This window comes from Pipra filicauda, unplaced genomic scaffold (assembly GCF_003945595.2).
Source record: "Pipra filicauda isolate LSUMZ 115617 unplaced genomic scaffold, ASM394559v2 scaffold249_size1133689_pilon, whole genome shotgun sequence".
Taxonomy (NCBI): Eukaryota; Metazoa; Chordata; class Aves; order Passeriformes; family Pipridae; genus Pipra; species Pipra filicauda.
In genome coordinates, this window is record NW_024104364.1 from 186,946 (window position 1) to 324,699 (window position 137,754).

The 137,754-nt window shown below is 47.7% G+C and overlaps 6 protein-coding genes across 11 annotated transcripts; all 6 read left to right on the forward strand.

Annotated features, from left to right (window-relative positions):
• Positions 1 to 4,605: 4,605 nt before the first annotated feature.
• Positions 4,606 to 9,305, forward strand: SIKE1 (suppressor of IKBKE 1). 2 transcript variants are annotated; one of them, XM_027746248.1, is made up of 5 exons: positions 4,606 to 4,919; positions 5,015 to 5,123; positions 5,476 to 5,618; positions 7,436 to 7,549; positions 7,916 to 9,305. In XM_027746248.1, the coding sequence occupies exons 1-5, from the start codon at positions 4,761 to 4,763 to the stop codon at positions 8,003 to 8,005; spliced, it is 615 nt and encodes a 204-aa protein (XP_027602049.1). In that variant the 5' UTR covers positions 4,606 to 4,760; the 3' UTR covers positions 8,006 to 9,305. The 2 variants fall into 2 exon arrangements, with proteins under 2 accessions (XP_027602049.1, XP_027602050.1); XM_027746249.2 differs by having other exon boundaries at positions 4,612 to 4,919; positions 7,896 to 7,985.
• A 1,545-nt stretch (positions 9,306 to 10,850) lies between these two features.
• CSDE1 (cold shock domain containing E1) lies at positions 10,851 to 30,839 on the forward strand. Its single transcript, XM_027746244.2, has 20 exons — positions 10,851 to 10,952; positions 14,301 to 14,733; positions 18,193 to 18,391; positions 19,069 to 19,178; positions 19,517 to 19,609; positions 20,115 to 20,212; positions 20,368 to 20,449; positions 20,766 to 20,894; positions 21,048 to 21,173; positions 21,937 to 22,149; positions 23,801 to 23,941; positions 24,030 to 24,188; positions 24,761 to 24,868; positions 25,483 to 25,658; positions 26,066 to 26,178; positions 26,814 to 26,933; positions 27,125 to 27,303; positions 27,947 to 28,110; positions 29,204 to 29,336; positions 30,629 to 30,839. Exons 3-20 carry the CDS (start codon positions 18,193 to 18,195, stop codon positions 30,674 to 30,676), a joined length of 2,391 nt encoding a protein of 796 aa, XP_027602045.1. The 5' UTR covers positions 10,851 to 10,952; positions 14,301 to 14,733; the 3' UTR covers positions 30,677 to 30,839.
• Positions 30,840 to 33,985: 3,146 nt separating this feature from the next.
• NRAS (NRAS proto-oncogene, GTPase) lies at positions 33,986 to 38,939 on the forward strand. The gene is made up of 5 exons (XM_027746250.2): positions 33,986 to 34,151; positions 34,926 to 35,104; positions 36,055 to 36,214; positions 36,994 to 37,117; positions 37,905 to 38,939. Exons 1-4 carry the CDS (start codon positions 34,041 to 34,043, stop codon positions 37,111 to 37,113), a joined length of 570 nt encoding a protein of 189 aa, XP_027602051.1. The 5' UTR covers positions 33,986 to 34,040; the 3' UTR covers positions 37,114 to 37,117; positions 37,905 to 38,939.
• Positions 38,940 to 44,740: 5,801 nt separating this feature from the next.
• On the forward strand, positions 44,741 to 82,394 carry LOC114001238 (AMP deaminase 1). 5 transcript variants are annotated; one of them, XM_039381941.1, is made up of 32 exons: positions 47,614 to 47,780; positions 48,263 to 48,428; positions 50,618 to 50,780; positions 50,998 to 51,217; positions 51,578 to 51,707; positions 51,980 to 52,174; positions 52,410 to 52,541; positions 52,622 to 52,785; positions 52,906 to 53,032; positions 53,454 to 53,617; positions 53,964 to 54,084; positions 54,806 to 54,979; positions 55,347 to 55,457; positions 56,242 to 56,392; positions 64,302 to 64,521; positions 66,056 to 66,204; positions 66,723 to 66,835; positions 67,203 to 67,370; positions 70,155 to 70,251; positions 70,968 to 71,012; positions 73,125 to 73,312; positions 75,389 to 75,498; positions 75,972 to 76,041; positions 76,377 to 76,454; positions 77,209 to 77,349; positions 77,999 to 78,147; positions 78,534 to 78,711; positions 79,043 to 79,084; positions 80,024 to 80,129; positions 80,993 to 81,232; positions 81,511 to 81,597; positions 82,148 to 82,394. In XM_039381941.1, exons 1-32 carry the CDS (start codon positions 47,614 to 47,616, stop codon positions 82,177 to 82,179), a joined length of 4,398 nt encoding a protein of 1,465 aa, XP_039237875.1. In that variant the 3' UTR covers positions 82,180 to 82,394. The 5 variants fall into 5 exon arrangements, with proteins under 5 accessions (XP_027602046.2, XP_039237876.1, XP_039237875.1 ...); XM_027746241.2 differs by lacking the exons at positions 47,614 to 47,780; positions 48,263 to 48,428; positions 50,618 to 50,780; ... (9 more) ...; positions 55,347 to 55,457; positions 56,242 to 56,392 and adding an exon at positions 56,837 to 56,852 and having other exon boundaries at positions 63,622 to 64,521; XM_027746242.2 differs by lacking the exons at positions 47,614 to 47,780; positions 48,263 to 48,428; positions 50,618 to 50,780; ... (9 more) ...; positions 55,347 to 55,457; positions 56,242 to 56,392 and adding an exon at positions 59,071 to 59,107 and having other exon boundaries at positions 63,622 to 64,521.
• Positions 82,395 to 82,746: 352 nt separating this feature from the next.
• BCAS2 (BCAS2 pre-mRNA processing factor) lies at positions 82,747 to 85,680 on the forward strand. Its single transcript, XM_027746282.2, has 7 exons — positions 82,747 to 82,868; positions 82,945 to 83,037; positions 83,407 to 83,477; positions 83,573 to 83,734; positions 84,438 to 84,488; positions 85,039 to 85,119; positions 85,254 to 85,680. Exons 1-7 carry the CDS (start codon positions 82,776 to 82,778, stop codon positions 85,381 to 85,383), a joined length of 681 nt encoding a protein of 226 aa, XP_027602083.1. The 5' UTR covers positions 82,747 to 82,775; the 3' UTR covers positions 85,384 to 85,680.
• A 1,165-nt stretch (positions 85,681 to 86,845) lies between these two features.
• On the forward strand, positions 86,846 to 121,456 carry TRIM33 (tripartite motif containing 33). The gene is made up of 20 exons (XM_027746258.2): positions 86,846 to 87,272; positions 98,221 to 98,339; positions 99,246 to 99,393; positions 101,532 to 101,664; positions 103,050 to 103,166; positions 104,049 to 104,163; positions 105,243 to 105,389; positions 106,281 to 106,398; positions 107,651 to 107,898; positions 108,124 to 108,288; positions 109,091 to 109,291; positions 111,003 to 111,135; positions 112,213 to 112,276; positions 112,558 to 112,717; positions 113,660 to 114,006; positions 115,173 to 115,296; positions 116,278 to 116,352; positions 117,212 to 117,364; positions 119,025 to 119,075; positions 119,158 to 121,456. Exons 1-20 carry the CDS (start codon positions 86,846 to 86,848, stop codon positions 119,368 to 119,370), a joined length of 3,258 nt encoding a protein of 1,085 aa, XP_027602059.1. The 3' UTR covers positions 119,371 to 121,456.
• The last annotated feature ends 16,298 nt before the right edge of the window (positions 121,457 to 137,754 follow it).

The window sequence follows — 137,754 nt, forward strand, 5'->3', positions numbered from 1 at the left end:
GTTTTCTGTTCCTCCTCTCTCCTGGATTATTTACTGATCTTCCAAAGGTGCAGCAGTGCTGGCACTGTTGGGATTTTCTGCATGGGCATGGATGGACCTCAGTCCTGGGTGAGAAACAGCACAAAGCCTCAGGACTAACAATTTTGGATGTGACCTTGCACAGTGAACAGCTCCCATTCAGCACTGTAGAGCACGAGTTCATTCAGGTGACTTAGTGTGAGATAATATAGATACTCTTCTCTTTTACATCAAATGCATCAGACAAATCATCAGGGTCAGATTGGAAGGGAAATAACTCCAGAGAAGATGGAAGCTCTCGTTAAGTTCTTAAATGCTTTCATGGGAGGAAATGCTGAAACATCAGACCAGAGAGGAAAACCAATTCTGATCTTTTTTAAGACTGATTTTTTCCTTAATCATGAAGTTGTTGGATAGTTTCACCGTGTGTTTTCTAACAGGCTTGTAAGGCAAATCTTGAAGAGCTAAACTGTTGAAATACGTTGAATTTTAATGCAAGAGCCAAACTGCTTTGAACTCACCTGAAAATCTCAAGACAGCCTACAAAATATTCCTGTTCCTGAAGGCAGAGGAGGTACAAGAAGCCCAACCATTCTACACTCACAATGTGCATGGGTACCCTGACAACTCCTCCTTTAAGTGTCTTGTGCCAAATCTGTTTCTCCTTGGCTGGAAGACCAAGATTTGTCAATAAAATGCTCCAGTGCATTGATATTCATCCAGGCATGATGTGGAAAAAGATAAAGATCTTAATTAGGCTTGATTACAATCTCCTGCAGGGATCTCAGAGTTGGTAATTCATAGGGAGTACTTGTAACTTTAAGCATTGGAGTGACTGTACTTTGCAGGTACAGCAAAGGGAAGCCAAGTCCTGGACCTGATTTCCATAAAGCAGAAGATCTTGACACTCTGTATTAAGCACTACAAAATAATGATGGTGGAATCCCTTAATCAGCATTTTATCAGCAGTGGAGTCTTGCTGCTGAGGGACTGAACTAACTGGATACATCCATTTATCAATGATAATGCTTTTCCTTTTTTCCAGCCTGGATTCCATCCTGAGGACATTTGTTTTAATAGGAAAAAGAATATTAGACTCATAAATGTGAGTGCTGTGGTGCAGTGGGTGACTCCTCGAGATTTATCAAAGCAGGATAATTAGGATGAACAATAAGAGTGAGTTTCTTGGAAATAACTTTTGTCACAGGACAACTCTGGTTTATGCCACATTAATCCACCTTGAAATATGGGAAGTGCAAGAGGAGGATTCACTTGGCCCCCTGGTCTGAGTCTCTGTGCTACAGTTTTGTTGAGGGCAATGCCAGTGAAACTCTGAGAGTAGCTGATGGTTGTGTTGACACCATCAGTTAATTGTAAAAACAAGTAGTCAGAAAGTGTTGGGGGTGTGGTGTAGTTTGCTTTTCAAACAGCTGTAGCTGCTGGAATAGTTGGTTGTTTATGGACACCAAGTTTCTGAAGGAAGGACTCGTAGTGGAAATCAGAAATGCCACATTATGCTTTGGAAAAGGTGGTGTCTGTGGGAAACTTGTGCACTTGTGCTTTCACAGACTTAGCCACAATTTTTCTAACTGTGCTGACCACACTTATGATTAAACCCCCAAGAATTATCCTAGAAGTTTGCCCTTTATTCTTTTCCCTACTTCCATTTACATTCTTTTCCCTACTTCCTACTTTACATTTAGATGTCACTCAATCTGTCACAGATGTTGCCATTTGCTACAGGTCGGTTCCTCTGTGCATTATTCACAGAATCCCAGAATAGTTTGGGTTGGAAGGGACCTTAAACCTCACCCAGTTCCACCTCCTGCCATGGGCAGGGACACCTTCCACTAGCCCAGGTTGCTCCAAGCCCCGTCCAACCTGGCCTTGGACACTTCCAGGGGTGGGGCAGCCACAGCTTCTCTGGGCAACCTGTGCCAGGGCCTGTTACCAATCTCTTTGATAACTTTTTCTGTGCTTTGGGTCTGTTTGGATTTCTTTTCTTTGTGATTTTCCTCCTGTGATCAAGAACCTCCTCAGCTGTGCTCAGCAATGTTATGTATTTATCCCATCACAGAAATACTGTTTCTGATTTTTCAAAGATGGCCTGGAAGCAGTTTGGGCTCTGCAGCAGGGTTACTGTCTCAGAGTGTCTCAGTTTGCCTCTACCCAGTGTTCCCTTCTCCTGCTACAACAAACCCATGTTCTGTTTGACAAAATACAGCCATGTGGTTAAGAGTTATTAAAAGCATTAAAGCATTAACCTCTTGTAACCTCATTTTTCACTTTGTACACACACATAAGTGTTTAATCGAATTGAAGTTAAACACTAAAAAGTTTGAGAGGCCAAATTTATACATTCTCTTTAGTTTACACAGAATTGATGTGATAAAGCCAAGGGAATTATAAGGCACCACTACTCAGAAAATGCTCATCTGCTGATTTGTTTAAGCTCTGTTGCTCCATACTCCAAGTTTTGGTGACAAGCATTCCCAGCATTCAAATCAAGGAGCTTTGTCCTACTGGGATCCACTCTGTGTCCTGGCGCCACACTGAGTCACTCCACTGCGCTTTGGGAGTTGAACAAATGATTCCATGCCAGAAGATCTGCTGGAGAGGGGCTGAGCCCCATCCCTGGGTGTGGGGGTGGTGTCATGGTCTCCCATCTCCCTCATTCTGGAATCTAATTCCAAGCAGCCAGAATGCTACAGAGGGAATGAACTGATCCTGGAATTATACTCTGGTACAGCAGTTGGCGTGGAAGGGCAGGGTGGCATCTCTGCCACCAGGGAGAGGTGAGGGTTAAATCAGGAGTATCAACAGAGGGAACAGAACAGGGCAGAGGTTCAGACACATCCCGGTACAGCTCCTGCAGAGGTGAAATGATCCTTCCTCCAGCTGCCTTCTTGTGGATGTGAACTGGAACTCCCAGTGCTGCATTTCTAAATGGCTCCTTGAGTGCCTGAGTTAAGTGGAACCTCAGGGGCTGCAGGTTTGATTTCACTTTGAAACTCCTTATGTTGAATAAAGTGACCAACAGGAAGGTGGCTCTGGAACACACAGATCATCCCACGGAGCTGTGTCGGGCCTGCTCCCTGAGCCACAGAGGCTCTGGGAAAACTGGATGTCCTGGGAGAGGCTCGGAAGGTGCACGTGGAGCTGGGAGTGCAAGCGGAGGGAAGCGACAGGAGCTGCTGAACTGCACACGTGGGGTCACGTGGGGATGGGAAAGTGGGACAGGGAAACAAGCCCTGGCTAAAACTTGGGGATGTCGTGTCCATCTTGGGCAGGGCAAGCTGTGACCAACTCATCCCATAACCAGAACGGGGAACGCAGCAATATTTGTCAGTTTTCCAAATGTTCGGGAATTGCCCATTAGGAAAAGAGAATTCTGATAACAAGTTGTCTTAATTTTTTAATATTCTCTAATAGGATGAAAAGTAGGGAAGGACCACAAGGTGCAACGTGCCGTAAAGCACAGGCTGGACCTTTAGCTCCACACAAGTTGCTATAAAGCAGGATTACAGTTCCCAAATTTGCAGAATAGCTCTCATACTTCACTAATTAATCTGATTCTGATGAAATATTCCAAATGCAGCTGCTTACTCCATTCTCTGCTGCATTGAGTGCATGTTTAGAGATTGTTGCTTATATAAAATGATCCCATTCAGCACTTCTTGATTATCTCTGGGATCACAAGGGATCCTTCCTCTGAGAAAGCATCCTGGAGTTTTCTCATGTATCTATGTGAATGGGGATTTTAGCTTGAAAGATGATTCAAGTCAGAGGGAGTCCTGTTAAAATATTATTGTTGAAAACATTGTAATGAAGTCAGTGATACAAATTTGTGGCACAAAGTCGGGCAAAGCCTCAAGGACACCACGGATCAGCAGCAGTAGCTTCAGTAAGCAAACAAGAATCAAAGCAGCAAGTCAGCAGTGCAGAGCTTGTTATTTTGAGTGGCGGATGTTTACTGTGGGGAGGGACAAACAGGAGTATCAGATAAGACGGCAGCCCCACAGATCCCCGCGGGATTGATCGCGCTGTGCGAGGAGCAGCCCCGGAGATAACGGGACCCGGGGTCAAGGACCGGCCCTGTGCAAACAGGCTGTGCCGAGCAGCGCCCGCCCGCAGCCAGGGCCCTTCCCGGCTCCTCCGGCACCTTCTGCCGCCGATGGGATCGGGGGGTTCGGTGCGGGGGCTCGGGCACGAGGAACCGCGGCGTGGTAACGAACGTGCGAGGGGGGGGCATTCACCGGGGCAGGCGGCTCGGTAACGCTGTGTGCGCCAAAACCTCCTAAAACGCCCCAAAACCAAAGCGAGCTCCGGGAATTCGAGCTTCCCTTTGGGAACGGGACGGGGGAACCGCACCCCGCCCCTGGCCACGCCCCTCGAGCAGGCCACGCCCACAGTGGATCCGCCCCTCGATGTGGCCCCGCCCCCTCCGTGACCCCATTCCCGCCCGCTGACCCTGCCCCGCCCGCTGGCCCCGCCCCTCTCTCTGCCCGTGGCGCTCTGGCGCCGCCCGGCGGCCCCTTGTGGGAGCGGCGGTCCCGCGCCGGCCCGCGCCTGCGCACTGGCGGCCTGTGGCCGCGGGCGGAAGCGGCGCCCCCGGGCCCGCGGGTTCGCGTCCGCCCGCGCCCGGCGGGGCCGTGAGGGGCTGAGGGGCCGGGGGGTGTGAGGGGCAGGGAGCGGCCGGGAGGGACATGGGTCCGCCGCGGCGGTGAGCCGCGCCGCCCGCCATGAGCTGCACCATCGACAAGATCCTGACGGACGCGCGCACGCTGCTGGAGCGGCTGAAGGAGCACGACACGGCGGCCGAGTCGCTCATCGACCAGTCGGCCGTGCTGCACCGCCGCGTGGCCGCCATGCGGGAGGCGGGCGCGGGCTGCGCCGACCAGGTGAGCGCGGGGCGGGGGGTGCGGGCGGAGCGACCCCCGCGTGTCGGCCCGGTCCGGGAGGGGCGGCCGGACCGACCCCCGCCGTGTCTCGGCAGGGCCCGGGAGGCGTCGCGGCGGAGCGGCCCGACCCGTCCCGGCTGCGGCCGCACGTGGTGCTGGCGCAGGAGAACACGCAGATCCGCGACCTGCAGCAGGAGAACAGGGGTGAGCGAGGCCCGGGGGGTGCTGGGGATCGGGGGGTGGGTCCTGGTGGGTGATGTCAGGGGGCCCCGGGGGATGCGCCGCGGGAGATGCGCGCCCGGTGGTGCCGGCGGGAGGGTCATGTCGGGGAGAGTGGAGGTGGATCTGTGTTGCCCGTGACAGAGTCGCTGGATGTCCCGCGTGGCTCCTCGGCCGAGGGGGGTCCGGGCAGCCCCACGGCAGTGCCAGGCCTGAGCTGTCGTGGGCTGCGCGATCCCACATCAGCTGGTACCCAGCACCTCCGGGCACCTGCTGCCGCTGCTGTGGGAGGTCTCCCGCTCTTCCGTTCGTGGCGCTGACGGGCTGTGTTCTGCAGAGCTGTGGGTCTCACTGGAGGAGCACCAAGATGCGCTGGAGCTCATCATGAGCAAGTACAGGAAGCAGATGTTGCAGCTTTTGGAAGGGAGAAAACGTGAAGATGCAGAACCGGTCTTGAAAGTCCATCAGGCGAATTCTGTGGTAAGGTGGAATGGGGACAGGGCAGTGCCCAAGACCCCTCACTTGCTCGCTGTCATACAACCTTTGTTTCCAGTCCTGCAATGTCTCTGCTACAAAATACATTTTCTCCTACTCTTGTCTCTCTCTGCTGGTATTTTTCCCTCTATTCCTTTCAGAATACAACCCCTTCACAGCCCAGGTGGAGTCTTGTTCTTTTGACCAGGTGGTGAATTCCCTGTGTTAAGAATTAACATTTCTGATCCTCTGCAGTAAAATCAAAATACCTGAGTTGTTATCATTCCTGTTCAGGAATGATAACACAGGGAAAAGAACCTCCTAAATCCCTGTGAACTGTATATGTTTAATTCTTAAGAGATTTTCACTTCCAAGTGTTTTTAAATCCAGATACTCTCTGCAGTGGCCTAAAAGTGTCCCTTTATCCATGCTGGACTCAGTGACTTTAGAGCTGATGGGATGTGGTGGCTGCTGATAACTGTGGCCTGTTTTATGTTAGGTGTCTAATAAAAACAGAATAACATTAAATCTCTATTTAAGACTTACAAATTGTGTTAGGCATTTGTTAAAAAGCATTTTTATGTGATTGGAGAACAGCAAGTTGGTTCAACCAACTGACATCTCATATCTTGGGTTTTCCTTTGGAACTGGAGCCAGCCTAACTCTTTGCACGTGTGTCTTGGCACTGATATGTGGCACCTCACCACTTCTCTTTTGTGGGTTGCTTGGCTCCTCTGAAGGTAAGTGGTGTAGCAATGGCTGGTTTCCAGTGGGTGCACAAACTGCTTATCAAGACTTTACATTTGAACAAAAGTTGGAAATGCAAAGCTGAAAAGGCTCAGGAGGAACCTTTGATGGGATATGACTGTCTCAATGTCTAGGCAGAGTCTTCCATACTAAAGACCATGAGTTTTCACCTACCCACCACTTGGAGAACAGTCACAACATTTTAATATCTTTTAAAGATCCATTTTTTTATCATAACCATCTTCCTGTTTAGAAAAATAATACTGTTTAGAAAATTAATAACCTTTTTTTTTTCCCAGAAGTCTTTCTCGCTCCTGCAGCTCTCCTCTAGATGCTCTGATTTGTTTACATACTTTATGAATAATGGAATTCAAAACTGAATTCTCTGCTCTGTGATACATTTATCTTCCAGAGCCAGTGGAAGTACTGTGGGCATTTAGAGAAACCCCACCCTGTCAAATGATCTGATATATTGCTCTTCAAACAGGAGCTGCTACATTCCATGTTGGAATTTTCAGTGTTTGGTCTATGTGCATTTCTGTGATTCAACAAAATGCTTCTTCAGAAGGATTAGAGCTGTCTTCAGTCAGATTCTGTAAAATCTGCCTCAGGAGGCTCTGGTCTTGTTTGCTTTGGTTTCATTGCCCTCTGAGATGAGCCTGTTTACTGCACACTGTTACTTGAAATCTTCTTTGCTTTTGTATTTGACGTCTTTATAAAGTCAGAGCAAAATTCACTGCCTAGTAATTGCATTCACGTGCCCCCAAATCTGTTGCCTCAGTCCTTGTCACACTTGAAATTCTTTCCCTCTTAGCAAGTCAGGGTGCCTTATCTTGCTGACTGCTGTGATTCTGTTCACTGTTTTCACTGATGACTCATGATAAAGGACAATGAGGTACATGTTCTTATCCCTGAGTGTACAAGATAGAAAGGATTGCAAGTGCTTGGGAGGAAAGGATTAAAATTCAAAACATGGAAAGAATCCAAAATTGGGACAATGGAAGTAAGTCATTTAGAGGGGATAGGTTATGACTGTTGCTTTTGCCTGAACATGTTGAATGTTTTGTGTCTTTCAGGAAATTGAAAATCAAATAGACAGAATATGTGAGATGGGAGAGGTGATGAGAAAAGCTGTTCAAGTGGATGATGATCAGTTCTTTAAAGTTCAGGAGAAACTGGCTCAGCTGGAGGTAAGAGCAGATCTAACTGTTGAGGATAAATCGAGCTTTGGGGATCTAGAGACTTACTCTGGATTTTCTGTTTGTGTCAAGGATTCATAATAATCAAAAATTTGGGGGTGGGGTCAGGAAACAGAATATGATCTGTTTGTTTTCAAGTCTTGATGGTCCTTATATGTGTAGATTTATATATGTGAAGCCAGAAGCAAAAGAAACACTTTAAATGACGTGGTTCCCCTTGTGTCAGCACTGTATTAATGCTTGTATTACAAAGTATGTGTTTTGTCTATCTGTGAAGGAGTGGGGCTACTGAAAGTTTGTCATCCTTTAATTGTGAATTAGCTCGTTTCTATTTCAGCAAAAATATTGATTTTGCAGCTTGAAAACAAAGAGCTGCGTGAACTGTTGTCAATCAGCAAAGAATCTTTCGAGGTGGAGAGAGAAGATCTCCCGGACTGTGAAGCTTAGGCCACAAAAAACCTCACCTCCAAACCTCCAGAGACTATTATGAAACTGCCTGACAAGGATTTGTTCTTTCAGGTTGTTTCCTTGTATATTTGTTTTATCTTTCAAGTGTGTGGGCTGTTTTTCTCTGCGCTTTCCTGGAATGTTGATGGCAGAGGCTTGTTGCTCTGTCTTAGGATGCTTAACACTGAAGTATTTGATGTGTCCTCCCTTGTGATCGTTCATTTCCTCTCCCTTTGTCATTTTTTTATGAGCTTTAGGTAATTTAATTCCAGCTGTGCAGTTGGCTTTTAGATCCACCTCGTCTGTAGCTCGAGAACATAATGCAGGTTGTGATTATTGTACTTGATAGAGGGAATAAGAGATTATCCAAAAGCCACATTGTAAATGGCAGGGGCCTGCTTTGCTCTGGCTGCACGGAGCAGTTTTGCTTTGCAGAGTGACCCCTCAGGGTTTGGATGGGTTGACTTTGCTACCTGGACTGACTTTGTTACCTGGGTTGACTCTGTTACCTGGACACTTAGGAGCAGGTGAGAGAACAGCAGGTGCCAGAAGGGCACTTGAAGCAGTCACTCCTATTCAGAGCAAACTTTACCTTGTTTTAGGGGTGAAAATCAGTGGACAACCTTTCCTGACACAAACCTGGGCGTTTTTGAAGGACTCTGCATATTTGACTGTTCTTTTTTTCAGTGGATAGACCTGTCCCAGCCTTACCAGTGCTCCCAGGGGTGTGGGTGCTGGCCAGCCCTGGTCTGTTGGTGTGCTCAGACCCTGCCCAGAGCTCAGCACCTTCAGACCAAAGCTCTTTGTCCTCCCACCACTTTGGACTCAGGAAGAGCGAGCTCAGGTCTGCCTCAAAAATAACCAAAACCAACCACACACACACAGATTTTTAATGTCACTTCACAGGTGAGTGTAGTGACAGGTGTTCCATAGTTACTGCATTGACTGAAATTAGAGTTGCAGCGTTGTAGGAATTTATCAACATGGTGATATTTTTATTGACACTTTTATATAAAGATCTGTCTGACCTGTGATCAAAGAAAAATCCCCCAAGAACCATAAACATCTAATTTCCAGTATTAGTTTAAATTTTTATGCCACTTTTTCCCAAGTGAGACTTTTGATAGATGCAGAAGGCGACTTGTTCCTGTGCTTATTAAGAGACATTTCCTTGTGAACATCTGGAATATCCAGCAAGACTGGTAGATATAAGGGATTTCTGTACAGGAGTGTTCTTGCATACAATCCTTTTCTATTAGGAATTGTTTAGGAGGGAATAAAAAAACTCAGTGAGAAGTAATTTTCTCAAGTGTGTTCTGTTTGTGAGTCCTGGGGGGAATTCCATGTGTTCTGCATGTTCCCAAGCCTTTTTCACTCCCTCTAGTTTTTACCTTGCCTGAGTGAAATATTATAATAACTGAAATGTTGCATTTTATCTCTTTTAAATTAACATCATCCTAAAAGCCTGTGATGCATTTTTATCTACGTCATCCCAGGGTAGATTTAACATCCCTCCAATTTGGTCATTGCTGTGCATTTAGAAAAGCCAGAAACTGAACGGCAACTGCTTTGAGTGAGTTTATTGCTGATTAGTAGTGGGCCAGAATTGGCAAGGGAAGTTTAAATATGTTCATAGAGTCGTGGAACATCCTGAGCTGGAAGACACCCACAAGGATCATCCAGTCCAACTCCTGGCCCTGCACTGGACACCCCAAAATCCCACCCTGTCCCTCAGAGCGTTGTCCAAACACTCCTTGAGCTCTGGCAGCCTTGGGGCCGTGCCCTTTGCCCTGGGGAGCCTGTTCAGTGCCCCACCACTCTGGGGAAGAACCTTTCCCCAGTGTCCAGCCTAAACCTCCCGTGACACAGCTGCATGTCCCATTCACTCCTGTCCCATTCTGGATCTGTAAATGAGGAGTCTGTGGCTGTAAATGCCCAGTCGTACACAGTTCCTGAGCGCTGCTGGGCATTTTCAGAATTGGCTTCACTGTTGGAAACTGGACCAGAGCTCCAGGACTGGAAATGCTCTGCCCGTGGTTGGGAGTCCAGACACAAAATGTCACCCCCTGATCCTTCAGCTCAGTGGGGGCTTCAACAAGGGCAAGGCTCGGAGCCTGCTCTGACCCCTCAGCCGGGGTTTTCTGTCCCCCCTCAGCCTGGGCTCCCTCTCTCTTCCCCTCAGTCGAGCCCTCATCCTCTGCCCCGAGCCGGGGCTCGCTCTTGTCCCCTCAGCCGGGCTTTCCTCTCTCCCTTCAATCAAACCAAGTGCTATTTAAGTTTCTGGGTTCCTTCTGGCTGCACGGCAACGACCCAGTTTGGAGGAATGTTCACCCGCACTGGGACAGTGAATATAAAAACGCCTCAGACATTTCAGACAACATTATTTAAAAGAGACAAAATACAACATTTTCAGTCACTATAGCAAGTTCTCCTTCTCCCTTCAGTCTCCCCCACAGACTGGGCTCCATCTCTCCCCCTCAGCTGAGCACTCGTTATCTCCCCTCAACCGGAGCTCTCCTCCCCTCAGCCGGGGTTTTCTCTCTCCCCTCAATCAAACAACTATTTAGTTTCTGGGTTTTTTTCCGAATGCACGCAAACGACCCAGTTGGAGGGACGTTAACCCGCACTGGGACAGCGAAGATTAAAACGCCTCACAGGCATTTCGGACGCCGTTAATTCGAAAGAGATAAAACCGTAACAGGTTCTTCCCCCGCACCACCCTCAGCCCCTCTCCCTACCCGCGGCCGCCAGGGGGCGCTGCCACCCCCCCCGGAGCCCCTCAGCGCGCGCAGCCCCCGCGCGCTCCCGGTGCGCATGCGCGGCCCCGCCCCCTCGTCCCCCTCCCCCCGCTGGCGGGCGGCTCTCGCGAGAGCGCCGCGGTCTCAGTCCTACGTGCCGGGCCGTGCTGCTCATGGCGGCGCTGGAGCGGGGGCGCTGAGCTGTTGGGGTGAGTGCGGGCCCGGGGGGGCTCCGCGACCCCCTCACGGCACCGGGGGGGGGCCGCTCCGCCCAGCGCGCCACCCGCGCACCTCCCGCCGCACCGGGGGCAGCGCGCCCGGAGCGTGTGTGTGTGCGGTGGTGGTTGATGGGGGGGGTGTGTGGGGGTGCGGCCTACTAGGCCGGCGGTGCGGGGCGGCGGCGGCGGCCGCGCCGGGACTCGCCGCGTCGCGGGCCGCAGGCGACCTTAGCGGGCGGGGGCGGCTCGTCGGGGGCTCCGGGCCGCGGCGGAGCGGCCGGGCCGTGCGGGCGGAGGGGCGGCGGCGGCTCCCGGCGTGCCGCGCGCGGCCCCGCCCGGCGCAGCGCGGCCGCGGCCCTTTGTGTGCGGGGAGCGGCCGCCATCGCCCCCCTTTGTGTGCATCGCCCCCCGGCCCGGCCGGCCCGCACGGCCCCGCCGCTACCGCTGTCACCGGCCCGGCCCGCCCGCGCAACGCGGGCCCCGCTGGCCGCGGCCCCGGCGCCGCCCCTCGGCGCGGCCGCCCCTCGCTCCGCCGCCTCCATCTTGGTGCAGCGCAGTGAGCGCGGACCCGCCGGGCGCCGGCACCGGGCCCGGGCGGCTCCGGAGCTCCGGGGCCGCTTCTCCGCCGCCCGCATCGGGACCCGGCGCGGGGCTGTGCCCCGGGCCGCGCACACCCTCTAAAAACCCCGATTTTTGTTTTAACGACTTCGATTTTTTTTTTTTAAATTACAGATGTCCTTGGCAGTTCTTTAACTCTTTTCCTCCCCTCCCTCCCCCATATATGTATTTTTCGGACTTGGCTGCCCTGGTGGTGGCTGGACTCGTAGCTGTCACGTGCTGGTTGGGGTGCCAGCGTTCAGTGCTGCCTTCCAGTATCCCCCCGGAAAGATGTGGAGTGGCCTGATCTCCGAGCGTCTGATGGCTGTGTCGTGCGTGCACTCTGAGAATACAAAGTTTTGCCTTCATTAAATTGTATCTTAATCACGTAAGAGAGGGCTGTTTCTAGAAGCACATGTCCCGATCCATAGAATGCAGGTTCTTGCAGTTGCCTGTTTTTGTGAAGAAAATGGGAAGCAGAACAATGCTGTCATCGGGCAGGTTCCATGTGGGGCTCTATAGGTGCTTTCTGGCTGAACAGCTTCATGTGACTTTACTGTCATTTAGCAGAGTCTGCACATGAAAGGCCTTAAGAACAGGGCTCAGCTCTTCCCTGTCTTTGCATTAAACCTTTCAGCTGTAAATACACAAATGCAGGAGGCAGCAAGACTTGGGGGCTGGGCAGCTGCTCAGGGTGTTTACCATTTGGAGGAGTATTTATAGTAGCTGAATTAAAAAGTAAAGAATTTGAGGTAGACGAGCACAGTGAGGTGTTTTTTCTTTTTGCTCGAGTTATGCTTGCTTGGTAAGCTCTTTTTTTAAAAGAACTTCAGTGTAGTAAACCCATCTTATTATCAAGTTGAATTGGCTTTTAATGGAAAGGTTTATGCCTTACTCGATTATTAATAAAATTAGCTGTAGTCATATTTGATCAGAAGAGGAGTTTTGATTATTACGTGAAAATATGGTATATTCCATGCCCAGAAAAAATGATAAATGTAATGTGATACAAGTTACAGCTCTAGGAGAACTCTAATCATATTAGGCTATTAAATGAGAGAAGTACATGAGTAGGAAGATTCCAAGTGCTCAGTTCCTGGGGTGCAGTGTGTGCCTCCTTCATTTCTCCTGAACTTGGCCAAGGGGATGCTCATTTGAGAGCTGAAATGCTGCCCAAAAATAACACTGTCCTGCAGGAGATTGTGGCAACAGTTGCCTGGATGTAATGCTGAGGTGTGGGGGAAGCCTGGTGATACTGTTATTATTGCAATAGCTTCCTGTTTTCTTGTTGATAATATTTGATAATTGAATCTTTCACTGCAAACCTCTCACACCAGGTACTGGTTTGCACAGCCCTCACCCAGTTTCTTTATTCTCTTTCATGCAATGGTCTGACAGGAAAACTCATTTCAGCTGGAAGTTTTCAGAGTGGGGGCTGAAGGAGATGCTTCTGCCTGGGGAGATCCCTGAAATCCAAACTTGTGTGAAAGTGGGGATGAGTTTGCACACATTTGGGGTTTGGAGCTCTTGCAGTAGGTGGCTGCAGGCTGCATTTTCACTGGGGTGAGGGTTCAAGTTTCCCTGAATTCAGTTTGAGGCACTTGAGTTGCCTCTTTCAAGTTCACTGAAGGGAGTTCAAAGCTCAGTGTCAATTGTGAAATTCGCTTTCCTGCTACAGTAGAGAAATAGGCTTTGTCCATATTTTTTTCTCTTTTGGTGTGGGACTTGTGGAACAACTTGGGGGAGAGTTGTGTTGATGCTTCATACCTTTGGATTACTGCAGAATATGCCAGTGGATCCATGGAGTCATAGCTGTGTTGCTTCTTAGCAGCTTTTGTCCACAAAAAGATCCTCCTTTTTTTTTATCTATTTACTGAATAAGCAACAAACTCAAAACTTGATTTGATTTCTTCTCAAGAAAAGCTTCTGTTTCCATCAGGTTTTGTTTTGTGTGGTAGGTGGCAGTTTGCTGGAACTGCTTTTCTCAAGAAAACACAAAGTGGGACTGGAAAACTTTAGGAGGGAATTAATTACTAACTAGTTATTGTTGCAGAAAGGTTTCTCTGTGGTGTTATCTGCCCAAATATCATGTATATGCAATCAGCATTTTGCAAAAACTTTTACAAGCCTAGAGAATGGCTCTGCAGTTATTTTACATGCAGCATCTGGACATACAATTGAGAAATTTGTTAATTTTTATACAATTCTAAGTGTGCTTCAGGTATTGCTAATCCTTAACTTGCCTCTTGGAACAGAAATGTCAGGAAATTCTAATTCCCATGCATGCATACACCCTGTTGCTACTCTGAGGACCTGTGCAAGCACTTGTTAAATTATGTCATAATTTAATTAATAAGCACACATATAAAATTATTGATAGGAGGACTAATGAGTTAAATATTAATGATAAGTTATCACTTTAAATGCTACAACCTGGGACTTTTCCTGAAATGCCTGTGTCTGAAGGGTTTAAAATTGGAAATACCATCTCCCTGCTTGGAGGTAGTTTTTTGGAAAAGAAAATTGGAAATGGCAATGCCAAATATGTCCCTAAAACAGCCTTTCCCAAACTTACAGATCTAAGGTAGAGGAAGTGCACCTGTTTGTAGGAACACTTAGGATTGATTTATAAGGGTTGGAACTAGATGGTCTTTAAGGTCCCTTCCAAACCAATCCATTCTGTGATTCTGGGAGAATTTCCTTTCAAGTGATATTCAGTGTGTGTCTTTTCCCTTCCTCCAGTATGAAGTGGAACAGAACAGAATTTACCACCTGAAACTGCTGCTTCAAGTTCAGATCAGGAAAAGAATAAACCACATCGTAACAACAACTCAAGACCAAAGAAGAGGCAACTTACACTGAAGAAGATACAAGGCTTGATCTGAAACAAGAAGTTTGTGCCTACTCAACAGCTTCAAAAGAGCACGTCCCGACGCTGCTAATAGTCTTTGTTTTCTCCAGTGCTGTAGTGAAACTGCCCAGGGCAGCAGCACTTGTGTTCTCTATAGCTTGATAGATCACCTTCTTTTGCTATCTTTTTTTCTTTCTCTTTTTGTCTCTCCTCCTTTCGTTCCTTTTTTTAAAATAATAGCAGTCTTCATCCTTAGAAACTTGTGCTGAAACAGAAGAATCGGCAAATACTACTGAAAGTGCAATATTTGAATATCACTGCGAGGTTGGTGCTGTGTAAAGAGTTATAGATGTGGTTTCAAGCTTAATGAGAACCAATTTATTGACAGAATGGTGTGGGGTCTTTTAGTTCTTTTTAGTAGTTGTTAATAAAAATTCTTTTAATAGTGAGGCCCTGGCACAGAGAAGCTGTGGCTGCCCCATCCCTGGAAGTGTCCAAGGCCAGGTTGGACAACCTGGGCTAGTGGAAGGTGTCCCTGCCCATGGCAGAGGGGTAGAACAAGATGATCTTTAAGGTCCCTTCCAACCCAAACCACTCTGTGATTTTTTGCTGTTGATTTAGTAGTAATATGATGAATTAATAGTCCCTGCAGTATGGTTCTATTGAACAATACTTATAACCCTGGAGAGCTGATTATTGATGTTCCTCTCTTCTAGTAACAGTAGGTTCGTGGTTCCAATCCCTATTTTCAAATAACCTGTGTTTAGTGTTTTAATCTTCCTGCACAGGGTTTTTTTACTTCCTCTGAGAACTTGTACTGGTGGGTTCATAGTTCATATTCTTGTAAACTAAGTCAGCTGTTGGCAGTGGACAGCAGAGCCAGGTAGTCATCTTGGTCCAGTATATAACTTATATTTCAGGTCCAAGAAAGTCTTGTTTGTACATTAATAGGTTGTAGCCTATTAATGTTACTAGAAGTTTCTTAAGGAACAGTTGTATGCCAAGACTCTTGGTGATACATATAAATAGCTGTTATTTGATATTGGTTATGCTCTGTTGTAACATTGTTTGAACAGATGTAGGAGTTTGACAATGATCTGGAAAGGCTGCTGGTGCTTTATATTATCTTCCTCTGTACAGCAAGTTTTAGTGCCACCTGAGGAATCTTTGAACTGAAGTTGTCAGGCTTTAGAGGATGGATGGGGAGTTTTGTGCTGTGCTGCTAATGCTCCTTTAAACTCAAACTGTTCAAATGGTGTCTGAGCAAGAGGTTACAGCACTGTGGCTTTCTAGGCCTGGGAAAGGCTGTTCTGAACCTGATTGTTAGGTAGATTTTTGTCATTATCTGATGTGTCTTCAGTAGCATTGCCTTTAGTCTGTTAGCTCATCTGAGGCAGAGTGTCTGTTTGTTGTATCAGAGATGAAGTGGCCATTTTGTGACTCACAGGAGCTCAGTTCAGCTTCCAGAATGGGTTAATGGTCTGGCCTGTAATTCTCCTGGGAGAAGATATAATAACATATCATTTGCCCTTCCCCCAGCCACCCTACTTGCAGGACCAGTTTATTTTTGACAAGTATTTCAAACTGTAGGATGGCTTAAAACATTTCAGCTGTGGCCTTCCCACAAGGGCATCTTCCTGTGTGTGGAATGTCCTGGGATTGCCTTCCTCGAAAGATGAGGATTCTTATCTTGGAATGATGCTGGCAGGAACTAGTCAGTAAATCTTAGCAGCTTTGTGAAGTGCTTTCTTGTTAGATAACTCTGAGAAAATGTGTCCCTTTAAACATAATCCAGTGCATAAGAAGGGTGCAACTCCTGTGGCTTTTATCCTTTGTGCTGTTTGGGCTGGACATGAGTGGAAAGAGATCTTTGCTGGGAGCAACAGCTGCCCCAGAGAGGTGGAGGAACCTCTGTTTGGAAGTTTCCAAGACTCAGCTGGACAAAGCCCTGTCTGCCTTTGTTGGCCAGAGGCCTTGGAGGAGGAGGAGGATGGGCTGGAGTTCTCCTGGGGGTCTCTGCTGGGGTCATGTTCCTAATTCACTGTTTGCTGGCATGCCAGTGTTCCATGACTTGAACATCTTAAGGGTATTGATTGATGCCAGTTATTGCAGGTTGGTAGGGTAAGAATAAGTGGACAGTATTGATTGAAAGTCAGAGATTTCTACTAGTTGTTAAAGGAAAGGAAAATGAGATGTAGAACAAGAAAACAAGCAGTGGATATTACAGAAATTGTAGCAGATTTGCTAATTCACTGAATTTCCAAGAGCTTGGGGTGGTAACACTGTACTTTGTAAGTGCTGACCAGGACTGTGGTCCCCCAGCTCTGCACTGTGCTGTCACAGCTCTGTGGGATGGACACCATTACACAGTGTCATGGGATCCTTTTCCCCCTCATATCACCCCCCCACCTTCTGTTATTTGTATTTTTCTTCACCTACTTCTACCCCACGTGAGTGTGAACCAGAAGGGAGGAGAACACCTCCCCCTCTTGGAGGCCAAAACTCTGTCAATCCTCACTTTGTGTGGTTGTTCCCACTTTGGTTTTTTTTCACGTCAGTCTCAAAGAGCAAAGATTTCTGCCCAAGAACTTCACAGCAGATGTTTTTTGGTGCTCTCTGATCACTTTTAAACTGATTTCCAAACATCATGAGAAGACAAGCTGTATCTGTTCTTTCTGATACATTGAGTAACTCAGTGGCTGTGTTACAGTAAGAAGTGTGACTGTTTTACAAGTTGCTCAGGTGTCCTTTATCTCCAACAAACACATTGCTGACTGATTTTTAATCTCTTCTGCTTGTTGCAGCAAGAAGGCAGAGAACAGATACAGTCTCATTCTGTTTCCAGATTAAATACTCTGGAAACTAACAAATAATTCTGTATTTTAAGATGCATATGGGCTGTTTGGAGGGAGGAAGGGTTGCTTCAGTTGCCTCTCTTGAATTACAGTGTTTAGTGAGGTGTAATACATTTCATCTGATTTAATTGCTAACCTGTAAGTCCAAGTGGCTTACTTGAAAAATGAGACTTGTACATCAAAAAGCCAGTGGGTTAGTAAAGGGATGGGAAATATTTCAAGGTTGAATCTGAGGCTTAAAAAGGAAAAACTTACCCCATTTAGAAAAGAAGTTTTAATGTATGTAAGTTAATTCCACAGTTCATTATAGATTTAACTTTAGTTTCATGCTATTTTCAGATTTTCTCAGTCTTTCTAGCACTTGGCTTCTCTGCCCCAGGAATGTCAATTTAGGTTTTAATTCTGGATATTAATTCCATAACTGTGCAAAACTGTTTCATTAATACCATTTTTTTTAGTATGAAAGACTGAACCCAAACTAGGGACAAACTGTGCAGGGATGTGAACCTAATTGCATTGGCTCACAACTGTTGCATTTTCCAAATTAAACAGGTGATTAGAAAGAGCAGATATTTGAGATATTTTCAGGCTTTCGTGTGAAATAGTGAATGTGGGAGCGTGGGAATGTGAGGTGGAATACTTACTCTAAAAATGTCAGAAGTTTGGTTTGCTCTAAGCAAGCTTTATTTGGGTGTTAGAGTTCTGGCTTATTTTATAAATACCTTGCCTGTTTAAATGTTAAGGCTTCCTGCATTACAGAAACATCACTACTTTGGTGGGTTTACCCTAATTTAGGAATTCTTAGCGTTTACTTGTGCCAGTAACTTCCACAAGCTCTCTGTCAGTTATTATGTTACAAAGACATGGAAAAACTGATTTTAACCATTGGTTTGGTTTATTTTTTTTCCCTGTGCTTCCTTCCCACCAGATGAGCTTTGATCCAAACCTGCTCCACAACAATGGACACAACGGGTACCCCAACGGTACTTCGGCGGCGCTGCGCGAGACTGGGGTGATCGAGAAGCTGCTGACCTCCTATGGGTTCATCCAGTGCTCGGAGCGGCAGGCCAGGCTCTTCTTCCACTGCTCACAGTACAACGGCAACCTGCAGGAGCTCAAAGTAGGAGGTAAAGGCAGCAGCTCGGAGTGCAGACCAGTCTCTGCTTCACTTGCCACAAAATACCCTTTTTATCCCGTGACACCAGCAGTTGTTGTGGCTTCTGGCGGTTTAACAAATAGCCCACCGCTCCTGGTGGGAGCCCTTCCCAGCACTTTGTGCAGCCTGTGGTGCACACAGTTGGAAAGGTGCAGTGTTAGGTTAAACTTGTCTAGCTGAGATGCAGACAAGTACTCAGACTGTGGGAGAATTTACCTCTCGTCCTCCCTGTTTCTGTTTTAAGCATGAGTTGTTTAGAATGAGTTGTTTTTCAGCATGGGGAGGCTGCGACTTCATGCTGATAATTAGCGTGGCAGTGAAGTTTCTAAACTGATTAATGGCCTGTGTTATGTTGTGTGAACTTCAGTGTGGAGTCTGCTGCGTAGTGAGCAGGGCAGGGGGAGGGAATTACCATGGAATTACAGTGGAATATTCATTAGCAACAGGAGAGAAAGAACAGAATAACCAGAGAAATATATGCAAATAGTGTGTCCCTCCTTGGTAACAAAAGCACCCGAGTTCTACTTCGTTGTGTTTGGCTACAAGCAGTGAATTGTCAAACACAGCCATTTAGTGATTTTTATTAAAAAATACAAACAAACAGACCCAAACAGAACTCTCTCATTGTCACGTTTGATTGTCTTGCAGATGACGTTGAGTTTGAAGTGTCTTCTGATCGCCGAACTGGAAAACCCATTGCTATTAAATTGGTGAAGATAAAACCAGAAATATTACCTGAAGAACGAATAAATGGACAAGTTAGTGTCTATTTTCTATCCCTGCATAGTTTCCATCCCTTACTCCAGTACAGAAGGCTGGGTTCATTTAGCATGCATATTAACTACATACAGTGTAGTTCACTGAAACACATTTCAGTGTGTTCTGGTGAAAATTCAGAGATTCAGTTTGAGCTCTTCCTTGGCTCCAAACACTTCTTGGAGCCGAGAGGTTCTGTGAGATTAAAACTTTGCAGCGTGGCATTCCCTGTTGAGTGTGTAGTAGAGGGTACTGAGATTCATTTTGTGTTCAACAAAAATGCCACTCCTGAAATGACTAGCAATGGATTTTTTTTTATTTTTTTTTTTTTGACTGGTAGGTTGTGTGTGCTGTTCCTCACAATTTAGAGAGTAAATCTCCAGCTGCCCCGGGTCAAAGTCCAACAGGGAGTGTTTGCTACGAACGTAATGGGGTAAAGCTTGTGCATTTTACTTGAACTCTTCACTGATCCATCACTGTGGTCTATGAGCAAAATAAAAGATTCAATTTAATGTGGACATTAAATTGCACTCAACTGTGCAGTTCTTGGCCAAAAAAAGCATGCTTTGGTAATTACCACAAACAGTAATGTTATTTTTGACAGTTTGCTTGCTTATGTCTATGGAGAACTTTTTACTGAGCCAAATAGTTGTTCTCCTTTAAAACTTCATGGAGTTCATATATCCTTATCTTGAACTTCTAAAGTTTAGAAATTGAATTTTAAAGATGGCCACGTACAAACCTGTCAACTTAAGTTGCTTGTCACAGACTCATCAAAACAGCACGATGGAAAAAAGAATGTTTTGCATGCCATGTTTGATCATTGTCAGTTTTCTCACTAAATCAAGCAGATATTGTTGTTAAACAAAATTGTGTTAATCTTTCTTTGAAACAGCTATGCTGCAAATAGAGTAACTTTAGTTAATGTTAATTTACAGGAAGTATTTTACCTGACTTACACCCCAGAGGATGTTGAAGGAAATGTACAGCTGGAAACAGGAGATAAAATAAACTTTATAATTGATACAAACAAACAGTAAGTTGGTCTTGCTTTTCTGGCTTCATATTGGTTTTAGTGGTCAGGCAGAATTCATACCTGTTCTGAGAAATGAAATTACATGAAATAGAACTTTAGTTTTTGTTTCAGTTTTTAATTGTTTAAGTTTTGCCCTGTTTTTTTCCTCCCTCTAGTACTGGTGCTGTAAGTGCTCGTAACATTATGCTATTAAAAAAGAAACAAGCCCGCTGTCAAGGAGTAGTCTGTGCCATGAAAGTGAGTGATTTTAAGTTTCATTTGAAAATAAAATGCTGTTTTGAAAAAAAAGCACTTTTAAAAGTAATACACTGAAGTTAGTAAGAGCTACTGACAGTTTGAGCTGTGGGTGTAAATTGTGTGAAACGGATAAACAGCTCTTCTTAAAAAAGAAAGTCCCATTTACTTCTGCTTTTATATATTTTGTGGTAGCCTGTTAGCTGTGTGCACCACTGGGATTCATAGTCTATTATTGTGTTTGATAGAACCTGTAAAATTATTTCTTGGTGTGTTACGATAATGGACAATTTATTAAACACTTTTTTTCTGTTCGTAGGAAGCCTTTGGATTTATTGAGAGAGGTGATGTCGTGAAGGAGATATTCTTTCACTATAGTGAATTTAAAGGTGACCTAGAAACCTTACAGCCTGGTGATGATGTGGAGTTTACAATCAAAGACAGAAATGTAAGACGAAATCCAGTAAAACGGGAGCCAAGATCTTTGGGCATGAACTGCACTGTTTGCTCCAGCTTTGGAAAGGGGGGAGGAGGTTCACTGGGAAATGTCTGTTGCTGTCTCTCTTCTTTTTGGGGTATTTGACTGGGTTTGTGTTCTTAGGGTAAAGAAGTTGCAACAGATGTTAGACTGCTGCCTCAAGGAACTGTCATTTTTGAAGACATCAGCATTGAACATTTTGAAGGAACTGTAACCAAAGTAATTCCAAAAGTACCCAGCAAAAACCAGGTGAATGTCAGTGGTTACTTCACTTTGTGAAGTGGTGCTTTGATTGTATTGAACTCCAGCCAAACAGTTAAAGTGTTCCCCTTTCCCTGTACCTGCCAGCTGCACAAGCATCATGTCACAGGAAAGGATTTATTCTTTTATTTTATATCCAAAGAGTTATGGTAGTGGGACACTGGGGAGTGTGTGTGTTCTTTAACATTTCAAATACAGCTGAATTTTGTGCGTTTAGGACATATCTTTAAGGGCAAAAGAGTAGGGAAAAGGGGAAAAGTATTTGCTGGGATAAGCCAGATCTATGGATTCCTGTGAGCATTAACAGTTAATGCAGCTTTTAATCTGTAATGTTTGACTTAGGGGTAAGAGTGTTCATAAGCACTTCCTTTAAGGTTTTAGGTGGGTCTCTGTTGTTGTTGTGGGAAGGTTTGGGGTGTTTTGTTGCTTTTGTGTGTTTTGAGTAAGAAATGTGTGTGTTTGTTTGACAAGAAAGAATTTCAGAAGTGGTGTGAGTATGGTTATAAATTTAATTCTTGAAATAGGCTTAATTTCTCTATCAGCTGGGTGCTTAAAAAAACCTCCAAACCAAACCACAACAACAAAACCCACCTTGTGTTTGGCTGTGAACAGTAAATTCCCCCTGAGGAGTGGCAGGAACGAAGCCCAGCTCTGAGTCCAGCAGGCATTTGGCAGAAATATCGTGGTCTCTGCAGTTAAGCTGAGTCCTGTGGGTAAACTCACCTCTCCTGGGGGGTTTTTGTGTCTCCAGAGCGATCCCTTACCCGGCCGCATCAAAGTGGACTTTGTGATTCCTAAAGAACTTCCCTTTGGAGACAAAGACACCAAATCCAAGGTGACCTTACTGGAAAGCGACCACGTGCGGTTCAACATTTCGACAGACAGACGTGACAAACTGGAACGTGCCACCAACATTGAGGTTCTCCCCAACACTTTCCAGTTTACCAATGAAACTAGAGAAATGGCAAGTATCTGTCTTCGAAAAGTTGTTTAATTTTTGAGGGAGAATGAAAGCAAAACGTGGAGGGAGTTGTAAACAAAACTGTAAAAATCAGTGATGTCTTGCATTGCCTTCTCTGAAATCCAGTCCTCAGATGGGCAGTCCAAACCAAGTGTTTAAATGGTGGAAAATTCAGAATTAATCCTCTACATCTTTGCCTTAAAAGAATAAAAAATTAGCTTTTTTTTAACATTTAAAGGAAACCATATTAGAAAATGAGACCTTAGTTGGCCCTCTTGGAGGGGATTGGTGGTTATAGTAGTGCAGTCTTGAACTGTTAGTTTAAAAATTCATATACTTTGAGTCATAGATGGGTAACTTACTCATGTTCCTTAGGAAAACTGGAAGAACCTGGGCCTTCTCTGGTTCACATAGTGAAAACTCTTAATAACTGGAGGAGGAACTGTGTGCAGCTTTTGGATTTTGTGGGTTTTGACCAATCTCTTTCTGAGGCTCAAGCAGAAGGATGGTAAAGAGCAGGGAGTTCTCTCACATACAAAACCTCTGTGGATTACAGGGACTAAGATGGGTGTACTAATGAGTATTATAGAATATCTTTCATTCCTGTAACTTGGAATGTTGGTTCTGTTCCAACCAGACTGTAACTTTGCCTTCATTTTCAATTGAAGTCCAATTACAGTGTTGGTTGTGAATTATGACCCTTTGCTTTAAAAAAAACCCTGAACTTTGACTTCAGCCTCTGAGTTTTGGGGATTCTGTCCTATAGAATTCTTATATTTCTACTCTGCTTGAAACATCTGCCTGCCTGAATTGAGCTGTCATTGAGGTGACAAGTGTTGGCAGCTTCTAGAAAGGTTGGCTGGTTTGCTGGAGTTTGTGAAAGCTGTTTAAGAGCAGAATGTTCCTAAAGGTGGGAAGTACCTTTGCCATTCAGTCATTCAGATCCTCTGAGCTTACCCTGAGACCTGCTGAAGGCTCTGGAGTAACTGGGTTGAATGGAATATGTAAATAAATCCTTTCTCAGTTCTGGTGTGATCTGGTACTAGGGTTTGTTTTGTTAACAGTATTTTCTGTTTACCATTCAGCATTCCATTTCTGGTGGTTATCAGGAAGGCCACTAAAATATTATGGAACATGCTTACCATAACATACACCCATGGATAGGGTAGTCTTGTTAAACAGCTTCTTCATAGTTCCTTCATTTGTGTCTGAAAATTAGATATTTTTTTCTCTTAAACTTCCCTCTAATTTTATTTTCTTTTTATGTAGGTTCTTCTATATTTTCTTTGTGTTTATGCATGTTTTATATACTCCTGTAGATGAGGTAGTATTTGTAGAGTTGCTCCTTTCAAGATTGTGTTCTCTGTGTAGTAGTACTGGCAGAATTTTAACCACAGTCCTTCTTGTTAGTGGCTTAAATTAATCTTCTCCACTCTTTATAAGAAATTAAGTAGAGGAACTGGGTTAGTAGGACTTGTTTGCATTTTGGGTTGACCATAACCATTAGCATGAGGTTTGCAAGGAAGCACATTGCAAAAATGAAGTGTTTTCACAGGATTGAGGCCCTATTGCAAACTCCAGACAGGTGGAGCACCTGCAGACAGGTGTCACACAGCAGTAATAACACTGTAATTGCTGATTTTCCTGTTCTCAGGGTGTGATTGCAGCGATGAGAGATGGCTTTGGCTTCATTAAGTGTGTGGACAGGGATGCTCGGATGTTCTTCCACTTCAGTGAAATCATGGATGGGAATCAGCTCCATATTTCTGATGAAGTGGAGTTCACTGTCGTTCCTGTGAGTGAGATTAATACTTCTATAAAATCCTAGTGTTTAAAGAACTTGTGTGCAGTCTGTCTAACATCTGATGGATCATCTTTTTCAGGATATGTTGTCTGCCCAAAGGAACCATGCCATAAGGATTAAAAAGCTTCCCAAGGGCACAGTTTCTTTCCACACCCAATCAGAACATCGTTTTGTGGGCACTATAGACAAAGAAGCCACTCCAGCCAAAGCCACTAGCCCAAATAAAGGCAAAGAGAAGGTAATGCTGCTCTCCTAGAATACCTGTTCTGCATTCCTGGCATTGGAGACTGGGGCTGCTTCCTTAAACCCTGTAATTCCACTGGTTTTGATGTACCATTTATCCTGTATAAATGTGGATGACACTGAATAGCTGATGACAGCAGTCAGTGAAAACTAACTTGGGTGAACAGGATCATAAACAATACTTCTGTTATCATGTTGTTGAGCATAAATTCCAGAAACTTGATGGGAAGTTTCTTTCTACCTCCCACTACGTAAGATACTAGATAGAACTGTTTAAAAATTAAGTTTCTAGAGCTGGAAGGGAACCTCTTATTGTTTTGTCATGCTTTTTAAACAACCCCAAAATATTTAAGGTTCCAGTAAATACTTCCTGGAACTGGTGCTAATACTTTTATTTCCTTTAAACATATTGTCTGTCATCATTTAAAGCTTCTTACTCAGTTTGGTTGTGGTTTTGAGCAATTATTGTAAAACCTCTGAGACTCCAATGAGCAGAGCTTGAAGTGTGTGTGGGAAACTTCTTTGCTTACAAATGAGAATTGCTGAATTCTGACCTCTTGTTTTCAGGAAGCTGAAGATGGAATAATTGTGTATGATGACTGTGGAGTAAAACTGACCATTCCTTACCAGGCCAAGGATGTGGAAGGATCTACTAATCCCCAGATAGGAGATAAGGTGATATAGCTAAGTGTGCTCTTGGGAAATATTGTTCTGTGTATTGTGAGGTGTGAGCTTCTCTTTGCCTTATTCCTGGATTTTTCTTCCTCTTGGAACAAACAATGGACAAGGCACCTGTGTAATATGACCTGGAATACTGGTTTTGAGTGGCTTAATCTTCTGTATAACTAAAAAATATCTTCCAACCTGGTGATACATAGATGAAAATAGTGTCTTACTTGTAAAGGATGCTTTTTAAAAGAGGAATTTTTTTAAAAACTGAAACAAGTGAAGCAAGGTACCTCTTAATGTGGGTCACTGGTGTGGGAAAAGGAGAGTTTCTCTCCACATAAACAGAGAGTTTGTCTTTTTAAGTGATAAAAAGCTGAGTGCTGGAGGCTGACCTGCCTTACAGGTATCCCAGGTGTGGCTGCTGCTCTCTGGAATATAGGAGATGTCCATGACTGACATGTTTATGGGAAAGTATTAACTAGGAAACTACTTTCCTGGAGACCCTAGGAGCTGATTCAGAGCTGCACGGCTTTGAAATTAGTTGATTTGGTTGTTCTTTGTTGGTGGTCATGGTTTATTTGGGTTTTTCTGTCTAGTGTTGATTAACACCTCTTCAACAGGTCGAGTTCTGTGTGTGTGAAGTGAAGAGAACTGGTCTGCAAACAGCTGTTTCTGTCAGAATGCTGGGACGCAATTACAGCTCTAAGAGGCTTTTGGGATATGTGGCAGCCCTGAAAGATAACTTTGGATTTATTGAAACAGCCAATCATGATAAGGAGATCTTCTTCCACTACAGGTGAATGAGAATTTTAATATTATTTGGTTGTTTGTCTGTTGTGGGGGTGGGAGAGTGTGGAGTTTTGTTTGGTTGACTGTTAAAATCAGTCACATCACACACACACACACACACACACACACACACATATATATATGCTTAGATATCTACAGTTCCATTTATTATCTCAGCTGGACTGGTTCAGGCTTTTTTATTAGTCAGCAGTCCTGGTGTTCTGTGCCCCTGAATCCCAAATCCAGTTGTGTTTGTATATTTGAAAATGCTTCACTTTCCTTAATAAAGATTTCTTAAAAATGTGAAGTGTTGAGCGATTTAAATAGTTTCTGATCAGCTGATGTGGATGTTGGATGAGCATCACTGTTGTCATGTTAACTAAAGGAAAACTGTGCCTCATTCTGTTCCTGCAGTGAATACTGTGGAGATATTGATAGCCTGGAACTTGGAGACACTGTGGAATACAGCTTGTCAAAAGGCAAAGGAAACAAAGTTAGTGCAGAGAAGGTGAACAAAACACATGCAGGTAAGGCTGTACCTGGTGTTTTCTGCTGACAGGGCTCTTGGCAGGTGATGATGGATAAAGGTGAATAATCTGTTTATGGCTGGAACTTAGATCAAGAAGATGCTTAATGTGAGGTGGTTGTTGGTTTCCTGAAAGCTGCTGTATGTGTTTCCAGAGAACAGGAAAGCACAGAGCAGCAGTTCTGAAAACTGTAGCAGTTCTTTGGATCTTTATTGTGCTCTGAACCCTTCAGCTGGGGGGTTATAAGGAGAGACAGAGTGGCAGAACTGGCCAAATTAGTAACTGCATTACTTGTGCTGTGCTTCACAGAGGGAAGGCTGCAGGAGGGAGGCAGATGAGGGTATTAAAAACTTGGGAGGGGGGGAAATGCCCACTTATATTGGATGCTTAAAGCGGGGAGTGCAGTGGAAGAGAAGTGAAATACTCTGATTTGCTTTTCAATCTCCATGGCCTCGAGTTTCTTGAAAAAACAATATTTTTCTACTTCCACATATGAAATGTCACTGTAGTTTTGATTAGGTGTCAGGCAGTTGCAAACTGTTGGCTCCTGGTCAATCTGAATCACTTAATTTAATTAACTTTGAAATAAACCATGGTTAGAATGTCCTATTCTTCCACTGTCTGTCTCTTTTCAGTGAATGGTATCACTGAGGAAGCTGATCCAACTGTTTACTCTGGTAAAGTAATTCGTCCTTTGAGGAGTGTAGATCCCACACAGACTGAGTACCAGGGCATGATTGAAGTCATGGAAGATGGTAAGATTTGTTACTTTTAAGTGTTCATTTCACAAGTGTACAAGAAGTGCACAAGTTGCACTGTAAATAGAGGTGTTGAGGATTATATGGACACTGCTAAGCTGGCAGTAAAAGTTGCATTTTTAATATTGGAAGTCTGAACTCAGTGGGAAAGGCCTCTCAGTTCTGCCTTGTGCTTTCCCCCCCCACAGGTGAGATGAAAGGAGAGGTCTATCCCTTTGGAATTGTTGGAATGGCAAACAAAGGTGACTGTCTGCAGAAGGGGGAGACAGTGAAGTTCCAGCTCTGTGTCCTCGGGCAGAACGGGCAGACGATGGCTGTGAACATCACCCCGTTCCGCAGAGCCACCGTGGAGTGTGTCAAGGACCAGGTGAGGGGCTGCTGGGAACACAAGGAGCACGTTGGTAGGAAAATAAATCTTCACATGCTCTGAAGGAGCTTCTTCACAGCATCCAGCAATCAGTGGTGACAGACCACCTGAAGTGCAAAGGCTGATTATGGCCCTCATTAGCTGCATTTCAGAATGGTTAGCAAGTTCAGTGCTGTGAAGGTTTTCTGGGTTTATAGTTATTGTGCAGCACTAATCTCTAGTCATTTATGGAGAGGCTGAGTGAGTTTTGCTGGTTTACACATGAGTAGAGTGGCAAATGGAAGTAACTGGCTTCTTATCCCAGTGACAGACCAAAGAAACCTTTCAGGGAGTCCTAGAGCTTGCAGCAGTGCTCATCTTAGTTTAATACAGCTGCCAGGACTTGGGCAGTTTTCAGAACTTGTTCTATAGACTTTGGAATTTAGGTTTGAGTTTACAAATCCAAGAAGAGTACCTGGATTTCCAGAAGTGTTGTTTCTAGACAGAATGTTCTATTCAGTGTAGAAATTGCATTTCCACTTCCCTTAGGCACCACAGAGTTTTGGAGGGTTTGTAGATGTAGTTGAACTGCAATGATGAGTAAGTTACTGCCTCTGTTTGGGTCAAGAGGGAATCAATAACCTTGTGATGTGTTGCTTTTCAGTTTGGTTTCATTAACTACGAAGTTGGTGACAGCAAAAAGCTCTTCTTCCATGTCAAAGAAGTGCAGGATGGTGTGGAGCTCCAGGCTGGGGATGAAGTGGAGTTCTCCGTAATCCTGAACCAGCGCACAGGAAAATGCAGTGCCTGTAACGTGTGGCGTGTCTGGTGAGGCTTGGGAACGACAGGGGTTGAACCTGGCACAGTGTCTGCATCACAGCAGTGCCCTGCAGGCTGCTTCAGCCTGAGCTGGGCTGCTCCTGGAGCAGGAGCTCTGGATTCCAGCTGCCTTCAGGGAGAGCCTCACCTGAGAGCTGGCAGCACTTAGAGGGGGATGCAGTGCAGGGGACTCCCAGCTCCTCCTAGTTACAGACAGCTTGTTCCCTTCTTAATCTATTCTTAAAAACTCCCCCTGTAGCAGGAATTAGGGTACAGCCTTGGAAGTAGAAGTTAATGATAAGAAAACTGATAGTATTCCTGTGTGGATGCTGGCCTCTGGCCAGCACATTCCATAGTGCTGCCACCTGTTTTCTGAAGAGCAACTTTCATTTTTAAGTAGAAAACCCATGTTGTTAGGGACTCTTCTTTTTGGTATGGCATTTCTTAAGGCTTATGGGTATTTTTTTGCTTTTGAGCTACTTGTAGAAAACTGCACAATTTGGATTTTGCTTAAGCTTGAGGTAGCACTTTTGCAGTGACACAAAGCTAATGTGTAATTTTTTTCTCAGAGTTCTCTGTTCCCATCATCTTCAGAGATGTTAATGCTCTGCCACTGGCAGCTCAAAAGCTTTTATTGTTGCAGTTAAATTATAGAATTCCAGAATTGTTTGGGTTGGAAGAGACCTTAAAAGCCATCTCGTTCCACCCCCGACCATGGGCAGGGACACCTTCCACTGGCACAGGTTGCTCCAAGACCTGTCCAACCTGGCCTTGGACACTTCCAGGAATGGGGCAGCCACAGCTTCTCTGGGTAACAGAAATGTAGGAAATGCTACTTATATAAGTGTGAGAGTAAATGCAACAGCTCAAGTCACTAAAGAACAGCTTTTGGAGAACACTGAGCTGCTGCTATTTCAGAGTCCTGTGTGGAAGGTAAAGCTTTGGGGCAGAGTCCCGATGTCAGCCAGGATAAATTGCACTAGTGCTTCATGGGGACAATCCAAATTGCTATAAAGTACTGTAGTGAAGGGCTGGGTATGAATGAGGCCTCTGGCAGCAGCTGTGGGAAGTCACCAGTGCCCTGTGTGTGCCTCTGTTACAGCGAAGGCGCCAAGGCTGTTGCTGCTCCGCGTCCCGATAGACTCGTGAACCGTTTAAAGAGCATCAACCTGGACGATGCCAACGCCCCGCGTCTCACAGTGCTCCGCCAGCCCCGGGGGCCCGATAACTCAAAGGTACAGACTGCCAGGGGCACTGCAGGGGGTGCCTTGCTTTGGGGAGCACAGCAGTGCTTCCTCTGCTAGAGCGGGAGCTGTCAAATAGAATCATAGAATAGAATCATAGAATCGATTGGGTTGGAAAAGACCTCCGAGATCATCGAGTCCAACCCTTGGTCCAAATCCAGTCCATTTACTAGATCATGGCACTCAGTGCCACGTCCAATCTGCGTTTAAAAATCTCCAGGGATGGTGAATCCACCACCTCTCTGGGCAGCCCATTCCAATGCCTGATTTCTCTCTCTGTAAAGAATTTTCTCCTGATATCCAACTTAAATCTCCCCTGGCGGAGCTTAAGCCCGTGCCCCCTTGTCCTATTGCTGAGTGCCTGAGAGAAGAGACCAACCCCCACCTGGCTAGAACTTCCCTTCAGGTAGTTATAGACGGTGATGAGGTCACCTCTGAGCCTCCTCTTCTCCAGGCTAAACAACCCCAGCTCCCTCCGCCTCTCCCCATAGGACTTATGCTCCAGTCCCTTCACCAGCCTTGTTGCTCTTCTCTGGACCCGCTCCAGCACCTCAATATCCTTTCTGAACTGAGGGGCCCATAACTGAACACAATACTCAAGGTGTGGCCTCACCAACGCAGAGTACAGGGGAAGGATCACTTCCCTGCTCCTGCTGGCCACGCTATTTTTGATACAGGACAAGATCCCATTGGCCTTCTTGGCCACCTGGGCACACTGTTGGACCACCAACCTTTCGGTTAACAGCCGAAATACCTGGTGTCTGCTTCCATCTGGTGCTGAACTACTCACCTGCTGTGTGAGGTTGGGTTTTTTTAGCACCCAGGGTGCTGTGCCCCGTGTCAGTGATGTGTGCTGGGGTTTCAGAGCAGCACACACTAGAGAAGCCACCAACTGCTGCTTGCTTTCTAGCCCACAGTGGTTATCTTGGTTATAAACCTGCTGCCCTTCTCAGAGGCAGTAAGTGAAATCCCTCTACCCAAATTTGGCTTTCACTTAAGGTTTGCCACCATGCATAAACAGGAGTGATGTGTCTGGGATCTGAAGAGCAAACTGTCTGGAATCTGTGCAGTGTCTAGGACTGTAAAGAACACCCCACAGAACCTGTTTCTGAAGACAGATATGACTAATTGGAAGCGTGCTAATGCTGTGCTTTGGTGGAACGGATCGGCTTTGCCTCAGAGCCCGGTGGTCGGACTTGACGATCCTAAAGATCTTTCCCAGTCAAGATGATTTCATGATTCCACGATGCTGGAGCTAAAAGTTTGCTTTGTTTTCCTTGCAGGGATTTGGTGCAGAGAGAAAGATCCGCCAGGCTGGTGTTATAGACTGATCCCAACCCCACGCCGACGTTGGGCCGCGCGGTGGGGCTGGCGAAGGGTACTGAATATCTCCCTGTTCATCCCTTCCTCCAAATTCTCAGAAGCTATTCCACCGGTTTTAACACCTTCTCATGTTATGTTTAAAATTAAATTTACGAAACCATTTTAAATTTCTGCACAGTTGCATTCTGGAGAACTTTAAGGTGGCGCCTTATAGTATCACATTTTAGAAGCTTGTTTTGAATGGTGCATTTAACGCAACTGGTAACTGCAATCTCCATTGCCTCTGTGAGTAAACATAGACAGCTCTGCTCGGGCAGACCTTGTGGAATTCTGCACTACAGTTATTATGCTTTATCCTTGTTTTTGGCCAAGGTTTATTATGCCTTAGTGCTCAGTTGCATTATATTCCCTCCCGAGCGGAGGGGAAGGCTCACTTCAGCTCACTCTGCTCAAATTCTGAGGACCATGTGAGGGTGGAATAAGTTCAGTTTATATCAGATCTCGATGAACATTCAGATACCTTGAGTTGATGGCCAAATGTTATAGTGTTTTCCTAGTTCATTTAACTTGACTCCTTTTAGCCAGTCGTTAGAGCTCAGTGCAAGTCTCTCCCAGGGTCGGTGGATTTTGTGGTGTTCTGGAACAGACAGTGCAGAATTTCATAAGGCTGAGGTGTGCCATCAGTGTGGTAATTTAAATATATTTAAAACAATGCACAAATCTGCTGCTGCTTAGAACACTGCAGCTTCTAAACCCAGTTTCTTTTACTGATTTAAATTTAAAAAGAAAGAAGTTGTGCCTGAAGTGAATACATTTTTTTTGTTCTTTTTGCAGCCGGCACCCAGTGTACTGTAAGAGAATAAATACTTAGGCTTTCCATAGCTGTATTGAGACTTTCATCAAGGTGAATAGTTGATGTCTGTGTGCTTTTTTTTTTTTTGGTTTATTTTTTTGTTTTGATTTATTTTTTTGTTTTGTTTTTTTTTTTCTTTTTTTTGGTTTTTTTTTCCCTCCCCTCCCCTTGCCCCCTCCCTCCATTTCCCCAGTCACACTTTTATCAAGCAAGAAAACTGAATGATTGGTCTAAGTATTACTTTAACCAAAAAGATCAGGAGTTACTTTTTGGAATAGAGGGCAGTACTGTGGTTTTTTTTTTTGTTTTGTTTTGTTTTGTTTTTTCATGTTACCTCTATTCTCAATTTAGGGTTTTCTTCTCTGGGAGATGCATTATCTTTGTAAAACAAAACATTGCTTTCTCCAATTTTTTTTCTGTTAATGGCAAAGAATGGAAATAGAATAAAGTTTTACTGATTTTGAAAAAAGCCTCACTGTGCTCTGCCTCTTCCTTCCACGGTGGGGGATGTGTTAGATCCGTGCCATCCCAGCCATGGGCTCATTCCCAGTGCCATCCAATTCACACACCAAGGTGAGGGATTTCAGTGTTTTATTCTAGTTTGCACAAAGCAGGGAGCTGGTGGTTCCCACAAAAGGCTCCCTGATCATCAAAACTTTACACTATTTGTACATTTTAACTAACACAGAAGCATTAATTGGTTACAAATTACACAGCTTTTCTATTAATTAGTACTTAACCCCCTATTTGCAAGTTACAGCTCTCATTTCTCGTGCTAATTAGTCCCCAGGTGCAGTTCTTCATCTGAGTCTTCAGTGGGGTCTGTTTTGAGGAGGTGGTCAGTGGGTCTCCACTGCTGGAATTGCCTTTCCCCCAGTTACTGCTCAGCCCTGCTCACCTCATTCCTGGTGTTTCTAATCCAGACAGCCTTGGGATTGTCTTCTCTTACCCTTTAAACCAAAGATCAGCCAAGCATGTGATGCTCACAGTGCAATCTCTCAATCAGAACTGTCCAGCTCCAGCTCCTGATTGCACTTCAGGTTGTTGAAGTTTGACTCAAACCCCTGTTCAAATCTTGAGGGGTTCATTCCTCTCTTTAGAACTCTGGGATGGGGGGCTCTGTGTCATTCCCCCCTTTAACACTCCGGGATTGGTGTCATTACCCCTTTAGAGCTCCGGGATGAGGAGCTTGGGTTCATTTCACACTTTGAAACCTTTAAAACCACGGGATGTGGGGTCGGTGCCATTCCCCCCTATAGGGGTTGTGGGGTCAGTGTCATTCCCCTTCTTTAAAGCTCTGGGATGTGGGGTCGGTTCCATTCCCCCTTTAGGGGATGCAGGGTCGGTGTCATCCCCCCTTTAAAACTACAATTCCCTCCTTTAAAATTTCGGGATAAGGGGCTCTATGTCATTCCCCTTCTTTAAGGCTCTGGGATGCGAGTCGGTGTCATTCCCCTGTACGGGATGCAGGTGGGTGTCTGTCTCTCCCGTGCCAGCCCCCATGTCCCCCCGGGTCCCCCTCGTCCCCCCCATGTCTCTCCCGGTTCACCCCCGTGTTCCCCCCTCTCCTCCCCACGTCCCCCCGTGTCCCACCCTGTCCCTCCCGTGTCTTCCCCCCCGTTCCCTCATCTCTCCCCCGTGTCCCTCCCAGTTCCCCCCGTGTTCCCTCCGTCCCCCGTCTCTGCCGTGTCCCCCCCCGTCTCTCCCATGTCCCCCGGTGTCGCTCCCTCTCCCTGCCCTGTCCCCCCGTCCCCCGTGTCGCTCCCTGTCCCCCCGTGTACCCCTATCCCTGGTAATCCCCCGTGTCCTGGTCCCTGCTGTCGCTCCCTGTCCCCTCGTGTCCCCCCATTCCCCGGTGTCGCTCCCTGTCCCCCCGTGTACCCTTGTCCCTGCTATCCTCCGGTGTCCCCCCGTGTCCCGGTCCCTGCTGTCGCTCCCCGTCCCCCCGTGTCCCCCCATTCCCTGGTGTCTCCCCGTGTCCCCCCTTGTCCCCCCATTCCCCGCTGTCGCTCCCTGTCCCCCCGTGTCCCCCATTCCCCGGTATCCCCGGTGTCCCCCATTCCCCGCTGTCCCCCCGTGTCCCCCATTCCCCGGTATCCCCGGTGTCCCCCCGTGTCCCCCCGTGTCCCCCATTCCCCGCTGTCCCCCCGTGTCCCCCATTCCCCGGTACCCCCGGTGTCCCCCCGCTCCCCCATGTATCCCCGGTGTCCCCCCCGTGTCCCCCATTCCCCGGTACCCCCGGTGTCCCCCCGTGTCCCCCATTCCCCGGTACCCCCGGTGTCCCCCCGTGTCCCCCTGTCCCCGGTACCCCCGCTGTCCCCCCGTGTCCCCCATTCCCCGGTACCCCCGGTGTCCCCCCGTGTCCCCCATTCCCCGGTACCCCCGCTGTCCCCCCGTGTCCCGTCCCCGCTGTCGCTCCGGTGCCGCGTGTGCGGAAGCGGCGCGGGCGGTGACGCGCGGGCGGGAGGCGGAAGCGGCGCGGGGCGATCGCGGCGGGGCCGGGCCGGGGCCGCGGGGCCATGACCGAGTACAAGCTGGTCGTGGTGGGCGCGGGCGGCGTCGGCAAGAGCGCGCTGACCATCCAGCTCATCCAGAACCACTTCGTGGACGAGTACGACCCCACCATCGAGGTGCGGCGGGGCCGGGCCGGGGTGCGGGACCCGCTGCGGGAGCGGAGCGGGGGGTGAGAAACGCTGGGAAAACTCTTCCCGAGGCCCCTGCCCGTGCCCCGGTGGGCCGGGGGGTCCTTTCGGCCCGGCCCAAGCCAGCCCGGGGTTCTGGGGGCGATTCCTCCCCCGTTCTGCCTCGGGCTTCCTAAAGCAGCCAAAGGCAACCAAAAAAAAGCCACCGCTGGTCTGTGTAGGGCGGAGATCCCTGGCACGGTGATGGTGTTTATAATACCCTTTTTTCCCCCCTGTCTTATTAATTGAGGAATTTCTTTAAAACAACAGGACTTGGCTGTTTTGTAACAAAGGTGCGGGGGGGGGAGCTTAGAGTAATATTTAAAATGGGATGGTTTGAGTAACAATTAAAATGGGATGGTTTGAGTAACATTTAAAATGGGATAGTTTCAGATACTGGTAGTTTTTTATTAGAGAGAGGCAAGAATCCCAGAATCCCAGGATGGTTTGGGTTGGAAGGGACCTTAAAGCTTGTTTTTTTCCACCCCCTGCCATGGGCAGGGACACCTTCCACTAGCCCAGGTTGCTCCAAGCCCTGTCCAACCTGGCCTTGGACACTTCCAGGGATGGGGAAGCCACAACCTCCCCTGGAGTAGCTGGAAAAGCTCCTCTCTCCCTCATACCCATCTTTTCATTAGCATTTTTGTTTTTCACTCATAATGCCCGAGGTGGGAAGCAGCAGTGCCGTGTGTTTGATGGGAAGTGCCCGTGTTTGTCCTGCAGGACTCGTACCGTAAGCAGGTGGTGATCGACGGCGAGACGTGTCTGCTGGACATCCTGGACACGGCGGGGCAGGAGGAGTACAGTGCCATGAGGGACCAGTACATGAGGACTGGGGAGGGATTCCTCTGTGTCTTTGCCATCAACAACAGCAAATCCTTCGCTGATATCAACCTTTACAGGTATGGGCTGGGGAGGGAACACCGGGAAAGGCACCAGGTCCGTTGGTTGAAGTGAAGCGGGGAAGTGACTCAGTGAAGACTAATTAACAGACAAATATTAAACCTTCCACTCCTGTCAGGAAGTTTTTCAAGTGTTTTGTGCCGATACATGGAATCACAGGCAGGTTGGGATGTTAAAGTTCATCTCATCCCATGCCCTGCCATGGGCAGGGACACCTTCCACCAGCCCAGGTTGCTCCAAGCCCCGTCCAACCTGGCCTGGGACACTTCCAGGGGTGGGGCAGCCACAGCTTCTCTGGGCAACCTGTGCCAGGCCCTCACCACCATCTTTAGTCAGTTAGAATGGCACAGTTTTGGGGGTTGTTGTGTTAAGCATTAATCATACCATCAATCAATACAAATGTCTCCACAGGGTGTCAGAGGATGGTGCCAGACTTTTTCCAGTGGTGCCCAGTGACAGGACAAGGAGCAATGGCCATAAACTAAAACACAAGAAGTTCCACCTCAACATGAGGAAGGACTTCTTTACACTGAGGGTGGCAGAGCACTGGAGCAGCTGCCCAGGGAGGGCGTGGAGATCCCTGTCTGGAGACATTCCAGACCCACCCGGACAGTTCCTGCTCCAGGTGACCCTGCCTTGGCAGGGGGGTTGGACTGGATGATCTCCAGAGGTCCCTTCCAACCTCAGCAATTCTGTGATTCAGTGAATCAGATGATATTCAGAGGGTACAGAACATCATCTCTAAGAAAATGGGTGAGAAAAACAGAGTTGGACTAGAAAATGAAGTGTTCGTGGTTATTGGCCATCCTGCTGTAGGTTGAACCCCTGAGGTCCTGCCCAGCTTTAACGTATATTTTTGTAGCACAAGGTGGTTTGAACACCGAACTAAACCAGTTTTTATATTTAGAAAATAGTTCCTAACTTATCTTTTAAATTTGCCTTCCTAAAGAGAACAGATCAAGAGAGTGAAAGACTCGGATGACGTGCCCATGGTGCTTGTTGGGAACAAGTGTGACCTGCCCACGAGAACAGTAGACACAAAACAGGCTCAAGAATTAGCAAAAAGCTACGGAATCCCCTTCATAGAGACCTCTGCAAAAACGAGACAGGTGAGGTGCTCCCCTGGGACCTGACTCCTCCCTGCTGTGAAACACTGGCTGCTCTGACATTTCCCCCTGTGCCTGGGCCTTACCTACAGGAGAAGCATTTTTTTTACAGTTTTTAGCTTTCATTTCTCAGCTTGAGAGAGTTTTGTGTTTATCACTGGGCAGGGCCAGGACAGGAATCACTTCAGACTTGTCCTTTCTCCCTGTTCAGTGTGTTGTGGCTGGAAGAAGAAGAAGAAGAAGAGCAGAGCTTCACCTGCTCTCGCTGCAGTTCATCATCCCAGACCTGTTCAGTTTTCTTGGCTTCTTAATGAAAGCCAATTACAAGATTATGTTTACAGACAGAATTCCCCCAGACTGGACTAATGGGCTTCTCCAGAGCTGCCTTGAACACGTGGCTCTACCCAGTCTGCAGCAGGAGGGATGAACCAGAAAAGGTGCAATTATTAAGCAGTAGCCAGAAAATTCTAAGGAATTAAATTCCAGGAATTCTGAAATAGTGGTGATTAGGCAAGAAGTAGCTTGTTTCCTGCATGTAACCTCCTTATAGTTTCAGTTTTCTGTGTTTCTTGTAAGGGCTGTTGCCCCAGGGAGAGTCAGGAGTGTGAGGGGAGAGTTTGGGACATGGAAGTTTTATCCACTCACGAGCCCTGGGATGAGCTGGGCGCTGCTCTTCCTGTAGAAGTGTGTCTTTCAGATGCATTAAGGGCTCCTGGGATGGAAAGATCAGTGATTTCAGAAGCTCCAGGAAAGAAAATGCTTGACCTTCCCTTTGCCTTCAGGGCGTGGAAGATGCTTTTTACACACTGGTGAGGGAGATCCGGCAGTACCGGATGAAGAAGCTCAACAGCAGTGAGGATGGGAACCAAGGCTGCATGGGATTGTCCTGTGTTGTGATGTGAAAAGGTGAGCTGGCGCTTCACTTTTCCACTGGCTTCTTGTCTTTTTGCCTTCCAGCAGTTGATAAACGTGGCTTAGAAACGCTGGTTGCCATAGGTGGGTTTTTTTTCCCCTTCTGTACAACCTGTTGATTCCCAGAGATTTGGATCCCACAATTAATTACTGCTCAGGAAAAAAAAAAAAAAAAAAGTTCCCCTCTAGGTTGATGATAAAGCTTAAGAAAAGGAAATTTCATCCACAGCATTTTGGCTGTTTTGTGTGGGTGGATGGAACAAGATGATCTTTAAGGCCCCTTCCAACCCAAACCATTCCATGATTCTGGGATTTCCACTGATTTCGATGGTGTGATTTTCTGTGTCATCCCTGGCAGTGTCTCCTTCCTTTGGGAAACCATTTGGACTCTGGAGGGTGTGTGGTTTCTGTGTGCACACAAGAAACACCTGAACTGGAAAGGAGTGGGCACAGTTGTGCAGTCCCCGTGTGCTGCTGATTGATTGACTCACCTGATTGATTGATTGACTCACCTGATTGATTGACTCAGCTCACCTTGAGCTGAGTTCCTCTGGAATGTGCTCAGTTCCAGGATTAACCAAATAAAATTGTGCAAGTAACACAATTTGAGCTCCCAGCTGAGTGAAATTCCTTTCAGCAGTTCCCTGAAAGACGTTGCTCATCACTGTGAACACAGACAGACCAGTTCAGGGCTTGCACTGCTACACTGTGGCACTGCAATCCATCCCAGAGTTGCCCAGCAGCTAATTAGGTGCTAATTGGAGGTGCCTTTCTGTTCCAGATGCCAGGAAAATGTGGTTCAGGTGCAGCTGCTGGACGAGTCTCGATGCTCCTGTGCTGCATCTCATGCTGATGCCCTGCAGTGTTTTGGTGCCAGTGGCAGACTCTGGGCACCAGTTAATTAGCACAAGGTCCTTTTCCGTGCTCCATCTGAAGAGAACATCCGTGGCATCTACCTCCCTGCTCAGCTCCCAGAGCAGCAGCATCTCTGGATGTACTGGGATTCTTTTCTCACTGTGTTACCTGGGTTTGTCCAAGAAGAAAACCAGTCACAAAAGTGAACTATAGAGACTAAATGCTGTGAAAAAGATGACACTTTACCTCTAGAAGTGCTGTGTGTCCCCTGTCTGTTGGATTCCGTGCAGTGCTGTCAGAGGAGTGGCACAGAGTGATGTCACCCGTGGTTGTGTCACCAGGAATGCCCCTGGCCCCGGTCAGACGGGTGTCTGCTCTCTGGGCAGCAAAGTGCAACATCTCCATTGTGCCAGGCGTGCCACCTGCCTGATCCCTGATTTCTGTAATAAAGAGGAAAACCTTTCCTAATTAAGTGCCTGTTTGCTAAGAAGATTAGAAGTTGTCCCTTGGGTTGAGGAAAACCCCAAGGACTGGAATTTCTTGGGAGCTCATTGTCTTAAGCAGGCAAGTGTGGTGTGGGTGATCTGTGCCTGACAGGACACTGCAGCAGGAATTTGTAGGCTGGAAGGTCCAGCAGGCACTTGTGAGACTCTTGAACAAGGCAGGGGACACACTGCACCTGTGTTTTACTTTCTTTGTGGGTGGAACAGTTTATACTCTGTCTTGTTTTCCTGCAGCATTCAGATCTCTTCCAAGCTGGACCAAATCATTCTGCTGCTCGTTTTTAACATGAACTGCCAACACTTCTGGGCAGCTTCTCACTAGTTAATCTGGTAACTGGAGGTTAGTTTGGACAGCTGTTCCTCAGCTCTCTGTGTAACTTGCAAATTGTTTTATTTTGAATTATTTTCTTACCACCAGACTGTAAAGAGTCTCTTCAAAATGTCTCTAGACTGTGAAATGTAGTTGGAGAGTTTCCTTATCAGGGGGTTTGGGGTTGACTGTCACAGACTGGTTGCTCCATCCCTGGGAGTGTCCAAGGCCAGGTTGGACAGGGCTTGGAGCAACCTGGTCTGGTGGAAGGTGTCCCTGCCCATGGCAGGGCATGGAATGAGATGATCTTTAAGGTCCCTTCCCACCCAAACCATCCTGGGATTCTGTGATGGAGGGGAGAAGGCAGTGAGCTGCCACAGAGATCTGAGCCAGCTTCTGATTGCAGCATCCTTGCAAAATGAGGAAGGAAATGAGTTCAGTGATGACTTCACAGAAGGTGTGGGACAGACTGATGGGAATTCTGGGCCTGCTCTAACTCACAGCCCCCGAGTAGGAGGGCAGAGCTGCGTGAGCTCTGTGAGTTCTTCCCTCGTAACCGGGTGTTCGAGGGTGGTCACTGCTGCCAGCCCTGCCCGTGTTCCTTGCAATGCTCTGTCCTTCCCTACTTCTTGTGCTGCTGGATTCCATTCCGTGGGGTCAGGCAGTGTATCCCCCAGCACAGCTGAATTCCCAGTCCCTCTGATGGAGGAGGAAGGAGCCTTCAGCCAACAGAGGGAGCGTTTGGTCAGTGCCGGCCCAGCGGGAGCAGGGAAATTGTGAGAGGCTTCATTTCAGTTTGTTGGTGTCAGTCAAACATCTTCATTTGGAGTTCTCAGTTTCAAGTGGAAATTAGAAATCAGTAAACAGAGAGAGAAGATTTTTTTTCCTCTTAATATTGCTTCCTTCACTGCTTACATTCTTAATTCTCCTCTTGGAATGAAGAGGATCAATCTGCGTCACGTTTTCTTTGTCTCTGATAATCCTTATGAGTACTTTTTGCAATTTATTTTACCTCTACTGATGTGATGCTGATAAGAATTAAACCCACGATATTTTTACAGAAAACATTATTTTCCAGCAACGTGCCCACAGTGGTGGGAGAATTGTGGATACCATTGGCTGTGGCTCGAGTTGAGTTTGTTTGAAGATGTTTCCCAGAGAAGCTGTGGCTGCCCCATCCCTGGAAGTGTTCAAAGCCAGGTTGGAATAACCTGGGCTAGTGGAAGGTGTCCCTGCCCGTGGCAGGGGGTGGAACTGGATGAGCTTTAAGGTCCTTTCCACCCCAAACCATTCCATGACTGGTCTCATGCTGCAGGTTAAACGTGGCAGAACTGCCATCAGCGCAGGCTCTCAGGGCCAAGAAAGTTTTGTCAAGAAAAGCTTTTTTGTGAAAGCATTCCGTGTGGCAGGAGCTGACTGTCTGCTTCCAAAGGGATGTGTGACACACTGTTGTCCAGTTAAAATTTGGGATAATTTTGGGATACACATCTGGTCACGTGGAGGCAGCACTCGGGAAAGAGCAGTGAGGAGTTTGCAAGAAGTTTGAAGGGTGAGATCCCATCATCCAGGTCCTATCTGGGTTTTGATTGTTTGGGAAATGTAGGAAGCAGGATTGTTCAGAGCAGGGCTGCCTGTGGCCACGGGAAACCTTTGGCAGGGAGCCTTTGATGTTTGAAGTCTGTTTGGTCAGGTATGGAAGATGGTTCCTTTTGGTTGGAGGTTCATCCTGACAATGCTCCACATTGCACAGCGTGTTCTGGTACATTCAGCTGTAACTCCAAAGGCAGGGAAGTCTCAGAAATGTGTGAGAACTGACTGGCAAGTGCACTTGCTTTCTCTTTGCTGTTCCCTTTCTCCTGGGCTCTATAAAAGGGAAGAAGCCCTGGTAAGGATAGGTCTGCATTTATGTCACCTTTGGAACCTTCACAAGGGGCTGTATCAGGTTTTAGGATACTGCAGAGCTGACCTACACAGGTGGTTTAGTTCCAAATCCAACAGATACTACAAAATCAGGGTGTTGCACTAGTCAGGAGTGTGAAGTAAATGGTTGTTCTTCATTTCCAGCTTTCTGTAGAGAACCCTGGGTTTGGTGGCAGCTGAGAACTGTGGAAGGACAAAAACCCCAGGAACTTTTGGGGAAATTATTTAGAAGATAAGCACAGGAGGTTTTGCACAAGACAGTCCCTGGAAAAGGTGGTTTGGTAGATTTACTCTAAATGTTATTTACAACTAACAGCACAACACCATCTTAGTGCCAAGCTGATTTTACTGTCCTGACTGGGAAGAAAAACAACTTAGAGGTAAAATATTAAAAAAGGGTAAAGCTCTTGTTCAAAAATTACAAGTGCCAATAACTGTAATAAACGTTTCTGTTGCTGTGGCTGAGAACAGGAACCAGTGTAACTCTGTGGTAGTTCCTCTTTGTGTCCCCACTCCGTGGTCTTGTTCAAACAACTGCTCAGATTTAGTTCTTGTCCTTGGTAGGACTTTGGGTATTAACCAGGATGTTTAAGGTGTTATAATTTTTAGCACAGCTCAGTGACTTAGAATTGGATTTCAAGCAACCTCAGGCCCGTGGGGGAAGGAGAGCAGTGGAAGATGAATCACATTCTGACCTGTATGTTCTCCTTTACACCCCAAACCTTGAGTGTCTGCCTGTGATTAACCTCCAGGATCGTTGGGAACTGTTGGGATCTGGACTTTTAACCCAAGGGCTAATTTGTTGTTACTTTGTTTAATTATTTGCTTTCAGTAATGCATCTCTTTTGGTTTGAATTGAAGTAAATTATTTTGCTTCTTAAATAACTTTTTTAAAGAATAAACTTCGAATTCTTTGCTTGTTTCTTTTGTGATCTGGGCACAGGAGCCACGAGTAGATTATGGAAAGTTTATCAGCAGTGCTCTGCTTTCCCTGGGGGATGAGATTTACTCCAGTTGTCACTTCTGTCGTGGGGCATGGGCAGCTGGATCACAGATGTGCCCTGGAGCATCAATTAGCAGTGAGAGTAGCCTTGAGACCTGCCACAGGCTTGGTCCAGAGTCCAGTTTTTAATGACTTCAGCAATCTGTGCATCTTGTCGAGTCTCTGTTTGCAGTGGGGTTCCTCATAATATTTTTGCTGACTTTGTCCTTGCTGTGTCAAAAAAAGGGGGAGGGAACCTTTTTTTTCACTTGATATTTCAAGAGTGAAATCAGCCATGGAGTCACTGCTGTGTCCAGCTCGAGCTCTCTGTTAGGCTTTTAGCTTGCTTAATTCAGTCTCCTAAAATACTTCCCCCTTGGCTTTCCTCCTGCAGTAAGGCAGATTGTGTCAGTCCACACATGAGTAAATGTGCTTTCAGACTGTTTCTCCTCAGACATTGTGTCAGGACTTTGGAACCCGGAGTCCAACCTGGTTTTTTTGTGCCAGGAATTAAGGAACAGACCCCCAGTGCCAGGGCCACCCACTCCTGGCACTGTGTAGCTTCAATAGTCACTGCCTGTCCCTAAAGGATTCAGAACATGAGCACAGGTGGGTGCTCAAATCCAGGGGTTTCTTGGCTTATTGGGAAAGTTTTCTTGCAATGTGGGTGTTCTCTGGAGCAGCCTGATCCTACAAACTGCTTCCCACCTGAAGGGCTGATTTTGATTCCACCAGCCCTGGAGGAATCTGTGCAGGGGAGGGAAGAACTTGCTGAAGGTTTTCTCAGTGCTGGGTGAGTTGATCAAAGGCCCAGCACAGCCAGGAGGGCCCTGCTGAGATCTACGTTACCCCCTCTCTGTTCATACTCCTCTTCTTCAGCAATTTAAACCATTTTCTAGCAAAACCTGCCTCATGGCTTCTATTTGGACAGCTGCCCCTGTGCTATGGATGCTCTGCCAGGTGAGCTAGAGGAAGATCCTCCTAGGAGAACACCCTAAAATGCCAAATTTCTGGCATGTCCAGCCATCTTCCTTTGACTTAGACCTTGGTGGAGTGAAGGCAACTAAGAGCTAAAAGTGTGAGGGGGTTAGAGCCACTCTGAAGCCCCTGGGTGTGAATCACTCGTTTTCCAGCTGAAAAAGAGTGGGAAGATGGGTTGTTTGTGCCAGCCCCTGAGTTTGCAGAGGTCATGGATCTAATTTTAGCACAGCATGCCCAGGCTTTACTCAGATTTCCACCACGATCCCACTCAAATTGACCCTGTGATTAAAAAAGCTGAGGCATCAAGAGGAAGATGACCCTTGTACCCTAAAGGTCATTTTTGGTGTCAGATGTGAATCCCAAGATCCTGATGCATCCAGGAAGGTTAAGGACAGGTGTAGTCCTTGTGGGAGAGCAAAACAAGCAGGAGCCAGTTTTTATGGCCCGTGAATGAAATGGTTAAACAATAATGTGTTGGGGACTCTCAAACTCAGAGAAGGGTAAGAACAAGAAGAATTCAGGAACTGAAAACTGCATCAGCATGAGAGGAGGCCAAGGTGTAACAGCACTCCAGCTTTGCCCTGTTGTTGCATCTCTGCAGGTTGCAGGGAGGGAAATCAGTTCATATTCTTGGGGAATAACTGGGAAGTGGGGATACAATCCCCTGAAATCTGGAGAATTTCTTGATTGTCACCCAGCATGTTTCGAAGTTGTGCCCATCAAAGAATGGGCAGATCTCTTCCAGAGAGTTTCTGGATGCTTTGGGAATTGTCTCAGCTGGAGATGCTGTGCCAGGTCTCAGCTCACCCAACTTCACTGACCAGTTGTGCCACAAGATTCCCGTGCACCTACAAACAAAACCCTTGGCTTGTCGTTTCCAGCTCTGTATTTTATGCATGTAATTGTCACTTTTTCCAGCCTTCTCCTGGGACAAGGCCTTTCCATAGCTGTTCCTGCAAAGTGTGGCACAGGAAGCCCTTACCTGCACATAAAATTCCAAACAATGTTGGCTTTTCCAGGTGGTTTTTCTGTTCCCTTCAAGGCTGTGACCGAAGCCTCCCTTTATTAAATCAGAGCCAGACTGTGCTGCTGCAGCCCAGATGCTTTGCTTGATTTGTCCTATTCCAGGGCAGTTTTTCAACACCATCAAGAACTGAAGTATAAACAAACAGGAAAAGATTCTGATTCAGAACTATTTTACCCTTCTGACCAGTTCTGGTTCACCACTTCCCACCAGAATCTGGGTCAGAAGCTCAGAGTTACTCTGGCAACATGCAGGGCATGACAAATTCTGGCCTTTTTCTTCAGGCAGGAGCTGTTTCTCAGCTTCAGGTGAGACCTGAAGTAGGTTTGAGGGCACCCTAAAGGAGGGTACAATGGTACTGGCCCTCAGTGCCAGTATGCTGGGAACAATCTGCTTAAATCAAGGCAAGAGGTACTTCCCAACCTGATGTCTGCTCTGCCAGACCCAAGCCACGTGTGTAGCTTAAGGGAGGAGTTCCTTGAACCACCTTCCTTTTGTTTGTTGGATTCAGCTGGGAAGATGTGAGGACATCTGTGCTAAAATCCAGGCTTTCAGGTAGATCCCTCTCCCTGAACAGCACAGGTGAGAGCAAATAGTTTGGATCTACCCACAGCCCCTGTTCTGATGGAAACACCAAGGCTCTGCCTTGGGAATTTCCTTTAAACCTTTGGTTCAGCACAGAAAGTATCAGGTTTAGTCTCTCTTAAAAAACTGACTTCCACAGTCCACTTTAGAGAGGTGCAGCTGCCCTGGGAAGCAGAAATCTGACCAGGCAACAGGTGAATCTCCAAGAAATGTAAGGATGAAGCCTGACTTAGAGAAGAAAAATCATTACATTTGAGCCTTGGTTCACCTGTTTCAGTGGAAGTGCTTGTGGCTGCACTTTAAATAGGTCCCCAGTTGATCTTTACTCTCCTTTTAGAGTGAGAGAGTCTGATTACAGGGAAGGGAAAGCTGTAAAATTAGTGTTGGGCTGTCACTCGGCCCCGTGTGCTCGGGGACAGTGGGGTGTTACTGAGGCTCTGCAGACTCTGCTGCAACGATGTCCCGGGGGAGAATTCCAGGTAGGTCTGAAAGCAGTGAGCCAAGGAGCCACTGGGCAGGCTCTCAGCCCACAGCCTTGGAGATTTGGATGGTCCACGGGACCTCACTGGGGCCTTTGGGCGTTTTTCTTCCTGCTTGGAGACATTTTTCGGGATATTTTAAATAGTTTAAAGAAATAGTTTAAATCTTGCTCTGCTTGGACTGAAGAAAAATATTGTCTCTCCTGCAGTGTGATGTGTCCTGTAATGACAGCACTGAATCCCTGTGGATGTGGGTCAGAGGGATTTCAGGAGCCTCTGGTGCTTGGCAAAGCACCAACTCTGAGCTTGGCAAAGCTCAGAAGATGTGGGGAGCTGCATTCCTGAGGGCATGGGGAGCACAAGCTGGGCAGCAGGAATAGGGCCAGCCAGGCTCTGCAGAGCAGTGCAGAGGGACATGTGACAGGTGGCTGCAGAGCCCTGAGTGATATCAGCCCCAAGCTGCTCTGATAAGAGCGAGTTTGGAATTGCAGGGCTGTGGTGTGACAGACAGTGTCCTCCTGCGTGAGCCTGGTGTTAAAACCTGGCCCTGCACCACCGGTGGGAGGTTGTAAACCTTCCTGAGTGTAGTTTTCATCCAGTAAAGGGATGAAAGGTCAATGGAGGCATTTCTGGGATGCTTCATTTGCAAATGAATACTTGGAATTAGAATGTCAGGAGTGTGAGTTCCCCGGACTGGGATTTGGGAAGTGAGTGATGTTAGAGCTGCAGCCTGAACTGCTGGGTCGGATGGAAAGGGCAGGAGTTGCACCCTCAAAATGTTGCTGCCACCCTGTATGACCAGGAGTGAGGATCTGTGGAAGTGCAGTGCCTCAGCTGTCTGCTCCTGTTAGGGAATAAATGGAGATGTGACACAGGGGGATGGAACTCTGAAATGCCCATCCATCCTGATCTCCACAAAGGAGGGCGAGTCACGGGCAAAAAATAGCCAAGCCTGGTGCTCCGAGTCACTAGAATATCTGCCTGCTTGTCCAGCAGAAGGCTGTCCTGCCCTCCTTCTGGTCCTGCTGCATCCCTGCACCTGGACACAGGGGTAGGGAGAGACCTCCCAGGACAGCCCAGTCTGCCCACGTGGCTGGGTGCCTGTTAGTCTCTTGTAGTGTTGACTGAGGTGATCTGGGCTCTGGCAAATGTTTCATCTTGGACAGCTGCAGGGAAAACAGACTGTGGCAGGCAGAAGCTCTGCCAGAGCCTCGGGTTGGATGGGACCTGCAGGGGGGTTTGGTTCCACACCAAGGCACCAACGAGGCTCTGTTGGGAACAGGAGATGCCAAACTCACATCTTTGTGTTGCTCAAAGTGGCAGCTGCTGCTCTGGGGTTTTTTTTCCAGTACCTAAAGGGGCAACAAGAAAGCTGGAGGGGCTTTTCACAAGGGCATGGAGTGACAGGACAAGGGGGAATGGCTTTAAGCTGAAGGAGGGTGGGTTTGGATTAGATATACAGAAGAAATTGTTCCCTGTAAGGGTGGTGAGACCCTGGCATGGGTTACCCAGAGAAGCTGTGGCTGCCTCATCCCTGGAAGTGTCCAAGGCCAGGCTGGACGGGGCTTGGAGCAACCTGGGCTAGTGGAAGGTGTCCCTGCCCATGGCAGGGGGTGGAACAAGATGATCTTTAAGGTCCCTTTCAACCCAATCCATTCTGTGTTTCTATAATTCTTTTGTCAGTGGAAGGCTTTGGCTAAACTTGTACTTTGCTAATCCCTTTTTAATGACTGATGAGAAGACAAGGCAAAAAGGCTCAGATTTTGAAGGGCTGATCACAACAGCTTTCATTTTGTCTCTGTTTTATCTTAAACAGCAGAAGACAAACGTGAGTATTGCTGGGTTTCTCTATGCTCTGCTGTGTTACTGCCTGGACCTGATCAGTGGAACCCAACAGCTGTTACATGATCATGGTGATCTTTCAGCAGCTGGAGAAATGCTATTTCCTGGCAGTGCCAGCTGTGCCCCTCGGTGTTACACGGAATGGTCCCAGCTTTTTGGCCCTTTAGTATAGGAAACTGCAATTTTTTAAATGTTGTCCTGGCACCCCTGAGTGCTGGTGGGAACCCTCTGGCTGTTCTGCTTTGGCCCTCACATGCTGACCATGTCCTGTGTGACATGTCGATGGTGAGGTCCGTCCTTCAGCATCGATGCTCGCTGAGCTTTGTGCTGAGCTGCCAGCTGCTGGCAAAGCCTGCTCCGTGGCTGTTCCTGTGCTGCCGTGCAAACCTGTGCTTCTGGGAGACTTTTGATGGTGTTTTGTTGGCAGTGGAAGGGCTTTTAACCATCCTTCTCCTGCTTCATAAAGCCCCAGCCAACCCTGTGTCAGTGGTGACCTTGGCAGCACGATGCACGTGGGGGGTGAGGGGGGTCCAGCTGTGGCTGGGGCTCTCCAGCTGTACTGGGATGGTGGGAGCTGAGTGCTTGGGCTGCTGGCTCTGCCCCCCCTCCATCCATACCGCTGTCTTCCTCCTGACTGGATGCCTTGTGGAGCAAGTGGGGCTCGGACTTCCTAAAGCTGTAAGGGCTCTGCCAATCTTCCCCTCTCCCCGCCAGTGCATGCTCCCATAATTGCCCTTCCCAAGGATTTGCTTCTTCCTGGGCCTTTTTGCACCACTCTGGGTGCCTTTCCTGCTGTACTGGGGGTATCAAGGTATGTCTCCAACCCAACAAGGTGTGTCCCAGCCTCGTGGCAAATTTGGGAGGTCACCCCTAGTCTTTTAGGGGGGGTGAGGGCCACGAGGAAACGGCAGCTGAGCACTGAGCTGCCTGCAAGGGACACCTGCCTGTTCCAGTGGCTGGGAACCAGCTGCCTGTGGGAGCCTGAGCTCTGCTCCCTCTCCCTGCAGAGATGGACGAGTCCATGCGCTCCTTCGCCGAGAAGATCTTTGCCTCCGAGGTGAAAGATGAGGAGGTCAAGGGAGAAATCTTCGATGTGGAGGAGATCTCCCCCATCTCCCGGCAGGAAATGAAGGTGCACATGATGCTGCAGGAGAGAAGTGGCACCACGGAGAAGCGGTGAGCAACAGCCAGGGATCCTGGGAAAGGAGAGGAACACGGTCTGCACACCCTTGGCCGGAGCAGGGGGGATGTAAATCAAAGCCCATGGGAAGGGGAACAGCTCATCACACCTGTGGGATTAATCCTTGCTAATCCCAAGGCATCTGTCAGGTATCCAGGGTTTCCTCTCCAAGTGTTCCCACTGTTGGACAGAAAGAGACCCTGCTCCCTGGGTATTAGGGACAGCAATGGCCTCAGAGCTGGTGGAGAGGGAGACTTGGAGACCGTTCTCTGGAAAGATGAGACTCCCCAAGTCTGTGGCTACTTTGTGATCTGTGCCCTCTGCTCTTGGCAGCGGCTGTTTCAGGTGCTCAGAAGGCACCAGGGAGCTGATTTGTGTTGAGCACAGTTAGAACATGGCTGTGGGAAGTACCCCTGTCCCTGTGCCTGCGTGTGACCCCGGAATGAGGCTGTTTGCCTGAGGTTTTCCTCCCCGGCAGGAAGAAGCACCATCTCCGCTTGAAGACAGTTGCGTTGGCACTGCCCTTGGTTCAGAAGTCTGTCAGCAGCCTGTCTGCCATGGATGAGGTCATCTCCACCTCCCCCCTGTACCAGACTGTGCCTACCTTCCAGAGGGTCCAGATCAGTGGGGATTATGCCTCTGGGGTAGGTACTTCCATGGCTGTTCCCCTCCCATGCTGGCCACCACCTCTGGTCCCTGCCTGTCCCTCGGCAGTGCCCAGTGTCACAGGAGCCTGTTCCAGCTGCAGCATCTCCCAGGACAGTCTGTGCCTCCCAGATCAGTCTGTGTCTCCCAGATCAGTCTGTGCCTCACAGGCCTCTGGTGGTGCCCTGCTGCATTCCTGGGGGATCCATAGCTGAATTCCTTGGCAGGAGTCTGTGGGTTGCTCCATGGTTCCCATGGGATTCTCCAGGGAGGATATGGCTGAGCAGGTTGTGCTCATTCTGTCACATCCTCTCTGCTTGCACACAGCTATGCCTGTCCAGGATCTGTGCATATCCCAGAATCCCAGAATGGCTGAGGGAGGTCATGCATTCCAAGCCCCCTGCACAGGCAGGGTCACCTAGAGCCAGTTGACCAGGACTGTTATCACCTCCTATGTTAATCCCTCCTCCTCCTTCTCCTCAGCCTCCTATTACATCTGTGCTGCCCCTGGGATCGTGCTGGTGGATCCAAGCTCAGCTTGGAGCTGCACAGCAGAACAACAACTGGGGAATCTGAAAATCCCTCTTTGTTTAGGCACGTTCCCCCTGCCGTGACTGTCGTAGTGGTGTTTTCTCACCCTGCTCCACTCCTTTGAGCCACTTCTGACTGCCCAAAACACTTGTCAGAGCAGTAAATCAAAAACTGTCCTGGTCACTGGTCGGTGTTTCATGTTCCTGCTTCAGTTTCAGCCTGGGCTCCAAAAATAGCTTTTAGTGTTTTGCCCCAGCCTGACCATTTCAGGGCCATCTACAGATTACAGTGAGGAGTGTAAGAGGGGGTGGCATTGGAATTCACTGATTCTGGCACCAGGAGCTTCCCTTTGCCATATCTGGGACTCTGCCTATCATCCCTTCCTTGCCCTGCCCAGGCAGAGCAGCGGGAGGGAGGGCATGATTGATATGATATGATATGATTATCATATGATTATGATTATGATTTTGGTTATGATATGGTATGACAAGAAAGCTCGAGAGGAACCTTTCACAAGAGCATGCAGTGACAGGACAAGGGGGAATGACTTCAAACTAACAGAGAGTAGGTTTAGATTGAATATTGGGAAGAAATTCCTCCCCCTGAGGGTGGTGATGCCCTGGCACAGGTTGCCCAGAGAAGCTGTGGCTGCTCCATCCCTGGAAGTGTCCAAGGTCAGATTGGATGGGGCTTGGAACAACCTGGGCTAGTGGAAGATGTCCCTGCCCATGGCAGGGGTTGGAACTGGATGATCTTTAAGGTCCCTTCCAACCCAGGCCATTCTATGATTCTGTGATATTTATCTCGCTGTGACCAAATGTCCCAGTTACAGGGGCTGGGACCAGTTTATCACTATGTGGGTGTATTCTACACCCTCTCTGTCATTTCTGATGGACTGATGGGTTGTTTGCAGCAGGCAGCAGCTGCCCAGGGCACACTGACACCTCAGGCTACAAGCTGGGTGTTAAAGAACCCTACCAGGCAGGGGAGTGTTCTTTTGTTTCCACACAAACGACTCAGCTGAGATAACTCCCCTCTGGAAAGGCATTAACACCTTCACACCCAGCCTGAGGGGTCATCTCTGCTAATGGGCCACCTTGGACTGGCATAATGGGCAGCTGCAACCACCTAGACCACCAAAGATTCCAAAAATATCCCATGGCTCACAGAGTTAAATCACCCCCAGTACCCCGGGGGAGGTACTGGACATTCCCACCTGAACTTGAGCATATATTATCTATGGATTTTGGGACTTCTGGTGTCACTTCTGGGATCCAGAGGAGGACCAGAACTTTAACAGAACTATGACCATCATGGAGGTTTCCTTTCCTTTTACTTTGCCCCCGGGGGCCCACGTGGTGCTCAGCACAGGGCTGACGAGCACTGTTCCGTTCTTGTCTCAGGGTGCTGGGTTATTCATCTGTTTTTGCAGGTTAAAACCAGTTTTTCTCTGTATCATTGCATTTATTGTAATCTTTTTTAGTAGATTGTACCTCTGACTTGTAATCTCTCTTGAGCTGGTTTCATTTCTCCCATCAGTTTACTTTTAAACCAGCACACCAAAATTGTTCTCTCTCCATCTGGGTTCACCAGGGTGTCTCTCTCGGACATCTGAGTTCCAGTTGTGTGTTTGCCTTCAGCAACAACCCCCTTGCAGGTGACAGTGGAAGATTTTGAGGTTGTCTGCAGAGGTTTGTACCGTGCCCTGTGCATCCGGGAGAAGAACATGCAGCGCTCTCTGCAGAGGTTCCCCAAGACCCCAGCCCAGTACCTGCGTGCCATCGAGGGCGAGGCCTGGAGGCCGAGTGACACTGGCCCAGGTACACCCAGGATCCTGGAAGGTCTTCCCCTCTGGCCTCAGCATGGGGCAGGGAAGGATTGTGGAAGTGCTCCACGGGGGAGTCGCTTGCCCAGGTCTCCTCTTGGGTGCCACAGTGGTGGGGTGTCCCTGCCCACTGCCCAGGCTGGAGGAGCATGGCAGGTTTGGGGGCTGTTGGCTGGCAGCCTGTGCATTGTGGAATTCTCCTTTTGGTCCAGTGTTCAACCCGCCAGTGAAGGATGGACAGGATCCCTTTGAAACTGGGAGTCTCCCCGAGGACCTGGGATACCACATCCAGATGAAGGAAGGGGTAGTTTATGTCTATGCTGACAAGGCAGCAGCTGAGAGAAATGAGCCAAAGGACCTGCCCTACCCCAGCCTTGAGGACTTTGTGGATGACATGAACTTCCTCTTGGTCCTGATTGCAAAGGGGCCTGTGTAAGTGCACAACCCAACAGGTCCTGCCTCAGTGGGCAGAGGGAGGTCAGGGCAGCCCCCTCCCCTTCCTGGGAGGAGGGAGAAATCTGCTGATGACATACCTGGCTGCCCAGCTGTACTCGGCCCTTGTGAGCCCTCTTGATTGGGGTCTTAAGCAAAGCCAGCATTCAGGGACTGGAGACAGGGCTGCAGACACACTCCCACCTGCCCAGCCTTCCTTTGAAGCTCTGTAAGAGGCAGGAGAAGCACCTGAGGGAAGCAGGGCTGGCCAGCATGAGCTGCTCCACCTCGGGTGAAAGCTGCAGCCCTGTGCTGAGGGGTGAGAAGCCCAGTCACTGTTCTGCCCTTTGCTTTCACTAGTAAGACCTACACTCACCGGCGCCTCAGGTTCCTCTTGTCCAAGTTTCAAGTGCATGAAATGCTCAATGAGATGGAGGAGATGAAGGAGCTGAAGAACAACCCGCACCGGGACTTCTACAACTGCCGGAAGGTAAAGGGCAAGGCTTACAGCTCTGGTGACCCTGAGGAGGAAATGTCTTGGTGCCTTCCCCTCCCTGGGAACTGGATTTTAGAGTCCAGGTCCACTGGCATTGTTCCCACAAGGGGGAATGTGCTGGCTGGACTGCTCTTGGCCCATCATGTTCACACCACTGAGCCCTGCTCCCCACACAACTTGCTCCCCTGAGGGGTTTGTGGGCCTCCCTGGGATGGTACCTGAGCATCCCAACTCGAAGCTGGAGATCTGTCCCTCTTGCTTCCCAGGTGGACACGCACATCCATGCTGCAGCCTGCATGAACCAGAAGCATCTGCTGCGTTTCATCAAGAAATCCTACCACGTGGACGCCGACCGCGTGGTCTACAACGCCAAGGGCAAACAGCTCACCCTGAAACAGCTCTTCCAGCAGCTCAATCTGCACCCCTACGACCTGACAGTGGATTCCCTGGATGTCCATGCTGTAAGTGGTTGGACATTTAGTGTAAAATCACTCTTGAGGCACTCTCATCTCCTCCATAGGCACAGTTTTTCCCTTCCCTGCGCACCCACGACATACTGTGTGTGTTAATATTCGTGGCAGGGTGTCACAGCTCCTGGTTTTCCCGTTTTGAGTGGTTTGGATCGGTCCCTGCTTACTGCCACACCTGGCCTGAGTGTGTGAGTGCAGGATTTGACCCTGATCCCGCCTCTTCCAGGGCCGACAGACATTCCAGCGCTTTGACAAGTTCAACGACAAGTACAACCCCGTGGGGGCCAGCGAGCTGAGGGATCTCTACCTGAAGACAGAGAACGCCATCAACGGCGAGTACTTTGCCACCATCATCAAGGTGAGGAGAGAGGGGAGGGGAAGAAGTGAAGCTTTGGTGCTGCTGTGGGTCCCTGTGCCACGGTCTGCTCTGGTTTGCAGGAGGTTGGCTCCGACCTGGAGGATGCCAAGTACCAGCACACGGAGCCTCGGCTCTCGATCTACGGGCGGTCAAAGGAGGAGTGGGCCAAGCTGGCCAGGTGGTTCAACACCCACCGGGTCTATTCCCCCAACATGAAGTGGATGATCCAAGTACCCAGGATTTAGTATGTGCTGTGGGTCTGAGGGGCCACTGTGCCTTACAGATACCTCATACCTGGGGGTTTGTGGGGACAGTGGGCTGTGTGGTCCCACTGGTAGCAGCTAATCCCTGTCTCTGTCCACAGTGATGTGTTCAGGTCTAAGAATTTCCTGCCCAGCTTTGGGAAAATGCTGGAAAATATCTTTGTTCCTGTGTTTGAGGCAACTGTCAATCCTCAAACCCACAAAGAGCTGAGTGTCTTTCTACGCCACGTGAGTGTCACCTGATGGTGTTGTCAGGTGTGGTGAGAACTCACAGTCCTGTTTGTGCACAAGAAATGGGGTATTGGCTGATGTGGAAGATATCACCAGTGGGCTTGTGGCCCTTCTACAACATTCTTGGAAGTGGGTGTGTGGCCAGAAGTGCAGGGAGGGCTCAGGCTCCCTGAGATGGCTGCTGTGGGGCTGTGGGAAATCCTCACCTCCTGGGGAAGGTGTGAGCTTTATTCCTGGTTACTGACAGAGCTTGGGGGGTTGTGAGGAGGGAGGTCTGCAGCCTTGCTGGACTCTGCTCTTGAGGAGGATGGGGGTGTGGGTTCTGGTGAGCTGCAGGGGGGCAGGGTGAGCCAGCCCAGCTGGGCATGGTGACGTGGGGAGCCTTGAGATGCACCTCTCTTGTTACCTTGCCAAGCAGATCACTGGCTTCGACAGTGTGGATGATGAATCCAAGCACAGTGGACACATGTTCAGCACCAAAAGCCCAAAGCCAGAGCAGTGGACTTCTGAGAAGAACCCATCCTACACCTACTACATCTACTACATGTACAGCAACATCCTGGTGCTGAACAACCTGCGCAGGTGAGGCCCAGGATCTGCCACCATGAGGTGGCACAAGGGGCTGCCTCGTGAGTTATCTCAGCTCGTTATTGATGTGGGAGAAATGGGGGGCACCTTGCTCTGCCCACAGTGTAGTTTGGAGCTTCATATCCCAGAGCAATCCAGAAGCTTCTCAGTAGGAAGCGTGACGGACTGGGGTGAAAATTAGGGATTGCAGAGATAAGGGATCTATTGCATGCACAGAGGAGAAAAGAGAATGAGTGATGTGCTCCTGGGCCAGGCTGGATTCATGGGGAGGGGCAGAGCTGGGCCTGAAGTCAGGTCCAGCCCCCTAACCCTGCTGCCTGCCCTCCTTCCCTGCGCTCAGGCAGCGTGGGATGAACACATTCCTGTTCCGCCCGCACTGCGGCGAGGCCGGGGCCATCACACACCTGCTTGCAGCCTTCATGACAGCAGATAACATCTCCCACGGCCTCAACCTCAAGAAGGTAAGTGGAGTTAGTCTGTCACGAGCAGCCCAGGCGTGGCAGGGCAGCAGAACATGTTCACAGCTGCCTCCATGCAGCTGAGAGTTGGTTGTGCCTCTGCTTTACGCTGACACAGCCTGGCTTCAGGCAGATGTCACTTCTCTGGGGCTCTCCAGGCGTGTTTGGGGATCTGGCTGAGAAACCTGTTGGATTTTGAGGGTTCAGCCTCACAGACCTGTTGTAGGATACATCTGTTATCATCGAGCCAGCTGCATTCTGACATCAAACAGGTTTGAGCTCCATGTCCTCTCACGCTCCATGTGGACTCTGAAGGATTGATTGCTGGCTTGCCCCTCTCTTTCCTTGCACACGTGAGCTCTCGGCCTTAAGCTCTGCCAGGGGAGGTTTAGGTTGGATATTAGGAAGAAATTTTTTACAGAGAGAGTGATCAGATATTGGAATGGGCTGCCCAGGGAGGTGGTGGATTCACCATCCCTGGAGGTTTTTAAGATGAGACTGGATGTGGCATCAGTGCCATGGGCTGGTAACCACAGCAGTGTTGGATCAAGGGTTGGGCTTGATGATCTCAGAGGTCTCTTCCAACCTGGCTGATTCTACGATTCTGTGATTCTCTGCACTGTATTCCCTGCCTGGGGCCCGGCCTGATGTGAGGAGTGACCCCAAAGAGGTGCAAGGTGCAGTAACTTTATCCCTAACCCGGTACCTCTGCTCACCTTTGCAGAGCCCAGTGCTGCAGTATCTGTACTTCCTCGCCCAAATCCCCATCGCCATGTCCCCACTCAGCAACAACAGCCTCTTCCTGGAGTATGCCAAGAATCCATTACTTGACTTCCACCAGAAAGGGCTCATGGTGTCCCTGTCTACAGATGACCCCATGCAGTTCCACTTCACCAAGGTACGTGTGAGCGCTGGGGCTGGCACTGTGGGGCTGGGAGTGTGTGGGCCTCGATTTTTTGGGAAGCCAGTGGCACCTGCCAAAGGTCCATCATATGCTGGGCCATCTGCCCCTCTACCAGGGGTGGTTCAGGTTGAACATCAGGAAAAACTTCTTCACTGAAAGAGTGGTTAAACATTGGAATGGGCTGGCAGGGGTGGAGTCACCATCCCTGGAAGTGTTCAACCAACCACTTTGTGATATTTAGTGGGCAATGGGGGTTGAAGGTTGGACTTGATCTTGGAGATCTTTTCCAAGCCCAGTGATTCAGTGAGCTGTGGGAGAGCCCCTGCAGAGCTGCTGGCCCCTAATCCCGCCTGTGCTGCAGGAGCCCCTCATGGAGGAATACGCCATCGCCGCCCAGGTCTTCAAGCTCAGCACCTGTGACATGTGTGAGATCGCCAGGAACAGCGTCCTGCAGTGTGGCCTGTCCCACGAGGTGGGTGCTGTCCACAAAAACTGGGATTCATTACTAATTATTATTTATTTCAGAGCTGCACAACCCTGGGTGTTCGGTGGGATTCCACAAATCCAGCACACCAGATATCGAAACTTTTTATACATTTTAGCAAACAAAGGAATTAGCGTTCATTGGTTACAAGTTACATAGTTACTTTATTAATTAGCTTCTATAGGCTAATGATTCTCTCACTTCTCATGCTAATTAGTCCCATGCTCAGTCTTCCTCTTCTTTAGGGTTGATGGTCTGTGAGTCACTGGTTGTGATCTGCCCCTGCCAGAATTATCTTTTACCCAACTGGAGCTGATTTCAGCACAATTGCTGAGTTGGCTTTGTTAGTTTCTTCCTTACCTTGGAGCTTTTCCCGAATGTCCTTGTAGCCCACAAATTCTGCATTCCCCGTGTCCACTATCACTGGTACATCCTTCTCTCCAGTCTTTAACCTCCCCGTAGGTCTGGGATGCTCGAAGCACGTCCAGCCCTAAACCTTAACAAGGCAATTCTACCCACACGTAATTTTTCTAACACCTGGACATCACTTCAGAGCTTGTTGGCTGGCTGTTTCACAGGATTAAATCTCCCTTCTTGCTGATTAGGCGTGAACGTACATAAAGATCAAACATCAATGAACATAACTTCTTAGGAAAATGTCCCTGCCCACGGTGATCCCTGGGACCAGTGCCGTCCGTGGGCTCAGGGCTTCTCCCCAGCCTTTCCGAACAAGGAATTCTGAGCTTGGCACCCCTGTCTATTCCCCTGGCAGGAGAAAGTCAAATTCCTGGGCGAAAACTACCGGGAAGAGGGGCCCGAAGGCAACGACATCCGGAAGACGAACGTGGCCCAGATCCGCGTGGCCTATCGCTACGAGACCTGGTGCTACGAGCTCAACCTCATCGCCGAGGGGATGAAGAACGAATAGGCAGGGGGTGGGAGAGCGGGGCCGGGGTTGTGCCGGACTCTGAGGGCACCGGGGCGGCCGCGCAGTAAAACCCGGTCTGAGAAGCGGCTCCGGTCACCCTCAGGGGAGAGGGGAGGGCGGGGCCAATGGTTGAGTGACGGCCGCGCCAACCAATGGGAGACGTTTTCGTCATCGTGGGGCGGGGTAAGAGCGCGGTCTCCACTGAGTGACAGCTGCTCCAGCCAATGGACGGCGGCTCCGTGCGCGTTGGGCGCGTCCTGCGGGAGCGGGACGGGGAGAGGTCTCTGTGATATAGGGCGGGGTTACCGTGTGAGTGACGAGCCAATGGTAGACGACTGCGTGCACCCGTGGGCGGGATTTTCACATGAGTGACGGGTACTCCAGCCAATGGGCGGCGGCTCCGTGCGCGGCGGGCGCGCCGTGCGGGAGCGGTGGCGGAGCGGGCCGAGGCCGCGGTGAGACGGGCGGGGGGCGCGGGCGGGAACGGGAGGGGGCTGCGGGACCGGGGGGGTTCGGGGCTTCCCGCGGTCACTGCCGGGCTCGCGGCTGCCGGCCCCGAGGGGTCCCCGTGTCCCGGCCCGGGGCAGGCGGCGAGCGGCCGGTGCAGCATCTTCGCCCTGGGCAGCGGGCGAACGGGCGGGAGGGAGCAGGTGACAGATCCAGCCACCGGCTGTCCTGGGGGAGAGCCACCCCCTCGGCCTGGGAAGGGGAGCTCGGGGGGGTTGTCTCGTCCCTACGTGCAGGGAGGGTGCCGGGGGATCCATCCAGGCTCCTGCCGGTGGTGTCCGGGGATGGGCTCAGCCTGACACGCGGGAGGTGAACCCCGGGAAACACCTCTGAACCCCAGGAAACACATATTCACTATGGGGGTGAGGCTCCCCAGGGATCCTGCAGCGTATTCCCGTCCTCTGGGATATCCAAAAGCCGTCCTGGAGACACCCTGCTGTCGGTGCTCCAGCCTGGGTCTCTTCCACCTCAACCACGCTGTGATTCTGCACTGAGTTTATTTAGGGCAAAGAACGCACTGCTGTGTGATTTTTTGCGGTGGCATTAAGTGTTTGTGCTGTGCTGCACTGAGGTGCTCAGGCCCGAGTGGTTACAGAGTCCTTGGGCTCAGGGTGTGGGCTGGCACGCTGGACCAGTCTCCCCTTGCCTCTCCCAGTTCACTGCTCCCTCTGTTCCAGTTGCCACGGCTGAACACAGCCTGGCTGAGAGGGCACTGGGCTGATACGAGTGTGGTAGAGCCCAGGCAGTGGTGGGAGCAATTCTTTCACAGCCGTGACTTGTGTCAGCAAGTGATGGAAGAGAAGCAGAAGAGCAGTTGCAGGATAAGCAGCCCCTGGAAATGTGTATTTGGGCAGTGGTGGCTGTGGTTTCTGCTCTGACCTGGAATGCTGAGCCCTAGTGCTGCCCATTGCTGCCTGGCAAAGTTCTTATCTCAGTCTTCCAGTGTGGATGTGACTCACTCTCTGCAGCTCTGGAACACATTATCTAGATGATGTCTGAGAGGTTTTATGGTGTTACCTTGCTCTGCACCCTCTGAGCTTCCTGGGGCAGCTGCATGGTGCTGCTGAGACTTTCCCAAAGGAATGGGTGGTTGTGGTGGCCCCACACAGCCTGTCTGGGGTGGCCCATGTAAATCCACAGGGGCTCTGTGGACCACAAAGGTGGTCGTGGCTTTATGGTGATGTCAGCCCCGGGGGAAGCTGGAATCTCACCTCTGGTGGTGGCACTGAGGAATGGCTCCAGGATAAGTTGTGTTTGATTTTTAACTCTGTGCCCACCTTGGGTCTTAGTCCTTGTGTGCAGCTGCAGCATTCCTGGGATGGGAGCCAGCCCGTGGTGTAGGGGCTGAGTCAACTGCTGTTGTCAGTATTGCTGCCCTGGGCATTCAGATACTGTGAGTCAGGTTCAAACCCCACGACTGTAAAAATAGTACAGTGTGGGTTCTGTGTCCTCTGGTATAAAAGCCTTCAGGGCTTACATGTCTAAAGGGTTCTGGTTTTGGATTTTTTTTGTTTTTCTTATAGCATGGGTAAAAACTTACTTTAGAAAAAGATTGTAAGTTGAAAGATCCAGATATATCTTTCTCATCAGTACAAAAGACTTAGACCCCATGGCAGAGGTCAGACTTAATATCTTTTTACGGTGTAATTAGGATTAGCATCATGCTTTCTGTGTCCAGGGGCTGTGCTCTATGTGGCCGTGGATCTAATGAGGCAGAACTGTTCCTCAGTGTGAGATGCAGCAGCATGGAACGAGTTAATACCTCGTGGTTAGAGTTGCTTTGTATCAAGATGGAAATGACTAAGCACACTGCATTCCTGAAGTGTTACTTATTTTGATATAAAATCTGCTGCTTTGGTACTGCCCATGTCTGTCAGGCATCAGCATGGCAGAGTTGCTCAGAGGAGCTTCATGTTTGTTCTGGAGCTGAACAGAATGGGAGCAGCTGGGAGCTCTGGAAGGGGTCCCTGCGGTGCTGGAAGTGCCCTCATCCCTCCAGGAACGAGCTGGCAGCTTCCCTAGACTGCAGAAGAACAGAAACTGTCTTTTATTTGGCTACTAACACAGCAGGCTTGGTGACAAGCAGGTCTCTTGGGTGGTTTGGGACTGCACAGCTCTCATAAAAGGAAATTGCTTCAGAGCTGCACGGACTGGCCGAGTCGGTGATTTGTGTGTTCCTGTGCCTTTTGTGGAGCAGGACAAGGTAAGGAGCTGTGTCAGTGCCTTTGTTCAGCTGCTGGCGTGGGCAGGGGGCTGTGGGGTTCCAGCAGCACCTGCAGTGGGTGGGCTTGACCTCAGCACTAGGCAGTATTTTACTCTTGAAAAGCACCGGCAGCTTTCTCTCCGTGAGAATGCGGTTTCAGGAAACGGAATTGTCTTGAGACTTTGCATGGAAAATGTGTAATGTGCTCTCTGGCATTCAGGACTGGAAAAAGAGTCAGGGCTACCTGTCATGTGCTGTGAACGTGCCTCATTCTTCTCCTTTGGATAAAGGCTTGGAAGCTGTCTTCACGCAGCTGGGATCAGAGAGGCAGTTAGGGAGAAATGTGTGACACTTAGTCTAGAAATTATAGCATTTTCCCCCAAACTGCTGCTTTCAGTGAAATAATTCAGTATTCTTGACTACGCTGACCTGCTGTAAAGTCCTGATGCAGTAAGGATGATGAATTTGGCTTCTCTGGAAATACTGGGAAGCACATGAGAGCCACTGAAGGAGTTTGGGAGATCTCAGGAGAGAAGCATCACAAATCTGGTTAGTTTGTGATGGGAATGATGTGTGTCGTGCCTGATACGAGTGCTGGCTGCCTGACCCAGGTGGTCTCTGCCAGTTCTATGTCCCTGAGCTGTTTTAGCCTGTCCTGGGCTGCATCTGGGGGTGTCTTTGCTTGGATCCCACCACCCCAGTGTGCTCTTTCTTCTCCAAGGATCAGTCTCTACCCTTGCCCAAGCTCACAAGAGATTAAATGCCTGGTTCTTGATACCAGCCACTGCCTTGCAAGCCTGGGCAGGTGAAGGGCTGAATTCCTCTCCCCCTTATTATGGTTATTTTGGAAAAGGTAGTTCAGGGCTGTGTCTGGCAGAGCACTAAGCAGGGGAGAAGCTTTGAGCTTGTGCTCTACTGTCTGTGTTTAAGATGAGCCAGGAGCTGTGTGTGTCTGGCTGTATCTGGTAGTTCTGAGATCAGTGATGTGCCTTGGAAAGATCTTTGCTTTGCACTCAAAACTTTTTGGCTTTTCAGGTGAGTGAAGCTTATTGCTTCACCTTCTCAATAATAGTACTTCTCCAGCTGGTGTGTGGAGCTGCACGGGCTGGGGAAGTAACATTCTGTGGTAGGTTTATGGTGAAGGAGAGGGAATAAACTCAGTGTGGGTCCTGTTCTGCAGATGTTCAAGGCCAGCTTGGATGGGGCTTGGAGCAACCTGGTCTAGTGGAAGGTGACCCTGTTGTGGAAGCAGAGATGTGGGCAGTGGGAGAGGGCAGGAGCACTGGGCTGACTTGGGCCATGGCTCGATATGAGGAAGCAGGAATGTGTCTGTCTGGCTGAGGAAGCTGCAGCACAGGCAGTTTTTGTTGCACCCTCACCAACGTGAGTCATGGGAGGAAGGACACGGGGCAGGCTGGCAGAGCTGCCCTGCTTGGGCACAGCAGGGATGGATCCAGCTGGAAAGCTGTGCAGGGCTACTCAGCCTGCTCTGTGCAGTGATTTGTCCTCATGGATGCTGGACAGCAGGAAAAGGTTCTTCCCCCAGAGGGTGGTGGGGCACTGAACAGGCTCCCCAGGGCAGTGGGCACGGCCCCGAGGCTGCCAGAGCTGGATGACACTCTCAGGCACATGGTGGGATTTTGGGGTGTCCTGTGCAGGGCCAGGAGCTGCCCTCAATGATCCTTGTGGGTCCCTTCCAACTCAGCATGTTCTGTGATTCCATGCAGATGTTTTGCCAGGCTGCTCCCGGAGGAGCTGCCAGCTGGAGGATTCGGAGAGGAATTCCCTCTCAATATTCCCTTGGGAAACAAGGGAGCTGTTGGTGCAGCGTGTGGGCTTGCTGAGGGCATGGGCTGCCCATGCTCCATGAATTCTGGTCTGGAAGTGCTTAGTCCTGTGGATAAACCTGTTGCTCTGCACTGTAGTGTCCTTCACGGCCTCTCCCAGTGCTATTTCTGCATCCAACAATCCCGTGTTTGAAGACCTGGAGGGCAGTGAAGGAGCCTGGTGTGAAGCTGCACTGGCTCAGGAGGCTGTTTCACCCCTCTCCTCACCTGGCTGACCCCGACAGAGCCTTTCCTTCTTCGCCTGTGCCTCCAGTCCTCGGGAGCATCCTGGAGCGCTGCTGCTGCAGAGTAATTGCAGTGGCACAGGAAAAGGGAAAGCTGCTTTCCTGTCTGCTAATCAGGGCTGTGCAGACAGGGATGGAGGAAGGATGGCTCTGCTCTGGCTCAGGATGTTTTGGCAACAATGCCTATTTATAGGAGAGGGCAGGGGCCCCTCGCTGCCCTGCAGGAAGGGGTCTCACAGCGGCCTGGCTACGGAAGCGTTGAGGGCAGGCTGGAATGCTGATGATGGAGCAAATATCCCCAGCTCTGTGCTTACCCCGATTGTCCAAGTTTATCCTGCTCACTGCTGAGTGGGAGAGTTACTGGCAGCTGTCTGGGACAGTGTGGTGAGCAATGCCAGACTGCAGGACCCCACACTGTGGGAGCTGCTTCCCACAGCGAGCAGTGCTGCTTTGGGGGAGGGTGACAGGGCAGCAGAGAGCCAAGGCTTGGTGCCCTGTGTGCCCAAACCATCCCTGAACTGCTTGGGGAGCCCTGGGATGTCCTTCACCAGTGAGCTGTCTCACTGGTGATGTCGAGTAGATGTACCAAGGCTGGTGTTTTGCTTTTAACTGCACCACAAATGCCTCAGCCAAGCGGGTCAGCAGTGCCAGGGACAGCACTGGAGCCTGGAATCTGAGGTGTGGTGCCAGCAGTGGGAAGGATGCGGGTCTGTGCTGTGGTGGGGACTCTCCACACCCAGCCTCGTGCGTGGAGCATCCTTGTCAGGCAGGTTTAAGCTCCTCTGTCTCCCAGCCTGGTTTGCTGCCCATCCTTGGCTCTGCCCACTCCTACAGGCTCTGGTGAGTCAGTGCAGGCTGAGTGTTGAAACAGCAGCTTTGAAGGACGTGTGTGTGGCAGTGGGAGCTGGCTGGGTCTGTCAGGTGGAACCTGAGTACAGGTCTGGTGTGACTTTAGCCCCTGTTCCCACCTGGAGTGACTCTGGATTGCTTTCTGCAGAGATCCTCTGGTTTTGTGCATGTGTGGAATGGGCACTGCTTGCTGCTTGTTCTGCCTTTTGCAGTGAGACTTCTTGGTGCCAGGGGAATGTTACCAAAACCAGAGTGGCCAGGCTTGCTGCCCTGGCCTGAGCCCAGCTTTGCTGAGCTTGTCTCCTAACACAAATGGGGAATGTTAAACAGACCTGGAGGGCTGGAACTTCTGAGATGGGATAATTGCCCAGAGAAAGGGAGGAACAGAGCTTGTTAGAGCCTAAGGGCTGCTATCTTCTGTCCAGGATGAGTTTTCAACTGTGCTGGCATATCTGAGGATATTGGGAATGCCTTGTGAGCTACAGGTAGAGCCAAAGGGCTCTGAGGCTGAGGATCCACACGTGAAATGTCTGTGCTGAGGCCATCCTGGACCTGTAGGTGCTGGGTCTGTACAGCCACCGCAGTTCTCCCTGGTGGTTTCACCTGCCATCCTTGCTGGAATATCTGGAGGATGTTTGCTGTATCCTCTGGATTATATGCTGGGATAGTCTCAAACATCACAGCTCCTGTTTGTGCAGGCTCTGCTTGGGTAGAAGAAGCCAGAATGTTCCTTTAGAGTGTCTTCTCCTCTGCTGATCTTAATACAGGGCGATTTTTCTCCTGAGCATGAGAACTCACCAATTTCTTCTGCTTGTTAAAACTTTCCTGGCTGCAAACCACAGGCTGGGCACCACTGCCCTCCCGTCTCTCTGACGGCAAATGTAGGTCAGGTGTTGACAAACAGAACATCAGGCAGGTTTTTACTTGTGTTGTGCAGCAGGAGAGCAGTTCTGGGAGGAGGGTGCACTCCTCCAGAGTCGGGCTCTTCTCCAGCCATCACAGCTGTTCTCGTCCTGTGTGAAGCTGCAGTGTCCTGCTGCTGCTGCCTCTCTGGAGATGTGGTTCCCTTTCTAGAGAGGTGGTGTTTCATGTCCTGCTGTGTCTCTGCTGAGTGGAGAGCTCACAGTGCTGCAGGGGTTTGGCTCTGTGCTGCCTGAGGTGCTCTGAGCAGTGCAGAGCATCAGGAGGAACTGCCTGGGCTGTGCCGGTCCAAGCAGAGGGGCTGGCTCAGGTCCACGCTGCTGTGTTCCTCTTCCATGAAATAATTTCCTTGGGTTTGGACCCTTGGGATCCCTAACTGTGTTTTGTTCCTGTTGTGGTGTTTTGTTTGTTTTTTTAGCCGGTGAGGCCTCAACTTCCTTTCATTAACCCTCCCAAATGTGCGCTGCACAAACAGGCTTTGTGGGGAGCGCGCCCTGGAAGCCCGTCCTGAGCATGTGATTTGGGTTGGAATGTTCTTCAGCAACTGCCAGGGAGCAGCTGGAAGTTCTGAAGTTCATGGGGGCTGGAAGTTCTGAAGTTCAGGGGGGGCTGGAAGTTCTGAAGTTCATGGCTGGAGCGCAGCTGATGGTTCCTGTCTCCCTTTTGTCCCCAGGTCGCGCGAGGAGGCAGCGCTGACGCCCGGGGGCTCTCCCACAGCGCTGGGTGTGAGCAGGACACAGCAGGACCTGGCCAAGGCTGGAGATGGGGTGTTTGTGAGCACAGTGGCACCTGCCATGCACCCAACGAGCTCTGTGGACGGCACCTTCTCCCGCTCGGCCGTGCAGACCCTCTCCCGCAGCCACTGCCGCAACATCAAGCAGAAGATCTCCCAGTGGGAGGGGAGGACACGGGGCTGCCCCGGCAGGGAGAGGCAGCAGCCAAAGGACTTTGGGGTGAAGTATGATCCCAGCTGCAATGCTGTATCCAACGTGAAGCCAGAGCACACAGAGAAGGGCAGGTCCAAAGATCCAAAGAGCCTGGGGTTGGACTTCAGGGAAGGTGCACGGACCTGCTTGCAGACTGGTGGCTGTGATGGCCCAGCTTCCCAAGCCAAGGGGAAAGGACAGGGGCAAACAGGCTTCCTGGACCCAGGGGTGACACTGCCCCCAGGGAACTTCTATACCTCACAAGCTCTGTGGAGGAGAGCAGATCCCCCTCTGCCTGGCAAAGCCCCTCCTGTTCCCCTGGACCTTCAGAGGAAGCGAGGGGGCTCTGGCTCCACGGAAAAAGAACTGAGAATCAAAGGAGTGGACTCTCTCTGCGGGGCAGAGAGGAGCTTGAAAAACATTTACTCTGAGGTTGAGGGGCAAGAGGAGGATCCAGCTCCTGTCCCACCACCCAAACCCTGTAGGACTTTCCGCTACCTGGCAGAAAAGGGTGCTGGTGGTTGTAGAGATTCCAGTGCTACCAGGGAAGTTCCCCTGCAAAAGCAGTGTGGAAGGGACCTGGTGTCATCCTCCAACAATCCTGAGAAGAGAATGGACAGCAGGAGGATCAGAGGGAGAGCCCAGAGGTACATAATTCACCTCTCATGTCTGAAACGTGTTTCCTTACCTCAGTTTCTCGATGGGTTTAAGCAGCTTGCTTGCCACGATACCCTTGTGGAGGTGCTACTACTGCTGATGCCTCTGCTGAAGGGGAGAGGATATTCCTGGATGAAAGTATCCCCTTTCCAGCATTGTGTGTGCACTGCTTTTGCTGCTGATAATCTTGCCAAGAAGGCCACAGGCTCCAAACAGGTGTCAGCCCCACACCTTAGAACAGAGTGGAGTGACAATATGCTGGCCCCAGGGAGACACCTGCCTGCTCCCTGCCTGCTGCTCTGCCCTGAGCTTGCCCTCAACTGCAGTTTGTGGATTGCAGACTGGCTTTCTGCTGGGGCACTGTGGCTGCTGAGTATTTGGCTTTCCTGGGAGTGAAGGATTCTCTTGCTGCTTAAAGTTGAAGAGCGTGGGTTCCCCTGTTGCAATAAGTTTGGCTGTTTTTCCCTCTTTCCCGTGTGTAAAAAACCTCTGAGGTAGCTTGGTGCTAGTTCTGCTTACAGAATTGGGGCAGCTGTGCTGGAGAAGTGTGCCCGTGACCATCAGGGAAGAGGCTCGAGGTCCTGAAACCTTTCACAGTGGCAAAGTGTGCGGCAACAACCCAAGTTTTCTGGGCTGAATCCTTGCCAGCTCCTTTGTGACCTCTGTGCCATAATTTTGAAATGCCAGCTCACAAATGCATGAACACCCTGAGCATGAGTAGGAGAGGTCCAGTAGAAAGCAGTGCCCTGATTCTGAGCGCTGCTGCAAGTCTGCAAAACGTGTTTTGGGTTCTTGCCTCTCACTTGGACCCTGCTTGGCCATGGAGCCTCCAGCTTCAGTTTTAACTTAAAAACCTTCCAGAGTAAGTGAGTAGGACTCACTTGATGTGCTGGTTTGGGCTGGGATGGAGTTAATTTTCTTCCTAGCAGCTTGTGTGGTGCTGTGTTTTGGGTTTGTGATGAAAATACTGATAACACAGCAGTGTGTCAGTCACTGCTGAGCTGTGCTTACCCAGAGTTGGGAGGGGACACAGCAGGGACAAGCTGACCCCAATTGACCCAAGGGATATTCCAGACCGTGTGATGTTGTGCTCAGCAATAAAAATTAGGGAAAGAAGGAGGAAAGGGGGAGACATTTGGAGTGATGTCACTGTTGTATTTGATGGAGCCCTGCTCTCCTGGAGATACCGAACACCTCCCTGCCATGGAAAATAGGGAATGAATCCCTTGTTTTGCTTTGCTTGCATGTGCAGTTTTGCTTTACCTTTTAAACTGTCTTTATCTCGACCCATGCATGTGTTTTCCCACTTTTACCCTCTGACTCTCTGCCCCATCCCGTGGGTGGGAGCGAGTGGCTGCGTGGGGCTGAGGGGTTAAACCCCAACACTTGGAAATCAGAGTCCAGAGTGGGGCATCCGTGTGCTGGGTGGCCCCAAGGAGGGACCATGCCATGTGTGGACTGGAGACAGCAACTCACTGGTACAGGCAGGTGCCTTTAGGAGAAGTTACACTGGTTTTCCTCCAGGAAATCCTTTGAGTTTGAGGACATCCAGGGCTTCCGCAGCCGGAGGGCAGCCACCAGCTCCCACAGACCTCGGGAGGAGACAAATGGCACCACAGGATCCAGGCTGGTCTACGCACAGTCAGAAGACAACATCTACGAGGACATCATCTGTATGTGCCTGTGCTTCTGGGGGATGCCCTCACTTTATTTAAGGGTTGCAGTTTTGCTGGGGAGGGAGGATGAGGATCCTTTCCAGCCCTTTCCAACTCTGTGACTTTTTAAGTCCTTCCCCCTCTGGGGTTCTTTGTTGGTGTTAGTAACTATCTGCATGTGAAGAGCCTGATTTCAGGTGTCCTGGAAGGTCACTGGGTTGGTCTGTGCTACACTGATGCTTTGCTCAAGTGCTGCCCAGAGATCAGTGTGAACACTGCCAAATTAGCTGCTTTGCAATAGAGCTGCCTTCTCTGCAGGGGTGGAAGTGTTTTGTTCTGCTGTGTCCATGTACAGTTTGCCAAGTTGATGGCAGTGGGTTAGAAGGATATTTGAGTGGTGGGAACCCATCTTAAAACAGGTCTCTCAGACCTGTTAAAGCTTGGCTCATAACTGCACACTTTCCCTGCTAATATTCCTTGCAGGAATACATGGCTTTATCTCCTTTCATAAATCCCCCATCCAATGTTTCTTCCAGGTCCTGCAAAAGAGAACCCTTATGAAGATATTGGAGCACTGCCCTTACCCCTCTGGAAGGTCCCATCTGTCTGGAAGCTGCCCCCTCCCCGGAGCATCAGCAGGGCTCCCAAGGTAGGGTGGGGGCATTAAATGGTCAGATGTTTGCAGAGCCATCCTCATAAGGGCCCTACTTTGTGCTCACCCCCAGCCCCACATTCTCCACTGGCAGTCATTGGTTTTCCTTATTTTTTATTGTTTGTTATTAATGTTATAATGATATGTAATGTAAATAATGAACAGGCATGGCAGGGGCAGTTGATGAAGCTGCCAGAGAGCAAAAGAATAGGAACAAGAGTGTTGGTGAGATACTTCAGTGGGTGGGGTGGGGTGCAGAGTTTGGTAGAGCAGATTGGCCACCTGTAATCTGACTCCTTTGACTCTGACCTTGGACCAAAGCTTGATCTCCTGCTTTACCATCTCTTCTGACTCTGTTTTCCAGCCTCCCCCAAAACCTGCCTTCCTCAGCCGCAAGTCTCTTGAGCTGAAGCCCTCCCAGCCAAGTTTCCAAGGGAGGGTGGTGAAGGACACCTCTCTGCCCGTCACCCTGTCCGAGTGGAAGCTGTTCCGAGCAGTGGAGGCTGCCAGCAGGAGAAAGAACTTGCCCTGGGTGAGATTGAAGCGTGAAATGTTGTTCTTGTGTGGCATTTCAAACTCCTGCTGCATTGTAAGTGCTTTGTGAGTGGTCACAGAGCTGTTTGCCTGGCAGGTGGGTGCTGCTGTGTGTGTGGACCAGTGACTCTGCTCATCCCATTCCCTCTCCAAGTGGCAGGGCAGGTGTTTGGGGGTCAGAGGGCCAGTTCTAGCTGGGACAGTGGTGGATTTGTTGGCCAAGAATCGACAGAGAGAGTACTCAGTGTTGACCTGGAAGTCAGGGCTGTGTGTGACTACAGGCTCTTCCTCCTGCTTTGTCATCTAAGCCTTGTTCCCAGTGTTTCCATGGAGTGTAAGGATGCTGGTTTTGTGCTCTCTGGGAGCTGAAGGGGCAGTCCTGTACCATGGTGTGTGGATGTTCCCTGCTCCCAGTGACTGCTCAGACTCATCCTTAAGTTCTCACTGCAGGCCCTGAGTTATTGGGTGGCTCTGGGAAGCTGGGCCCTTGGTTCCTTGGCATGTTGGCTTGGAGGTCTTGACTTGGCATCAAGAACAGCTGTTCCATGGTCTAAAGGTGAAGAGGAGCAAACAGGGATAAGTGCATTTCACAAAGCCTTCATACAGTTGTCCCCTCTGGCCTCTCCCTCCTGCCTGGCTGCAAAGGCCAGAGGACTGAGAAAGGCTTTAAATCCACCTTCACATAGAGGACTGTTGTAATTCTCATTTGATGCCTTGGGAACCTTTGTAGATGCTTGGATTGGTTACCAGCTTGTGTCCCTCAGTGATAGAATGCAGCATGTGCTGTAGAAGGAGAACTGCAGCTTCCACTGTGGTGGCACTTTGTGCATGGGACTCAAATCCCACTTGTGGTAGTGGCAAGGACTTAATTTTGCCACTTGATTTTACTTTTGGTAAAATCATTTCACTTCTGCAGATCTTTTTTTTCTTGTGAAAATCACATGTCTTTGCTCAGATTGCCCAGGACTGTGAGGTAGAGTTGGACAGCTGCAAAAGCCTTTTCAAACCTTTAAAGTGCTTTGGAGTATCAAGTAACTCCTGTCTGTGCTTCTAAACAAACTGTAGGTCTGGAAAATCAGGAAGGAGATGGCAAGATTACTAAAATGCTGTGATGGAGAGTATCTTTCATTTGGAGAGGGAAAATAAAACATTCTCCAGAAGCAAACCTATTCCAAAAATCTGGTAACAATTCACATGCAGGAAGAGCATTTGATTCTCTTTGCTCCTGAGGAATTGAGCCAAGATTGCTTGAGAGATTGAGAAAAGGACTGGAGTCTAAATAGAGAAAAGCTTACTTTTTGCTTGAGAAACATATGGCTGCCCTAAACACACCCAGGGTCTTGTACTGGTGACTCAGCTGCACAGAAATCAGAACAGAAATGGAAATTCTCTAGGTAAGGCTGGATGAAAGGGGAAAGAAGGCAGATTTGGCAGGAGAAGCACTGCTTTGTGCTGTGGGCTCTTTGTTCCTTGCTGCCTCCTTGTGCTGGGAGGGCTGGCTGAGGCAGAAAATGGGGAGAAATCGGCTGGAAAAGAAGAGCTTAGGCCTAGTTTGCTGCGCTGGGGATGAAGGCTTGAGCTGAAAAACAGGTTCTCTGGAATATCTTCCTTTTTATGTAGTATTTGTGGTGACAAATGGCTGGGCCCCACCCTCCTACATTCAGTTTAACGAATTCTTAACTTGAGACAAGAATGAACTTGACCTGCTCCCTGCACCCAGTGAAAATCCTTCTTCACATGAAGCAAGAGCCGCCTTTGATGTTGGGAGCCAGGGAGCCCCTGTGGCACTGCATTCCTGGCAGGTGAGGGGCAGGTCCAGGGCAGCCTGTGACAGGGTCACAAAACTTGTCAGGACTCTGCTTTTAGGGGTGCTGTGACCAGTAGAGGAAGATTAACAGAGTCAACTCCAAGTGTCTAAATGCTGACCCTTCTTTCATGGCTGTAGCTTAGTCTGCGTTGGGCTGTGTTTTTTTCCAACCTTTTTCTTCCAGTGGATCAGGTCTGTGGTGTCCCTGCAGCACAAACCCGTTATTATGTCCCACTCTCTGTCTTCACCCATGCAAAAACCACAGAATCCCAGAATGGTTTGGGTGGAAAGGCTCCAAAAGCTCATCTCATTCCACCCCCTGCCATGAGCAGGGACTTTCCACTAGACCAGGTTGCTCCAATCCTGTCATTTTAACAAACTACCCTGGAACAAGGACTGTGCTTGGAGCAGCCTTGTTCTGTGCCCGACTTGTGCTTTGGGAAACTTCTTTGAGCTGACATCCAAATGCAGCAGCAAACTTAAAAAACAACCCCCCCAAAAAATGCTCCAAGGTACAGTGAGAGAGCCCTGCTCTTCCTGGGCTTGGAAAGAATTGGGATGCTGGAGAATGTGTGGAATTCCGAGTCCTCTGTGGTGGAGGGGTTTTAAGATGCTCTTGTAAGTGCCTTTGCAGTTGGCTTTTAATAGAAAATGGAGATGTGATGCCAGACAGTTTGTCACTTCTGCTGTTTGGTAAAGGAAGTGTGACAGTTTCCAGAATGTTGCACAGTTTGGTGTCAGCTTTGGGTTGTGCTCACAGGAACCCCTCTGCTGCAGCAGAAATCTGTGCTCATTTATTCTGCAGTGAGCTGGGCCAGAAGTGCTCCAGCCTCTGAGCCAGGGTTCCTGCCAGGATTTGGGCAGCTTTTCCCAAGTGTTGTGGTGCTGGATTAGGGCTGTTGGGCTCCATCTGGTTGACACCCAGACCCTTTTCTGGACCCTCACATTAACCTCTGATTCTGCTTTGGATTTCAGCTGGTACTGAAAATCCAGGAGATCTTTGATTCCAAGCGTGGAAAGAAGAAGGTGAAGCTGCTCAGTCCTGCTGGGAGAGAAGCACCTCCAGTGAAAGGTATTGTGGTCTCCAGCACCACTGTCTGTGCTATAAAACCTCTTGAGTGGCACAATTCCTGTACACCCTGGCCTGGCACCACCACCCTGTGCTGGGCTGGCACAGCAGTGCTAAACCCCACATCTTGTGGCTGGAATTGAGCTTTCAGCATCACTAGGATTGGCAACACTTGCCTAACCCAAGTTTAACACTGTCACAAGTGGAAGTTTCTGAGCCTGAAGAGCTGAGCTACTGGATAAAAATGCTTTTTCAAAGGAGCAGAGTAAAGCCAAAAATTCCTCAGAAAACCACTTGGCACAAGAACTACCTCTGACTACTCCACTCACTGCTTTTGTGCCTCTAAAGCGATATTCCTGTGTTGTTCTGGTTTTGTAGCCGTAGTGTGTCTTTATTTATAGTACATTCTGTTCAGCAGCTCTGCAAAGTTTTATAGCAGTATCAAATAAGCCCCTGGTTTCTGCTCTTTGCCTGTGTTCAGCTGACCTTCAGGTCATTTACTGACAACAGTGACTTGATATCAGCTCTGCTTTTTGAAATTCACTGTTGTAACACATTTGCCAGCACCAGCTGCCCTTTGCTGGTGCTTTGGGCAGGATTGGTGGGCAGCCCTGAGGGATGTTGATCTGATGAGTCTCGAGTTGTCTCTCTTTCCCAACACTGGGTGTTGCCCATCTTCTTTCTGCATGGCTAATAAGTGAAAACTATGTGTGTTTCAGGTGAAACCAGTGGGAATGAAAGCGATACGGAAAATCAGCCAAAAAGTGAGTGAATCACAGGGGCTGGTCCTGTCCCCACAGCACTGCACCCTTGGCTAAGGCTCTGATGGGATGAGCACAATTAGTGGTGACTTCTGCTGAGACAGAGAAAGGGAACCTCTGAGAGCTTCCCAGCTCCAAGGCTGGGAGCTGCTGCTGTGACAAATGATGCCTGAACACCAGAAAATAACTCTCTGAAACTCTTCTGAGTATTAGAAACAAAAAGCACTCATTTATTTACAGCAGGCTGGGTGCTCGGGAATCATTCCCAAAGGAGGGAATTACAGAGGTTCTGCAGTTTTTATACTGCAATATCTAGACATTACATCATCTGTTGCACCCACTTCCCAAATCTCCTACAATACCACCTTTGCCCCACCCCTGACACACCTCCCGAATTTGAGTCAGTGGTCCTGAAATGACCACTCCTTCATCTTCCTCTTGGTCTTCCTCATCATCTCTGTCCTCCCTGCAATGGATTCAAGGCCTCTGGGTAGCTTTGACTACTTATATAAAGTAGTGGGACTCTGTTATGTGTCTTTTTTAGTACATTTCTACAGATGAGTAGCTCTTCACCTTGCTGAAATCTTGAAATTCTTCACAAGGAACGTTAAACAGCATTTTCAGAAATCTTGTACGAAGGTACTTAGCGAGCTAAAAGTAATAATGAGCTCTACTAAAACCTTACATAATATAGATTTTTAAGGCATCACAAACCAACCTCTATTTCTGCCACTTCCCATGAGTGCTGGAGGTTTAATGCCATTAATCTGCCCGTCACAAGAGACAGATTAATTTTGGGGTTGGTAGAGTCACACTTAACTAAAATGTGTCTTCTGGGAGATGGTCCTTGGTCAGCTTTACTGCCAACACTTGAGCTTATTCCCCCCCTAATTCCTTCCCTTGGTTCTGTTTTATACAGTGCTGTGAAATGCCCTTTTCTCTGGGGAGAAGTCACTTGGGTGTTTGTCTGGTTCCACAGCCCTGAGTTTGATCACAGACCCAAACTACAGACTTGAAACACCTCCTTGGTTTTGGTTGATGTGGTGAGGCCCTGGCACAGGTTGCCCAGAGAAGCTGTGGCTGCCCCATCCCTGGAAGTGTCCAAGGCCAGGTTGGACAGGGCTTGGAGCAACCTGGGCTAGTGGGAGGTGTCCCTGCCCATGGCAGGGGGTGGGACAAAATTATCTTTAAGGTCCCTTCCAACACAAACCATTCTGGGATTCTGTGAATTGTTTTAGGAGTTTCATTTGCTTGGAGGGAAAGATAGAAAAGGCCTTAACTTGGAACAAATAATGAAGTTCCACTTTTTTATGGTAAGGAGAGTAATGGAGAGTGAAGAATCTCTGCAGAAATACAGTGATTGAGTCACTGCCTGGTTTGAGAGTTGTTTGAAAGTGTCTGGAATGTGTCACGGTGCCTGGGCCACAGGAATTTCTGACGTCGGAGTGCTGTGCCTGTGCTTGTGAGTCTGTACTGCCTGTCAGGACACCCCAGCCTGGAGGTTTCTTGGCCAGGAAACTGGCTCTGCCTTTCCTGAGTGCCAGTGCTGCTTTAGAGTCGCTGCCTGGCAGTTACTGGTGTTTACTGGAGCCATTACCACAGTACATCACTCCGAGGTGCATGGGAAGGACATCAGGGGCAGCAGGAGAATGCTGGGTATTGGTCAGGAGGGATTTGCAGAGCTGCTCCCTGTCTGAGTCATGGAACTGTTGAGGTTGGAAAAGACCTCTGAGGTCATCAAGTCCAACCATCAACCCAGTGCCACCACCACGTTCACCACTAACCCCCGTCCCCAAGTGCCACATCCACACGTTTGATGAACACCTCCAGGGATGGTGACTCCCCCACTGCCCTGGGCAGCCTGTGCCAATGCTTTACAACCCTTCCTGTGATGAAATCTTTCCTGTCATCCTGTCACTTGTCACCAGGGAGAAGGGCAGCTCTGTGCTTGAGGAGCTTGAGGTGTCCCGTATCCCGTGGAGAGAAGGAGGGATGTCAGGCAAATCCACCCATCTCTTTTCCCCCTCTAGAGATGACGATGAGTCCTCTTCTGTGACCTGCAGGTGTGTGGCAGTGACACCCACGGGCTGATTTGGGATTTATTCCTCCCTCCAGGTCACCACAGGTGCCCACGGCAGGTCCAGGCAGCCTCCAAGAGGAACCCGCACTACCAGACCTTGGAGAGGGATCTCATAGAGCTGCAGGAGCAGCGGCTGTTTGAGCTCTTTGTGGTGGTGTCCCTGCTCAGGAAGCCATCTGAGGTGACCTACACACCACAGATCATCCAGCAGTTCCCCAGCAAGGTAGGAGCTGCTTGGAAACCTGCCCACAAAACACACTCAGCAGCGTTTCCCTTCCTAAGGATGGGATACAGGCTTGGAATGTGAAGCACCTTGCTCTGTCACAGACCTAATGTATGGCACTGGGAGGTTGCTGAATATATTTCTTGGTAATGAGCTTATTGTCTTTTTTGGAACTAGGAACTAGGAAGGCTCCTACTTAATTCAAATTTCCTGGAAGTATCATAAATCCACACAGGATTGTGATACCTGCTGAGGCAGGCGAGGGAGAGGAAGGGAGTGCATTGCTCTATTCCCAAAGCTGGCAGGATCTCATCCTGGCAGTCTGATCTGTCAGCAGGGAGTGAAGCAATTTGACTGGTGGTGCACAGGAACTGGAATCCCAGGGCTTTTATGCTTATTGATGCTATTTTGAAAAAAATAACAATAAAAAGGCAAAGCTGTGTGTACCAACCCCCCAGCCAGGGGAGAGCTGTGGAAGTTGAAGTGCTGTAGCTACCACAAGCCATTTGAAATAAGCTGTTCAGCCCAGGTGGGTGACAAAATCAGTGTGTGACTCTGAGTTATGGCTCAGTGTACACGGTTGTGAAGCTGAGATGGAGCCTTGATGCTTCTGTGGTTCCAGATTGAAATGAATATTCAGCTGTCACTGCCTAGGCTTGTACTGCTGCCTTCCACTGAAACCAGGACAAAGATAGGAATTCTGGCTGTGCTGCCAGGAGAGAGCCAGAGATCATTAAGGAATCTGCATGTCATCCAAATAGGAGATTCCTTGAGGGGGGGTTATGTGGGACCCCAGCAGGACCCACAGTGTCCCACTTCCAGCTACCTAAAGGATTTATGGACAAGTAACTCCCGTGTCTTAAATGTGTGAATGCTCTGGATTCACAAGATGGATAAGGAACTACAGCCAGAAAGAGTGCACAGTGTTAATTTAGTGGGTAGAACTTAAAATACATGAATAATACTTGCTAAAAGTGCAAACTTGAGGGTGTTAGGGGAAAAGAAGGAATGTGGCAGATTTAGCTGCAACCTCTCAGTCTGTCCACTGCCTTTGGGAAGGGCACTGCAGGGCTCCTCTCCTGCTGCCCCAGCAGACAACCCAGCTCTGCCATGTGGCTCTTTACTGGCTTTTGTAAGTCACTGACACAACAAATTACTTTCTCAGTATTTATTTATTTTCTGCTCAAAATAAAGTGTTTTGATGAGTGGCTTATGATGGGACACTGTCATACTGGGATTTTGCAGGAAAGATTGCCAAGTAATTATGGAGGTGTTCTGATTACAGACCTGCCTCCCTTCTAATATTAGCCTTGCTTCCAAGTAATCTGCTGTCACCCTCTTCTTTGGGCTGTGTGCCCAAGGACATCAAAGCTTTTGTACAACTGTTACTCTGTGAAAATGCTGTTCTGTTTTCCTAATGTTCCTTTGAGCTGTCACAGCTTGGGACACTGGAATAGCCTGGATGTGCTGAGTGTCTAAAACCAGCTTTACGCCATAAACTTTTCACTTCTCGGGGGCATTTCCTGCTTAAATGTGATCTCTCTTATTTGAACACCTTCCTTTTGCCCTTTCTGGGCAGTTTTGAGTATGGAGAGTTGGCCTCTAGTCTTTGAGGGATTTGATTTGAACCCACACGTGGTGGAGCTGGAATGTGTGATTCAGAGACACTGTTGTTGCACTCGAGTTATGAGTGATCTCTGCACATCACAGGCTGAACACATTCCTGTTCCTGTTAGTGTTTTCAAATCTCCTAGGGATAGAACCAAGGCAGGCTGACCCAGCCATCATCTGGGGGTCAGTTCTGGCTTCATTCCCCAATAAACTTGAGTGCTTGTAAATCCTTACTGTGTTCTTACCAAGACCAGCTGGGTCGTTTTACAAAGGTCCAGTCAGCAGGAAAAATGCAAGAGGGAACTGGGAATCTCCTATATTCAGAATATATTCTCCTGTACCTGTGCATTAGTTATCTGATGGATCAGCATTTGGAAGTGTCAGGAAGATGCTTTCTCTGTTGTTTTAAATGCTGCAGCTGTGCACCAACTTCAGTGACTTCAAATGCATGTGTTACCCCTCCAGCCTGAACATCCCTTCAGACAGTCAAAGGATACTGAAGAGAGGCTAAAGGTCATTCCCAGATTCTGCTTTCCAGATCCCAAAGACTGGTTTCCTGCATCAGACCTTAAAAGGTAAAGACTGGGTTTTGAATGCTTGTGCCTGAAACAGGCACTGCTGAGAGCTTTGGTGTGTGCCAGAGGAACTGCAGCCAGAGCAAGGGAAAATGGGAAAGGCTGAATCCCCTGTGCAGGGGAAGATGAGGTGGGGACGTGGGCTCAGAGTTCTGCTTCTGCCCAAGCACTGTCTTTCCTTTAGGGAAGTTTGTGACATCTGTCCAAAACCAGCTGCTGGGGCTGGAAGTGCTTCTGCTGCTCCTTGGCTGAATGGAGAAGCAGCTGGGAAGGAGGAGAGCTGGAATAGCTCAGTGAGAGCCCATGGGCTGCAGGCTTTCCTCCTGAACAGAGCCTGGAGTCCTTGCTAGCCACAGCCAGGGATCTTCAACATGACCAGAAGGAGAATGGCTTTATTTTGTGTGCTTTGTCAGTGTCTTCTCTGAGCTGTGTGGTGAGTTAACCCTGATTTAACCCTGCCTTTTGTTCCCCAGTGAAACGTTCTCCTTCGTGCTGACGGGTGAGGACGGCAGCCGCTGGTTTGGGTACTGCAAGAAGCTCCTGGTAAGGGTCTGTGTGTGGGCTGGAGGGTACAGAATGCATTGCACAGGCACAGTCAGGTGCAGGACATGAATCAGAGGTGGTTTTCCATGTGGGGTGTGCAGCCTGTGCTGCTGTGGAGGTACCAACCCTTTAAATGCAGCGGGTCATGGTAATCCCCAGAAACAGTGAAACGGGCTCTGGGCATGAAACAGCTCCTGAAGCTGGGCATTCCTCAGGAATCTTATAAGTGTAGAGGGAAGTGCAGCAGAAGGAATTCTGTGAATGAGCTGCAGTGTGAGGGCTGGGTTGTTCATTGCACCCCTGTTCTCAGCAGAGCTGTTGCTGTTGCCTTTCAGCCAGAAGGGAAGGGGAAGCGCCTGCCCGAGGTTTATTGCATCGTGAGCCGCCTGGGCTGCTTCAACCTCTTCTCCAAGGTGAGCTGGGGACAGCCTGTCACCCGAGTCTCTGACAGCCTGCAAGCTCCAGGAGGATGCTTCTGTCAAGCCTAGAATTGCTTAGTGACTGCAGCTCATCCCCTGAGAGTGGGGGTTTCTTGCTGCCTTTGCTTTGAGAGGGAAAATAAAATGATTCTAGTGCAGAGACTTGTGAGCCAATACACAGGTCCTTCAGCAAATACTGTCAGGAAGTGGCTTCTGATACCTGGTGTTGTTGAGGGTGCTCCTTCATCCTCTTCTTCCATGACTTGGAAATGGAAAATCAGTTTGGGAATGGGGTAGATCTCACCTTGTTTCTTGTAGCACCATGAGGTGGGGAGATAAAGAGGTGAAGAATGGGGAAAAGTGCTGCAGGTAAAGGGCAGAATAATACAGGGGTAAACTTTGATGAAAGCTGATTGTGATTGTTGGAGCAGAGAGTTTCTAGAACAATGTTCCAGGACGGTTTCTTGGGGAGGGTGGTGGCATGTTGCTCCTCTTACTCCTCTAAATAATGAGAATTTATTGCTACACACAAGACATTTCCTTCCAGTAGCAGGAGGCTGGGGAATGGAAGAGTTGTGCTCGCAGGAAGCTGTTCCTGTTTGGTTGTTCAGGCACTTGAGAGGGGCTCTCACAGGGTCCCAAGCGAGGGGGAAGAGCTTCCCCATAGCCTGGAATGCTCAAAGAGGGGCTCCCACCTCCCCTGGCTCACCAGCAGCAGTGAACCGGTGCCCCACGTGTTTTCTTGCAGATTTTGGATGAGGTGGAGAAGAGGAGAGAGATGTCCCCGGCCCTCGTGCACCCGTTCATGCGCAGCGTGATGGAGGCTCCGTTCCCTGCCCCGGGACGCACCATCACCGTCAGGAGTTTCCTGCCCGGAGCAGGGGATGAGGTAACAGGGATCAGGATGGGCTTCCCTCTGTTAGTAGGCTCTCTGGGACACAGAACCTCTTTGCAAGCTGCCCTGCAGTGATGCTGCCTGTAAATATTTAATCTGAGGAAAGTGCTCTGAAGTCGCAAGGGAGGTTGTTACAGAAGCCAGCTTTCTGTGGAATCCCCTACATTGGAAGTGATTCCCTGCTTTTTAAGGAGGAGCTGTTGGGGAGTCCTCTGTGCTGCACCAACTGCCTGGGCCCTAGTTAGGATCATAAAATATCCTGAGCTCGAAGGACCCACATGGATCATCCAGTCCAACCCCTGCACAGGACACCCCAAAATTCCACCCTGTCCCTGAGAGCATTGTCCAAACACCCCTGAGCTCTGGCAGTCTTGGGGCCATGACCACTGCCCTGGGGAGCCTGTTCAGTGCCCGACCACCCTCTGGGGGGAGAACCTTTCCCTGATATCCAACATAACCTTCCCTGGTTATGTTCCAGCCGTTCCCTTGTGTCCTGTCTCTGATCACAGAGAGCAGAGATCAGAGCTGCCCCTCGTGAGGAAGCTGCAGCCCCTGATGAGCTCTGACCTCGGGCTCCTTTCTGCAGGCTGAGGGGCAGCAGCTCTGGGCTCCCCCAGCACTCTGTGTCTCCCTCACCCCTCAGGTGATGGAGCTCTGCCGCCCCTTGGACTCTCGGCTCGAACACGTTGACTTCGAGTGCCTCTTCCAGTGTCTCAGTGTCCCCCACACCATTCGGGTCTTTGCCTCTCTCCTGCTGGAAAGGAGGGTCATCTTTGTGGCTGACAACTTAAGGTAACAACTAAATGTGAGCGAGTAGTTCATTCTGAGGGGTACTGTTATTGGGTACTGTTATTTCTTCTGCCTTTGGGCCTGTTCCATGTGCAAGCGTCTTTACTTTTTGTAATTAGTTGCATTTGAAAACCTTTTGCACTTGCCACACAACGTGTGCATGCTTAGATTTTGGAGTAGGCTGTTTACACAAGAGGAAATATGTCTACTTTGCCTTTTTAGTCTGGGTTGATGCTGGTTTAGCTCCCCATAACTGACTTTAAAAGTGGGTGCACGGGACTTCTGCTGCTGCACACAAACACTTGCCCTGAGCGTTTCTAACCTGTGGCTGGAGCTGAGACCTGAAGGAAACACTGACAATCCACCCTGTGCCTCTCTCACCTTTCCAGCACTCTGTCTAAGTGTGGCCACGCTGCTGTTGCAACACTTTACCCCTTCACCTGGCAGCACACCTACATCCCAGTCCTGCCAGCCTCTATGATCGATATCGTGTGCTCTCCGACCCCGTTCCTTATTGGCATTCTCTCCTGCTCCTTACCACAGCTCCAGGACCTGCCCATAGAAGAGGTGAGAATGGGGTGAGGGACAGTGTCAGTGGGATGAGGTTGCCCCCTCTGGAATAATCTCTGGATTCTGTCTTAATATAAACTCAAACATTTTGAGAAGTTGGTGAACTTGGCAGACACCGGTCAGGGTGTTCCAGTGTTATCGAAGATAAATAATGTCCACTGTTCTTAGAGACAGGAATATTCACTGTTCTTAGACACAGGCTGCAGTTAGGCAGAACTTGTGTGACAGGACATTTAAAAAAAACAAAACAAAAAAAAGAGTTGGGTTTATTTTCTGTACAGCAACATACCTGGTTACGAGTCAGTGTGTTTTGTACATCTTTCCTCAGGTTCTCATTGTTGATCTTTGTGCCGACAAGTTCTTGCAAGAGGTGAGTGAAATAACAGTGCCAGTCACTCATGCCAGGAAAAGGCATCAATGAAAGAAATAAAAACAAGCACTCAGGATAAGCTGGTGTTCGTATCTAGACTCCAGTGGCTGAAGAAATACCTTGTAATCCCTTTGGACTGACAGAGAAGGGAACAGGCTTAAAAATCCCATTTGCATGATATGGAGAGCTCTGCATAGCCAAAGATGCTGCTTGTCTGAGCTGAATTTAAAAATGGATACCTGGCTTATTATGTGAAGGAGATCACTAAGATCCTCTGCTGCCTTCTGGCTGTCTCTCCCTGTACTTGTTCTGTAAAATACTTTCTCCTCTCTCATCTAGGTGAGGTGTGTTTGTTGGTTTAGGTTGTTGTTTTCCCCAGGAGTGATAATCTAGGGAACAAATTATCACAGTTCACTCCACCTAAAGTGCTTCTGCATCACCAGACAAGGACCTACAAACTGGGATATTTATTACTAGTTCAGGAGGATATTTGCTTCTCCTTTCCCTCGCCTCACTGTCCTGTTTTGCATTGCAGCCTGCAACTGGAGAAAGGTATTAAAGGATTGGGGTTTTTTTAAAACCCCAATTTTTGGGGGTTGAGACTTGTCATATTTTCTCAACAGACTTGTTGTTGTTTGTTGTTGTGTGTTTTTTCACTGCTGAAATAAGCCTGAGTCTGTGTGGTGGCTGTAGCACGTGTTCTGTGTTGGCCAGCTGTGTGTGTGACTTTAACAGAACGTGTCTGGAGGGTGCTGAGCAAATATTTTTCATTTCTGTGGCTACAAAACAAATACATTGCTCCACCAAGATCCACCATATCCCAGGGTAACTCCCCTCCAACTGCTTTAGGCACGTTATGGATATTTCTCATCTGTTCCCTGGTTCTGCTGATGATGGATCTAACACAAAAATCCTTCCTTGGCCAATTTTTGTCTGTAGGTATCAGATGAAGACGAGATCCTGCCTCATAAACTCCAGGCTGCACTTGTACAAGTCTTGGAAGAACGAAGTGAAATCCTGTCACATGGGCAGGGTGACACACAAGGTACTTCTGTGGAAAATTTTCTGTGGAAAAGTGTTTTCCCATTAGCAGATCTTTATAGCTGCTGTGGAGTTGGTACAAAAATGAGCAAATGGGAATAAACATTAAGAAGGGACATTTTAGCTGTTTCCCTGTGATCCCACTGAGGACATCTTGCTTGTGAACGTGTGAGAAGTTTGGTGTGCTGACAGTTGTTCCTCTTTTCACAATCAGTATGTGCAGAGCTGTAGTTTTCCTTGGGCCAAGGGCATCAGTTCCTGTGCTTTGAGGTTTTTTTGATTTTTCTTAAGTGGCAGAGACGATGCTTTTCTCAAACAGAGAGTTTCTGTACTTTAGAAGGTACTCTGACAGATCATTTTCAAAGCTGGACTGATTTATACATAATCCATCAGATAAGGAAGTGTGAGAGTTTTAAAAAGCATTGGATGGCTGCAGAGAATGGCATTGTCAAATGATGTAATTCCATACACATGAGAAGTAGCAAAGTTAGTTTTCCAGTGGGTTTGTGTTCTGTAGTTTGTCTAATTCTTTAAGAGAATTAAACTTAGCCTGTTATGAGCTGTCAGCATATTAGACACGAGATGTTTGGCAGGAAAAATGGAATTCTGAATGCTTTAACTACTGAAAGGCTTTAGAATTGAACCTGTCCCAGCTGCAGCACAAAGCTGACATGGGAAATAGAATATTTGAGCTGTGACCTGTTTGATATCAAAGAGTCATCTGAGATTTCACAGTCTGAGACAGCCAGCCCAAAAAATAACTGAGGTCACTGCTTTCCTAAGAGCTAAGAAGGACCTAAGAGCTGCTTCTCCTTTAGAAGAGGAATGACCAAAGTGATGGGAAATCCCTCTGTGTCCTCCTCACAGGGGACATGACTCTGAACTCGCTGGTCTCTGAGGCTTTTGTGCAGTTCTTTGTGGAGATTGTCGGGCACTACTCCCTGCACATGAACGTCACGGAGAAGGGGGAGCGGGTGTTCCAGCGGGAGCCCTTCCGCAAATCCCACGTGTCCCGCAACGTGCGCCACTTCCTGCAGTTCTTCATGGAAACACAGATGTTTGCAGGGTTCATCCAGGACCGGGAGCTGAGCAAGAGCGTGGTCAAAGGTAGGTTTGATCTTTCTTCTTGTCCTGGAAAGTTGTCCTGTTGGGATTTTGGCATATGGGATAGCCCCGTTCTCTTCCAGTTACTCAACAAAATTCATCTTATGAAGCAAAGAGTTGTTGCATCTCTCCTTTCTGGGCTCGATCCTGCAGGTTACAGACACTACATGCAGGATTTCCTTTCATAACCTTGTTAAGCACAGAAGATGCCACATGGTAAAGGGTGGAGTAGCTCATGTAGAGGAGTGATTTTTAATTTTTTCGGATTTTTTTCTCTTTAGGCCTTTTTGAGGTCCGTGCCTTGGAGTATTTGGAGACTATTCCAGAGACGGAACGAACTGGAATGAACAAAATCCTTCGCAGCCTTGGTAAAGGGAGACCCTTGATTTTTGTTGAATTTTAATTTTTTTAATTAATTTTAGCTATTGAATAATTAATTTGATGCAAAGGAGAGCAGGGCCCCTTCTTTGCCTTGTGCACTTGTGTTCCTTTGTTTAGATTTGCCCCTTCAGGAGATGCCGAACACTGTGCAAGATTTTTCTTTTATTTTTAAGCAAAACATCTTTATCTAAAGTTTGTGAGAGGTGCTGCTCTGGGGGATGTACAGGCTTGATCCTTAACTGTGATCCTGGCTGAGGACACACTCAGAAGTTGTGTCTGTAGCAGAGTGTGGCCATGTGTGACTCAGCCAGATGCTCCTGGCGTGTCTCCAGCTCACAGAATCATGGAATGGTTTGGGTTGGGAGGGACCTTAAAGATCATCTCATTCCACCCCTGTCACGGGCAGGGACACCTTCCACTAGCCCAGGTTGCTCCAAGCCCCGTCCAACCTGGCCTTGGACACTTCCAGGGATGGGGCAGCCACAGCTTCTCCCCACCCTCACATAAATCTCCTAGAGCTGTTTTTTTTCCCCGCAGGCAACAAAATGAAATTTCTCCAGAAGAAGTGACCGGGCGCTGCTGCGGGACAGCGGCGGGACCGGGGCGGGGGAGCCGCCGGGCCCTGCCCGGGGCCGGGCTCCCTGTGCGGGGCGGGGGCTCCGTGTGTGTGTGTTTGTGCTGGGTTAACAGGCATCTCATGGATCGAGATCCAGCAGACGGATCGAGATCCAGCTCGCGGATCAATAACCAGCTCGTGGATCAATAACCAGCTCACGGATCCAAACCCTTCCCGTCTCTCCGTTCTTTGCGGGGCCGGGCGGGGCGGGGCCAGCGCACGGGGCGGGGCCAAGGATGGGGCGGGAGGGGCGGGGCCAAGCCGGGGTGGGCGGGGTCTGGGCTGGAGTCAAATCGGGAGAGAAGGGGCGGAGCCGGACTGGGGGGGGCGGGGCCTGGGGCCCAGGACCGAGAGGGGCGGGGATCTGACTCTGAAGACGCGTGGTCTGAGTCAGGAGGGGCGGGGTCTGTGACTGAGGGGCAGTAGAGGCGAACCGGTGGGGCGTGGTCTGAGCCTGGAGGGGCGTGGCCGGGCCGGAGGGGCGGGGTCTGCTGACGGAGCCGAGGGCGGGCCCCGCGCACGCGCAGAGCGCGCGCGGCCGCGGCCAAGATGTCGGGCCCGGGGCTGGTGGCCGGGGACGTGGTGGTGGATGCGCTGCCCTACTTCGACCAGGGATACGAGGCGCCGGGAGTGCGGGAGGCGGTGCGTGCGGGGCTGGGGCGGTGGGCGCGGTGATGGGGCGGGCGGGCCGCCCCGCCTGACGCCCCGTGTGCGCTAGGCCGCGGCGCTGGTGGAGGAGGAGACGCGGCGGTACCGGCCGACCAAGAACTACCTCAGCTACCTGCCCGCGCACGACTACAGCGCCTTCGAGGTGAGCTGAGGCGGCCCAGCGCCCTCCATGTGCCGCCTGTCCCCCCCACCCCGTACCCTCTTGTGTCCCCTCCTATACCCCTCTCATGTTCTTCCCCTAAACCTTTCTTGTCTCACCAAAGCCCCTCTCGTGTCCTCCCCCCCAACCCCTCTCGTGTCCTCCCCCCACAACCCCTCTCGTGTCCTCCCCCCCAACCCCTCTCGTGTCCTCCCCCCAAAGGGTGTTCCCCCCAAAAACCCATCTCCTGTCCTCCTCCCCAACCCCTCTCGTGTCCTTCCCCCAAACCCCTCTCGTGTTGTCCCCCAAACCCATCTCCTGTCCTTCCCCACATTCCGACTGGATCCCCCTTGCCCTCTGGCTCCCCCCCAGACGGAGATCATGCGGAACGAGTTCGAGCGCCTGGCGGCCCGGCAGCCCCTGGAGCTGCTCAGCATGAAGAGGTGAGTGAGCGGTGCCCGCCCCAGGTGAGCGGTGCTGGCACAGGAGCGGTGCCCCCGGGTGGGGAACGCCCCCAGGTGAGCGGTGCCCGTTGCAGGTACGAGCTGCCAGCCCCGTCCTCGGGGCAGAAGAACGACATCACGGCGTGGCAGGAGTGTGTGAACAACTCCATGGCCCAGCTGGAGCACCAGGCCGTGCGCATCGAGAACCTGGAGCTCATGTCCCAGCACGGCTGCAACGCCTGGAAGGTGTACAACGAGTAAGGCCCTCAGCTGAACCCAGTTCTGAGCTGAACTGCTGTGTGTTTGTTGTGTTTTCCTGTGTGAGTCCTGCAGGGTCTTTGGAGTATGATCTGGAATAGTTCAGGAACATAGTCTCCCTGTGAGAGCTGTGAGTGCAAGAGGAGGCCGATCTGAGGGAGAAGCAGCCCTCTCTGTGGCCAAGGAACAGCCCGTGTTCTGATACATCCCAGTCTTGAATTTTGTGACTATTGGTGATAATGGACTTTAAACTGAGGAGAACTAAAGGGACTAAAGATAGAGAAAGAATAATTCAGTAGTGGAAATAAAAGTGAACTTACTACTCGTAAAGATGAACTTGCTCAGCCTGGAGCATAATAAAGCTGCTGCAAAAGCCATAAAAAGGTTGTAGGGGTATTGCTGCAGGAAACACCAGGGCTGTTTCAGGCAGAGAATGTTAATGCTTGTTTTTGAGAAGGGTTGGCTCAACCTTAGATAAAGGAGTAGGCAAAAGAAATGCAAAACCCAGCTCTGAGAGAAGGCAAAGGGTTGCTTAGCTCTGGAGAGAGGGAGCAGGTAGAGGGTCTGTTATCCAGAACAGTGTGTTTGGGTTGCACTGGCTTGTTGTATCCTTAACTCTGGAGGGTTAAATGTCAGGTTGAATGACATTTTAACTCAGCAACTGTGTGGTTTTCTAACGCTTTGCTTGCATTCTGCCATCAGACACCTGGTTCATATGATAGAACAAGCCCAGAAAGAGCTTCAGAAGTTGAGGTGAGTCATTCATGTTTCCACGCTGAAATTGGATTCATACTGAAATTCTTCTCCCAGGCTTTACAAAGGCTGGTGTATGTGCTGCTGCCATGATCACAGGAAAAAAGACTCAGTAATATCAATAATTAAGAAATGTGACCCTGCCCTCCCCAAGCAGTTACATTCATAATGCCTGTTCTACTGAAAGTTCTGTGTTTCATTTGGTTTGGTTGGCTTTGTCTTATTATATCTGAACTTCTACTCTGGATTGTGGAATTCTCTCTGAAATGTAGTAATGGTATCTTTTCACTGTTGATAGATTTCTATTTAGTGTGCAGTTGTCTCTGCAAAGACATGTTCCCTCATGTTGGACTTGGCCTTTTATTTATCTCGGAGTTCTCTGTGAACCCTGTACTGGGATTTATCCATTTGTGTGTTGTCATTACAGTCCTGGCTGCACGAGTGTTTTCCGGTAGTACTTCTAAGGATTAAGTATATTTGGAAATTAGCAACAGATAGTAATGATTTTAAAGAAATGAGGATAAAACTACATAGATCTTTCTCTCCCCAGGAAAAACATCCAAGATCTGAACTGGCAAAGAAAGAACATGCAGCTCACAGCTGGGGCCAAGCTACGGGAAATGGAATCCACGTGAGTATCGAGAATTCTTCTGTTAAACCCGTTCCTGTTGGTGTCTCTCTGCTTTCTTAGTTGTCTTTGATTTTTAAACCAGAGGACTGTTGAATAACACTTAAAGGCTTTTTTTTATTTCCTTTCCCTTCCAGGTGGGTGTCTCTTGTCAGTAAAAATTACGAGATCGAACGAACTATTGTGCAGCTGGAAAATGAAATCTCACAGATCAAACAGCAGCACGGGGAAGCAAACAAGGAGAATATCCAGCAAGACTTCCAGTGACTTAATCCTGACTGTCTCACTGCAGCATGTGTTAAAAAAAACCAGTTTGAAGATGCTGTGTTTTTGGCAGTTGCGTGAGGTTACACAAGTTTCTGTTCTCATTGTTTCTTTTCCTTGTTTTAAATTCTAGGAGGAGGTAGAGTGGACTCAAAGTGTCCCGTTTAAATGACTTATAGGCACAGTTAAATGTACTGTGAATTGTTTCAGTGTTCATATACCCAGAGTAGGAGCTCTTCAGAAAGCCGGTCCATGTTTTTGCGTTTCCCCCGTGCCTTTAATAAATCTTGGTTTGCTATTTGTGTGGTTTGTGCTCCACATTCCAAGGGGGCCTGAGAGCTGTGGAGGAGGGGGCTGTGCCAGGGGAACCCCCACATCGCCCTGGGAAAGGGATGGGTGTGAGCTGGAATTTGGGGCCAATGGGAATGAGCCAACCCAGGGGCCCTATCCTGGTGCTCTGTTCCCTATCCCAGTCTCTCATCCCCCATTCCTGGTTCTCTGTTCCCCATCCTGGTGCTCTGTTCCCTATCCCAGTGCTCTGTTCCTCATCCTGGTCCATTATCCCCCATCCTGGTGCTCTGTTCCCTATGCCAGTCCATTATCCCCTATGCTGGTCCATCATTCCCCATCCTGGTCTGTCATTCCCCATCCTGGTCTGTCATTCCCCATCCTGGTGCTCTGTTCCTATCCCGCTCCATTATCTGCTATCCTGGTCCATCATTCCCCTTCTCGATGCTCTGTTCCCTATGCCAGTCCATTATCCCCTATCCTGGTCCATCATTCCCCATTCCTGTCCATCATTCCCCATCCCGGTGCTCTGTTCCCTATCCCGGTCCATCATTCCCCATCCCGGTGCTGTGTTCCCTATCCCGGTCCATCATTCCCCATCCCGGTGCTCTGTTCCCTATCCCGGTCTATCATTCCCCATCCCGGTGCTCTGTTCTCTATCCCGGTCCATCGTTCCCCATCCCGGTGCTCTGTTCCCTATCCCGGTCCATCATTCCCCATCCCGGTGCTCCGTTCCCTATCCCGGTCCATCGTTCCCCATCCCGGTGCTCTGTTCACTATCCCGGTCCATCATTCCGCATCCCGGTGCTCTGTTCCCTATCCCGGTCCATCATTCACTATCCCGGTCCATCATTCCTCAACCCGGTGCTCTGTTCCCTATCCCGGTCCATCGTTCCCTATCCCTGTTCGCGCTCTCCCGGGGCCGTTCCCTGTGGGCGCGGCCCTTCCTCTGCTGGCCCCGCCTCCCTCCGCCGATTGGCTGAGAGACCACCCCCACCGCCCAATGGCGTCTCACCCCGGGGGGTGCTGTGCCCGCCCCTCGTGACGTCACCGGCCACCTCCCCACCTCCGCGTCGCCGCTGCCGCGGGAGCGCGCGGAGGGGGGCGCGCGTGCGCGGCGGCGGCGTGCGGTGACGCGGAGCGTGCGCGGAGCGGGGTCGGGTTCAAAGGAGGAAACATGGCGGAAAACAAAGGAGGCGGCGGCGGAGGGGACGCGGCCGCCGAGGCCGCGCCGGGCGGCGGCGGCGGCCTGGACCCGCCCTGCGCCTCCCCGTCCGCCGCCGCGCCGCCCGAGGAGCGCGACAGCCCCGGCGCGGCGGCGGCCGAGCGCGGCGCCGGCGAGGCCGAGGCAGAGGCGGCGGCGGGGCCCGGCGCGGCGGCGGGGCCCGGCCCCAGCCCGGTGCCGCCGCTGACGCCCGCGGCGCCGGGGCCCTTCTCGCTGCTCGACACGTGCGCCGTGTGCGCGCAGAGCCTGCAGAGCCGGCGGGAGGCAGAGCCCAAGCTGCTGCCCTGCCTGCACTCCTTCTGCCGCCGCTGCCTGCCCGAGCCCGAGCGCCAGCTCAGCGTGCCCGTGCCCGGCGGGGCCAACGGCGACGTGCAGCAAGGTGAGCACCGGGGGGGCTTTCCCCGCGGGGAGCGCCCCGCCGGCAGCGGGGTGTCCCGGGAAGGAGCGCGGGGTTTTCCCGGTCCCCGCGCGGGCAGGTCCGGCCGCGGCCGCAGGAGCTGCCGGTGCCCCGGTGCTGCTCGGGGGCTGTTCCGTGTTTGCGAGCGGCCGCTGGAAGTTGGGAAGTTGCTGGGATCGAGAGTGTGAATCGCGTTCCGTGGGTTTTCAACACACGTGGAAGGAATGGAGCTGTTGGACAGGGCCCAGAGGAGGAACCAGGATGATCAGAGGGATGGAGCAGCTCTGCTGTGAGGAAAGGCTGGAGAATTGGGGTTGTTCACCCTGGAGGAGAGAAGGCTCCGGGGACACGTTATTGCAGCCCTGTAGTACCTAAAGGGGTGCTGTGTAAGACTACTGTAACGAGTACTATAAGAACGATGGGGACAGACTTCTTATCAGGGACTGTTGTGACAGGGCAGGGGGTAGTGGTTTTAAACTGAAGGAGGATCGGTTTAGATTAGATTTAAGGAAGAAGTTTTTTACAACGAGGGTGTTAAAGCACTGGTACAGGTTGCCCAGAGAGGTGGTGGATGCCTCTATCCTGGAATCATTCAGGGTCAGGCTGGACCAGGCTCTGAGCAACCTGTTGAAGATCCCTGCTCGTTCCAGGGGGGTTGGACTGGATGAGCTTTAAAGGCTCCTTGCAACCCAAACTATTCTGTTTTGGCTCTCAGGGAGGGACTGGGCAGCCTCAGTTCTACAGCACTGGGGTAAAGCATATCTAATTAAGTGCAAACTACCTGCCTAGGTGGGAATTGTGTGTCCACTGCACCTGCTTTGCTGTGACTGAGATAAAACCTTGCAGTGCTGTCTGTCACCCGAGTTGCTCTGCACGTGCCCAACTTGTGCCAGGAAAGAAGAGTACCCTGCTCCTTCCAGGTGTTCCTATCAAAACCACGGCTTGAGTTTTATTTTTTTTTTTAATATATTATACATTCAGGGATGGAATTGAAAAGCTTCTGGAGCTGTAGATGGGGTGACTCACGTGCTGTGGTGTACAGACCGATTTAGGGCCTTGGTAAGTGGTTTTACAGGTCTTAATTGGACCCTCTGGTCAGAGAGACCTTGTTTGGTGACACCCTTTGGACTCAGGTGTATCCTGTGTTGCACAGTGAAGGAATTAAAACCTGACTTGGTAGTGATTTGTTCATTCAAACTGTTCAGAAGTTCATCTAGGAAGTGCTCTTAGAAAATTCATTAGTTTTAAAAAGATACTGTATTAAATGTAGTCTGTAAATACACTCTCTAGAGTACTGCGATGGTCTTGTGATCCATCTTTTTATATCCATCGTTATATCATAGAATCACAGAGTGGTTTGGGTTGGAAAGGACCTTAAAGATCATTTTGTCCCACCCTCTGCCATGGGCAGGGACACCTTCCACCAGCCCAGGTTGCTCCAAGCCCTGTCCAACCTGGCCTTGGACACTTCCAGGGATGGGGCAGCCACAGCTTCTCTGGGCAACCTGTGCCAGGGCCTCCCCACCCTCCCAGGGAAGTGATATGCCAGTGGAAGACACAGAACTTGGGAAGCTGGGTCTATTTTATTAGCAATTACAGGATTATCCAGGTCCCACTGTAGGACACAGGTGTGGGAACAACACGAGGTGTAGCTCCTGCACTATATATAGACTGGAATATCACTTCTTGTAGTACATTTTTAGGAGTGCTTGTTGGTGTGCTTTGGTGTAGGAAGAGTTCATCTTTGGGTTGCTGCAGCAAAAAGTTTTAGATCATGTGATTAAGATGTGGGCTCTGGAGCATCTCTGTTGTGAGGAGAGACCGCGGGAGCTGGGCCTGGTTAGTCTGGAGGAGACTGAGAGGGGATCTCATTAATGCACAGAAATATCTCCAAGGGTGTCAGAGGATGGTGCCAGACTCTTTTCAGTGACAGGACGAGGAGCAATGGCCATACATTAAAACACAAGTTCCACCTCAAAATGAGTAAGAACTTCTTTCCGTGGAGGTGGCAGAGCACTGGAACAGCTGCCCAGGGAGGTGTGGACTCTCCCTGTCTGGAGACATTCCAAACCAACCCGGACAAGGTCCTGTGTCACCTGCTCCAGGTGACCCGGCCTTGGCAGGGGATGGGCTGGGTGTTCTCCAGAGGTCCTTTCTGGGCTATTCTGTGTAGGGTCTGGGAGAGGGTTGTGGTAAGGACGTGTGTGATCCATCTGCAGTGGTACCTGAGCCTGCCTGAGCACAGGAATTGGCCAGCAGGGCAGGAAAGAACCAGCCATGGACCAGCAAACGCAGTTTTGTGGACAGTTCTCTCTGCACCTTGTGAGTGGAGTCAGTGTGGCACATGGGACAGTTACCAGTAAATCAGATAGAAAATGGACATTCTCAGCCTACAGAGAAGTACCACAGTGCTTAGTCATGCAGGTTCCTTCCCTGTTCTGGTAGTCACCAAGTGTTACTTCCACTTCTGCTGCTTCCCTGGTCTCCCTCCCCACGAGCAGGTGCTTTTCTTGGAGGAAGAGTTAATGAGAAGTGGTACCTGTAGCTATACCTGAAGCAAGTTACACTTAACTGCTGCAAGTTGGTTCATATCTGTTGCACTGGTGAAAGAATTGGTTTTGCTCTTGTTTGCATATTTGTTGGGGAAAAAAATAGAAGTTTCCTGGTTTATGTATTTTTGACATATATATTCTTTTATGCTGTTTGTTCAACATAAAAAGTAGCATCTCATATTCAGTTTAATGTCTTAATTGATCATTGGAATGTGAATTTTGTTTGGTGGATAGATGATTTCTTAATGCCTGGTGTTTCACCTGTCCAACTGGACTCTTACTTTCAGACTGAACAGGTTATGAGGAAAAATGCCTTCTTGTATTTGTATCCCAGTATTCTGAAAAATGCTTATTTCTAAGTTAAGAGTTACAGATACTGTAAAACAACTTTTCCTGCACCCACTGCTGCTCCTGCTCCTGGAAGATACGTTGTTTTGTGGTTTCACTGCCTGGCTGAGATATTTACAATCTCTCTTAAGAAGATTATCTCAGTACAGAGAATGTGTGGCTCTCCCAGCTCCTTGGGAATGTCACAGTTTTCATTGGGCTGAAAAGCTAAACAGGAGTTGCAAGATGCTTTCAGAGAGCCAAGGGGAAACATCCACAGTTGGTTGTGTGTGGAAACTGAGGAACAACGTGTTTACTACTGAGTGCTGTGATGTGTAGTACCATAAATTAGTTGGATATGCTGAATTCAACTCTTAAATTCAGTGTTTGTGTATTTAGAAATGTGTATTAATCGCATCTTAAGTTAGGCAGTAACTGTTTTTAATTTACTGTGAAAGGGGGACATAAATGGTCTGACGTGTATGAGCATGTGCCATTCAGTTTGGTGGTAGTTACTGTATTTTCAGTCTAGAAGAAGAATGAAAATTCCTGCATCAAGCAGACTTTTTAAGCTGTGTAAATGCAGTATCTTAATTCCAGTGGATGTGAGTACTTATCACTTAAAAGAACTGGTGGAAAGCAGTCTGGGCTTCGCCATTGCCTCAGACTTGAAGCAAAAACCTTTAATTGAAGAGTTGCGAAAGGCAAGTTGCTTTAATTGAAAACTGCTAAAGACAAGTTGCAAAAAGACAAGTTGTTTAATTAAAAAGAGTGGGTTTAATTTAAAAACTGTTACGTGGTAAGGGCTTCAGCTCACCTCGCCCTCCCAAGTCAGGTCTAGCAGGTGAATTTTGTTGGATGCAAACAGAGCAGCCCTGAGCCTGCTGTGGATGTAACTAAACCACTGTTCGAGTGCCCAGTACGGTGCAGTGGGAGATCAGAGCACAAGAGATCACGAGGGAAGAGCAGGGAGGAAGATGGATGGGGATGAGAGATCCAGGAGCCTGAGAGGATCCCAGGGATGGGAGACAGAAGGATCTGTCTCCAGGCTTGGAGCCCACCACCAAGGACAGACCCTACAAGCCAGCACTGAGCCCATGGTGGTGGGAACCCCTTTTCTGTGCTTCTAGCAGTTTCTCTTGGCTTTTCCTACTTTTCTATTTCTCTTCTTTCCCTCCTCTCTTTTTGTTTTAGAAAATAAAGTTGAATTATTGTTTTGGAATCCAACATCTGGCTTTGTTTGTGCCAGGAATTTTCAAACTTAACTCCTCTCTGCGTTTTTTGGACCGAGGCAAACTTTGCCTCTCTGCACCAAGTGGGTTGGAACAATCACTTGAACTCTCTTGAATCTTTAGTTTTCTCCTCTGTTAATAAGTGAGGGTCGTGAAGATATGCTGGAGCCCAGCACGAGTCCTGAAAAATGGTCAGTTCGTATTCTGGGCTTCCTAAAAATCTTATTGTGAAACTTAAATTTCAGTCTAAATTAATAGTGTATTTTAAGATATTTCTGTCTGAGAACATTTAGGCATGTTTTATTTTTGTAAGAATTAATATCTGTGATTGCTATAAGTTGTGTTTTCTTATTAAATGTAATGTGTTGTACAGTTGTGATTTAAGCAAGGATTGTTCAAAAAAAAGTGCTGAGTTAGAAGTGGACCTTGAAAGCAGTTAATTTTTTTTTAATGTATTTTTGTTCTGACGGGTTTCAATCCGACTGTGTCACTGCCTTGACCTGTGAGGGGTTATTTCAAGGTCTAATCACAGAATTAGAGCAGGGGTTTGATGTATGGCTGTGCAGAAACTGCTGGACCCTTGCAGTGCTGAGAGAAGTAAATATTATGCACATGGAGTAACTATTATTGGTGTTCTCACCCAATAAATGAGAGCTGGCAGAGAATCATTCCTGAGAGGGCTGATAATGTGCCAAGTTTGAACTTCAGACGGAAACTGGAGTTATTAAATTGCAAGAGTGTTTGCAAATATTTCCTGAACTGGGAAGTTTTATCATCGTTGTAACAATGTAAACATCTGACAGGACTTTAATTATCTCATATTCACATGGACACTTTGTGTGTGGAATCAGCCTGACACATTGCAACCCAAAACAAACCTGCGTGTGAGACCAGATGTCTAAAATAGCTTCTGTCAACAGAATTGGGGTTGTGGAAGATTGGTGACTTAATTGTCAGTGGGTGATGTGGCAGAGTTTTAGGCTCGTGCTAATTGATGTCTCCTGTGTTTCTAGAGTATTGTTAAGCCATTTCTTTAAGACAGGTGAGGTGGCAGAGCCAGGTGTGTCCAGCTCCACCTCCTGCTCAGAGCCGGTCTGGTGAGAGGAGGATCCTCAGGGAGCCTTGGCCGGGTGTGTGGGGACTGTGCTGGGGTGGCAGTGGCACAAGGAGCCTCTGCTGCAGTGTTTGACCACCCTCCTTGGGACATGGGAAGGGTTTATTACCTTAAAGCAAGGTTTGCCTTGTTCCTGCTTGTACTGGCAGTGCTTTTGTGGAGCACCCCTGGGAAGAGCCTGCTCTGCCTCCCTGTCCTCAGGTGCTCAGTGCTGAGGGCTCTCCTCGTGTGTGCTGTGCTCCAGCCCTGATCATTGTGGTCACCAGTGCTGGCCCTGCCCCAGTTTGTCAGTCTGTCCTGTACTGGGGAGTCCTTTACTGGCCCAGTATCCCGGGGTTGCATCCAGGGTGCTGAGCAAGGGGAAGGATGGATGCCCTGCTCCTGCAGCCTGGGACATGTGGGGCTCTTGGATGTTACGAAGCAGCTAAAGAATTGATAAAGGTTTTTGTGTTACTGTCCAGAGCTGATGTTGAAGGAGTTGGATCTTGTGAAAATAGGAATTTTAGTATGTAAGTGGAGATATTTGGGAATGCAAGTGTTTGGGTTCAACATTTGAATAAATTTTTAATGTATAAATGTGAACTGCTGGAAAGTCTCTCTGTGATATCTCAGTGATGGAGGGGATCCAGTGGTGAGCAGTGGGTGCTACTGAGGTGCAAAGTGATTTTTGCAGTGTCTTATCCCTGGATCACCTACACTGTGTGCATTCCATGCCCTCCCACATACAGATCCACAATCTCATCACATCCATATGATCCTCATTCAGAACAATAACTTTCTTGGAGCTAAAACTTCAGTGCCTTTACTTTCCATTATTGCTTTTTGTTCTCTCTTAGGTTTAAGTGGTGTTTGGTTGGGCTGTGATGTGTTTATTTTAAGTTGACTGAAGTCAGCTTGAAGTCAACAAGTGAATGTGGATCCCTCAGTGTGGAGCTTCTGATTTTGCTGTAGCTCCTGTGGTGTTTGTAGCCAGTAGATAAGTTTCTATGGCTCCTTGTGTGTTCCCTTCCCATCCCACCTCCCCTTTCTCTAACCCCAGGGCTGGAAGTCCCCAGGCAGCTTCTTTAGTGTCTGTAAATAAAAACTAGAAAACCTGACTCAGAGGATGGTAGTACCTGTGTTTGGTGGGGAAACATTAATTCTTAGTGGCTCAGGAAGCCTTGTTGTTCTAGAGCTGGTTCCTGGAACATCTGAGGAAATTCTAGAAGGGCGAGTGGGGAGCAAAGAAGAGTCAGAAAGTTCCACTTTTTTTCTTGAGCAGTAGTAGTGGGTATGAGTTGAACACACAGTTTCTGACTGGGCAGAATGTGTTTTGCCCAACAAAGATGGACTGGGGGCACATTTCAACTGAGGTTAAAAGTGCCAGGGCCTGAATTCCTGAATATCGAGCTGGAAGTGGGTACAGCAGCCAAAGACTTGGCATGAGCTTTCTCTGCAGAGTGCCTCTGGTTTGATCCTACAAGGCTGGAAGTGCAGAGAATCAATCTTTCCCCTTCCATCTCTGTAGCTCTCAAGCATCCTTAAAATTTGGGAGTATTTTAGTGTAGTTGGGATTAATATGTCAGCCTGGAGAAATGAATTCTGAGCAGGTTCTGAATAATTTTCCTACTGAAACTAGTTCAAGATGAAACCTGTTGAAAAAACTACCTGTTCTGAGCTGCATGCAAATAGCCCCCAGAGGAGCATAGTTAACCTTGAGGAATTTTAAACATAAATATGTACAAGATATTCTCAGAGTTATGAGTTGCAGTTAATAAGAGTGTTTGTGTTGCAGCTTGAGTTGGGAGCGGTAGATCAAAAGCATCTTCCATTTGAAATCTGAAGTTCTTTGCAGTGTTCCATTGTGATTTGCTGCTGGATTATGATGCAGGGTTTTTTAGCAGCCTTTCTGTTTTCATGGAAACAAAACTACCTTTTATCCTCAAATTACTTCAGTTTCGTGCTCTCTGCCATCCTTTGATGTCTGTGGTCTAGTTTAGTGTGCTTTATCTAAATCATAAGCAGTTAAAAGGATTACAGAGATGCTACTCTCATTAGTGTTCTTAAAGGCTTTGACAAATAAGAGGATCTGATGTGCAATGTAAGGAGATGTGAGTGTAGCAGTTGTATAACTAACGGTGCAACATGTGTAGGAAAATTTGGGTACTTGCATCTCTTTGCTCTGACAAAACCCTTCTCCTTTGTGTTGGTTTTCAGCTCAAAAGAGCGTCCCAGGCAAATGGCTCTGTCTGACCCTGTCAGGAGACTCCATATGAGTCTTCTGAGGAATCTGGGAGTCTTTTCTCCCCTATTCCAGGCCGTGGGAGCTCTGGGTAGGGAGGGAATGGCTCATGATGTGAGAAGGTGAAACCCATCTCCCTCTGAGTGGGGTTGGCAATGCAAGGCAGGGTTTTCCTGCCTGCTGGACTCTCAATCCAAAGTTCCAGGTAAGAAGCTCTTCCTGCTTCTCACTTAAATCAGCTTTAGGAAACTCCATTTAGGCTGTGTGTTGTGTTTGTAGCAGCAGAGGGGGGATAGGAAACATGTATGTTTGCAAATATTTTTGCTGTTCTGGAGCAAATTGTCTGAGAAGCAGCAGAGCTCGTTCTGAGCCGCATCATGAATTGGGAACAGGATGTAATTTATTTCCCACAGTGCCACTGGGAATGGCAGGGAGGGCAAAATTTGGTACACAGAGCTGTGTATGTGGAGTGCTGTAGAAGAAAGGTAATAAATGTTTGTGCTCATGGTCTACAGGTCTAACACACCATCATGAGGTGTGTGATAGAAACAAGTGGAAAACCAGCAGTGTCAGTCCTATTAAATACAGTGTAAGGAGCTTGGAAACCCATTCCTGTTACCTGCAGCTCCTGTAAAGTAGTTCATCATTTCCTGTGCCCTCTTAGGTCCAAAGGATGATTGTTCTTGGATCTCTTCATGGAAGTGTTGATATTCACAGGAATACCTGGTGAAGTTCGGGGGGTGCTTTATTGTTCTTTTTTCAGCACCTGATGTATAAATGTGTTCCTGCAGTTAATGCTGAGGGCAGTATTTTGGTGACAGTGTAAGTGAGAGAGGAACTGCTGGACAGAATTGTTTTAGACCCCCAGTGCAGAGTTTCACGTGGTGTGGTCAGAACTTCCTGAAAGAAACTTCCCTTTTCTCAGCTCTTCGCTCCAGTGCTGCTCTTGACCTCTGGAGCATCGATTTGTGGCTTCAAAGGAATATGAAACATCTGGGAGGACACTGGAAATCTTGATGGTAATAAGTAGCATTGGGGGGAGATCACAAATTAGTCTGACCTTCATAATTTATATGCATGTGTCTAATTCTAATTCAACTGTAATTTAGGAAAAAAAAATTGATCTTTTACCAGTAGCTTTGCTGTGTGCTGATGTGTTCCTTGGAAGGGGTTACATGGCTTTTTGGGAAGCAGAGTTACAGTGGAAATGTGTGTACCAGGACTAATGTGTTTGATTTGTTTGATGCAGAAAAACAATGTAGTAAGTTCTGCTGGGGTATAAAAAGGATGATATAAAAGGATGATACTTTAACCTTTACTTTTGTTTTCTTATATAAGAATTTTTTTAATTGAAACTGGTAGTGAAACCTTGTTTTTCTCATAGGTTATATAAACATTTGACCCTTAGTTTGTCCTAAAACACATTCTTACTAAATTTTACAATAAACTTTACTAGCTTGTAAATTCTCTCAAGTTTAGACAACTAAGGATTTTATTCTTTTATGTCAGTATTATTTCAGCGTGATTTTGTCTACTTTTCCCTCTCCCCTCACAAAATCAGCCACATCTGTATCTTTTCAGTACTGCAGTTCAGTTTCTAGTACAAATGGTGCTGCAGTAATTTGTTTTATATTAGATTAAAAGACCAGGATATGAGATGTTTAGTGGCTCATATATTATTGGCAAGCTCCTGTTGGAAATAATGGATGTTGAGATGAAAAAGAAGTGAAAAAGAAGTGTAATGTGCTAAATGAGAATGGCAAGGCCTTGTTGTCTCCTGAGGTATGTGCAGAACACGGGGGGCACCTTGTGTGTGACTTGTGTTTGAATGTGGAGGTGCCAAAATTGGGTGTTTGACTGTGAGAGCAGGATCTGGCACTTCCCATTCCTTGTGTCCTCCCTGGCAGAAGCAGTGGGCAAGGTGGAATTACCCATGGTCAGAATCCAGCCCGTGGACTGTCAGTTGTATCAAAAGGCTTGATTTTATTCCATCTTTCATTAATTTGTCTACTTTAAAACCAACCCATAACTTGCCTTGCAGGAAGAGCTTTGCATCTGTGGAATTTGACTTGTTGTTGTGTGAAGATTATAGATCTTGGGCTTGCTCTGTTTTGTTGTTTTCTTACAATATTTCGTGTCTTTGACCCAAGACAGCACTAAAATAATGTTTAGTTGTGGTCTGGTTTAGATGGAGCAGTTTTAATGGTCAATATCTGAAATTTTTGTTCTGTAAGTATATATACATCAGCTCCTAGATGGCTTTCATTCAGTATTTCCTAAAAGATTTTGTCTCTCAGTAGTAAAAAGACCTCAAGGTTCTTCTTCATTGTGTATGTGAAAGCTTTTGTACACGTAGGTGCTGCAGTACTGGTTATTTTTCACACCCTGCTCTTGAGATGTGTTTGGTTTGATGAGACAGGGAATTTTTAGTTGGATTATTGTTGCTCTGCAGTGAATCTCCTGTGTTCTGAAGCCATCATTAATTTTAGCACTTGAAGAAATGAATGCTACTTCACTACTAATGTAATTAATCTCTCTGAAATAAGTCCTGCTGTCCTAATTGAATATCCACAAAGGAGTTGAGTGTCATTTAATTACACTTCTCAAAGTTGTTTCGGGTGTTTCAGTGTATAAAAGTACCCAATGGCTTGAAAAGCTTCTCCTTGAGAGTTATATTCTCAATAAATTGTATAGGAATTTGATTTAAGATCAAATGACACTTCTGTGAAGAAAGTACGAACCATTACCTTAGTGATAAATAGGTTTTCAAACCTTCATGTAGGTTGTTCATAGACATCTTTAAATATCAGTTTGGTTCATGTAGTGACTTTTTTGCAGCTCTGCTGAGGACATAAAACTAATTTAGTGATCACAGAGGATAACAAAGCAAGGTAGTGGAATTTTATTACTGCATCTGCCTCCCTGACCTCATGGAAATAGGTTTTATTAGAGATCTTCCTCTGTCATATCTGGGAGAACACTGGGATACACAACTGCCATGGCATTTTCAGGGACATCACTAGGTCACTCCAGTCTCTGGGCACACCCCTCTTAATGCTTGTCTTGAGATGGGATGGACCACATTAACCAAAATGTTAATTATTTGTTATAACAAATAATTAACAAGTGTTAGTTTTGCAATCTAAATGAAATATTTGCTTGGGGAGAACAAATGGCTGAAAACGTGCACTTTTGGGGGGAAGAAATAAATAGGAAAAACTGAGTATGATGTCAGAATCATCACAGCTTCATTCTGGGTGAGGGATCCTTTCCTGAAGAGGGGTGTGGGTTTTGTTGGGGGGGTGTTTTTTGGGGGTGAAACCTGTTACAGACACCTAATGCCTGGTTGTTAGAGCAACGTCAGCTGTGAAATCTGTTGGTTTACTCAGGTGAAGGGATCAGTCTGAGGGGTTTTGTGTTTGTTTGTCCCCTTTGCTCCGTGCCTGTTGCTGTCCCTGGTGTGAGCTGTGCTCCTGTGTTGCAGTGGGGGTGATCCGCTGCCCGATCTGCCGCCAGGAGTGCCGGCAGATAGACCTGGTGGACAACTACTTTGTGAAGGACACCTCGGAGACCCCGAGCAGCTCTGATGAGAAATCAGAGCAGGTAAGGACTGGCCTTGCCCCAGATTCCCATTTTATTTCTGTGCCTGTTAGTGCTTCCCAGGACAATCACAGAATCAGCTGGGTTGGAAGGGACCTCCGAGATCATCAAGTCCAACCCTTGATCCAACCCCGCTGTGGTTCCCAGCCCATGGCACTGATGCCACATCCAGTCTGTCCTTAAACACCTCCAGGGATGGAGAATCCACCACTTCCCTGGGCAGCCCATTCCAATGGCTGATCACCCTCTCTGGAAAGAATTTCTTCCTAATATCCAACCTAAACCTCCCCTGGCACAGCTCAAGACCCAGCCCTCTTGTCTTGCTGAGAGTTGCCTGGGAAAAGAGACCAACCCCCCCCTGGCTCCCCCCTCCTGTCAGGGAGTTGCAGAGAGTGAGGAGGTCTCCCCTGAGCCTCCTCTTCTCCAGGCTGAGCCCCCCCAGCTCCCTCAGCCTCTCCTCACAGCACTTGTGCTCCAGTCCCTTCCCCAGCCTCATTGCTCTCCTCTGGACCTGCTCCAGCCCCTCCATGTCCTTCCTGAGCTGAGGGCCCAGAGCTGGACACAGCACTCCAGGGGTGGCCTCCCCAGCGCTGAGTCCAGGGGTAGAATCACTTCCCTGGACCTGTTGGCCACCCTGTTCCTGATCCAGGCCAGGATCCATTGGCCTTCTTGTCCCCCTGGGCACACTCTGGCTCCTGTTCAGCTCCCTGTCCATCCCCACTCCCAGCTCCCTTCCTGCCTGGCTGCTCTCCAGCCACTCTGGCCCAGCCTGGAGCTGCCGGGGGTTGTTGTGGCCAAAGGTCAGGACCCGGCCCTTGGCCTGGTTGAACCTCATCCCGTTGGAATCAGCCCAACTCTCCAACCTGTCCAGGTCCCTCTGCAGAGCCCAGTGACTGTGTCCCTTCACAGGTGTGCACGAGCTGCGAGGACAACGCCAGTGCCGTTGGGTTCTGTGTGGAGTGTGGGGAATGGCTGTGCAAGACCTGCATAGAAGCTCACCAGCGAGTCAAGTTCACTAAAGATCACATGATCAGGAAAAAAGAGGATGTGTCTTCAGGTGAGTGTTTGGGTTTCACTTTGTCCTGCCCATATTAACAGTGTTTTCTCTTTGGCCCGTGTGATAAAAGAGAGGGAGGAGGATTTAGCTAACAGCCAGCTCTGTGTGGCTTTCCCCAAGGATTTGGGGGAAGTTTACCAGTGCAAAATTAGTAGCTCTAAAACCTAAATTTTTAACTGAGTTATTCGTTCATACTTTGTACAGTTTCATGTCCAATGGGCAAAATGCTTTTAAGTGTAGAAGCCAAGAGAGTGCAGCCTTTGGAAAGGATTTAGATCCATTCTTAATAATCCTGTTTAGTAGAACAAGTAACTAAATGAAAGGGTTGGAATCTGGAGAGCACTGACATATTGATAATCCCATCCATTGGCAAGGAAATTAAATTACATGTTTTGTTGTATTTTGTTCTAAGGAGCAATTATAGTTCTCCCAGTAGACAAGTATATACAGATAAGCTTAGAGTCATATTCAGTATGATACTGTTGTATTGATATTGCTGAGTAAATGTGGAATTTGAGTTTATTTTAGGTTTAATCTCTCAGTTAGGAAAATTTAACATATGGAGTGTGTGTAGGATTTGTTTAGACATCCAGCTTTATTAGAAGTTAATTCTTAAATTATTGTTTGATTATATATAACTCGTAGCCTATTGAGGGAATGTAGAAAATGTTGTCAAAACAGGTCCAGGGTATCTGGATTTTAACTTAGAAAATTTGATTTGTAAATGGGTTAAAAGTTCTGATTCAAAGACCTGTATGTTCTCCCTAATCTGGATGTATATGAGGAATGATCATATTGAAGAAGAGAGATCTTTTGACTTTGCTCTCTTTCCATTTAAAATGAATTAAGATCTTCATGATTATTTTTTGTATCCTTTCACAGGAGCAAACACTGCTTTTCTTTCTGCCAGCACTTGTCAAAATCATATTAATAGTTAAAAACTTTGCTGTTGAGCTTAGTTCTTTTAGAGAAGGAACTTATTTCCCTTGCTCTAGCAAATAAACTTCACTTTTGGAGAGGTTTCTCTGTATGTCTTAATGAATATTTTTTTTAAAGGAAATATTACCCATTTAAGCTTAAATTTATTAAATCTCTAGATGAGAAGCCCTTAAATTAAATCAAAGTACAGGGCCAGGCAAAGAATTACTGATGTTTTTCCAAGGAGTGCTAAATTGTGATTGTTAAAGTGGTATTATAGCTCAGCTTTCCCTTTGATAACTGACTGGGAAGGTGCTGAAAAATGACTTCCAATAAAATAAACTTTCCATCAGAAATTCTATTTATCGTGGTTGTGTGGAAGGGCTGGTCGTTATTTTTTTATTCTTCTTAGACTCAAAGATGTGCCCTGGAGACTTTAAATTTTTCTTAATGAGTGTCAACTGTAGATTCATCAGCTCTCTTTCTTCACAATAATTTGCATGATATAACAAGCTTCAGAAACATTGGAGACTGAGGAAGACATCCATGTTTTAAACCCTACCTGCTGCATCTTCCCAGGGCTGCTTTCCTCTTTGCTAAGCTCAAAATATCTTTAGAAAACCGTGCAGCACTTTTTTGTAAACTCAGAACTATTTTTGGACATTGTTATTTGCTGAAGTGGAAAATTTAAGCAATTTAGGTGGGGTTTAAGTAACTCCTGACAGACAGTGTTTGCTTTGCAGTTACCTCTTGGTTGTGTTTGACTTAATGGGGTGTGTAAAGGTTTTGAAGGGATAACTTAGAAAACATATGGGTGTTTGACAGCATAAAGATTTGAGAGTTGGATCCGTCCTTGAGTGTGCCAGAGCTGAAATCCCATGGAATTAAATCTTTAACCACATGTACACCTGGTGTTTGTGTGCAGTTTTCCATTCTGACAGGTGCCAATGTCTTTTGGGTGCTTGGGAGAGGAATTCCTTCTTCTCCTTGAATAAAGTGGAAGCAGCTATAAACCACTGGCACTGTAAATCATGAAATCATTAAGGTTGGAAAAGACCTCAAAAGTCCTAATGTATTCACAGTAATTTTAGGGTGAGAACAGGTCTGGAGTTGTCTTTGTACGTTCGTGGTTGTTACTTAGCTTGGAATTTAGTTGTTTTGCCCTTCAGATTGTCCAGATTTTATTTTAAAATACACAAATGGTTTATTTTTAAAAACAGAGGCCGTGGGAGCATCTGGTCAACGTCCTGTTTTCTGTCCTGTGCACAAACAAGAGCAGTTAAAGCTTTTCTGTGAAACCTGTGACAGGCTGACGTGCAGAGACTGTCAGTTACTGGAGCACAAAGAACACAGGTACAGATATTCCCATGTCTTAATTCCTGTGGTGTGCTGTCCCAGGGGATGGAATGGCATTGATGGAAACCAGCTGTGTCATAAATGCTGTTGCTTTTCCTCTTTGTTGGACTGAAGTGATCACTTCCAGTGGGAAATGTGTGGAGTGTGACTTGAAGTGATCAGCTGGTTGAGCTTTGTCAAGTCTCTTAAGATCAGATTCAAAACAACACGGGCTGAGGAGATGTGGTGTGGTTAAGGTGTGAACTTTCCCAGTGCTGTCACTCTGTTCAGGACTTGAATGGAAATTCCTGCAGCCCTGAGCACCTGGTGCTGTAAAGAAGCAGCAGTGATACAGTGAGTCATGGGTGAGGTCATTTTCTGAAAGGGTATATTTTATTGTGCAATAGTCTTTCAGGGTAGGGGAATTTCGTAAAGGAAAGTCTAAATTTCCCCCTCATAGATGAATATCTTCTTTTATTACAGAAGGGAAAAATGGTTTGCTTTTAGTTGGTTGAAAGTTGTTGCCTCATTCCAGATGAAAAGAAATGCTGAGTCTGGCTCTTTGCTGCCCAAAAAAGTTGGAACCTCTTAAGATACAGTAAAACTTCCTGCTCTTTAGGAGCTCTCTCCTATAGTTGTTTGAATGTCTGAACAAGTATTTGTCAGTGTTATAATAAAGAATCTAGAGATAAATATGTATTTATCAGCCACTGCACCACTGCTTTTTCTAGTCAGGCTACAAGTGACTCTTCTCTGTAAAGGTGCAACACTGAATTTAGTGTTGTTTTTCCCAGAGTAGCTGATTATTCTCAGACTGCTACAGCAGCCTGTGGAGAACTTTTCCTTTTGAAATTAGTATTACTAAAATATTAACAACCTGAAATGTTCCTGCTTTATTCTTTCACAGGCTTGATCCTAAATATCCTGGAAGACACCCTTGTCACAAAGTGTGGTTTTCTGGGATATGTTCACTAACTTGTTCTGGGTGGTTTCTTTGCATCTGTTTTGTGCACGTTGCTAATGGATTAACAGATGGATCTTGTTCTTCTTACCTGTTTATGTGATCCTTTAATGTGTGTTTAAGTGATCAGTGCACTTTCCTCATCAAACTGAGGTTCCTGGTATCTCCTTGAGCTGCTGTTCCATAGCTTGCTGTCCTGGGAAATGATGCAGTGCATCCCTGTGTGGTTGGAATTGTTGTTTCCCACAGAGGTTCAGTTTTATGGACACCAGAAAAGGATTTTATCAGCACTTAAACATTTTTCACGCTGATCAGCATATGCAGAGTCTGATTTTTCTGTGTGTTTTGTCATATTTTTTGAAAATGTTACAGTTTTACACCTGAATTGGGAGCCCTTGGTTTCAGCCTTGGTAATTGGTGTCTTCTCTTGCGTGTTCAAAAGGTACCAGTTTCTGGAAGAAGCTTTTCAGAACCAGAAGGGTGCAATTGAAAATCTTTTGGCCAAACTTCTTGAGAAGAAGAATTATGTAAATTTTGCAGCTGCCCAAGTTCAGAATAGGTAAGTTCCTCAAAAGGATTAACTGTTACTTTGCCTGAATCACAGCAAGATGAGTGATGGGATTGGAATAACACGTTTGAGTTGATTCTGTATCTTTAGTTATATTGGACTTAATTTTCATAATGTTTGTTTTCCTCTACAAGTTGTTAAAAGAAACAAATATCAAAGGCTGTGTCTTCTGTGGCAACTTTGAGTAGAACCAGAGATGTGACACATTTATTACACTTTGGGGAGGGGGGAGAATAAAAAAGGCAAGGAAACCCATCTTATGGTTTCTGCTTCAGTCAGCTCTAGGTGACAGAAGGGTTGAAATATTGCAATATTTTTATGTTTCAGATGAATGCCTCTGATAACTGTGTACCAAAACTTGGTTTGACTTTGAATAGGAAATTGTGGTTGTTTGTGGGGTTTTGTTTGAGATTTTTTAGGCAGCTTAACTTAAGATTTCCAGGGTTTGCTTAAATTCAACGTCATGTTAAATAGTGAATATAGAGACAGAGCACGTGATCTCTGCTGGCTTTTCACCCACTTTGGTGACGTGGTTGTGCTGCAGCTCAGGGAATTCCACTGTGATTCTCGGTGGTTTTCTGAGCCTTCTGCAACTTTCAGGTCATTTGCAAAATGACACATCATCTGGAGGTGGAAAGTACGAGGGTAGAAGGACCACAGCTTTAAGGAGAAGTTCTGATGCAAATTTTTACCTCTTTGTGGTACCATGTACACTAAAAAAAAGTGTAAGGGAAGGAGAACATATGACAGAGGCAAATGTATGATGATGGAAGCAATGAATGTTGAAATTTTTATGTGCTGATTTCTATGGAAGTCTTTGCACTGTCTGACCAAATATTTCTCTCTCTCTCTTTTTTTTTTTTTTTTAATTAGGATAAAAGAAGTAAATGAAACGAACAAACGAGTGGAACAGGAAATCAAAGTGGCAATATTCACCCTCATCAATGAAATCAATAAAAAGGGAAAGTCTCTCTTACAGCACCTCGAGGTACAGTTAAGAGAACAAGGAATGTTCAGTTTCCAGTCCCCTCTTAAACTTGAAAACAGTTTGTTTGTTGTGACTGCAGGTGTTGTAATACTAATATTGCCTCTGAGTAGTGTGTTGGAGTTAAATCTCTTGTTTATCCTTTCATAAGAGCCTGTGGCTCCTTTAGTGTCTGTGCCACATATTCAAAATCAGGCTCATTGTAAAGGAGTGTGTGAAAATCTCCTTTTCATGTTCTCTTTGCCATATTTCTGTATTATTGTGTAACTCTAAGGTGTGTGTAATGTAACCTTTTCCTCAGATAGGTTTTTTAAGGTTCATGTAAGAACAGACACAGCAGTCTTATGTGTTTTTACATGAAGGTGTAAAGCTGGTATTTAAAGTTACAGAGATTGGAATAAAGGAGACAAAGACTTCAGGCATCCTTTCCAGATAGCTTATCCTGAATAATATTTATATTCTGACTTACATTTTCATGGATTTTAATAAAACCTATTATTACTTCCTTTGTCTGAGAGGAAATCCATCATAAGAAGATAGTTAATTGCATATGGCCAGTCTGCCATGATGAAAAATTTAAGATCAAGTGAATTACAATAGATTTTTTTCTGGTTAAAGAACAATTATGTGGCAAGGAAATGGAATATTCCTGGAAGAAAAAAAATAATTTGATCATGAGTAAAAGAAATAATTTAAAATTACATGAATTTTGGCTTTTCTTGATTACTTAATGTTTGTTACAAGCTAGAAAATTGCTCCCTCAGTTCTTTGCCGTGTTGCTGTACCTTGGAAGAAATCGAGGGAGAAACTGGTCTTGTTTTATTTGTTGATAATTTTCTGGGATAAAGCAGAGGCTCTTCTCTGAGCCCACAGTCATCCCTGCAATTTGCTACCTCTGGGAAGAATGGTGGAAGGGAATATTAGAGAATTATTGATGGTTCCAGCACTCTGAGAGTGAGCATTAGTAAAAACCGCGTTGCTTGGGACATTTTCCTTTTGCTCCAAGAACTGGAATAGCCGTTTGCATTTTCCTCCTGAACCTGAAACCCCCCCATTGTAATAAAGTTTCTGTTTCTTTGTAGAATGTAACAAAGGAGAGACAGATGAAGTTAATACAGCAGCAGAATGACATCACTGGTCTGTCCCGACAAGTGAAGCACGTGATGAACTTCACGAACTGGGCGATCGCGAGCGGCAGCAGCACCGCTCTGCTCTACAGCAAACGGCTGGTGAGGGCACCCTCTGACTGTCCTCTGGAATCTCCGGAGCTGGAAGGGATCACAGGATCATCCAGTCCACCCCTGGCCCTGCACAGGACACCCCAAAATCTCACCCTGTTCCTGAGAGCATTGTCCAAACACTCTTTGAGCTCTGGCAGCCTTGGGACTGTGCCCACTGCCCTGGGGAGCCTGTTCAGTGCCCCACCACCCTCTGGGGGAAGGACCTTTTCTTAATATCCAACCTAAACCTCTCCTGACACAGCTCCAGCCATTCCCTCGAGACCTGTCAATAGTTACAGAGAGCAGAGATTGGAACTGTCCCTCACAAGGAAGCTCTAGACCCTGATGAGCTCTGACCTCAGGCTCCTCTTCTCCAGATGAACAGACCAAGTGACCTCAGCCACTCCTTGTGTGGCTGTGCAGACTGGACTGTACAGTTCAGAGAATGATTAGTCAAAAAAATTTACAAGTATTGTTGCAGCTTCACTAGATCATATCCAAGGAAGAGGCAATGAGTTGTTCATGTGTCATTTAAACCCCCCCTTCTGTAACAATGGGATAGATTTCCCAACTTGAACACTGCTTTTCATTTGTGAATTAAGGATTTAGGGGTATTACTGTAGAAGGAATGGGGTCAAGCTCTGTAAAGACACCTCAGTGTTTCACTTGAGTCATTGCATTACTATTATGATGTAACAGTGCTGCTCTTTAATCCTCGGAGTAAAAAGTGAGTTGTACAGCAGATGATTTTCCTGGTGAATTGAGAACTTTCCAGGCTGTGAACCAAACTTGCTGTTGGCAGTCCTTGTTGGTGTTTCACAGCCTAAACTCTCTAGGCAAAAGCACACTTCTCTGTCTTTATTTCTTTGTCACCAACAGTGTGTTTTTGCTTCCCATCAGATAACATTCCAGTTACGGCACATTTTGAAGGCCCGTTGTGATCCCGTCCCAGCTGCCAACGGAGCGATACGTTTCCATTGTGACCCCACCTTCTGGGCCAAGAATGTTGTCAATTTAGGTGAGAAAACTGTGTGTGTTTGTTCTGTGTTACTTGAAAAACTCAGTTGAGTTGGGGATGTTCATCCACCATGGGTGAGTTGGAGTGCAATACATCTGTTAATGCAGGAGACCAAAACTCTTGACATAACCCATCCAGTCCTGATGATCCTCTTTTTCTGCTCTGTTCTTTCTAGTAGCAAAGCTTTCTCAAAGGGTTTTGAGAACCAGTGGGAATGGTTCTAGGAATGACACTAATCCTGGAATAGTTTGGGTTGGGAGGGACCTTAAAGCTCATCCAGTCCCACCCCCTGCCATGGGCAGGGACACCTTCCACTAGCCCAGGTTGCTCCAAACCCTGTCCAACCTGGCCTTGGACACTTCCCGGGATGGGGCAGCCACAGCTTCTCTGGGCAACCTGTGCCAGTTCCAGTATATTGAAATATAATCACTTAGACTTTGTAAAGCACAGGTTTTGAGTGAGAGAAGAGGGAGGTGAGACCTGTTAGCACCTGCTAACAGTTTTACCTGTTGGGTAAAACTGCAGTAGAAAATCTGATAAAAATACCAGCTTTTGTGTGTACTTGCTGCTTACTCTGAGTCCACTATCCAGGTTGTGGTGTTCCTGTCTTCAGTCAAGGAGGTTCATTCCCCAGGGCAGGCAGAGAAGGAAACAGGAAACTCTCTATAAAATGGGGCATGCAGATCCCAAGGAGTACATGTTAACAGTCAAAAATAACATTTTTGCCTTTTCCCTTTAGAGAGGTAACATGGTCCACCACATTTTAGGAAGGCAGGGCTTGCTTGTAGCAGTTTTGTGTGGTGTTTATGTAACCTGTTCTTAGTCACTCGGTTGTGGGACACTCTTCACTGTCTCCCAAATATCTCTTCCCAGGCTTTGCTTCCTTAGATATAGAAACTTTATGCTCAAAAAATTTTTTTCTCATCTTTTTTGTGGTGAACACAGAGCAGTCATCTCTACCTGTCTTGGCTTTTAAGACTATGCAGTTCCAGTTCTTTCACTCTTTCCTCACAAATCACGTTTTTAATTTTGCAATTTCTTCTTGTAGTCTGAGTTCTCGTTTTGTTTCTGTCACATATGGTTATAGAGACTTAAAAAGGAAATTTCAAGCTTGAATTGCTTTTTTACTGCCACTGAGGAAACTGCAGTAGAAACATCTGAATGTTCTGCATTTATCAGCCTTTGGATGATGATGGAGTTTTAAGTTTCCTTTTTTTTTTTTTTTTTTTTTTTTTTGGTTGGTTTTGTTTAGGTAACCTTGTCATTGAAAATAAACCAGCCCCTAGTTACACTCCTAATGTAGTGGTTGGGCAAACCCCTCCAGCAACAAACCACATCAGCAAAGCTCCAGGACAGATCAATCTTGCACAACTTCGACTCCAGCACATGCAGCAGCAAGTTTATGCCCAAAAACACCAGCAGCTGCAGCAGATGAGGATGGCACAGCCATCATCTGCATCCGTGCCCAGGCAGAGCAGCCAACAAGTCCTCCAGCAGCAGGTAAGTGTCTTTTATGTTGTTATTTCACTCAAAATTACCCTGTCAAATATAAACTTAGAAAGCAGTTTATAAACTAAAATCTTTTGAAATTTGACATCCCTTTAATGTGATGGCTCTTGGCTTTGCTTGATGTTATGTTACTCGTAATCCTACTACTGTGGGAAGAGATTGGCTTCTTTTCTCCCTGTTGAAAGCAAAAATTTTAAAAAACACAAACCCTTGCAGCCTCCCAGGTTGATCAGCATGCAGACCATGCAGAGGGGTAACATGAACTGTGGGGCTTTCCAAGCACATCAGATGAGAATGGCTCAGAATGCTGCTCGTATACCAGGAATCCCACGCCACAATGGACCTCAATACTCCATGATGCAACCTCACCTTCAAAGACAAGTATATCCTGTGTACACGCTTCATTTGTGCCATTGTGCCAGACTTTCATTCCAGTAGATGGTACCTCCAGCTGTAAATGTGTTTCTCTGTCACCCCTGTAACTCCCGGCCGCCCACGTTGATATGCTCTGCCATTGTACGGTGACATTTCTGTACTGTGAGGTGACATTTGGTGCTGAAACCTTAAAAATGAAAATGTTATATTTGTATTGCATTTTTTAGTTCTGGGAAGCAGAACGTTTCCTTTGGCACTTTTCAGTGACATTCAGCTTTTGGGTTTCCGTAGAGAATGCTGAGGAATAGCGAAGTTCAGAGTGGTGTAGCTGAGGGGTTTTTATTGAACTAAATTCTAAAGTGGTTTTAAATTCAAACCTGAAGCATGATGCAGAGCTCTGTATGCCATTAAGAATAAAAATTATTGATAATGAATGTTAATGTGACTAAGAAATCAAAAGTGAGTTTATATTACTTGAAACAGTCGCTTTTTTCTTAAAATTTATAGAGAGATGTATGAACTCTAAAGTTGTCTTTGGAGGAAGTAATTGCCTTAAAAAAAAAGAAAAAGAAAATGTTTTGGTGGAAGATGTGCTGTATATTTAAATGTCTAGGCACATAAGGTGTATTTTTCTTTCCAAGTGAAGAGAAACAGCAGTTGCTTTGCATTCAGTGCTGTCAGGTGACGGTGATAGATGGGAGTTGGTGTGGTTTTGGTCGAGGTCTGTCACACAGTGCATGTGTTGCAGTGTCCCTGCAGTGCCTGCCCTGTCTGTAACACAGCCCTGCTCTCTGCTCTCTCCCTGCAGCACTCGAACCCTGGGCATGCTGGGCCTTTTCCAGTGGTTTCTGTGCACAACACCACAATAAACCCCACCAGCCCCACCACAGCAACCATGGCCAGTGCAAACAGGGGGCCCACGAGTCCGTCCGTCTCAGCCATCGAGCTCATCCCCTCCGTGACAAACCCAGAGAACCTGCCTTCCCTGCCAGATATCCCACCCATCCAGGTCAGTGGTGCTCATCAGGCACTTAGCACTGGAATGATCTGCTTCCCTTTCCATGTATTTTTTTCATTTGGATACCAGTGTGTGTGTCTGTGGAATGATGCGGTTGTCGTTTAAAATTTAAATTAAAATCTTCGGCCCTTCACTTGGGCTGTTTTCTCCATGTAGGGTTGAGCTGCTCCACCTGTTAACCTGTAGATTAATCAGTATTTAATGTGTGTCAGATAGTAAAATTGAGACTTTAAATAATCCCAAGTGTTAATTTCCTTTCTTCCACAAGGCCATCCTGTGGGAAGGATATCACTAGAATAGTTGAATAGTTGTGGAAAATACCACTACAATAGTTAAATAGTTGTGGAAGATATCAGTAGAACAGTTGAATAGTTAAGATATCACTGAAATAGTTGAATAGTTATGGAAGATATCACTAGAATAGTTGAATAGTTACATATTTTGAGTGTCCTGAATGGTGATTTATTCAGGGTTAAAATTGCCTGGAGCTTCTCTGTGATATTCCTAAAGGTAGCAGAGGCAGGAAGCACAGAGGGAAGGTGTCCCACTGCCCCACAGAGAGGGGACACGAGCTGAGGTAGATTTTGAAGTGGAGCCCATTTGGAGAGGTCAAAAGAATAATTTAATGTACATGTGGAGGCAAAGAAAGTAAAAGTAATGTGTTTTCTGCAGGAGTGTTTGGGAGACCAGGGAGAAGAGTCTTCATCTTGAGATGTGTACATTGAAATGCCCATATAAAGCACGGGAGATCTGGTCATTGTACAGGAAACAAAACCTAAATTCCAGCCAAGCAGATGGTCTGGTTTAATACCAACAGCAACTCTGACATTTAATCTACAGAGTGTGAGAATAGGAGGAAAAAAAAGAATCACATCTCAGTGATCTGTGGTGCTGAGGCTTTGCTTACTCATTAGAACAAAACACAAGTGTGAGTGGCTGTGCCTAATTCATCTTTCCATGTGTGAAGTTCAGGAGACACCAAGTTAGAAATGGTTGTTAGTGGGATAGTCCAGAACATTCACATGCAGCTTCCAGGTGCACTGAAAATGCAGAATTCTGTTAAGATGCTCTTTTTTTATACCTGTTCATGCAATAGTTGTTGTGGATTTTTAGTTGGATTTAGTGGACAGGGAGCTGTTAGTCCTTCAAGCTGCTTGCAGTCATTAAAACTTGAATACAGTGTGTTTCAAACATGTTATTTGCAGTTATGCTGTCTTGCAGTTAATGGCTTTAAGCAGTTACAGCAGTAGGGTCCCTTTTTCTTTGGGTTTAGCAGATACTGAAATCTGTGTGAAAAGTGAATGGGAGGGAGATTTCCCATCACATTAAGGACAAACAAGTTCATGGTTTCCCTTAATTGTGGAATAACTCTTGCAACATCAGTGATCTGGTAGTTCATGACTAACACCATGTGTGTGAGTAACACTGAGCATCTGGGAACCAGAAAGTTTGGAATGACCTGGAGTAAGTGCAGCCTGGGACCATACTGGAAGAACTCTGATTTAGGAGCCTTTGAAAAATCTGACTTTAAATTTCTTATTTGAAAGCCTCATCTCTGTATAAAACTGATGAAAATGTTTGCTGGTGTCCCAAATCCTCGAAGGGAGAGGGAACAATTCCCATAAAGATGCTGATCGCTGTTTAAAGATGTTCAACTTGAATTAGACCTCTCTGATTCAGATTTTTGTTTTTTTCTTCTTAGCTTGAAGATGCTGGTTCAAATAGTTTAGATAACCTGCTAAGCAGATACATTACAGGCAGCCACCTCCCCCCACAGCCCACGAGTACCATGAATCCCTCCCCAGGACCTTCAGCTCTGTCTCCAGGGTCATCAGGTAAATGTGATGGGTATTTGTGGTATTTTAAGTTGAAAACAATTGCTTACCATTTTTTACCAAATTTATTTAAAATTTATTTTGCTCAGAAATAGATTCTTTTGGAAATTTAAATTTTACCCTCCTTCAGAAAAGTTTTTATAGTAACAAACTGGCAGCCCATGAGTGAAGTATTCCAGATACATGTAGAGATAATATTTTTGTCCTGTGTTACCACAATTGGGTTTTTTTGTGCATCAGAGGACATAGTTCAGTTATTGTCCCCAAATGAGGACTGGCTGGACCATTCTGAGGTTTGGGAAGTAAGTTTATAGAATAGCTTAGTCACAGAAATACACCCAACAATCATTTGAGCAGGGTCATTCTGAGTATAACCAGTTAATGGTAGACATTTCATTATGGATGTGAACAAATTAAGTCACCAGTACCTAAGGCTGAGTTATTTAAATATTGGAAATGTCCATTCCTATTAGAAAGAAGATGATTTCAGTCACTAGGAAGAAGTTTTTCCTTGTGAGGGTGGGGAGGCCCTGGCACAGGTTGCCCAGAGAAGCTGTGGCTGCCCCATCCCTGGAAGTGTCCAAGGCCAGGTTGGATGGAGCTTGGAGCAACCTGGGCTAGTGGAAGGTGTCCCTGCCCATGGCAGGGGGTGGGACTGGATGGGCTTTAAGTTCCCAAACCACTCTGGGATTTCGTAGGTGTTTCTCTTGGTCTTCTCTCCAAGATGCTGTGGATGAAGGGGTGCAGCAGTGGGACTTACAGTGTTTCTCAAAACCTGCATGCAAACCATGCAGAGTTTGCTTTTTTGACTTTATCAGAGCATAAAATTTGAGGGCATGGTGGGCTGAAGGCTTTAACACTGTTTGGATTAGCTGAAATAATTACTGGGTCTCTTACCAACCGTGTGTTGTCTTTTTTTTATTTAATTTGATCTGATCAAATGACAAAGAACAGCTGACTTAGGTGACTTATTAGATTAGGATATTTTAGCAGCATTTCTGGTGTTACTCAACACTAGTCATTATACTTGAGAATGTAAACTTGTACCAAGTCAACTTCTGTGCTGCTTCTTTGCAGGTTTATCCAACTCCCACACTCCAGTGAGGCCACCCAGTACCTCCAGCACAGGGAGCAGAGGAAGGTGAGTGATGCCAGGCTGAAAATTCAGACATGAAGAATTAAAAAAAAAAAGAATTAGCAGTGGATTAATAGGGCTTCAATATAATTATGACTCAAAAATGGAAGAATGCTTACATGGAGATTTATATTTTTTATTTTTTTTCCCTTCACTGTGATTCTCTGCTGTAAACTCGAGCTTTTGTAAATGTTCTGATGTGCTTTGCCTTTCATTTGGGAAACAGTTACCCAAAATTCTTTGCCCTGATGATTTTTCCTCTTATTTATGTGCTGGTGTCTTTCTAGCTGTGGCTCCTCGGGCAGAACTGCTGAGAAAACTGGTGTTAACTTCAAGGCTGACCAAGTGAAAGTAAAGCAAGAGCCAGGCACAGAGGAAGAGATCTGCAGCTTCTCAGGAACAGTAAAACAGGAAAAAACAGAGGATGGCAGGAGGAGTGCTTGCATGGTAAAGTTAGTTTATGTAACAATATGTCATGGTTGTCCTAGCAGCATGTTTAAGAATTTGGAAATAAAGAAAAAAGAGGCAATTCTACTCATAACCCTCATTCTGAGAGGTGTTTTCTCCCTGGCAGTGCTCTGCCAGGCACAGGGTAGTCTGTCATGTAATTTTATCTTTAGCTATTAAAGTTAAATACCCACAGTGTGGTGTGTTTGCTGCTTTTAATCCTTAGTTAATAAAAGCTATAAGTCACCTACTAATAGTAGTTCCTGGATATTCACCCATATGTAATTACATTCAGAAATCTCCCAATCAGTCAAAAGTTCTTATGCCAGAGCATAAATAAAATATTCATCCAAGAGAATATTTTCTGGTGTTACCCAGCTATGCTTGATTTAATGGGATTGTGTACTTGGAGCAGGGTGGTGGATTGGAGGAGTTTTCCTAATGTCAATGAAAGTTAGTTTTTAATGAATGATCATTAAAGGAAAGATCATTTAGGAAGAAATTCTTTACAGAAGGGGTAATCAGCCATTGGAATGGGCTGCCTAGGGAGGTGGTGGATTCTCCATCCCTGGAGGTTTTTAAGAAGAGACTGGATGTGGCATCAGTGCCATGGGCTGGGAACCACGGCAGGGTTGGATCAAGGGTTGGACTTGATGATCTCAGAGGTCCCTTCCAACCTGACTGATTCTGTGATTCTATGATCAGTGTATTTGACCTGAAAGTTTATCATGTTGTACATCAGGAGAAATGAGTGTGTTCTTGAAAGGAAGGGCTTGTGAAAAAGTAGCTTTCAATATTACGTGCACCTCAGCTCTTCATAAAACTTTCCCACTTGTTTTGGGATGTGAGTGTAGTACCTTTAAACAGTGGATGGCTTTTGAATTCCAGCACGTGAAGGAAGATGCCCTTCTAAAATTGCCTCTCTCCCGCTTCTCGTTTCAGCTCAGCAGCCCTGAGAGCAGCTTGACACCACCACTATCCACCACCTTGCACCTGGAAAGCGAATTAGAAGCGTTGGGGAGCCTGGAAAACCACGTGAAGACAGAACCAGCGGATCTGAGCGAGAGCTGCAAGCAGTCAGGGCACGGGCTGGTGAACGGCAAGTCCCCCGTGCGCAGCCTCATGCACCGCTCGGCCCGCGCCGGGGGAGAGGGGAACAACAAGGACGACGACCCCAACGAGGACTGGTGTGCTGTGTGCCAGAACGGGGGGGACCTGCTGTGCTGTGAGAAGTGCCCCAAGGTGTTCCACCTCACCTGTCACGTACCAACACTCCTCAGCTTCCCCAGGTACGGGATCGCCGTCAGCCCGGAGGACGGGGGGAGAGGCCAGGCAGAGAGGGAGCTGGGAGTTTGGATTGACAGGAGGCTGAACAGGAGCCAGAGTGTGCCCAGGGGGACAAGAAGGCCAATGGGTCCTGGCCTGGCTCAGGAACAGGGTGGCCAACAGGGCCAGGGAAGTGATTCTGCCCCTGGACTCAGCACTGGGGAGGCCACCCCTGGAGTGCTGTGTCCAGTTCTGGGCCCTCAGCTCAGGAAGGACATGGAGGGGCTGGAGCAGGTCCAGAGGAGAGCAACGAGGCTGGGGAAGGGACTGGAGCACAAGTGCTGTGAGGAGAGGCTGAGGGAGCTGGGGGGGCTCAGCCTGGAGAAGAGGAGGCTCAGGGGAGACCTCCTCACTCTCTGCAGCTCCCTGACAGGAGGGGGGAGCCAGGGGGGTTGGTCTCTTTTCCCAGGCAACTCTCAGCAAGACAAGAGGGCTGGGTCTTGAGCTGTGCCAGGGGAGGTTTAGGTTGGATATTAGGAAGAATTTCTTTCCAGAGAGGGTACTGAGCCATTGGAATGGGCTGCCCGGGGAAGGGGTGGATTCTCCATCCCTGGAGGTTTTTAAGCTGAGACTGGATGTGGCATCAGTGCCATGGGCTGGGAACCACAGCGAGGTTGGATCAAGGGTTGGACTTGATGATCTCGGAGGTCCCTTCCAACCCAGCTGATTCTGTGATTCTGTGATTCATGGGGGGAGATTGTCCATAGTGCCAAAACTCTGTTTTGCTCCACCCCAGCTGGTTCTGGGTGATTTCTTGGAGTAAAACTTTTAGTAAGACTTGTAGTAAAGACTTTTCCAATGCCTGCCTGAATTGTTTGTGCCTGGTCAATGTTTAGCTGATAAACACATGATCTCTCAGACTGTGATACTCTTACATGGAGTTTATTTTAAGGTGAGATGAGAGTGGTGGTGTAAAGGATTAAAACATCATTGGGAGAGGAATATGAGGGCAGGAAAACTGACCTTCACTTGGCAGGGTTATTGTGGGCATTAAGGGTTATTCCTTAGCTTTGGATATTCAAGTCATTACTGCATTGGAGTGTGAATCTGTAAGAGTGAAAAAATCTTTGTAGTCCCTGATGAGAATTTGCCCCTGGATATCTTCAATAATTGTGTTTTTTCTCTTCAGTGGAGAGTGGATATGTACATTCTGCAGAGATCTGAGCAAACCTGAAGTAGAGTATGATTGTGACAATTCACAGCACAGCAAGAAGGGGAAAACAGCACAAGGCCTGAGTCCTGTGGACCAAAGGGTAGGTCTCAAATCTGCAGGAATCTGCTTCCTAGGAAAAAGTGCTTTCTCAGATTAGCTCTCCCCCACTGTTTGGAGATGGTTTTGCTGTGGCTGCAGCAAATTAAATGTGAATCTGGCTCTTGCAAAACAACCCAAAATGATTATAATGAGATTTTTCTTGCTGTGAGATGTGGCCACATCTCCAGGTGTTGGTGACTGTGGGAATGTTCTACTGCATTGGGACTGTAATCACTTAGTAGCTAAAATTTTATGTAAACAGATATTCTATATTTAAATGCATCATTTAACATGTTCTTAATTAGAAATTCTTGGTATTTAGCATCAATGTAACCTTCATAAAATAGTTCTGAAAGTTTGGTGTGTTAAGTCCAAGCTGTGAGAGCTGCTGCAAGTGGATTTTTGGGGAAGGTATAATGGCCTTGACAGTCAGAATTCATTTTACCTTTATCAATCAACCTGTGTGTAAAGGGTTCTCAAACCAAATTCCTCCAAAGGAATTACAAGCAAAGCAAAGAAAAATATTTCAACAGGGAGTTTATAAGAAACCTCTGGGTTTGGTTTCAGATTGTTTAATTTTGTCTTGTGGGGAAAAGAGACATCTGTAGCTCAGTCCTTTCCTGTTACATGTGGTTGTGGTTGGACAAAAGCAGTAAAAGGAACTGTAGTTTGTTGTGTTTTGTTTTGTTTTTTTTTTAATTTGCAGTAGATTAGCATGCCCCTCTCCATGTTAAATTTTAGCCCTTGGCTTTTGTTTAGGAAGAAGAAAGCAAAGAGGAAGTTTGTGAACATTATGTGTTCTGCCTCTCAACTCTGCCCTCCTAAAAATTGTAACTTTCCTAATTAAGCTTTTGGGGGTTGCATCTAAATTTTCTAGTACTGAGCTGTTGAAGGACAAACCTATTTAAAACAGGGAGGTGTGAATTTCTGTGCTAAGGATAAATTAGGAGTATCAATCTGAAGCTGTTTTATTGCTTTATAGAAATGTGAACGTCTCCTGCTTTACCTGTACTGCCACGAGCTGAGCATTGAATTTCAAGAGCCAGTCCCAGCCTCGGTGAGTCTCCTGGAAAACAGTTTGTGGTTTACTTCTGATATAACATCTCTGAAAGTCTGGAGTTGAAGGAGCTGACTTTACTAGAAGCATGTCTCCCTTGATCAATCTAAAAGTTCTGGCAGTCATCCAGTATTTTGTGATACTGAAAGAAGCTGATTCTGTAGCTTCCCCATGCAGATGCTTCACTTCCAGTCTCTTAAAATAGATATTTAAAAATACTTTCAATTAGCAGTTATTGACTTGGAAGAGGATGTCTCAGGATACCCGTGAAATTCAAAATACTTTGGGAGAGCTCTTTTTTTCTTTTTGGACAAACTTTTGAATGAAAACAGGAAAAAAACTGCTTTGACTCTTCTGTTTTCAGCTGTAAAAGAAGTAACTGTAATGAAAAGCCTTCCTATGCTGTGATAGACATAGAATAATGGAATTATTTGGGTTGGAAGAGACCTTAAAGCCCATCTCATTCCACCCCCTGCCGTGGGCAGGGACACCTTCCACTAGCCCAGGTTGCTCCAAGCCCTGTCCAACCTGGCCTTGGACACTTCCAGGGATGGGGCAGCCACAGCTTCTCTGGGCAACCTGTCCCAGGGCCTCCCCACCCTCCCAGGGAAAACAATTCCTCCCCAATATCCCATCTCACCCTGCCCTCTGGCAGTGGGAAGCCATTCCCCCTTGTCCTGTCACTCCATACCCTTGTAAAGAACTTTTTAAACAGTTTGAGGGAAGGAAATCCTTTGTCTTTGCCGAACATACATAAAGTGTGTGATGAGACCAACTCACCGAAAGCTTCAAAAACACTCAACTCCCTCCGTGAGCTCTGTGGTGATTTCAGTGATAAACGACTGTTTGCTCTTCACAGATACCAAACTACTATAAAATTATAAAGAAACCAATGGATTTGTCCACGGTGAAGAAGAAGCTGCAGAAGAAGCATTCCCAGCACTACCAGAGCCCCGAGGATTTCGTGGCAGACGTGCGGTTGATCTTCAAGAACTGTGACCGGTTTAATGAAGTATGTTAACTTCCAATCTCAGCACTCTTTAGATTAAAGATTGATTTCAACATGCTTGTGCAGCTTCTCCAGTTAAAGGCTCTGCTTCCAGTCTTAACTTCTGCTTTTGGAGCAGATGCCAAAGCAGACACTTAAAAACCAAACCAAACAAAGGCAACTGCAGAAATATTTCTCCTTTTTAGTTAAATTGGGAGTTCAGGCTTTCACAGAGGGAACTCTTAAAGTGCTTTCTGGATCTCTGACTGAGGGGCAGGGTGACCTCGTTACTGTGTGAAGTGCTTAGAAAGTGTGGTAATAAAGACAAACAAAGCCCTTCAAAACTGTACAGATAATTGTTTTACACTCATGAAATGTGGTAAATTCTATTGAGGAGCTTCCTCTACTGAGAAGTGCCTTTCTGAAGAATATTCTGGTTCTAGTACCTCACAGAGGCTGAATACAGAAAAGCTTTAAGGTTGTTATTGCCAATATTGACCTTACTGCTTTAGCTCATGGGTAGCTGGGCTCTCACAAAAACCAGTTTTCAGTGGATAGCTTGGGTATGGAGTCATATCTTTTACTAATTTTGCAATGATCCCATCTCATAATGAAATATTTGTACCTTACATGTGAAATGTGACTTGGGGAGATGAATTACCTGAGTGTTACTGCTACTGGGGCAATGGAAAAATAATCTGAATATTAAAAAAAAAGTGGTGATACTGTGGTGAGACAGAGTAGGAGCTCAGAGGGTTCCTAATTTCTGACAAAAGGCGTCACAGGGAGTGGCTTTCTTCTGACCTTAGAAATGCATAAACAGGCCAATATTTCTCTGTAAACTGTAACCTGAATTTGCAGTGTTTGGGCTGCACTTCTTGCTCCGTGCAGAAGTAAATTGAAGGGACTGCACAGAGCTGCAATTAAAATCCCACTAGTGAAAATCAAGGTTAATGATGTGATGCTGTAAATGCTCACAAGCATTTGGGACTTTGTCAGCCCCAACTCCTTTATGTCTCTGCATTAGATGGAGGTTCATGAGCACTGGGGGAAGAAGTTGCAATTATGTGAACTTCTCAATCAAGGGAATTAATGAAGCAGCTACTGTAGGGTAAAACAAGCTGCAGCTCTCAGGGACCAGAGTAAAACAAAGGAGGAAGGGACTGAGGGATGTGGTGGTTTTTTTCTTATTTTTCTTTCTTAAAAAAAAAAAAAAAAAAAAAAAAAAGATGTTTCAGCTTGTCTGGCCTATGGCAAAAGTTGAGTCCCCCTGACCCCTCACAGTGGCATCATATCTAGTGCCTCTAAGCCAAATGCTTTTAAAAAGCAGAAATCCAAGCTGGGTCAGACCCCTGGAAAGCAGTTTCCTGGAGCACTTCTCTCCAGAGTGAGACTTGCCACGAAAATGTGTAGGCAACGAAAATTGAGCACCAAGAAAGCAGTCATGAGTAGAAAATGACTGGGAGCCATTTATTTGTGCAAGAGTTGTGTGTTTTGTTGAAGGTTTATTTACCACCTAAGACTGTCTTAAACCTGCTGCCTCTAAGTTTGGGAACTAAAGAGCTCAGCCCATAACAAACTGTGGTGTTGTTATGGCTGACTTTAGTCATCCAATCCTATGCAATCTGGTAAACTTTAGGAAGGATTATAATTTCATTTTTTTTGACTCTGGTATCCTTTTTAGATGATGAAAGTTGTTCAAGTTTATGCAGAAACACAAGAGATTAATTTGAAGGTAAGCGTTTCAGACCATGCACACTTGGTGAAGGGATGTGCATTTCCAACAGGTGAATATTCCTGTCTTCTTTCATCCACAGGCTGATTCAGAAGTAGCACAGGCAGGGAAGGCAGTTGCATTATACTTTGAAGATAAACTTTCAGAGATCTACCCAGACAGGACCTTCCAGCCTTTGCCTGAATTTGAGCAGGAAGAGGATGATGGTGAAATAACTGAGGACTCCGATGAAGATTTTATACAACCACGTAGAAAACGCCTAAAATCAGATGAGAGACCAGTGCATATAAAGTAATCTAATGATATGGACCTGAAATTTATTGTAAAAACTGTTATTTAAGTGTTCCTGGAATATTATCATGCCTGCAGTGGCCATCTTGAAGAAGCTGATAGCTTTTTAAACAGTATTAGATTACAAAAAACACTTGTACAGAAAAACATTCGCATCAAAAGGGGAAAAAAACCTGTATTGTAAATTTTTGGTGGTTTGTATTTTTTTTTTCCTTGATCCTTTCTTTTCCTGATGGAGGGGACACACTCATCCTGGTCTCACAGATAGAGGTGGAGGAAATGTTGAAGAGAAGCAGATTTGATGAGATGTTCCAAGTACAGCTGAGACTGTGTAGGAGAACGTTCTGCAGGACTGGACCAATAGAGTGACTGTATCTTGCATTACACTGCAGTGTAAACTGTGAGCAAAGTCCCTGAAATCCCCTCTCTGTGTGAACTCAAGTGTGTGTTGGTCATTGCTTTGGTCATCTCATTGCAGCAGAGTTGTGAATAACTGGTCTTCTGTGTCGATCAATTACTGACATTTTACTTTCTTTACTCCATTTTATGTGTAGCAAAAGGAAAAAGAAAAATATCATTAAACTGTTCTGAATTGGCAAGTGCAGGAATGTGAGTTTTTGACAGGCAGAAGGAGCTAAGCTGGTGGCAACAATCTCTTTCAGTAGGATGAGGTGTATTTATTAAAATCCTGTACCCAGAACATTTTAATGGAGTTCATGGCAGAAGTCTCAGTGTTGTCATCTGTCCCTGATCCCCCTGATGAGGCAGAATGTTCTTTCCAGTATTCATTCTCTAGTTTCTGTACTTAAAATATAGACTGAAGAGGTAATAACTGGTTGGGGTGTTTTTCCAGTCTTCCTAAATATCAGTTTCTAATAGACCACTCGGCAAACAATAACATATTAACTACCAAATGTGTAAAATTTCCTGTATTCACTTTGTCTTATTTGTAAATAGTGAATTGAGATTTCTTGCAGATCAGCAACATTTGCTGAACTGTTTTTAAGCTAATATGTATTCTTATTGATTGTTCCTATCAAGAAAAGATTTGTAATATATGCTATTTCTAACATTGCATTCATTTTGAGGTTCTGTCTTATTTTTCTTAGAGTTACTTCTCAGAACTTTTCTTCAGAAGCAGCTTGTGAGCAAAATGTCCAGAAGGATTGGAATCAGTCTGAGTTTGGGTTATCTGTCCACCCACTTGCACAGACCAGGATTTGGCTTTGAGTGGTTTCTGGTCAAACAGTGAAAACAGAACATTTTCCCAAATTCCCTCAGTGAGCCTTGAGGCACCTCTGCTGTGCCTTCCCCTTGGACACTGCCTTCATCCCTGTGAAATCAGGGTCAGCACAAGGATTTATAGTTTGAATAGTTGTTTTCTTTCCTGACAGAAGTCAATACTAGAAATAATGAATGTCATTTCTGGCCTTCACATCGCTCTTGCTAAAGTGAGGTGAAGAATTCATGTGATCAGATGAGCTCGAGTTGACAGACTCTAAATTTGCCGTAATTTGTGTGAATACAACAATTCTGTGGTAAATCCCTGGGGGTTTGGTGTCCTTAGCAACTCCTGGGACATTGTACACGCTTTACCATAATGGTAAAGAGAAATATTTTAGCACAATGTCAAATTTGAGATCTGCTCTCAGCAGTCTTTACGCAAAGAACTGCGGATCTGGTTGCTTTTCATGAGAACCGAGTCTGTACATTGGGACTCCCCCTCTCTCACAAAAAAAAAAAATGAGTGGACTGAAGGTATTTGTGACTTCAAGCTCACTTCTTCACTCAGATGTTACAGTTAAACTGGTTGGGGTTTTTTCCATTTCTCAGATATTAACAATAGTGATGGTTTAAATTTAATTTTTAGCAGTTTGTACGTGAAAAGAAGAGGGAAAAGGAATTCCATTTCAACATCTTAAGTTGACAGAGAGCAAAAGCTTTGCCTATAGGCAGGCTGACGTGTGTGAATAGGACACTGGTAGTGACAAGGGATCATTTCATGGCTCTGTGTATTGCCTATTTATGCATTTCTAGTTTCTCAGCTTCATTTTGCAAAAGGAATATTATTAAAATTATCATGAAAATAAGATTTTTGTGAATTCTCTTCAATCGGGGGTCCCCGTTTTTACAGCGCTTACACTCTTTGGGTTCTGGACCTCCAGGCCTCAGCTTTTGAACTGTTCCCTGGGCACCAGCCATGGATTGAATCCTGCAGAGCCCCCCAGCCTGAGCCAGAGCGTGGGATGGGCACGGTGGGATCCCCTGGGAGCAGAGTGGGGAAGGAGGAGGCTCGTGCTCCCCGGCTGCTGCAGGAACAGGACCCTCTGCCTCCCACCCAGACCCTCGAGCACATGTTCCATGTTTTGGGACAGCCTCTCTTTTGGGGTGGCCTCTCCAGTCATTCACTCCCTACAACAGCCAGGAAACTTGTCCAGCTCTAGATCAGCAGCTTCTGTCCCCCAGGAGTAAAGCTGAGCTTGGCCTTACTGAGTCCGAGCTCTTCTGCACAGATCCCACTGAACCCTCCAGAACTGCTCCTTCCATCCAGGCCCCCAGTGTGGGGATCCAAAGATGATGTGGAATTTTGAATGTGTGCAAGAAATCTCAAGTGTATCTTTTATTTATAAATCTTTCCCCCCCCTTCACTTTGGAACTCCCAAAGCAACGATTCAATGACGGTTTTGAAAGCAGGAAAGTTCTGTTTGAAAATACTTGAAAGGGTAGATAAGCTGTGCTAATCCATTCCCTGATCCTGTAGGCTGGGTGTTCATCACAGAACTGGGAAGGGTTTGCTCAGTGAAAGCAGTTTTTGGTGCCTCACTGTGTGTAACTTGTTCAGGAGCAAATTAAGGGGTTTGTGTTAATGAGTCACTGATTCTCGGAGCGTCTTCCCCGTGCCAGGTGCTGTGTGTGCAATGGGTGGGAGTGATTTTACCTGGGGATTTAGAGCACAGCTTACATCAGGAAAACTTGGAAAAGACAGTGCCAGGCCCTTGGTGTGATCCCAGTGCTCCAACGGGGGGGCAGGAGGGGTCTGGCCCTTGGTTTGACTCTGCTCTCGTTTAAAACACTCGTAAAAATTCATGTCTCAGTTTCTGTTGTAAATGACCCTGAGGTTTAAGTTAATCCAAAGAAGTAAAAGGCAACTTGCTTTTGAAATAGGAGTGAAAAGTGCACAGTGTGGGCTTCTCAGTTACCTCAGAGGTTCCTGCTGATTAGTGCTAATTCCACCAGCTGAGTGGGCTCAGGGTTTTTATTTAAATATGCCCTGAATAAGTGGCCTGGGGTATAAGAAGGCTGAGTTATTATCCAAAAAAAAGGATGTTCCCCCCAACTTCAGCAAACAGAAATGCTCAGTTCAGTGGAGAGGCTGTTCCTCTGTGTGGGACGTCACCACTGCAGGTCCTTGTGACACTCGACTGTCACACACTTCGTGCTGGCTCAGTGAAATGTTTTATAAACATTTCTGCAAGGCACTGGAGCTCAAGTCCTTAAAATGAGCCCAAATTTCTCTTTCACCACCTGGTTTGTTGGCTGACCTCGAAAAGTTTGGGTTATGGCAGCAGTATTTTGAAGCTCTGGGTATGGTGTTGGCTTTTCCAGTTGGCTTTTCATTGTTTTTCTTAATCTCTTCCTTGGAAAGAGCAATAAAAGTGCTTTGTCTGCTGCCTGTCAGCGTGACAGGAATCCTTTCCTTTGGGTAGTGATTTTATAGGGAAGTTTGTATGCATATCACCAAGCCTAGCTTTTAAAAACAGAGTGTGCAGCAGTTATTGACAGTATAGCGTGGCATTTTATTTTAAAAATTGGGGGAAGTTCCATGGTTTTTTTTAAGAAGTAGGTGTTTGAGCAAATAATGGAGGTACTTCTTTAAAATAAAAATGTTTATGCCACAGTTTGCATAGACATATTTCAGATGGAACATACAGGTTGTATCTTTGGGTATGTGATTTATTTTATCTTCTCAAAGTGTGGGTAAAGAAACTCTTCCATCTACTTCCAGCTTGCTTATGGGGATCCTACTTTCTATGCTTGCTAATGTATCAGGATTGAATTATCTTTCCAAAATCACAGTTAATTTGGGAATCTTTGTTATAAGTGAACTGTAAAATGTCTGAAATGCAGTTTTGGCCTTTTCTGTCGAGTGATCTCACAGCTTGAGGCTGCTGTCTTTAGGATTTATGGAATTTATGGGATTTCTCCAAGGAGAGGTACTGAAATACTTTGTAAGCTGGACTTGTTGCAGGATTCAGTCTGGAGTGACCTCCCCTGACACCTCTGCTGGCCTGCAGAGGGGGGGATTTTTAGGTTCAGAACACCATGACACATGTATATAATCCTATACAGATTTGTGCAGTTCAAAGCTTGTTTTCCATGTAAACGTACTCCTGGAAGGGTTAAATTCATGGCATTCTTGGATTCTTCAATGCTTCCAGTATTGGAACTGGTTCTTTTTTGCACATAGTAGACTTGGCTCATCTTTTGATATGATTCTTCAAAAAACCAAGTGCTGTTTCTGTGATATTGTATTATCTGAATCACCATATTTAACTTTTTTTTTTTTAAAAAGGTATCGTTTCTAATTGTTCTGTTCCTGTGGTTTTTGCTGGTGTGTAATTAAAAAAAATGAAATTTTTCTTTCCCTGGTTATTTAATACTTTAGCTGCCTGTAAATATCTCTTGTTAAGTGCTCTGGAATGTGCTGTAGAAGTTGTATTAGCTCAGTTTAAAGCATTGTTTGAGACCTATTTTGGTTTGGTTATTTCTATTAAATCCGAAAAATCACTCTTTCAATTTGAGTTTTCTTTTTTTGCACACCATTAGGTACAGATTCACGTCTGGCAAAAGACTTTTCTGACACCTGCAGTGTGGAAAACAGGGTGAAAATCAGGCTGCAGGAGCTCAGATGTGCCCAGCTGGCATCCAGGCAGAAAATGATTTGGCACCTTGGTGTGAAACACGGGGGTTTGAGGGTTTCTCAGTTTTTTTAGTGCTGCTGCTCATCCTGAAATGGGAGGGGACAGTTCAAGGTGTGCAGCTCAAAGGGCTGCAGTTGTGGGGATGGGGTGGGATGGGATGGGGTGGGATGGGATGGGATGGGTGGGATGGCATGAGATGCTTCCCAACAGAGCTGACAACGCTTCTGGGGGTGGTTTTGAGGGGTTGTTGCCCATGACCCTGCCCCAGTGAACACCAGGAGAATGAAGAGGGAGCTGACCTGGGTCGCTGTGTGACCCGTTGGGGTGACACCTCACCTACCCTCTCTGTCACCCCCTGCTCTGCACGTGGTTCATTGTTCTCCCTGTTGGAGATGGGGCTGTGGTGAAGGCATGGCCAGGGGCACTGGGTCCCTTTGCTTAATAAAGGTGTGGTTTGGTGTGTCAGGACCACCATGGACCAACACCATGTGTGGGTGATTCCAACTCCAGGGCACAACCCCTGGGTCCAACTGCACTGGAAGGGAGGAGGAGGAAGAGGAGGAGGAGGAGGCTGCTCCTGCACCCTCTGTACTTTTTACATGTAGTGAAAAAGCTGCACACGTGCAGTGCTGTTGGGTTCCTCCACCTTGGAACTGCAGTTTGGGGTGTGTGCCTTGAGCTGCTCCCCACCACTGATAAATCCCTTTTCTTGTGTGGATGTCACTACTGGAGGAGTCTCCTGCCTTACCAGAACTAAAAGCAGAATTGAGCCCACAGATCCTGGGCTATGGCCCAGTTCAACTGCAGCTCAGCAATTGGAAGTAGGGACTTGTCTGGTTTAAGGAGTCATGAAATGACTGCAGCTCCCCCAGGCACCAGCATCACTTGTGCTCCAGCTGACCGTGCAGACCTGCAAGAAGAGAGTAGTGTGAGCTTCACCTAAGCTAAAATTACCTCTGAATGATTTTTTTGCAACCAATGACAGGCCTGGTAACCTGGAATGGCAGCCAGCTTGGGGGTGTGTCTGTGCTTCCATAACCTGTGCAGCTGGTGAAGGCTCTGATCCAAGCAGGTCTGTTCTGTATCAGCATTTCCCTCCGGGCTGTAGCTCAGAACTAACCTGCATTTTTCTCTCACTGTTTGTTTATTCTTTGAGTGCTTGTGGTGGGTCAGTGTCACAGGAGCTCCATGATGAGAGAGCTGTGTTCTAGGAGAGGTTCAGTTGCCTTCACCAAAGCACAGACCTGTTCCTCCTGAACAAAGAACTCCCACATTCCCACCGAGCACTCGCGTGGCCTCTCCAGCCTCTGCAACCACCAGCAGAGGAACAGGTGATTTGAAACTAAACCCTTGCACTTGGGATGGGTTTTGCTGCCAGACCAAACAGTGGCAGCAGGAGGTGGTGCTGGCTGTGGATGGGTGGCTGGATGCCCTGCTCACCCTCCCGACCCCTCCGGGGCGGGACCGGGGCTCTGCTGGCAGAGGAGGAGCAGCGGGGAGTTCTCAGAGGGGTGTTTTGTTTCTCTTTGCCAGCTGCTGCCTCGCCGTGTCCAGAGCACTCCCAGTCCATCTGCTCCAGCTCTGCCAGCCCATCTGCTCTGGCTCTTTTGGTGGGTTGGTGTTGGCCCTTGTGGCTGGACTGGCATCTGTTGCTTTCAGCTCCTCTCTTTGACTCCACTCAGCCCCTGGATTCCCTCTGTAGGCTTGCCTGGATTTTTTTCCTTTACCATCCAGGTTTTAATTCTCCTGCCTTGCTCCAGTGACACTGAGCTCTTCACCCCATCACTCAGTGCTGCAATGCAGTTGCCAATTTTTATTTCCCCTCCAGGGGAGCATATCTGAATTTCCTCTTCCCATCCCAAAATTCTACCAAGAGTCAGAAACTGCTGCTAAACTGTTCAACCCCTTGCTGCCATTGTAGAATTCACATCTACTATAGAATCCCAGAGTGGTTTGGGTTGGAAGGGACCTTAAAGGTCATCTCATTTCACCTCCTGCCATGGGCAGGGACACCTTCCAGTATCCCAGGTTGCTCCAAGCCCTGTCCAACCTGGCCTTGGACACTTCTAGGGATGTGGATATCTCTGTAGACATGTATATGATTTTGGAGTTAGTGCCATTTTTCTCTGAGGGTTGAGATGGTGAGCCTGGATCTCCAGACCACCAGCCTTCTTTCTCCTTATTAATTTCCTTCACCCTCTGAGCTCTCTGGGTCACTGAGCAGGCTCACAGGGGCTGAACTGCATCCCATACCATTCTCCTGTCCTTTCCTCCATGTTAGTGGAGCAAATTGTGCAGAATGGAGCACTGAACACTGAGTAAATTGCTCTTTGCCAAATTACCTTCCAATGCTTTCCATGGGCTGGCACTGCAGCAAAGTGCTGGGTGATCTCCATGGTGGGTTAATGCTTGGGAACTAGGATAATGTTTGCTAAATTAGCAGGGACTAAAAACAGGGATTATAAACTCCTGCTCCTTTCATTAACACATCAGAGATGAGCACGTTTAGCACAGAACTTTGATGAGCAGATCAAACAAGACTCACAGAGCACTGGGTCACCTCAGCTGAGGGTGCTGGTGCCTGGGGGACTCCTCACCAAGGACCTGGCAGGGTGTTCAGGGGTGAATCTGCTGCTTTGTCCTGACACTGAGGCTCATCTTCCATCCCTGGAAGTGTTCAAGGCCAGGCTGGATGGGGCTTGGAGCACCCTGGTCTCATGGAAGGTGTCCCTGCCCTGAGGGACCAGACCCACCTGCACAACCAGAGGCCACTGAGCTGGGCTGGATGCAGCCACCCCAGCTGAACCTGCCCAGCACCTGGCTTGGTGAGAGTATCTTTATTTTTTTATCTTGTATATCAGAGATAACCACAAAAGCCTTTTGTGGCAGAAGAATCGCTCAGAAGCGTTTGGAAATCGTGTCTTTTGAGGATTTCACTGCCGGGAATATGGGGCTGGGATGTGCCTTTAGGCTGTGGGATCTGTGTGGCACTGTGTGCCTGCTTAAGATCACTTTCCTGTCAGGGAACAGTGAGCTCTGAAAGTGGCTTCTGGAGCCCCCATTCTTTTGGAATTGTGTTTGGAGCCGTGTTCAGTGACGGGCTGCAGAGCACGATCCGTGCCCTGGATCTCACAGGGCTTTGGCTGTTGACTGCAGAGCGAGGTGCAAAACTCCAAACTGAATAATCTGTTTCCTCTTGGAACTTGTCTGTGTCTCCAGGTAATCCCAAATGCAAGTTCTTTATCTCTGCTGGCCCAGATGTTTCCAAAGGAGGGAGATGCTGCAGCAGCAAGTCCCGGCAGGATGGTGCAGGGACCACACTCAGGATGAATTCTGTGTTCTAAATGAAGACAGATTATCTGCCCACCTGATGTTTAATCAGCTCAAGACCACGGGGAAGGTGCAGGTAATTCAGAGGTGTGTTGGGAAGCAGGGAGTGCTCTGGATAAGCAGCCTTCTGCCATTGGACACACACCCTGTGTGAAGGGGGGGATCCCAGCGTGTAAGTTGTGCATCATTCTGCCAAGAATTTGTGAATTAACTGTTCATTCCTTAAAACCTCTTACATGGATCGTGTCACCAGATGGTGCTCTTAACCCAGCCCTCTGCATGCTGGGCTCTGAGGGAACGAGTTTTGTCTCGGGAAGAAACTCTTGGCTTTGAGTTCTGCAGGTGGGAGAGGGACCTGCTGAGGACACGTCTCCTCATGGGTGCAGGGCTGAGCTCAGGGAAAGCTGGGAAAATATTTTCATTCTTAACGAGTTCCTGTGACATTTCAGCTCTTTTTTTGTCTGTAAGATGGAAAGAAATGCTGAGCCATATTAGCCTCGTTTTGCTGCTGGATTGGTTTTATACACAAAGATTTTGTTAAATGCACCAGAAAAGAGGAAATCCAAGGCTTTATTTTGTTCAAATCATAGTCCAGAGGCAGCTGTTACAGGGAGCAAAACCGTGTGATGAGTTGGTTGCAAATACAATAGTGAGGGAAAGGCAGGAGGGGAGGGATGATGTGAAAGTGGAGACCTCCTGGCCAGGCTGTTGGTGCCTGGTTGTTCCACCAGGAATGAGGATCAGCTGTGGAACAGGCACAGACAAGTGGGGAACAAACAGAAAATGTGGGATGTAAAACAGAGCTCTCTGTGCCATGGATTTATAACCACTTTGGGCTCACAGAATGGTTTGGGTTGGAAGGGACCTTACACATGAAATCACGTGGAGATCACCAGCTGCAGTGGCAGCCCATGGAATGCATTGGAAGGCAATTTGGGAAAGAGCAATTTACTGAGCACTAAGTGCTTTGCTCTGCATGATCTGTGGTTCCTTACACCCTCGGGCCAGTGTCCATGTTTGAGTGGGATGTGGTGACCTGGGGGCTTCAATCTCATCCGTTTCTTTCTCCATCTCAGCCTTGACAGAGTGCTGTGGTTCCTGAGCCTTGCACAGGAAAAGCTGGAAATGCTGGGCATAGCTGGAAGCAGCAGCAGCAAGGATCCCCTGCCTCCTGCCCTGGGAAGCTCCATGAGCTCACATCCCCAGCCTGTGACCTGCCTCCTCTGCCCCCTCTTCATCACTGTGACTGCAAGGCATGGGTGGGCTGCTGGAGCTTTCAGCAAGTGTCTGTGGAGGTCACCAGCTTTGTTCCCCTGCCTCTGGCAATTATAAATGGACCATTTATTCATTAAAATCTGTTGCATGGAACATGTCAGTGGATAGTGCCAAAAAGGAGCACCAAGGAACTTCTCATTTGAGAACTTCTGGGCTTCTTGTTTGAGCCCTGGGTGCACTGCTGAGACCTGCCCAGGTAGGAGATGTGACTCCTCAGTCACCTTCTGTTGCTAGAAGTCGTGTCTCGAGGTCCCATTTCATGAGCAGAGCCAGTGCCCAAGCCAGTCACCACTGCAGCTGCCACAGGTTCGCTGTGTGCTCTGAGATGGGAGGTCTGAGCATCACCTGCAGGCAGGAGCCCTGCTCTGGTGCTTCTCTGGGGTCTGTGTGTTCCTGGTGCTGAGCAGAGTTGAGGGTTGGTGAGACCTGAGCCTTCCAGGGATCCCAGCCCTGGATTTTTGTGCTGAATCAGGATCCTGGATGTGTTGATCCTGCTTTGAGCTCAGGCACAGCTGAACTGGGACACTGAGTGTTAATAATGCCTGTGCTGTGGGCTGGACTTTCACTGTGTCCATGTCTCATCCTGCTGCCTGGCACTGAATGGAAAGGAAGGGTATAACTACCCAGAATGGGTTAAGGAACAGGAATTAATTCTGGAAAGACAGGCAGAGCCAAAGTTGGGAATACTGAGACATTTTGGCTCTTCCATCAGCACATTGGAGCAGCTGATGGGGCTGTGGGTACCTGTGTGTGCTCTGGTTCTCCTCTCAGAGCTACAGTGTGTTCCTGCCTTAACCACCCTCGTGCCATGCTCTCCTTCCCTCTGGAAAACATGATTAGTCAGAATGTGTTGCCAGCATTCCGTGCTCTGCTGTGTTATTTGGAAGTTCCCTTTCCCAGCTTGGTGCCCAGAGCTCAGGCTGGTCTTTGTTAACTCCTCAGTTCCCTTTCACCACAAGTGAGCTGGTGCTCGGTGTGCTGCTGGTCCCTGGGATGACTGTGGACATGTCAAACCAATTTAATCTTCTGCCCCATTATAATCCATCCATTTCTCCTCCATTTACACACAGATGTGGGATCCTTTTAGTGGCTGAGCAGAACACAAACGTGCCAGGCCATCTCATTTGCTGCTGGCTGCTGAAAACTGAATTCTGTGGAAAGTAATTCAATTATGCTGCTGGGTCTGGAGACTCTGTCTTGCCCTGTGCTTCCAAGGACCTTCCTGCCTTTCCTGGGTGAAGGGCACAGTGACTGGCTTGACAGGAAGGCTTTCTGCAATCATGTCTGAGGCATGATTTGTGGGGCCACATTTGTAAGGTGACCCAAGCCAGCCTGTGATTCTGTGATTCTGTTGTGGGCTTTCCTGCTCTGTCCATGAGCAGCTGGCAAGGACACCCTTATTCCAAAGTGCAGGACCTGATGCTCCTCTTTGCTGGGATGTGGAGCTCTGGGGAAGTAGATACAGCAGAAACCAAAGCTTGGGAAAGGCCCATGTGCTGAATGGCTTAGATGACTCTGGTTGTGTTTCTCTGTGAGGATCCTTGGGGAGATGGTTGCCAGCACATCTGTCATTTAGGATGCTGTCTGTTGTCACCCGTGGAAGGAGATTATTAAGCAGTGAAGTGATTGGAAAGGGCTTTCTCTTTTTCCTCTTTATTAATGGGAGTGTTGCAAATGCTGCTCTGGGCTCCCAGGAGAGGTCCCTGCAGAGGATGCTCTGGGGGTGAGCTGGACATGGAACAGATCCTTGACACAGGTCCACATGTCTCTAGCCAGGAAAACCACTTGGATTTTTGGCTGTGGGTTGTGAAAGAGATTTGGGATAATTGTCCAGGATGAGCTGGGAATGCCTGTGCTGCTGGACCCACAACACACCTGACACCACATTCCCAAGGGCAGGGAAGTGCCCTTGGAGGAGTAGGAGAGACAGACAGGAGTTAAGGAGGCTTGGTGGCCAAAGACTTGGAGCTGAGCTCTGCTCAGATGGGCTGGATGCTGCAGAGATGGACTGTGCTGGGGGATGTGGGGCCAGGATGTGGAGGGATGATGTGGAAGAATTTGGGATGATGAAGCTGGGGTGATGGAGGATGGTGGGGGGTGATGATTTGGAGGGATGATGTGGTGGGTGATGTGGGGGGATGCCAGGTGATGGTGTGGGGTGATCTGAGGGGATGATGTGGGGTGATGACACAGAGGAATGCAGGGTGATGGTGTTGGGGGGGATGCAGGATGATGTGGGTGCTGATTTGGGGTGATGTGGGACAGCAGCACTCCAGGAGTGGGAGCTGCAGCCTCTGGAAAGCACCACTGGAGAGGAGACAACCCCGTCCTTTAGGATGTTGGGTGGGAAGCACCAGCACATGGAAAGCAGCTCCTGAAGATCCATGTTGCTCTCAGGAGGCTGATGGAGCAGGTTAATCAAAGAGCTCTCAGGTTTCTTTTCACATGTTAATATTCTCCTGAAATAAAAACATTACAGCATTTTCTCTCCGAGGCACAATTGTGCACCATTGGTTTTGTTTTCCCTGTTATAAAATACTCCTATTTTTATTACTTGTATTTCCATTGGGAGGGATAAAAATAACTAGAATACAGCAAATGCTTTGTAAGCACACCAGGGGAAAAAAACTCCTTATTTCCCATTACAAATAACAACTTGGTGTGTTTCTTCCAGAAGGTTGAGATTAAATATATTCTGCTTTGCCTTTTGGTTTCCATGAAAACACTTGTGGTTTTAAAGCCTGGGATAAATCCAAGGAATGTTGGGGCTTTGGACCTCCTGCCCTCTGTGCCAGGTGTTACTGAAAGGTGGTTGCAGATGGATGTGTTCAGTCTCTTACTGTGCAGACACATGGAATTTTTCCAGGGTCTTTTATCCAAGTCTCTTCTTTCCTGATGGAAATGGTGCTGAGATAAAGCCATATGCTGTGTGGTCTGGGGCTGTTTCAAATCTAAAAAGACTCCTCATCTCATGGCTGCTGGAGCTGGGAATTGCTGACCAAACCCTTGTCCTGCTCTGGAAACAATGTCACCAGAGATGACCTGGAACCTGCTGGGATTTTATATATATATATATATATATATATATATATCAAAGGGCTTCTGCTTCCTTGAGCTCCAGTGGGAGTGGGAGAGCAAAGGCTTCCTGGGAATCTTTAGCACTTTATAACCAAAGACAAATTTTAATCTGTCTTCTGGGTTCTGACACCAGCACTTTATTGGCCTCCGAGCAAAGTGCAGTCTTTTAAAAATAAATTATGCAGTGACACTGATAATGGTGTTCACATCACAGAAGGTTGAAAGAGACCCTAAAAGCAGCAGTTTTTCATCTGTGCTCAGAGAAAAGATGTGTTAAAGCCTGTCATTAACATTTAGGCAAAGGGCACTTTGATCTTTCTGAGAGCTGTGTACCAACAACAGCCACGATTCAGGTTTTGACCTGGGGGAGACAGGGCTAACTATTTAAATCAGGCTGAGGGATTGGAATGGGTCTAATCCCAGCCTAATATTCATTCCTGTGATGTGGTACCATGTCCAGGTGTTTGCTGCCATAACCTTCCTGCAGTTTAGGTCCCAGATAACCCCGGGCTGACAGGGGGCTGGCAGCCTTTAGTGGCAGTACCTGGCACCGGGACTGGCACCAGGATGTCAGGTCATGGAATCGTGGAACATCCTGAGCTGGAAGGGACCCACGAGGATCATCCAGTCCAACTCCTGGCCCTGCACAGACACCCCAACAATCCCACCCTGTGCCTGAGAGCGTTGTCCAAACATTCCTTGAGTTCTGGCAGGTTTGGGACCGTGACCAAACCCTGGGGAGCCTGTTCAGTGCCCGACCACCCTCTGGGGGAAGAACCTTTTGCTGATATCTGGCCCAAACTGCCCTGACACAGCTCCAGCCGTTCCCTCAGGTCCTGGGCAGGTACCTCAGCCTGGCCCTGGGGCTCTCCCTTAGTTATTTATCTTTGAGGGTGTGCTCAAAGCCACCCCCTGCCCAATCCCATCCCAGCTGATACCATCACCCATCTGAGGCTGCTGGAGCAGAAATGGCTTTTCAGGGCTTCCAGCCCTGCCAAATCATTCTATAACTCTTCACCTTGAGGATATGCAAAGATTCCAGGTCAGTAAAATGTGTTTCAGAAATCCCACCATCAGGAAAAAGTTTTTGATGGCAGTCCCTGCCCCTGGAAACCTTCCTGCCAGGATGCACACAGCTTCAGAGCAGCCTGGCTTTGGGCTCCAGTTCTGTGTGCAGTACCCTGCGATGCCTCTTGGACCCGGTGCTTTTCAGGACACTGAGCCACGTTTATCCAACGAATGCAATGCCCAGAATGCCTCGCTGGCACTCCAGGGCAGGAGCTGGCAGCAGGGACTGCCACCCCCTGCCGAGGTGGCCTTTGGGCTGAGCAGGTTCCTCCCGTGCTGTGCCCAGGAGGGGAATGAGTTATTTATCTTTAAACATCACATCCTGGAGTTTGCTTGCAGTGCAGTCCAGGGACTGTCAATTTAGGCCACAAATTCAGGATGATTCCCTTTCCCTTTCCCTTTCCCTTTCCCTTTCCCTTTCCCTTTCCCTTTCCCTTTCCCTTTCCCTTTCCCTTTCCCTTTCCCTTTCCCTTTCCCTTCCCCTTTTCCTTTCCCTTTCCTTCCCTTTCCCCGTTCCTTTCCCCTTTCCCTTTCACTTTTTTCCCGGTTTCACTTTCCCTGTTCCCTGTCCCTTTCACTTTCCCCTTTCCCTTTCCCTTCCCCTTCCCCCTTACCCTTCCACTTCCTCCCTTCCCCTTTTCCCTTCCCCCTTCCCTTCCTTCCTTCCCTTCCCTTCCCTTCCCTTCCCTTCCCTTCCCTTCCCTTCCCTTCCCTTCCCTTCCCTTCCCTTCCCAAACCTTCCCAAACCTTCCCAAACCTTCCCAAACCTTCCCAAACCTTCCCTTCCCAAACCTTCCCTTCCCTCCTCCCTTGATATTCAAGGAGAGGAGTGTCTAGAGTTGAATAATTGCTCCCAAAAAGTTCACACAGGGATTGAACAGCCAGGGGAGACTCAGCACACACGAGGAGGGAACCAGCACCTCCTTTACGTTCCTGCTGTCGCTCTGTGCAAAAGACTCGATACTTAGCACAGAGTAATTGGTGTTTAATTCTATTGGGCTTAAAACTAAATTTTACTGCTCTGTCTCCACAGGATGGGGTGCTCTCCTCCCCTGTGCAGGCAGGGATGAGGACAGGGACACATCCCTCCCCTGTGCAGGCAGGGATGAGATGAGGGTGTTGGGTTTCTCCCTTTCCCACAGCACCAGCCCCCACGGAGATGTGTGTTAAGGGCACAGCAATCCACGCCGTGTTCATCCACAGATGGCACATATTGCTGCTGCCAAAGGACCCAGATCAACGTCATTTTTCCTGGCAAGAAGCTCCAAATCCTTTGTGAGCTGTTTCCAATTATTATATTAACTGGGAGAGTAAACAATGCCGTGCTATTAGTTAGAGCTGGCATAAAGAAATGCTGCTGCTCCCTCTCCAGGCTTGATGATTATTTAAAAAATAATAATAATAATATCAGCTTCAAATAGATCCTGGTTCAAATTAAATGAATAACTTGTTCTGGCTCAGCTGGACAAATATAATTGTGATTCCACCTTAGTAGCCCACATTCATGGAATCATGGAATTGTTTGGGTTGGAAGGGACTTTGGAGCTCGTCTCATTCGCCCCCCTGCTGTGGGCAGGGACAGCTTCCACCAGACCAGGTTGCTCCAAACCCCAGTGTAAATCACCTCCAATGAGCTCTGTCTGGAGCACACCCTCCTTAATCCAATTGCAGTGTGCTCCCAACTTCCCAATTCCTCAAATGTTTGTGTAATGTCTCTGGTGCTTGGCTTCTGCTTTACTGGAAGGAAAATGATCCTCTTTTCTCCCTCTCAGGTTATTAGGAACTTTTCCACTTCCAGCCTTGCTCCCTGAGCAGTGTCTGCAGCCTCGAGCTGCCACAAGCTGCAGTTTTCCTCCTTTCCTTACAGTTTTCATTCCTTTTGTGTTCTTGTCCGCAGTGATTATTTCAGAGGTGACTCAAGAGCTGCTGTGTTGCCCATAACTCATTTCTATGTGTAATGCAAGTCTGTTGAGCCACTTTCCCCCAAATTTATTCCACTTCCCAGGCTGCTGTTGTGTTTAACTGCCTCTCTGGATGTGCCATCGGGCCACTGGATGGGGGGGAAGGTAAATGAGGGGAAGCCATCCGTGCTCTCTGAAAGGCCAAGGGAATGCAGCTGCAGGGAAAAGCTCTGCCAGCCACTGCAAATCCCAAATGCCGGGGTGGGTGTGGGTGAGACTGCTCTGCCCAAGTCCCTGGAGCTTGGAAAGGGGCCACTTGTCTGGGTTGTTCATCCTGAGAGGTGGAAACACGACTTTGGGAGCAGTTTGGCCTCCAAGTACCAATCGAGTCCGAGGCAGCTGGAAAAAGGATGCTCCCTGTGGGGGTGGTGGGAGCTGCAGGGTCAGGGGATGGGATCTGACTTCTCCAGGGCTTTTCCTGGGCTGCTCCACGCGGCAAAGTGGGAGCTTCTCAGTGGGACACGAGAGGGAAAACCCTGTATTCCAACAGCTGTGTGTGTGTGGACGTGGGAGAGGAGAAGTGGGATCAAGAGTCCCTCCTTGGGAAAAGCAGTGTTTGCATTTTCAGCTGTGGCAGCTGTTTTGCAGCCTGTTGTGTTGAGCAATAGAGAGTGTGTGTGACATAAATCCAAAGGTACAAAGTGCAAAAAAGGTCTGGATTTTGCTCTGAAGAAATATTTGTTGAGATCATGGATGCTAATACCAGGGCCTGCTGTTATTGGTACCCAGCGAGCCTGGAATCCTCTGATATGTAAATCAAGGTGAATAATCGACCCAAGGTGACTTTAAATTTAAAAGTAAAAAGTTCTTGCTATTACCTTTGTAATAAAATTAGCCTTTTTTTCCCAAATAATTGAATTTTATTATTGATTTCTGTGTTACAAGCCCTCAATTGGGCATTAACCTTTTTCAAAGGGTTTGGTCGGGGTGTTTTTTTGTCTGTTGAAATCTCTTTAAGGTAAATTCAAATTTCAAATGCAACACTCGACTGATGTATTCCAGGAATTCCTCTCCTGGTGCCAGTTTTGGTGGCTCAGGCAGGAACTGTTGCTGTGCTGGAGAGATGACGTGATGCCTGGGGCTCATTTGCAACCCCTTGGGTGCAAATCTTTTGGATTTGGGAATTTGGGACACAGATGCCCTGGAGGAGGCAATGAAAGGAGGAGCAGAAGAGAGTTGCTGCTCCCTCCCCAGCTCCTGGTCTTTCCTGGCAGCTCAGGTATCCTGGCAGGTGCCAACAGCTCTTGTGAAGCATCACCTGAGATGCCTGTGCACGTGCCAAGGCTGACACAGGTATCACTTATGGGTCCATGGGCATCATTTATGGGTCCATGGGTAAAACTTACAGGTTTCTGTGGGGCAGGGGGCAAAACTTTCCCATTTAGAAAAACTTGGGGAGACTGCAGTACACATCAGAGGTTGTAGAGGGTAAGGCCCAGCCCCAAGTAGGTGTTGTAGGGACCCAAATCTCTAAAGACAGGTTTGAGGCGTAAAATTCGAGTGTCAAGTTTCTTAAAAAGATAAGTAAGTGGGTGGTTTTAGTGAGTTTGTCATCAAATATAATGCAAACTATACCTGAGCTTGGAGTGCTTGGGAAATTACTGGTTTAGCTCCCAGCCTTGCAGTGTCTGGAATCTCTCCTGGGTAAACACAGACCTTTGGAAGCCACGGGGCTGCTGGCAAGAGGTTGGTGATGCTGGTATTGGCTTGCAGGTGGTGAACCCTTCAGGAACAGTTCCTAATCTGCAGTTGTGTCTCAACCTGTTGGCAGCAGCAGGTTTATGGAGCACTGACTGGGAGGTGGTGGTGTGTAATTAGAAGTGGCTCTCTGTGGCCAGCTGTAGGATATTGCTGGGTTAATAAAAGGTTTCACTCGTGTTGTCTTGGCAACAGAAGTTTTTGGGAGGAGAAGTGCTTGGCAGGTAAGTTGCTCTTGCCAGGCAGAGGTTGCCATGCTGGGCACAGAACTGTGGCAGGAGGGATGGAGGATGAGGTGTCCAAAACACATCACTCTGGGCAAGGAAGGGCCAGGGAGGCTAAAAGGGCCCTGATGCAGCTTCACAGGGGCGTTGGGAGATGCCTTTGCATCGCATGTGCACCTCAAGTGCCACCCACGCCCTTTGTGTCACAGTGAGTCACCAGCCCAACAGCTGGAGAAATTATCCAGCCTGGGAATCGGGGAGATGGAGCTGCTGGGAGGTTGGATGGAGGGCGGTCAGAGAAGCTCCAGGGCAGCCTCGTGCTGTGCTGGGTGCTGGTGTCACCCCTGGGACACTCATGGTGTGGCAGCTCCAAGTGCTTCGGCAGGTAATTACCAGGGAGCATAAACACCATGATCTCAGCACACTCTGCTGCCATGTGGGGCTGAGGGACCTGAGCAGCCTCAGCCCTGGCTCTCCAGAAGGCTCATTAGATTTGTAGAAGCTGCAAGAAGTCATCCTGCTGTACATAATTTTAATTGCCTGCTCCACAGTTGCTTCTTGGCCCGAGCCTGTCAGATGAATGCTGTGCCGCGTGGCACGACCTGCCTGCTAAGTTACAACAGGAATAAAAAAATACTGCAGAAAGTAAAAAAGAAAGAAACCTAATTATGGGCTGGAATGGTGTTCTCAATCTCTATTGCCATCTGCAGCCTGGTGTGTTAGGACCAGCACAAACAAATCAATAAAACCTGCAGCTTTTCTCATGTTGCCTTTGGCACTTGTAAGTAGTTTGTGCGCTGTTCATGGGAGCACTCTGGTTTCTCCTCCCTGG

Bases quoted from the DNA above. Each gene is read 5' to 3' on its own strand.
- CSDE1 (XM_027746244.2), top strand. From the start codon at position 18,193: ATGAGCTTTGATCCAAACCTGCTCCACAACAATGGACACAACGGGTAC. The intron at 21,174-21,936 runs GTGAATGTCAGT...TTGTGTCTCCAG, and splicing joins AAGTACCCAGCAAAAACCAG to AGCGATCCCTTACCCGGCCG. The intron at 26,179-26,813 runs GTAAGGCTGTAC...GTCTCTTTTCAG, and splicing joins GGTGAACAAAACACATGCAG to TGAATGGTATCACTGAGGAA.
- SIKE1 (XM_027746248.1), top strand. From the start codon at position 4,761: ATGAGCTGCACCATCGACAAGATCCTGACGGACGCGCGCACGCTGCTG. The intron at 4,920-5,014 runs GTGAGCGCGGGG...GTGTCTCGGCAG, and splicing joins GCGCGGGCTGCGCCGACCAG to GGCCCGGGAGGCGTCGCGGC. The intron at 7,550-7,915 runs GTAAGAGCAGAT...TTGATTTTGCAG, and splicing joins AGAAACTGGCTCAGCTGGAG to CTTGAAAACAAAGAGCTGCG.
- TRIM33 (XM_027746258.2), top strand. From the start codon at position 86,846: ATGGCGGAAAACAAAGGAGGCGGCGGCGGAGGGGACGCGGCCGCCGAG. The intron at 106,399-107,650 runs GTGAGAAAACTG...GGTTTTGTTTAG, and splicing joins CAAGAATGTTGTCAATTTAG to GTAACCTTGTCATTGAAAAT. The intron at 115,297-116,277 runs GTAGGTCTCAAA...ATTGCTTTATAG, and splicing joins TGAGTCCTGTGGACCAAAGG to AAATGTGAACGTCTCCTGCT.
- LOC114001238 (XM_039381941.1), top strand. From the start codon at position 47,614: ATGGACGAGTCCATGCGCTCCTTCGCCGAGAAGATCTTTGCCTCCGAG. The intron at 47,781-48,262 runs GTGAGCAACAGC...CCTCCCCGGCAG, and splicing joins AGTGGCACCACGGAGAAGCG to GAAGAAGCACCATCTCCGCT. The intron at 54,980-55,346 runs GTACGTGTGAGC...CCTGTGCTGCAG, and splicing joins TGCAGTTCCACTTCACCAAG to GAGCCCCTCATGGAGGAATA.
- BCAS2 (XM_027746282.2), top strand. From the start codon at position 82,776: ATGTCGGGCCCGGGGCTGGTGGCCGGGGACGTGGTGGTGGATGCGCTG. The intron at 83,478-83,572 runs GTGAGTGAGCGG...TGCCCGTTGCAG, and splicing joins GAGCTGCTCAGCATGAAGAG to GTACGAGCTGCCAGCCCCGT. The intron at 85,120-85,253 runs GTGAGTATCGAG...TTTCCCTTCCAG, and splicing joins CTACGGGAAATGGAATCCAC to GTGGGTGTCTCTTGTCAGTA.
- NRAS (XM_027746250.2), top strand. From the start codon at position 34,041: ATGACCGAGTACAAGCTGGTCGTGGTGGGCGCGGGCGGCGTCGGCAAG. The intron at 34,152-34,925 runs GTGCGGCGGGGC...TTTGTCCTGCAG, and splicing joins AGTACGACCCCACCATCGAG to GACTCGTACCGTAAGCAGGT. The intron at 36,215-36,993 runs GTGAGGTGCTCC...CTTTGCCTTCAG, and splicing joins CCTCTGCAAAAACGAGACAG to GGCGTGGAAGATGCTTTTTA.